The sequence below is a fragment of the Rhododendron vialii genome, chromosome 13a, assembly GCF_030253575.1.
Source record: "Rhododendron vialii isolate Sample 1 chromosome 13a, ASM3025357v1".
NCBI lineage: Eukaryota > Viridiplantae > Streptophyta > Magnoliopsida > Ericales > Ericaceae > Rhododendron > Rhododendron vialii.
This window is the reverse complement of record NC_080569.1, coordinates 3,333,102-3,476,270: the sequence shown is the minus strand read 5'-3', so window position 1 is coordinate 3,476,270 and position 143,169 is coordinate 3,333,102. Positions and strand designations below refer to the sequence as shown.

At 38.5% G+C, this 143,169-nt stretch overlaps 8 protein-coding genes, 1 long non-coding RNA gene, 2 other non-coding genes and 3 pseudogenes across 21 annotated transcripts; 1 reads left to right on the top strand and 13 right to left on the bottom strand.

Annotated features, from left to right (window-relative positions):
* The first annotated feature begins 5,534 nt into the window (after positions 1-5,534).
* Positions 5,535-15,474, top strand: LOC131313185 (uncharacterized). The gene is made up of 8 exons (XM_058341352.1): positions 5,535-6,140; positions 7,047-7,368; positions 7,590-7,829; positions 12,157-12,314; positions 12,453-12,688; positions 13,412-13,937; positions 14,506-14,827; positions 14,913-15,474. Exons 1-8 carry the CDS (start codon positions 5,614-5,616, stop codon positions 15,162-15,164), a joined length of 2,583 nt encoding a protein of 860 aa, XP_058197335.1. The 5' UTR covers positions 5,535-5,613; the 3' UTR covers positions 15,165-15,474.
* Positions 14,956-18,389, bottom strand: LOC131313051 (1-aminocyclopropane-1-carboxylate oxidase homolog 1-like). Its single transcript, XM_058341112.1, has 3 exons — positions 17,777-18,389; positions 16,284-16,608; positions 14,956-16,162 (listed from the first exon to the last, which is right to left on the bottom strand). The coding sequence occupies exons 1-3, from the start codon at positions 18,313-18,315 to the stop codon at positions 15,911-15,913; spliced, it is 1,116 nt and encodes a 371-aa protein (XP_058197095.1). The 5' UTR covers positions 18,316-18,389; the 3' UTR covers positions 14,956-15,910.
* Positions 18,390-21,934: 3,545 nt separating this feature from the next.
* LOC131313050 (1-aminocyclopropane-1-carboxylate oxidase homolog 1-like) lies at positions 21,935-25,215 on the bottom strand. The gene is made up of 3 exons (XM_058341111.1): positions 24,594-25,215; positions 22,515-22,839; positions 21,935-22,402 (listed from the first exon to the last, which is right to left on the bottom strand). Exons 1-3 carry the CDS (start codon positions 25,130-25,132, stop codon positions 22,151-22,153), a joined length of 1,116 nt encoding a protein of 371 aa, XP_058197094.1. The 5' UTR covers positions 25,133-25,215; the 3' UTR covers positions 21,935-22,150.
* Positions 25,216-37,866: 12,651 nt separating this feature from the next.
* LOC131313047 (probable indole-3-acetic acid-amido synthetase GH3.1) lies at positions 37,867-44,842 on the bottom strand. The gene is made up of 3 exons (XM_058341110.1): positions 44,429-44,842; positions 44,101-44,202; positions 37,867-39,406 (listed from the first exon to the last, which is right to left on the bottom strand). Exons 1-3 carry the CDS (start codon positions 44,749-44,751, stop codon positions 38,047-38,049), a joined length of 1,785 nt encoding a protein of 594 aa, XP_058197093.1. The 5' UTR covers positions 44,752-44,842; the 3' UTR covers positions 37,867-38,046.
* Positions 37,867-62,330, bottom strand: LOC131313048 (probable indole-3-acetic acid-amido synthetase GH3.1; annotated as a pseudogene).
* On the bottom strand, positions 47,633-52,324 carry LOC131313184 (probable indole-3-acetic acid-amido synthetase GH3.1; annotated as a pseudogene).
* Positions 62,331-69,380: 7,050 nt separating the features above from the next.
* Positions 69,381-70,738, bottom strand: LOC131313049 (uncharacterized). Its single transcript, XR_009196059.1, has 2 exons — positions 70,672-70,738; positions 69,381-70,497 (listed from the first exon to the last, which is right to left on the bottom strand). It is a non-coding gene; the product is annotated as an uncharacterized LOC131313049 (long non-coding RNA).
* On the bottom strand, positions 70,122-70,204 carry LOC131315443 (small nucleolar RNA Z102/R77). The gene has a single exon (XR_009196769.1). It is a non-coding gene; the product is annotated as a small nucleolar RNA Z102/R77 (small nucleolar RNA).
* Positions 70,398-70,488, bottom strand: LOC131315442 (small nucleolar RNA Z102/R77). The gene has a single exon (XR_009196768.1). It is a non-coding gene; the product is annotated as a small nucleolar RNA Z102/R77 (small nucleolar RNA).
* Positions 70,739-77,727: 6,989 nt separating the features above from the next.
* On the bottom strand, positions 77,728-79,602 carry LOC131313579 (LOB domain-containing protein 16-like). The gene is made up of 2 exons (XM_058341962.1): positions 79,157-79,602; positions 77,728-78,347 (listed from the first exon to the last, which is right to left on the bottom strand). Exons 1-2 carry the CDS (start codon positions 79,436-79,438, stop codon positions 77,937-77,939), a joined length of 693 nt encoding a protein of 230 aa, XP_058197945.1. The 5' UTR covers positions 79,439-79,602; the 3' UTR covers positions 77,728-77,936.
* A 2,271-nt stretch (positions 79,603-81,873) lies between these two features.
* On the bottom strand, positions 81,874-92,552 carry LOC131313746 (E3 ubiquitin-protein ligase HOS1-like; annotated as a pseudogene).
* A 3,213-nt stretch (positions 92,553-95,765) lies between these two features.
* On the bottom strand, positions 95,766-100,365 carry LOC131313782 (deoxyhypusine hydroxylase-like). Its single transcript, XM_058342292.1, has 7 exons — positions 100,076-100,365; positions 99,427-99,560; positions 98,797-99,029; positions 98,575-98,713; positions 97,421-97,547; positions 96,321-96,439; positions 95,766-96,238 (listed from the first exon to the last, which is right to left on the bottom strand). The coding sequence occupies exons 1-7, from the start codon at positions 100,233-100,235 to the stop codon at positions 96,194-96,196; spliced, it is 957 nt and encodes a 318-aa protein (XP_058198275.1). The 5' UTR covers positions 100,236-100,365; the 3' UTR covers positions 95,766-96,193.
* Positions 100,366-101,760: 1,395 nt separating this feature from the next.
* LOC131313613 (myosin-11-like) lies at positions 101,761-127,131 on the bottom strand. 7 transcript variants are annotated; one of them, XM_058342009.1, is made up of 39 exons: positions 126,717-127,131; positions 123,515-123,643; positions 122,745-122,888; positions 122,469-122,614; positions 122,228-122,384; positions 121,047-121,105; positions 120,774-120,933; positions 120,534-120,683; positions 120,312-120,448; positions 120,089-120,235; positions 119,839-119,940; positions 119,684-119,741; positions 119,505-119,606; positions 117,931-117,968; positions 116,983-117,109; positions 116,669-116,851; positions 116,370-116,501; positions 116,169-116,278; positions 115,958-116,018; positions 115,221-115,398; positions 114,761-114,966; positions 114,550-114,669; positions 114,046-114,144; positions 112,934-113,155; positions 111,099-111,238; positions 106,991-107,105; positions 106,862-106,888; positions 106,514-106,768; positions 106,267-106,422; positions 105,976-106,182; positions 105,733-105,876; positions 104,326-104,396; positions 104,150-104,249; positions 104,009-104,065; positions 103,790-103,846; positions 103,613-103,693; positions 103,255-103,337; positions 102,963-103,153; positions 101,761-102,361 (listed from the first exon to the last, which is right to left on the bottom strand). In XM_058342009.1, the coding sequence occupies exons 1-38, from the start codon at positions 126,717-126,719 to the stop codon at positions 103,030-103,032; spliced, it is 4,587 nt and encodes a 1,528-aa protein (XP_058197992.1). In that variant the 5' UTR covers positions 126,720-127,131; the 3' UTR covers positions 101,761-102,361; positions 102,963-103,029. The 7 variants fall into 7 exon arrangements, with proteins under 7 accessions (XP_058197992.1, XP_058197991.1, XP_058197989.1 ...); XM_058342008.1 differs by lacking the exon at positions 126,717-127,131 and having other exon boundaries at positions 101,761-102,016; positions 102,098-102,361; positions 123,515-123,649; XM_058342006.1 differs by lacking the exon at positions 126,717-127,131 and having other exon boundaries at positions 123,515-123,649.
* An 8,410-nt stretch (positions 127,132-135,541) lies between these two features.
* LOC131313575 (myosin-binding protein 1-like) lies at positions 135,542-140,310 on the bottom strand. Of its 5 annotated transcripts, none has more exons than XM_058341956.1 (4): positions 140,109-140,310; positions 138,185-139,553; positions 136,748-138,075; positions 135,542-136,091 (listed from the first exon to the last, which is right to left on the bottom strand). In XM_058341956.1, exons 2-3 carry the CDS (start codon positions 139,413-139,415, stop codon positions 136,775-136,777), a joined length of 2,532 nt encoding a protein of 843 aa, XP_058197939.1. In that variant the 5' UTR covers positions 139,416-139,553; positions 140,109-140,310; the 3' UTR covers positions 135,542-136,091; positions 136,748-136,774. The 5 variants fall into 5 exon arrangements, with proteins under 5 accessions (XP_058197939.1, XP_058197937.1, XP_058197941.1 ...); XM_058341954.1 differs by having other exon boundaries at positions 135,542-136,095; positions 136,753-138,075; XM_058341958.1 differs by having other exon boundaries at positions 135,542-136,095; positions 136,753-138,072.
* Positions 140,311-143,169: the final 2,859 nt, after the last annotated feature.

The window sequence follows — 143,169 nt, the reverse complement described above, 5'->3', positions numbered from 1 at the left end:
GTATAAGATTCAAGAGTTAGTCCAATTGCCTGAATATGATTTCTTTAGGTGGTTGATTAGTTAGATACTTCAAAGTTTTGGAGGAGGGGATGCCAATCTAATTCTGCAGACATGATTAGGTTCGTCAGGAGGGTGCACACATCTCTCATAGCAAGTATGGTTTACAACATTGAGTTCTTGGGTTTAGCGCTCGCTCTCTCTCTCTCTCTCTCTCTCTCTCTCTCTCTCTCTCTCTCTCATGGTGGAGGAATTCTCCTAACTCGAAATTTTTAATAGGCATGAATGACAAATTTTGTATCGTAGAGTTTGCAGTTGTTTTCATGCACGCAACTGGATCATGTTTGTAGGAAAAACAAAGTAGTTTGTAGTTATAATACTGGATGTGTCCCTGTAATGAATGTTTCGGGGGGCGTGATGGATTCTGATATTATAAGTATCGTGTGCAATCTGATACAAGTTTACTAGTTTTATTATATACCAGAATTACCTGTGTTGCTTAAGAGGCCGTGGGCAATGGGAATTGTTCCAATGTGATTGTTCACATGGTCAAAAGCCAATCACATTGGTGAAAAGCAAGAACTCATCCATTTGGAATTTAACTTGATTGACAATGAGTCCTGGTGATGATCAAAAGTGATGATGATATATTCTGGATAGGCTTCACTGAATACTGTCACTGTCATAACAAGAAACGCGACTGCTTACCGATGCTTGGAACCTACACACGGATCATTTGATTTTATTCGATTTCAGGGAGGTTGGTATAAAGTTTTAGTTTTGCACATACAGACACGTAATCATTTGATTTTATTCGATTTCAGGGAGGTTGGTATAAAGTTTTAGTTTTGCACATACAGACATGTAATCGGATTGAATATGAGAAGATTCGAACTCATGCTTCATACCTTTATAGAAATGAAAAGAGCTCGCATTAAGCAGGGATCGGCTTCTTAAAGTCCTGTAGCTTTTGAGACTGGGAATATTGATATCTTTACTTTCTGTCTTTTACTGGTTTTTATGCTTTTTTAGACCAATTTGACCTTAGTCTTCAGAAACAAACAAGCCTGGGAGAGACAGGTCCAGGAAAGTGATTTGGTTAGGTCATGAATTTTTCGACCTGTCTTGACACTGACCCTTAATCCCTTATCATGGAGTAAAAAACCTCATAATCTGGTGTACCATTTTTTTTACATAAAATTACTTGTTTGTGGCAGCTTAGATTATCGGAAAAGTGATGCTATTAAAAATTGAAGTAAAAGATTCGGAATGCAGCTTCCGAATTACGTTATATGTCAGTTATTTCTATTCACGTAGAATTTATGTTGTTCGCCCGCATCAACTTATTGTGCACGGACAAATCAATGATCCACTATGAAAATAGTCATTACAATACAAACATATTGCGAATCCCGAGCTCTTGAATTTGTACCAACTTCATTGCGGAGGCCGAGTCCTTGCAGTGAGCAGATCTCGCTGCAACTTGCAGCCCCTAAAAAACATCGTCGTTTGGGGTAAGTTGGGAATGTTGTCTCACTCTTCCCTTCTCTCTCTACAATACCCTTCGGCGTTTTCTTTGTTTTTTTCTTCAACTTTTTTTCCTCCACCTCAGTCCTCACCCTTCAACTCCAATAAGTTCATTTTTTTTCTATCTCCAAGAAGCGCATGAGCAGCAACATTACCCAAAGAGGAACCAGAACAATCCGGTAAACCGGTGATAAGATATGAAAGAAGATATGAGCTTTGAAGAATTCTTTTTTTTTTTTTGACAACAAAGAAAAACATCATAGATAAATAAAGAGTTATTACATCTCAAAGTCCAACAAAAGATACAAGAGGAAAATACATCAAGCATGCCTAAAAGATACAAACTTCCAAAGCAAAAGAATCATCGAGAACTCATCCGTTGTTAAATGGATAAGATGTATCAGCTTCAGAATAGATTTTGGAAGACGCTGCAAACTTTGCCCAATAATATGCTTGATGAATCCTGCCACGATCGCAAAGGGATATATTGCAGGAATGAATTGACTGCACAAGGAAGCAAAAATCAAAAAACAACGGAGCTGCTATGGCTGGGAACTCCTTAGTGCTTCTCAACTGGTGAAAAAGAGAAGCATCATTAGTGTGAATGTTAATATGCAAATAAAAGAAGCATCATTAGCATGGGGCATTTCGCCCCAAAACAGAAAGGGTTTGATCTCTCATCTCTGTGCTGGACTTGATACTTGATTTGATTTTTATGGGTTCTTGTCATTCATTCTGGTTTGCTAATTGATTGAACAAATTATAGGGGATTTGTCTGAATTCGATCAAGTATCCTAAAAAGGACCCATCGTTTTTTTTATTCAGGTTCCTAAACTAGTTGATTAAAGTTATTAAAGAGCACAAGACATAGTATTGGTTCTGTCTCTTCTGTTAGATTTACAAGAATCGAATTGAGTACTCCATCAGAGGATAATTCTAGAATCGAACACAAGACTAAGAACTGATTTAAAAATGAATTTCCTTGGTAAAATCCTTTTGCATGATGACAAACATAGATCAGAGATCATGTGAATGAATTTTGTTTTAATAATGAACTATTCCATCAGCGTTAGAAAACAAGAAAGACGAGAGAGAGAGAGAGAGAGAGAGAGAGAGAGAGAGAGAGAGAGTGTGAGTGGGACTGGGTGCAATAGATAAAGAGAAAATAGAGAAGAAAACAAAGAAAACGCCAAAGGGGTCGGAGAGGGAGAGAGAGAGAAGGGGAGGAGTGAGAAGCATTCCCAACTTACCCCAAACGATGTCGTTTTTTATGGGCTACAAATTGCAGGGAGATCTGCTCACTGCAGGGACTCGGCCTTCCTTTGTCGCTCTGTGATTCATGTACTCCACTAATTTTTTTTTGGCACACTCCTCTCTTGCACTTCGGTCGATTTGTATTTGTCTGCTCTTTTGCGTCTTATTTTCAACTTTCAACCCATCAGCGGATAGCTCTAGGCTATTATTAGAAACGTTTCATATGACGATTTTGCGAATCAATGGCCATGAATTATGAACACCTAGTTAGGGCAGAAAATCTGGAAGACCGTCCGTAAAACATGTAATTGACCCCCCTAAGGCTTGGTTTGGATGGAGTTTTAATGAAAATGTGATTTTGGGTCTGTTTTTTTTAGTACATTTTGGACTGGAACTGAACTGAAAAAATCGAAATGTGAAATCTGATTACCGAAGCTCCGAGGCTGGCTTTGACCTTGCTGGTAGGTTGGCGGGCTTTAACAAATGGAGCCCCAGCTATGCCTGGAGGTTTATAGTCTAGTCTGGTAGGAGTTCACCAAAAAAAATAAAAAAAAAAAATTGAAAGACTAGCAGGAGGATTTTGTTTGCGGGGTAATTAGGTTTCCAGACTTTGTCGCATTATATTAAGTGACGAAAAATGAATAATTACGATGCAAATTAGGTGTGCTGCTCCTTGTCGATCTCTTTAACTATCCTATAAAGGTGAGTCATCTGTGATTAATTAAGTACCCTATTAAAGACGAGTCATCCGTGAAAATATCGCATCGTACTCTGGAGTATTAATAAGTCTCCATTTTCTCTGAATGAACAATTAGAACCCATTCAAAAAAAGAAAAGAAAAGAAAAGAAAAGAAAGAAATATGACTCACATGCACCAGTTGAAATAGAAACAAGGGAAGAAAAGCCTTGCGACTTAACAATTCAGTCATTTAGAAATTTTCATGTAAGAACCTTAAAATGAGGATTTTATATGCGAACCTTCTCATTTCTCGCTTTTTCTGATCGGATTTCGATGATCCGAGCCGCTCAATGTGTTCAGAACGTGATTTTAAGGGTACCAGCGAGAAATCAGAAAAAAAAATATCTGGGAAGGGCTTGATTTGAGCAGTTTTTATTTGAACCGTTCGATAAAAAACAAACAAAAACTGTTCGGATGAAGCCCTTTCCGGACTTTTTTTTTGCTGATTCCAAGCGGGTACTCTTAAAATCACGTTGTGAACACATTGAGCGGCTCAGATCATTGAAATTTGATCGGAAAAGGAAGATCCGCATTTTATTAAAATAAGAAGATCCTTATAAGAAGATCCTTATAAGAAGAAGACTCATATATATATATAACGTAAATGACACTACTTAGATTATGGACCCAGATGTTTTTAGGAAATTGTTCTTATCAATCATTCAATAGTACTACTGTCTTTTTCAAATGATTTTGACATCTTACCGCATAATATTTCGAGCAATAATTTGGACAGATTGATAGAAGTTACTAATAGTATTTACAGTAATTTTGTAAATGGAACAATCCTGAAAGAATTTTCTATTTATGATTGAGGTTTGATAATAGGGTCCATGACAAGAAAACGTGAAAATGTCCATGGAACAAAATTGAATGGCTTAGATTCATTGCACTGTGAATTTGAGCCATTCATTTTTGTTTCATGGACACTACTATAATGTTTTATTGTCATGTTTTCTACCACTTTCCTTTATGATTCGGTATACTGCCAAATGAGTCGACTAAAGAATCTCCAACTTTGCCTTCAAATTTAAGGATGTCAAATTTTTTTAAAAGCTTACGTGGCAGTTTGACATCTTCAAAGTACTTATTACTCTCAACCAACATGTCAAAGTTATTATCTTAGGAAGTTTTTGAGTAAAGTAATTTCTTGGCATCACATGTCAAGTTTAACATGAGAGAGATGAGATGTCAAATGACATCTAAAATTTGTAATCAGATGGAACACGTTTTAAGAGGTCTTATTATTAACACAAGTCACAACACAGAGTGAGTGAATTATGAGGACGCCATGACTCCAACCACTGGCCATTATATTATTCGGAGTTAGGTGGGTTATAGGAGTAGATCGATCATTAAAATAAGTCTTGCCCCATAATTTTAAATTTCTAAATACCTATTCGACCACCTCTGTTGTTGGTCTAGTACCAGAGAGCTAGCTCAATGATTTGTATAACCTGAACCCCATCATGTATAGTTTTTTCTTATCATAATGAGACTAAAAAGTGATGGAATTAACTTGCGTGCACCTCACTAATGTTTGAAATATTAGTTCAACCGTCATTAGTACTGCATGATCTATCTCGTTAAGTTAGAGCAAAGCTCAACACCGTTACACACCGCTATATCGGTGAAATAAAAAATTGCATGTTTTTGTATACGCAGGTTCCGTCATGGACAGTTTCATGTTTCTTTTCACGTAACCTATCTTTTCCATTTTTTTTTCACCTCCCCTATTCCCCTCCTCGGGGTCCTCTCCCTCTCCTCTCCGTCCCTGTTCGACTTTTCTCCATTTTGGGTGCTGTCCAAGTGTTGCTGAGATCCGGCATCCAGGTTTTTGGGCGCCAATGGCTTGTGAACCCGATTTGGACCGTCTCCTTCTTGATCTATCTGGCATTAATTAGGAAAAAAGGAAGAAAAAAAAGAAAAAAAAGCCAATAATAAGATCAATAATGTAGCATGCATCGCGCGTGCTTATTATAATACCCGATAACTCCAACAAAAATGATCACTACATTCCTCACTACTATATAATAAACACAACAATTCTGAAATCTTTACTCATTCAATTAATAATCCACTACACACTCACCCACATGGCCCAAGTAATGCCCAGCCAATCCGCTTTCTCCGACAAAGCCAAGGAAGCCATCGCCTTCGACCAAACCAAAACCGGCGTCAAAGGCCTCATCGACGCCGGCGTCGACACCATCCCCGCCCTCTTCGTCCAGCCGCCGGAATTCCTCCCCGACCCCTCGACCGACGCCGCCCCCGGCCTCCAGGTCCCGGTGATCAGCCTCGACGGCGTCGAGAGCGGGGGCGGACGGCGGGCGGAGGTGGTGGAGGAGATTCGGGAGGCGGCGGGCGCGTGGGGGTTTTTCCAGATCGTGAACCATGGGGTGCCGTTGAGCGTGATGAACGGGGTGTTGGAGACCGTGCGGCGGTTTAACGAGCAGCCGAGTGAGGTGAAGAAGGAGTTTTACTCGCGTGATGATTCCCAGAGGGTGAAGTTTTACTCCACGGGGTCGCTTCACTCGTTCCAGAGTGCTCACTGGAGGGATACTCTCTCTGTCGAATTTGAAGATAGCGTTCCGGATCCTCGAGGGTTGCCTGACGTTTGCAGGTATGCATGATGCCAAGGGGTGTAAACAAGGCGAGCCAAACCGAGCTTAATTTGTACTGCTCGAGCTTGGCTCATTGCAAACAAATCGAACCTGATTAATTTACTTAACGAGTATCTTTAAACGAGCCGAGTTGAGGTTTTGAGTGTCAGGCTCGGCTCGTTTAATAAAAGAGCCCAAAACTCGAGCTTGAGCCCGAGCTCAGCTTGATTACTTAACGAGTCGGCCTGAGCCTTGCCGAACCTTAACGAGCCAAGCCACGAGCACCTTGGTTCATTTGCAGCCCTGAATTGATGCTGAAAAAAAGGCTCGATTTGAATCTTAAGACAACAGAGAAAGATAGTATGAAATCTCGATTTGAATCTACGACTAACTCCAGTTCGACTTGATTAATAAACGAGCCGAAAATTCTATTCGAGTAGGGCTCTTTTATTAAATGATCCGAGCCCTTAACGTACGTTCTGAACCTCGAGCTGCTCGTGAATAGGTCATTTGCACGAAAACCACCTTTCGCAAGAACTTAAGAAGTATGAGTGTCCATGAATATTGATCAAAATTTGAGGATGGAAGTGCAATATTCGTTCAGAAGTTTTGGAACAGTCTATACCAGAATGACGCACTTTCTCCGTCCGAAAGCTTGATTCATCAAAAAAAAAACCCAGAATGATGCACTTTCTCCATCCGAAAACATTTTGAAAATGAACATTGGTTTTCGTAATGAATTAGAATTATAAACGTGGAGTGGTTAATTAAATACTACTCTGGCAAAAAATTGTTTTCGCTATTTGGACTTTTAGTTGATGTATGCGAAGAGGCCAAATGACACGTCTCGAAAATTTGTATTATTGTTAGCTTTCAACCGTTTAGACAATTAAAGAAACTTTGGCCCGACTTGTTGAATTGTATAGGGATGTTTACGTGGAGTATGTGGGATACACGGTGAAGGTGAGAAACATGCTCTCTGAACTGCTCTCGGAGGCTTTGGGTCTGGACAGCGACTACCTTGCAAGACTCGAGTGCATGGAGACCCAGAGATTGATTAGCCATTACCACCCACCTTGCCCTCAGCCAGAACTGACTATCGGCAGCACAAGCCACACAGATGCTACTTTTCTCACCATTTTGTTGCAAGACAGCATTGGCGGCCTCCAAGTTCTTCATCAAGACAAATGGGTCAATGTGCCCCCTAAGGAAGGTGCTTTTGTCATCAATCTTGGTGATTTCATGCAGGTGATCATTTTTTTCAATCAATTTTTACCGATACCAAATAAGTTTGAATTTCAATATACATTTTACGTACGAATATCAAAACATGCACATTCACGAATATTAATTCAGAGATTTTCACATTTTGACACCGAGAAATGGGTACACAGATAGATCTATGCCTGCCCCCAACTAGTTCGAAACTTGCGAATTTCACGTACTAATCTAGAACCTTATTTCCACAGCTTGTGACCAATGAGAAGTACAGAAGCGTGGAGCACAGGGTGCTGGCTAAGAAGGTTGGTCCGAGGATATCGATGGCGTGTCTTCTCGCCCCGAGCAAGAAGAACTACAACAAAATCTACGGGCCGATAAAGGAGCTCTTGTCGGACAGCAATCCACCGCTATACCGGGATATTACTATCCCCGAATTCTACGAAATATACTTGTCTAAAAGGCTTTACGGCGATGCAGCACTTTCTCATTTCAAACTCTGATTTGCTGAATGGGCTTTGTCTCAAGTATTCTATGCTGAATTCTGAGTTTTTATGTTAAGTGTGAGACTTATTATTAAGGTGTATAATTTTCGTTGGAGAATCTTGTGTTGTATTGTATTGTACCGGAGATGGATCTAGCGGCTCCAACTTATTACTTCTTGTAACCTGAACCGCTACTTAAATTAAGTAATTTAATAAGAAGTTGTATTTCTTCTTCTTCTTCTTTTTAAATTTTTATCAACAAATTAAGAAGAGAATTAATTCATTAGAGAAAAGGGGGAATTACTTGGAAGAGGTCGAAGAGAAACAATCACATTTCAACTATGTTGACACCTAATTTGATGTAGGGAGATATGTTGAAAAAGAAGAACGCGCAACAAGAACAATCACGAATAAATATGAACTAGATGTACTGTACTTCATTTTTGAACACATACTAATTACGAGAAAACCATCTCCGGCAGCAATGGCTTCCGGCTAAGGCAGTAAGGCAGTCGAAGAAGGCGGCAATGGGCTTCTCTGCCTTGTTAAGAATGAGGTGTATACGTCAACGTGCATGGCGGCTGGCTCATAAAGAAAATTAAGGGAATGCTAATGAATTCCATCTGTACAAAAATGGTGCAGAATGAACTAAAGCGACTTTATTTTTTTGAATAAAGACAAAACAAAAAAGATAAATTGTCCACAATTTCTAGCTTTGTGAAAACGCCCCATCTAACCAGGTCGGATAAAAATGATTTACAATCAAGAAAAAGTAACTAGCGAAACCGATACAATCGATTAATATCCCACTATGTAATTATGTGCTATGTATACATAAGACTTCACAATCTAAAATGTCTGAGCAGAAGATTTTTTAACAGAGTCCAAAGTACCTCATAGAATTTTAATACCTTTTAACAAATGTATATATACGAAGAAAAAGTAGTCCTCTCAACAAATTCAAATATGCTATTACTTCTTTTAATTTCCCCCTCCCCCTTTTTGTTAGCGATCATAACGCCATGAACCGAAGTTTTGTTTCCAATCATCCCAAATAAAGCTGGTTTCAAAAATCATTTGGACCGATAATAACATAAATTTGATTGCATATATGCATACAGAGCCGGCTCGGAAGCGAACTCCAAATATGAAATATTGGGGCTCCCTGCATCTTCAAAAATTTATTTTAAAAGTACAATAAAATTACTAAAAGTTACAAAAATTTAACCTAAAAGTATACAATTAATTGTAAGAGAGAAACGTTACTATGGAATCTCAAATACTTATATCGAAGTGGGGCTCCAAATTTGTTCCAAAATCTGAGGCCGGAAGCATTTGGTTCCTCTGCTTCCCCTTTCATATTTGGAAGTTGGTAAGATTTTACGTAACAATTAAGTACTCTAACTTACTACTTAATTGATACAATATCAGTGACCTCATAAACAGTCCTAATATAATCGTTCCAACTTTCCACAAATTAAGGAAACTTTTAAGCAAATTAATGCTTGCCAACGATCATTATCAAAAGACTCTAAACAGCAAAGTTAATTAATAATGCGTATAGGTGACCTCCAATCATGCCTCCCCAGTTAATCGTGGTGAGTGATCTCGTGATCCCGTGTTAATTGGGACCCTCGCAAACGGGCAATGGGATTGGTCTCCCAAAATAAATCGAGATATATACGTAAGTTGTTGGTTTTCCAGCATGATGTACCAAACACGGGGGATAACTCCCCGAGTGTCGGCAGCCAACCCAGCTAGTTTCATGCGTTATTTTAAGTCTGTGTTTGTTTCTTCTGCTTTCTCTCTTTATACGTATGAGTGCATAGAGACAGAGTGAGTGTGGTAGCAATGTGAGCTTGAGAGGGTGAGGTCGAGTGAGAGGGAGAGGGAGCCCGAGTGGCTGCACGGAGTGAGTTTTTATTTTATTTTTATGTGTGTCTATATATATACAAAGAGAGTTTTTTTTTATATTTTTTTATATGTATTATGTGCATGAGTGATCCCTGGAGTACATCATAAGCAAACCTCGACACCTGAATTATTGAGGAAAATGCCTTTGTGACCCTGACACATTTTGCAAGCCGAAAATATACGTAAAGTTGCTTGGGGCATAGTGCCAAAATTGTCGATTCTCGGTAGTGGGTGCACACGGCCATTATCTTCTTAATTTAAAAACAGATGCATGCATCTGGCTAAAAATGCACCATCCTGAAACAGAAACAAAATGATAATCAAGATCTCCAACAGATCACACAGTGCGCCTAGATAATCCATTTTTTAAATCTTAAAAATTGACGAAGGAAACTGTTAGGAACATGTGCGAAAGAGTCCAACATCGGATAAATAAATAGGAAAAAAAAATATGGATTTTATAATATACTTTGGATGACTAGGCAAAAGATATGTGGGAGGGAAAAAAATTATGTTTTCTGAAGACAGTGGGTTTAAAAAAGCGAAAAAAAAAGAAAAAAAAAGAAAGAAAGGAGATATTCTTCAATGAAAAGAAAACAGCATAAACAAGTTTGTTCTTTTTTCAACGAGCAAATTTTAGTTTTTCGATTTTATGTGATACCGTCGTTCTACATCTACGACAAAATTGTCTTGAGTCTAAGTTTGCGGTATTGATCTCAAGGAAATAGTGTGACGTAAATACAAGTAATTATTGATCCACATTCAAAAATATACTTATTGATTTGATTTTTTTTATAGGTGAATATAATTCAGTATTATTAGAATATTTAGATTAAGACCTTGTAAACGAAGTTGAACTTTTGACTTTATTTCTTCTGACATCGATCTAAGTGCACCTTTGATTTCATGGGACAAAGGCCTCTTTGGTGATCTAATTTGTTGTCATTTCTATTATTTGCATTTGGTTGGTCATTATTCATGTAATACACTCTCATCCTTCTATTGGATCATCTTTTACACATAAACTAATTTTATAGTACTAAGAGCATCCGCAATGGTAATAATCAAAATTAATAACAAAAATGTGCCCCGTTAGCATTTGATTATCCATTTAGTCCATAATTAAACTTAACAACCTCAACATCTACTTCCATGTTGATTATTTTTGCATCTCTAACCAAAAAAATCCCCACAATACACAATGCACATTTGTCCAATCACAAACGAGTTTCAATTATGCACCTAACCACACCAAATTATTTGTCTCGATGATACGATTCCAATGTAGGATGTTTTTGAGTTATTGAGTTTGATTATTAGTAAAAGTTGTTAAGTTTGGTTACGAAATTTGGTTATTTGCTAAAAGACTTGTAACTTTGCTTATTACAATGTGGTGTTTTTTAAGTTTGGTTATTGCATTTGGGTTATTGGTAAAAGTTGTTAAGTTTGGTTATGGAATGTGTGGAATTTGGTTAATTATTTGCTAAAAAACTTGTAATTTTGTTTATTACAATATGAGGTGTTTTTTGAGTATTGTTGTTAAATTTGCTTATGTACACCCATTTGTTTATTACAATAGGGATTGCTCTAATACACAAATAAGAAAAGGAAAGTACGAATCACCAAAAAAAAGGATTGCATAAATTACAATTTGTAAAAAAAAAAAAAAACGAAACCTAAATTAAAAACTACTTTTGTAACTGTTAACCACTTAAAATGGTTATTTGTCAAAATATTTGGGTAAAAATAAAAAACATTACTTTTCTGATTCATCTCGTTGCAATGAATCAATAATTCACAAAAACTTGTTACAAAATTAACAAACGTGAAAAAAAATACTCCGTATAAATAAGGACAAAACGTACACTTTTCTAAAAGTAAAATAAGTGTTAGTGGAACTGGTCAGTTGATTCTGATTCTCTCACTCTCTTTCCACATAAGTAATATTCTCTTCGTCTGGATTTAATTGTCTTTCGTTCTATTCTAATTGGCTAAAAAATGAGTTATATTTGTAAATCTGTAATGAATTTTATATCGAATAAGGATCTTGTTTGATAGATCTCAATTAGTTCTATAATCACATAGAACATTATAAATTATAAAATATAATCAATTGAAAAGTGACACAAACTCTCAAAAAGAACAATTAAGTTAAATTAAGTGACACATAAGTAAAAATTGTTGTAAGTAAAAATTATTGCAACTGATTCCCATATCTCTCTCTCTCTCTCTCTTTCTACTTTTCCTTGAGCAAACCCCACCCCCCCGTTCCCCCGTTCCAGATTTGGTTTCTCCGAGGAAGTGGGCCCCTCCTCTCTCCCTCCCCTCGAAGCTCCCCCTCCCCTTGGCCCCCCCCCCCCCCCCCCCCCCCCCCCCCCCCTTTCTCTGGGTTGGTTTTTCAACTTTCCTCCAATTTTAGTTTTTGGTTCGAGTGATGCTGAGTTTGCTTCTTGACTCCGGCCAGCGGCCTGGGAGTCTGGTTTGTCCGGGCTCCTCCTCAACCTCAAGATTTGGTGGCGGGCCTGACGGTTCAGAAGGCGTAGATGGTGGGTTGCGAATAACGGCGAGGACCCAGAGGTAGGTGGGTAGAGTAGTTTTTTCTTTCTTTTTTCTGTTTCTTTTACCGGTTTATTCGGGTCTCTCGGCTTGTCCGATTGTGTTACCGGTCTGGGTGTCCCCCGGATCCGATGGGTTTCTGGTCTGGGTCTCCCCCAGATCCGGCGGGTGGTGGGCGAATAATCCGGCGCCTATTAAGGAATGGTCTATTGATGGTGGTTTTTTGGTGTTTGTTTGGGAGCAGATGGTAGTTCGGTGGTGTAACAAGGGTTGGTGGTGGTCCAGTGGTGTTGGTTTGGCTGCACAACAGTTCGAATGGAAGAAAGCTGGTCTTAGAGCAGTTTGCTTTATAGTTGTTATTGTTATTGTTTGCCTGCAGTTTTCAGTGGTGCTTAGTTTTTAGGATTTGAGTTGTGGATCTTTTGATCCTTTGTTATCTGGACCGAGATTGGTTCTTAAATACTGGCGATTTCGCCGGGCCTGCTTCGACAGTAGGCGCCTGAGATACACATACCATCATATTGTACGTGCTTGGCAACCAAAAATTTCTCCACCACCTCCATTTAACAACCGGAAATCCTATATGTACCGACCAAAAATGTAGGAAAATCGTACGGCCACCGGATCGGCCGTCCAAAAATTTTTTTAAAAAAAACTGAGGGGCCCTCCGCGGGAATCAACGGCATCCGATGTGTGTAGGGTGCTTGATCTAAACACCCTATTTTTCGTGTATATCCCGCGTAGGGCCCCTCGGTTTTTTTTTTTTAAATTTTTGAACGGCTCGGATCGGCCGTCCGGTGGCCGGAAACGGCCGTGCACGGCCGTCAGTATACCGTCGTTATGGAATGATTGGTGCAAATAGCACCACTCTTTAACAACCCTTTAACGTGCATCGCATGCTCATTATTTTTCAACCAAAAATTTCTCCACCACCTCCATTTAACAACCCTTCAACGGGCATCGCATGCTCATTATTTTTCATTACCCGTCCAAATGACTCCCGAAAACCAGCCATACAGTACGCTTATATAAACTACCCAAACGTTCGTACAATTCCCAACACCCAATTCCTCTCTCTCTCTCTCATCCTCTATTTTACGTGCGGTAATACCCACTAGCTACTGCTCGTACTACTAAAATGGCCGAAGTCATGACCAACCAGTCCGCTATTCCCAACAGGGCCCAAGAAGCCATCGCCTTCGACGAGTCCAAAACCGGTGTCAAAGGCCTCATCGACTCCGGCGTCGCCAAGCTCCCCAGCATCTTCATCCAGCCACCCGGGAGCCGCCCCGCCCCGTCCGACGTATGCACGGAAGAGCTCCAGGTCCCCGTGATCAGCCTCGACGGCGGACGGAGGGCGGAGGTCGTGGCGGAGATTCGCGAGGCGGCGGAGACGTGGGGGTTCTTCCAGGTGGTGAACCACGGGGTGCCGTTGAGCGTGATGAGCGGGTTGCTGGAGGGTATCAAGAGGTTCCATGAGCAGCCGGGTGAGGTGAAGAAGGAGTTTTACTCGAGAGACAATAAGGTCAAGTATTACTCCACTTCGGCTTTGCACGTCAACCAGACTGCTCATTGGAGGGATACTCTTGCTATTGATTTTGATAAGGCCATTACTGACCCTCTATCCTTGCCTCTAGCTTGCAGGTATATATATTTCATTTCTTCACTTCAAATTGATTTTTTTTTTATTTTAAAAATAACCGAATATCTGAGTAAGCTTGCACGCGCTTCAAATTGATTATTTGATACCCAAAATTACTCTTACTGAGTTTGATTTATCTGCTTTACAAGTAGGGTGGGATGTGAATATTATCTGCCCTGTTTATCGGTTCTTTTACTGTGTTCTCTTATTGAAAAAGACTCTAGAATCAATCATGTTGGGTTACAAACGAGCCAAACTGAGCTTAACATGTTTGGGCAAAGGTGCGGAATAGCGCTAGCTACCTGGCCCTGCACACACCGCCCGCCACACCTTGAGAATTGGTTTCGCCCGAATTAAGCATCAGACCGATGCTCAAGAATCTTGGCACGCACCGCCCCACTTATAATGCAAATTGAGTAGCCTGAATAACATATATATAGTTGCCTTCATATGTTTGTAATGTCTGCAATTAGCTCATGACCACAAATATCAAGTTTTGAGAGCTCATGACCACAAATATCAAGTTTTGAGAGAAGAAAGAAATTAAAGGAATAACCGGACGAATTGCAGGGAAGCTTTTGTGGAGTACGTGAGCTACTTGTCCAAGCTGAGATATGCATTATCTGAATTGCTTTCAGAGGCTCTTGGGCTCCACAGTGACTACCTTGAAGACATTCAATGCATGGAAAGGCACAGGTTCGTGTGCCACTACTACCCGCCTTGCCCCCAACCCGACTTGGCTCTGGGTTTGACCCGGCATTCCGATCCTTCTTTTCTCACCATTCTTTTGCAAGACAACATTGGTGGCCTCCAAGTTCTTCACAAGGATAAATGGGTCAATGTCACCCCTATGGAGGGTGCTTTTGTCATTAACATAGGCGATTTCCTGCAGGTAAATCTTGAAAAACACAGATCCCCTGACTTATCACAACTTCAAATTGACCTCCTTTCTTTTTGGAATTTTTGAATTTTTGCAGCTAGTTACTAATGACAAGTTCAAGAGCGTGGAGCATAGAGTTCTTGCTGGAACGGTTGGTCCAAGGATATCGTGTTCGTGTCTTCTCTTTCCAACTGAAAAGAACCATTATAAAGTTTATGGGCCGATAAACGAGCTTCTGGCAGACGGCACTCCACCGCGATACAGGGCTATCTCCCCTAGTGAGTACGATGACAAATACTTGGCTCGAGGACTTGATGGCAGCCAAGTCCTTGATTGGTTTAGGCTGTGATTTACAGGTACATAGGAACACAGAAATCAACCCTTGAAAGAAGCATGCATGGGATACTCACAAGGATGTGTTCCATGCAATTGAGCCTGTCTTTCGAGTGTTTTGAGACATTTTCTCTGGCCGAGTTCTGTATTCTTGCGTTCAGTAATATTGATGTTAAAGACATGTTATGCCTATGAAAGTTGTAGAGTTGTGTTATGCCTATGAAAGTTGTGGAGTTGTTCTGTTCTAGGGGGAAATCTAAGTATTGTGCAAGAGATATGTATCTTTTAGATTGGACCCTGATATAAATAAAACTAGTCTTTACTTTGATGGATTCTTACGAATATTTCTTTTCTTTTCTATAAACATTCTCTCCCTGAGAAAATTCATCTAGAATAGTATAGTAGTGGCGTAATGATATATGTTGCGGGTTACAGTTCTGGTCATTTCAATATGAAAGGGAAGAAACCCGAGATTGTTTCATACGGAAAGAATGCCAAATTATGGACACAACCAGAATTTGAAAACGCTCGTGTTCGTCTTCAATTTATTCATTATACTTCTGCACTGCTCTTATACAAGTAACCATAGTGAAATTATATCTCACGGGTAATGGAACAACCATCAAATTGTAGCTCTTATGAAGAGCAATAGAGCATGATATACTATTTTGTTATTCAGCTGGAAATACAAATACACCACAAGCCAGCCATAGGAGTCAATGAATTCACAGTCGATAGTGAGGAAGGGCAGAGGCAATTTTTTTATTTTTTTTTATCCGCAAGGGCAGAGGCAATTAGTCCAAAATTGAGCTTGTAATAGGCAACGTATTCATGGACCAGGAATTCCCTGTAAAGAGGGGGATTCTTCTCCGATAGAAGCTCCTTTATGGGTCCAAATGGCTTAGAAATCGCATTGGTGCCGGGGTGGAAGAAACACGCAACTGAGAGCCTGGGTCCTATTGGTTGAGCCAGCACTCTATGCTCCACGCTCTTGAACTTGTCGTTCGAGATTATCTGAACAGATCGATAGAATGCACAAAAACAACAACGAATTAGAGAAAAGATAAATGAGTGAATAATGCTTAAAAACATTTGTCATCGATTGAATTAGAGTAGTGTATAGTAGCGTCCTAACCTGCATAAGATCCCCGATGTTGGCAATGAGGGTTCCATGGACCGGAGGGACGTCGACCCATTGATTTTGGTGCCGAATCCGGAGACCACCAATTTTATGATCTTGGAGCAGAACTGTTAGAAAAGTTGTGTCTGAATGTTGGGCGTTGCCCATTGTGAGGTTTGGCTGGGGGCAAAATGGGTAGTAGAGGCATGCCATGGCTTCACTTTTCATGCACTCGATATTTGAAAGGTAGTCACTGGTTAACCCTAATGCCTCTGAGAGTAACTCAGCCATTGTCTCCCTCAGTTTGATCATGTGCTTCACATACTCTTGCGCCTCTTTTCTGCATCTCAGAATTTTACTAATTTATTAGAAGAGTAAAAGAATTTTATTTCTAATTCTGTTAGCAATCTAGAAAAGGTTTAACCTTGGAATTTTTTTGCAGAACTTCTGATGACGTGAGAGATATTTGCAATTAAGAATTCCAATCTAACAATATCCTCTTGTATATAAATAGTAAAAATTCTTAGGCCTAGTTTCCCAAAAAAAAAAAAAAGACTACTTGTCTTTTTGGTTTGTCTTTATTCAAGTTCTTTTTTTTTTTTTTTGTAATTTTGGTTCCTCTCGAGTGGGAATTGGAAAATTAAAAAAATGTGACTTTTACCCAAATAATTTTAGAAATCTTTCTTGGATATTTTATGAATGGATTGTCAAATTCATTTTTTAGAGACTGATTTGTCTTTTCAGATACGGTTGATAATTGGAATAGTGAAATGGTGGCCCATAGACAAACGAGGACCCGCAGACGGTGACCAGGTGGGTCAACGTGACGATGACCAGGTGGGTCAACGTATACCTGTGGAAAAATTATGCGTTCGTGATATAATACGTGGAGAATTATTCAGTGTCCTATGATATGGTCCCAAAATAGTTTGTGAAGAAAATTCAAATAAGGTGACAAAAACCCCACTCGTAAACAAAATAATTAAGGTGACAAAAATAGGTGTAAAAGATTGAAGTGGTCAAAAAATTCCAAAAGACAACCATGGTTAATAATTTTTTGTTTGTCCGTTATAGTGAATATTTTAAAGCTTTTTGTCACAAAATAAAATCTGTACACTAAATATATTTTCCAACAAAATATTTAACTAGTAACTAGACTTTCATTGTGTAAACCTAAAATAAAAAATATGTGTAAAAGAAGCCGATCAAGAAGACATCAGATGAGAGAATCTTGATTTGTGGTAGCATACAGGTCCATAAATATACATCTAGATTGTCAGAGTAAGGTATGCTTTTGCTCTGATTTGATGTCTCATTCTCAAGGTATTTTTAAAAATCTTAGTAATCTGTTTTGAAAAATTAATAATTTTTTTTTTTGCCATTCCAAAAGAAAAGATATAAAATCAACAAATACTGGTGGGTGAAAGCTGCTTGCATGCGTTTGGCTAGTAATAAAAAGAATGTATAAAACAACAAATTAAATAGGAGAATTTTGGTTTTATATATACCTGCAAACTGGAGGAAGAATTTGAGGATCCAAACTATCATCTTGAAAAACACAAGTCAGGATATCCCTCCAGCAACCGACGTCCGACTCACGCGTCGGCACGTTACTAGTAAACCTCACCTTCAGCCTCGCATCACCGGAGTACAACCCTTTCTTCTCCTCCGTCGCCTGCTCGTGGAATCTTCTAGTGGCTTCCAGCATCGCATCCATCGCGCCGACCGGCACCCCGTGGTTCACCATCCGGAAGAACCCCCACGTCGACGCCGCCTTCCGTATCTCCTCCACCACCTCCCTCCGCCTCTCGCCCCCCGCGCTCTCCGCCCCCGAGAAGTCTATCGAGGGGAGCTCGAGCCCAACGGCTGCGTCCGGTCGTGGCGACGTCGGCAGGGTCTCCGGCGGGTGGACGAAGAACTTCGGGATCTTCGTCGGGCCCGAGTCGACGAGGCCTTTGACGCCGGATTTGGTGTCGTCGAACTGTTTGATTTCTTTGGCCCGGTTGTAGGTTCCGTTGATGGGCTCGTTGGAGACCTGACCAACCATTTTTGGAAGTTGGTGGTTGTTTAGTAGTGTTAGTAATGAAGAGATAGAGAGAATGTGTTGTTTTGTTTGGAGGTTTGGAATGAATGGGATTATGGGAGAAAGGTGACGGACCCCTTTTTATACTGTTTTAAGGAAAGGGAAAAGTGGAATGTAATTGTTTTAATATGTTTAGAAAAATCAACGACGTAGGGCTAGTTCAAGAATGGCGCGCTTCCTAGCGCATACGTATGTAAATTTTTTTTTTATTTTTTATTATAACGGTATGATCGGACTAGTTTGTGTGAGAACCCAAAAAGGAGTCCCGTGTGCCTAAGATGTAGGAATATTTGTCAGCAAGATGTAGGAATATTTGTCAGATCGCTTTTTTACCGTCTCTTTTAATTAAAATCATTTGATGTTAGGAAGAGTTTCAATTTAGTTTTTTATTGCATTCGACATTGCACCTGCAAAGTTTATTTTTAAAGCGGTCGCAGGGAGTGACATTGTGTAACCAAATTCATAAGGGCACTTTGGGCCCAACGATTAATCCCTCCCTCACGATGACACTCCCGCGACTTGAACCCATAACTTTCTGGCTCTGATACTACTTTTCGGACCATTTTTCCACCATCTCTTTTAAAAGCAATTGGTTTTGGGAAAGGATTCAATCATAATAAATTTTTTATAACATTCGACATTGCACTCATAAGTCTGTTTTAGAGCGGTCGCATTGTGTAAACAAATTCATGGAGACACTTTGAGCCCAAAAATTTGAGGAGTGCTAAGGACAAAGAAAATAGGCAAAGAATTGACCCTTAAAGTATACATGAACGGCTCAGATTCAGTGTGCAGTGCATCTGAGCCGTTCATGTACACTTTAAGGGTCAATTCTTTGTCCATTTTCTTTGTACTTAGCATTTAAAATAATGGTTAGCAGGTCAGTTGAGGCGGATCGTTACAGGCTTGCGCGCATCTCAACTAATTCCAAATAAATACTCGTATTTAAGAATACATACATACGGCTGGATATTTACATCTATATAATAAGGGAGCTCAATTTTCAAACTTATATACATATTTATAAACTTAGCCTTTCTTTTCTAAATCCAAGTGTTAAACCCCGACCCGTAGGTGGGGGAAGCTATTCTAATTTCTAAGCTCTATTCATCACAGTGCCGGCGAGACTCTTTATAACCTTCTGCAGTAAGCTCCCAAATTTCTTTACCTTATCTATAATGCAAGAAAGAATGAACTTACTTCGCCTTTTTATTCCTCGCCTACCAGCCGGAGCCTCGTCAAGGAAGACTCGCTCTAGATCTTCATTTGCTTCTGCTTATAGGATAGCACCTTCAGGAAGCTCTTTTTTAGCCCACCTGAAAGTGCCAGACCCAAGTGAACTCACCCCTACTAATCTAAATGGAAGTCACACACTGGGTTTCTTTTTTCACTTGTTATATGTTGTGAGCGCCCTTGACACCTAGGTCTCTCTTTCAAGCTCAAGAGAGAGAGTGAGTGCCCGAGCCGTAGTATGACCGAAGCCTCCTGCCCAAAGATTATGGTGAAATGTCATTCTATTACTGTTGTTTTTTCCATCATCTACAACCAATCGAATGTAACATGGCAAAAAAGAAACGAACACTTTGCTGAGGAATGAAGCTTCATATTTGTTTTTCTTCAAACCCCCAATCCGCAGTTTCTGTAAATCTGGACCGTTCATGTTTGATCCAAAGGGCACGGGAGGTTGGTTCAGATGTACGTAGAACAGTATATCAATCTCCATCCTACACGTAATTAGGCAAGTTCTGCCTGATTCGTTAAACAATCAAGAGGAACTTTTCTACGCAAAAAACAATTGAATTCAACCTTCAAAGTCAATTTGGGTAGATTTATTTTGGTATACTATATGATAAGTGTCATATATGAACTACTATAATTATTAACTCTAAAAATTTCATAATTCAAACAATTCAAAATCAAATTTCTCATTAATTGGGTCGATTTAAAAAGAAACCTTTACCTCCCATGACTTTTTCTCTCTTTCACCATAAAATTAATATTTGTGCTTCCATCTCTATATGCATACGCTACCAGCAATTTCTGTAATTATTCCATCAAAAGAAGGGACACCAAGCTAGAAGCAAAAGAATGGAGACCATAATGCATGCTTTCGTTACTTCCAAATCCGTTATAATGTTCTGATTACTAGATCTACTTGTGTTCGAATATTGTAACGGCGATATAAATTTAGCCTTGTGTTTGGATTACAATCAATAATAAAAATTCTAAATATAAATTATAAGTATTTTACAATCGTATCCCAATTAGTGGCAGATTCAGAAAAATGGACTCACGAGGGATCCATACATTTTACTCCATATAAGCTTAAATTAATTAGTTTTTCCACACAATATTACTTTCGGTCCCAGTTTTACATGTCTTGGAACGAGTTTACTTACAAAATCGAAAAACACTTATTTTCATTTTTGCAAATACCATTAATTTGAAGAATCAGTTAAAGTAATAACCCAAAGTCCTAGATTTCAAGAACCCAATATAATCAACAGATTGACATAACAATCCACATTTACTCACCGGACAATTGCTGGAGCTATCTCATTAACGTAGGTCCTACAAAAGAGACTCTCTTATTGTGACCAAATGTTTAAAATTTCACGACTACGGGAGAGAATCTAGACCCATCGGTGATTGTGTGTTTGGAGACTCGAATCACTTAGCAATTTGGCAATAGTATGGGGAATAAGAGGACTGAATTAGATGGCCGTTTTTTTCCTTCTTTTGTTAAATTAGTAAGTTATGCAGATAACTAGTCAATGTACGTAACAAAAAGATAACATTGGTGGCCTCCAAGTTCTTCACAAGGATAAATGCATGGGTGGTAAATGTCACCCCTATGGAGGGTGCTTTTGTCATTAACATAGGCGATTTCCTGCAGGTAAATCTTGAAAAACAGATCCCCTGACTTAATCAAAACTTTAAACTCCTTTCTTTTTGGAATTTTGAATTTTGCAGCTAGTTACTAATGACAAGCTCAATAGCGTGGAGCACAGAGTTCTTGCTGGAACGGTTGGTCCAAGGATATCGTGTTCATGTCTTCTCTTTCCAAGTGAAAAGAACCATTATAAAGTTTATGGGCCGATAAGTAAGGTTCTGGCAGACGGCACTCCACCGCGATACAGGGCTATATCTCCCCTAGTGAATAGGATTATAAATACTTGGCTCAAGGACTTGATGGTAGCCAAGTCCTTGAAAGATGCATAGGATACTCAAAAGGGTGTGTGCTATGCAATTGAGCCTATCTTTTGAGTGTTTTGTGACATTTTCTGTGGCCGAGTTCTGTGTTCTTGCGTTTCAGTGATGTTAAAGACATGTTATGCCTGTGGAAGTTGTGGAGTTGTTTTGTTCTAGGGGCAAATCTAAGTGTGTCTTTTAAATAACTAAATGTGTCTCTACTTTGATCGATTCGTATGAATATTTCTTTTCTTTTCTATAAACATTATCTCTGTGAAAATTCATCTAGAATGGTATTGCAGGCTATAGTTCTGGGCATTTCGATATGAAAGGTAAGAAATGCCATACTGTTTCATAAAGAAAGAATGCCAAATTATGGACACTGCAAGAATTTGAAAACGCGCTGTGTTCTTCCTCAATTTATTCATTATACTTCTGCACTGCTCTTATACAAGTAACGGTAGTGAAATTATATCTCATGGGTAATGGAACAGCCATCAAATTGTAACTCTTAATGAAGAACAATATTAGAGCATGATACTATTTTGTTATTCAGTTGGAAATACAAATACATCACGAGCCGGCCAGGCCATCGGAGTCATTCAATTCACAGTCTGTAGTGAGGAAGGGCAGAGGCAATTAGTCCATAGTTGAGCTTGTAATAGGTAATGTATTCATGGACTAGGAATTCTCTGTAAAGAGGGGGATTCTCCTCCGATAGAAGCTCCTTTATGGGTCCAAACGGCTTAGAAACCGCATTGCTGCCGGGGTGGAAGAAACACGCAACCGAGAGCCTGGGTCCTATCGGTTGAGCCAGCACTCTGTGCTCCACGCTCTTGAACTTGTCGTTCGAAATTATCTGAACAGATAGAATGCACAAAAACAACAACGAATTAGAGAAAAGATAAATGAGTGACTAATGCGTAAAAACATTTGTCATCGATCAAAATAGAGTAGCGTACTGTACTAACCTGCATAAGATCCCCGATGTTGGCAATGAGGGTTCCATGGACCGGAGGGACGTCAACCCATTCATTTTGGTGCAGAATCTGGAGACCACCAATTTTGTGATCTTGGAGCAAAACTGTTAGAAAAGTTGTGTCTGAATGTTTGGCGTTGCCCATGGTGAGGTTCGGCTGAGGGCAAAATGGGTAGTAGAGGCATGCCATGGCTTCACTTTTCATGCACTCGATATTTGAAAGGTAGTCACTGGTTAACCCTAATGCCTCTGAGAGTAACTCAGCCATTGTCTCCCTCAGTTTGATCATGTGCTTCACATAGTCTTGCGCCTCTTTTCTGCATCTCAGAATTTTACTAATTTATTAGACGAGTAAAAGAATTTTATTTCTAATTCTGTTAGCAATCTGGAAAAAGGTTTAACCTTGGAATTTTTTGCAGAAATTCGGATGATGTGAGAGATATTTGCAATTAAGAATTCCAATCTAACAATATCGTCTTGTATATAAATAGTAAAAATTCTTAGGCCTAGTTTCCCAAAAAAAGACTACTGGTCTTTTTGGTTTGTCTTTATTCAAATTTGTTTCGTATTTACTAGTTTTGCGACAAGCTTTGGTGTAGTATTAGTTTGTCTTGACGAAAGAGAATTAGAAAAGTAAAAAATTATATTAACTTTTACCCAAATATTTTTTGTATTTTTTCTTGAATATTTCAAAAATTATTAGGATAAAAGTTATAAATTTTTTTCTTTTTCAACTCCTTTCGTTGAGACGAATCAATAATCCACAAATATTTGATGTAAAACTAACAAATACGATTAAAATTTGAGTATGGAAAAAACAACAGGATTTTTTTTTTTAATACTACTACTCCCTCCGTTCCAAATTCTTTATTCGGTCTGCAAAACGGAGTATAAAAATAATGCAATTTTTTCAAGAAAAAATTTAAACTTTTTTCACAAATTAAAAGTACTCATTGATATCTAGTAAGTTGTTGAAAATTTTTTGATTTTTTCTTGCAAAAGTTGTATTATTTTTAACACTCCGTTTTGCGGATCGGATAAAGAATTTGGTAAGGAGGGAGTAATTTTTATGTTGTAGTTGTGGATTAATTTTCAAATCCATCTTTAGAAGCTGATTTGTCTTTTCAGAGATACGGTAGACATTGGAAGACGGAATAGTGCAACGGTGGCCCACATACAAACGTGGACCCACAGACATTAAAGAAATAGTACGTCCAACGGTGACCAGGTGGGTCAACGTCTACCCGTGGGAAAATTATTCAGCGCATGCTGCGGAAAAATTATTCAACGACAGTGAATAATTCAACCCCCCACCATGCGTGCGTGATAACACGTGGAGAATTGAAAAACGCTGTAGGGCATACTGTAATATTTGTGCAGAAAAATCAAACATGCAAGGTGACAAAAATACGTGTAAGATTTAAGAGTTATGGATTATTTATAATTTGAAAATACAAAAATTGCAAAGACCAATCATGGTTAATACTAATTTTTTGTTTGTCTTCGTAGTGACTGACGTGGGGCACATGTATTTTCATATATTTAGCATAATTATGAAAATGTGCAGCTATACATATACGTACATTTGCATAGATTTCGAAAACTTATCTACAAAATTAGTTTTATGTTTCAATTTCGTCATATATATGGTGCATTTATAGTTGGTTTTCCGAACTGTTTATCTATTTGGAATGATTCTTTCCTAATTGTATTTATTTTTAACCGTCTAAGATAATATTTTAAAATAATGTCATTAATAAAACTATCTCGATCATACTTGTCGGTGTCCACGTAAAACATACTCTAAAAATTTTGTCTGAGATTTTTATACTCATTTTTACAGAATTTAATTAAAAGTATGTGTTATAAACTTTAATATTTTGTAATGCATGCTTATTTTAATTGTGTACGATCTTATTGTGGTTAATTAAAAAAATTAATTTACATTATTATAATTAACAAGTGGCCCACTAAGCATCCGTTCCTGCTGGTGGGTGACAGCTGCTTATGTTTGGTTAGTGAAAGAATGAATGAAATTAAACCATAAAATTGGAGAATTTTGGGTTTATACCTGCAAACAGGAGGAAGAATCTGAGGATCCAAGTTATCATCTTGGAAAACACAAGTCAAGATATCCCTCCAGCAACCGACTTCCGACTCACGCGTGGGCACATTACTAGTAAACCTCACCTTCAGCCTCCCATCACCGGAGTACAACGCTTTCTTCTCCTCCGTCGCCTGCTCGTGGAACCTTCTAGTGGCTTCCAGCATCGCGTCCATAGCCTCGACCGGCACCCCGTGGTTCACCATCCTGAAAAAACCCCACGTCGACGCCGCCTTCCGTATCTCCTCCACCACCTCCCTCCGCCTCTCGCCCCCCGCGCTCTCCGCCCCCGAGAAGTCTATCGAGGGGAGCTCGAGCCCAACGGCTGCGTCCGGTCGCGGCGACGTTGGCACGGTCTCCGGTGGGTGGACGAAGAACTTCGGGATCTTCGTCGCGCCAGAGTCGACGAGGCCTTTGACGCCGGATTTGGTGTCTTCGAATTGCTTGATTTCCTTGGCCCGGTTGTAGGTTCCGTCGATGGGCTCGTTGGTGACCTGACCCACCATTTTTGGAAGCTGGTGGTGGTTTAGTAGTGTTAGTAATGAAGAGATAGAGAGAATGTGTTGTTTTGTTTGGAGGTTAGGAATGAATGGGAGAAAGGTGACGGACCCTTTTTTATACTGTTTTAAGGAAAGGGAAAAGTGGAATGTAATTGTTTTAATATGTTTGGAAAAATCAACGACGTAGGGCTAGTTCAAGAATGGTGAGCTTCCTAGCGGATATTATCTGCGACCGGATGTCCGCATGGCCCGCTATGAGATTTTGGATACCTAAGACGATCTTCGAAAGTGAGGCCCTTAATAATTATAAACGAAAATCAAATAAAAAGTCAATCACACTGAATAATTTTAATTCAGATATAATATTTGTTTGTAATAAGAAGTACCGGTGTAGTAGCGTTTAAGGGAGCAAAAAGATGCATCCATAACCCACCACACTGAATAATTTTGAAAGGCCCCATAGATTTTTGGCGATCCCGTAACCTTTTACTCCTCCTTTTTGTTTTTTTTTTTTTGTTTTTTCATGCATTCCGTGTTTCATTTTTTTGGGCCATTGCGGCTTAAGTATAAAATGTACCTTTTACTCTCCTTTTTGTTTTTTTTCTTTTGTTTTTTCATGCATTCCGTGTTCCATTTTTCTGGGTCATTGGGGCTTAAGTATAAAATGTCTTATTGAGTTTAAAATTGGTCCCTAAAACAACACATATATACTAGGTCCTAAAAATAAGTGGAGGCCCTATTTTTTTGACATTTTTGGGGGCTTAAGGCCCACGCCTCTTGGGCCTTAGCCCAAAGCCAGCAATGGATGTCCGGACCAGCTTACGTGCATCTCGACTGATTCCAAAATAAATTTTTCCGAATATGTATGTATATATGTAAGATTGATGTGCAAATTGATACGGGTGGATACGTGGTCGACACGCCAAATAAATATTTAAGAATGTGGGAGGGATGCGTGAGGAATGGTAGAGGGATACAGCGAGCTAGGCTGCATTTATTTGACTTGTAGTATATTTTAATGTGGTACTATGTTGGCTAGCTCTATTAAGGGATAAATTAATGGGTTGTGATTGTAACAGCGAAATAAATTTAGTCTTGTGTTTAGATTACAATAAATAATAAAAATTCTAAAGATAATTAATTATAAGTATGTTACAATCATTTGCAAATACCATTAATTAATTTGAGAATCAAATTAAAAGCATGCTATAAAGTAATAATCCAAAGTACTCCTAGATTAATTTCAAGAACCCAATATAACTAACAATTCACATATACTCATTGGACAATCTCATTAATATAGGTCCTACAAAAGAGACTCTTTGATTATGATCAAATGTTCAAAATTTCACAATAACTATGAGAGAGAATCCAGACCCATTGGTGGTTGTGTGTTTCGGGGACTCGAACCACTTAGCAATTTGCCAATAGTATGGGGAATACGAGGACTGAATTAGCTAGATGGCCTCTTTCTTTTTTTTTCTTTTTTTTTTTTGTTGGTAAAATTAATAGTTATGCAGATAACTAGTCAATCTACGTAACCAAAAAAATCTAGAAAAACAATGACTACTAGAATGCCTCTTCTAGAACTTGAGGCGAATATAATATGGGCAGCAAAGCATGCATGCAAAAGTCCTCAATTATTTTTTGAGTTGTGCTACCTCCACACCCACTTGCACACCCATATACACACCCACACACACAAGTGTATGGGCCCCACACACACTGTAGTGCACACACTTGTATGTGTAGGTGTGTATATGGGTGTACAAGTGGGTGTGATCCTAGAATTTCCGTTATCTTCCCAGTGATGATCTATTTGTTTCTGGTGATGCAACCGCAACGCCCTTCCATTCAACAGTTGGACTCCATGTTAGACAACGGTGGTCTAAAAGTACTCTCCATGACGTCGTTGTCATTAATTGGACCTTTTTTTAACTAATTTTTGCAATGGGTTCGGATCCTCTCTCTGGTCCAAGCTTTTGGTCAAGAGGAAACAGTCATTCTAGGGCCACACAATGTAAAAATAATGGTTCAGATCTGGTCACAAATTCTTTGCGAGAAAAGTCTCTGAGCAAATTTAAACTTTTGATTGTAGCTTTGAATGGTCAAAATTTCGACTGTCCCTTCCGATCTAAACTTGCCAACGTCTTTTTTGGGTCTCGGATAGCTCTTGTTTGTTTTTATTCCCTTTAACTTTTGTTCCCTTTTCAGAGATTAATAAAAAAAAATTTGTCAAGCAATTAATTATGGTAGTAGCTAGCAAGACAAAACGCAGTATTGGGCCCCGTTTTCATTAAAAAATTTGCATTGTAACTCAAGATTTTTGTGAAGTTGTTCGTACTAAACTAAAACATTCAATATATTTTATTCTACTAACTCAACACATTTTCTATAGCTTATAGTTTAGTAGAAACTATTTGACGTTTTATGAACTACATGAAGTAGTTCATAACTTAATGCTTAGCGGAAATGCCCCGGACCTTGGGATCCTGCAGCGCCCCTAACGCGCTGTAAGTTGCAGTGCTTGATCATGTTCGTCCGTCTTAACAATCAATGGTTTAAATTTAAAATAAAAAAAACTTTTCCGGAGAACTGGAATTTTTTTTCTAAAATTTGGAACGTTCAAAACACTTTTAGACGGTGAGATGCAAGGTGCAGCGCTTTCCGTCTTCCGAACGCCCCATGGTTTTACTGGGAGGACAAATATGTCTAGAAGGCGGTACTGGTCAAATACCGTGGCTGTTAAGTAATAAACAAAGCAAGCAGGATGGAGCCAGAGTACGTTCTGTTTCAGGTGACGGAATTTGACAGGACAGTTACGTAGTGATACAGACATTATATTGTATTTTAATTCTCCATACTCATTCTTCAAGTTCTAATACCAGGAACGCTACATACATTACACACTTTTACTACACCATCCACTGTATTCTTTATGAGACTCATTTTGAGTCTAACAAAAAATACAGAAAAATATTTATAAATTTTAAAATAATATTTTAGGGGGCCTCGTAAAAAATCAGCTCTAACGGGTATCGATAAATATTATTTCTGAGTTTGTATGTTCGAAACTGCGCAGTTGAGTATTTTTACTCCTATAAATTTAGAAATAATACTTACTGATACCGGTTAAAGTTAATTTTTTGCAGGGCCTCCTAAAATATTATTTTAAAATTTATGAATATTTTTATGTATTTTTTGTGTGACCCAAAATGAGTTCCATAAAAAATGTAGTGGATGGTGTAGTGAAAATGTGTAATATATGTAGCATTCCTCTTCTAATACTGATTTTTTTTTTACTGGTCAGAAGAGGCTGCTCTAAAGCTTAAAATATTATTCAAGTCCAGAAGAAGGGTAGGAAAGAGTCAGGAAGTTATGGGCAGAGAGGCAATGTTCAACTGGTTAAGGCACTTCTTCAATAAACTACTAGGTTAAAAAAAAGTCCTATCGCTGCGAATTACAATTTTCTTTCGCCTTTTCCCACTCGTAGGCAGCAAAAGAGAGAACTAAAGATTTGCAACTAAATTTGTATTACACAGACCATCCAAAACCAAACGTTATTGATATCACGAAAACTCTTATTACTAAGAAAAAATCACAATAGTGGACAACAGAATTACATCACGAAAAAGATGATAAATTAAATGAAGCAGAAAAATTTGTAACTAAATTCAAAAATGCACAACTTTATTTTTCTATGGTACCGACCTACACAATCTGTCATAGCCTCTTTAGTTACGATTTCGATTTGGAGAGGATAAAAACTCACCGTAACTTAACCACAAAGACTCGTAACTATAGCAGCAAAGACTTCCTAACTCTCTAATATATATATACAAGTACTATATAAAGTTTCATCAGAATGACTACCAAAATGTACTACTATTATACATAAAGAATAGTAGTACTGGCAAAGAACATGTACAATATATAGTTCTACTTCTTGTCGTTATTTCTCCGTATATAACAGTTGAATGGGCTACGCTTCATGAAGCAACAACCTTATCAAGACTTTTAGCCAAATTAATAGAGTTAACAGTTGAATAGTACGTTCGTTTTTATTTTCTTTTGACCTGCTCGATCTGTGTTTCAAGTTTCGCCCTTGAATATGGAGTTTGGTCGTCTCGATATACCATTTGTTGAGTTTTAATAAAATAAAATAAAAATAAAAATAAAAATAAAAACCTTATCAACAAAAAAAGGAGCAAATAATACAAGTTTAATAACTAGTAGGATTCTTGAAGCAATATTTGTGAGGTTAAATATATACTAATACCTATTGAATGTAATATTTTTTTCCCCAACTAACCTGCCTCCGCTGTTTGACTGCATGTGATTCAAAAGATTTTGGCGTCATGCGGGTTCAAAGCATGGGTCCTCAATAATGCAGATTTTGACTTGAGAAAGTGCGGAGAGAGTAAATAAGTGCTTGTCTTCCATAAGGTCGTATATTCGAATTTCACGAAAGTCAAACATTCAAAACATTGGGGTCGCTGGGTGGATTTATCCGGCTGTTAACTTCAAGGCTCTGAAATTAGGGGAGGAGCGCAAGCTGGACAAGACATAAAATGAATAATGAGCTAGGCCATAAAGAATCTCTTGAATTAATTACCTGCACAAGGTAGAAAGTTCCCACATATACTTACACCTGGGAACTACGTACTAGCCTTCCTCACTTGGAGGCCACAAATATTGACTCGAGAAAGTGTGGAGAAAGATTGGCATATGAGAGTCAAAAGACTATCGGAAATGGAAAAAAGGGATCGGAACATAACAATTAATGAGCAATTAAGAAACAAAAATGCTACAGGTACCGAAATTGGGGGACCGAAATCGGACCGACGGCCGCCGGCGGGCCGTCTCCGGCCACCGGACGGCCGATCCGAGCCGTCCAAAAATTCTAAAAAAAAAAACCGAGGGGGCCCACGCGGGAATCAACGTCATCCGAGGTGTGTAGGGTGCTTGATCGGAGCACCCCTTTTCGTGTGTATATGTAAAATTTACATATACACACGAAAAGGGGTGCTCCGATCAAGCACCCTACACACCTCGGATGACGTTGATTCCCGCGTGGGCCCCCTCGGTTTTTTTTTTTAGAATTTTTGGACGGCTCGGATCGGCCGTCCGGTGGCCGGAGACGGCCCGCCGGCGGCCGTCGGTCCGATTTCGGTCCCCCAATTTCGGTACCTGTAGCAACACTCAGAAATTAAGAAATGCATGGCCAGTAATGCCTAAATTTTTATACGAATATATATAGAAAAGAATAGTAAACGTTGTACAACATAACAATTAGTGTGCTATGGCGCGCTTGAATCCGCAGTCAATCCTGATGCGATGAAAACTTTGGTATTATTCTCTCTCTCTTTTCAATTAGCCACCTTCCTGAGGAAAGACTGTCGATGGATGAATTTCTCACTGCCGCCAACAACATGGTCAGGATCGTCCACCTCCGGCACAGACTCCCTCCTCTACTTGTTCACCCGAACTCTAAGAGTTTGACGAGAATTGGTCACATGTATAACTTCATTTGGCTGCCACAACAAAAACGACTTGGACATATCACAAACCAAGAGATAGAGACATAATTAATATTACTAGTTGCTGGAGGACCCCATAAGAGGTGCTCCGGGAGTCTTCTCTACAATATTTTGTGGGTTCTATCACTAAGTGTGCGGTGTGGCTCCTACAAATATGTGGTGGAAAAAGCCCGTGGAATTCCACATGGTGGGGCTCCAAGAGTACTGAATAATCACTCGTGGGAGAAGGCACAACAATTCGTCCTAAAACCCCCCCACCCCCCGAGGGCGAAGCTTTTTTTGTTATTGTTGAAATGAGAAATAAGGTAATTATTTAGTACACCGGGAGTATATTTTGTTCCCTCACATAACATTTGGGCCCCACATGTTATGTGAGGGGAAAGGTATAACCCGGAGTTAAAATTTCCCCCAGAAATAGGGAAAAGTTTGGATCCCTCTAAATTTGACTCAAACCCAAGCAGAGAAAAATTGACCAATATTTACTTTTGAATTTCTAGTATCTCACTTCCTTTTTCCTTTCATTTAACTTCTTTTCTTTCCTCTTCAACCAGTCCAGACATAACCTAATCATAGGAAGCTACTACGAAACCGACCACACCTGGCCAGGAAACCTATTTATCACCAAATGTACTAGTTCTCCTAGGCATATAACTGCCCTTTATTTCATGTAATGACAAGTTGAAACGATTGTGGGAGGAGGGACTGTCGCGAGTCGGGACTAGTCCGAGATGCGCCGTGCGCGCAATTTGGCCCAGGACCCCGCATTACCCTAAAAAAGAAGAAGTTAAAATAACCCATGAGTAAGAAAATAACATCATTAATTGTAACCTCGATATAACACAGGAATAATATAAGCCATTATCTGTAAACCAACAGGTTTTGTATAAATTTCCAAAATAGATGGGAGAAATTACGAAGAAACGTGATGAGTATGGAATATATCATTAGGCAGTGGTGGAGCCAGGATTCGGTCACGGGGGTGGCACCGTTCAATGGAAATCTAGTTACATGTTGTGTGAAAAAAAATGAGTAAGAAAATTAATTGTAGAAAGCCATAAAATTAGGTTTTACTGTGGATTTTTTTTTTGAAATAATATAATACTAATTTTTCTCAATCCAAATCAACCATTCTCTAAATTGCAATTTTTACATTATTTTTACAAGGTATTAGTTTTTTTTTTCATACTCGTAAATACCTAGTCGTACACATTAGTCTAAAGAAAAAATTATGGGTTGGAAAGTGACAAGTTTCGAATGGCTAAATTGAAAAGTTTTAGGAGTGTCAGAAGCAATGAGGAATCCCTCTTTCACTCTTAGTTTTAAAAAAGGTGTAATACGTAACTTATTCATAAAGATATGGAAATCAACATATTCGTGAATGTATTTTATATGTCCATTCACACACACCAATATTCGTAAAGAAACATGCAGTAAAAATCGTACTAAACTTGGTAAAAAAATTAATGTTCAAATTGGTCACTTGCCTATCCAATTAGTGAAAAATACCTTGTGGGAGTTTATTCAAAAAAAATTAGATCAAAAAAAAGTTTATGCAAAAAAAAAAAAAAAATGTTTATGCAAAAATTTACAGTGACAGAGCGCTGATAGTTTCCCAAAGAGAAACTGCTGATCCCAAAGAGAAAAACAGGATCAAAGAGAGAAAAAAAATTGATCCTTGGGGGAATCAAACACGCGTTTTCCAGGTCTGAGACATGACACAAAATTTAACCAACTCCGCCAAAGTTCTCTTTGAGAAATTTTCTCATATTTTAAGATTTAACATATTTCTCTGCAAATTTTTTTTTTTTATATTTTCAAAACGGAATGGCACGTTCCACTCTCCCCACCACGTAGCTCCACCCCGGTCATCAGGCTTACCCTGGTCCTATTCCAGGCTCGTATGTATATGCCATTGACGCTTAGAGAGTCTAAACTTGACCTCAATAAAAAAAATAAGCTGAACTAACCTGAACCCATGGTACAAGAATGGAAACAAAAAGAAGATTTTGAGGCACTTTTTAAAGGGCACTTTTACAAAACTGCCTTATCAAATACTTGACGAGGCATTCCCTTAGAAAGTGCCTTATTTTGTTAACCTAATGGGGCAGTCCAACTTAATAGCAGATTTTTGAATTATTATTTTTTACTTTTAATATGATAGGGCTGGTTTTAGTGCCCCAAAAGGTTTGTATATTAGGGCAGTTTTTACAACTCATCAAACACGTCACTCCGGTGTGCCTCAAAAGCTTGGAGAGTTGGAGGGAAATTGGAATTTCATTCTCCCGCGTCGTTTATGTGTTCCCCCCCCCCCCCCCCCCCCCCCCCCCGACCCATGAAAATATCCGCTCAATTAGGGTTCAGTCACTTCAGTCGTCATTCCCACCCCGTCTTTGCCACTGGTAATCTCTCTCTCTCTCTCTCTCTCTCTCTCTCTCTCTCTCTCTCTCATGTTCCAGTTTCAAAATCGAAAGCTTGAGGGGTGGCTAAGATGGCGAAGGCGAGGTAGATCTGGCGTAGTGTCGAAGTTCCGATCATCGTCGTCGAAGTTTCAATCATAATCGAACTGAAATTGGTCAGAACATTTACTCTCTATCTCCTTTTCTTCGTTGAAGGTATACTCAGAAATTTGGGTTTTTTTTTATTGCTTTGTAATTTTTGGTATGGGTTTGGTTCGGAAAAAGTCGAACCAAATCTGGGTTTGGTTTGGAAAAAAACAAAACAAAATTTAATTTTGGTTTCAATCCACTGGTTTAGGTTGATCGGCGTGGATGAAGTGGTGGGCATGGCTGGTGGTGGTCAGATCCTTTGTTGATGTGATTAATCAAAAGAAAAAGTTTCTTCAAGCAGAATTCTAGTATGTGGGAGGAGTTTGCAGAAGTAGATACTTGTCTTCTTTGCTTTTGCAAGGAGCGATGCATGGTTACATTCTCATTTAGTTGTGTAGCTTTCTCTTGCTGTTTCAAACGGTTGATTTTTATATTTTCTATTACTTTATTACTGCTGATTCCTTTCAGTTTTTGGAATATTCTTATACCTCAACTTTGTGTTATGCTTTATTCATTAACATGTTATAGGTGATGGCCCCAACAATTCGTAATACAGGACAAATCGATGTACAGCCTAATTCGTATTAGCCGCAGGAAGGAAGTATATATGGATGATGCGGCTATTGTTTAGCCCCTTAATGAACCAGGTAAATGACAAACTCACAAGTGCTTATCTCTTTGAATTTTATTGTCTGGTTCTGCTTTTGTTCTTGCTAAGTACGGGGACTATTTTTTGCTAGTGTTGATTTAGTGCTAAACTATTCCAAGTAACAAGATCAGTGCAAGCGTTTGTGGCATTCATTTGGTTTTTTGCGGGGGTAAAGTTAAGGCCTTGATTAATTAGATAGGCATGAGACCACTCTACAGGCTCATTGTGTTGGCCTTTCCTAAAGGGCCAGTGCATTGCACACCCTGTAATTGCCATACAGTCAGAAAAAGTTGCATGGTCACAAAGTTCTTTTGCCCAAAAAGCTTTTTCGATTTTTCAGGTGAGAAAACTTAATTGATTGAGGACTATATTTTGGTAATGTCTCTCTTCTCTCTATAGATATTTGGTGTGGAATTGCAGCTTCAACTTTTTAAGCATTGAAATTGTAGTTTTCTATGTTTGTGTACTGCTAAAATTGTAGTTGGTACTTGGACTAATTGGCTTAATTGGTCTTGAATTACTTAGTTCATTCACATATCATATGGATTTTTAGTTTGACTCATTTGAAGATTATGGCCTTAATGTGTCACATGAGTTGTTCAATCACTTTTTTTTCCCTTTCTTTGAATCATTTGAACAATGTCTAGGGGAAGTTGTGCATATACATGGCTACAGAGTACCAAATTCTATTGAAAGTGCTAATGGTGAGTAATAAGTCCACTATAACATACCCAGTTCCTGTACAGTTAGACTAGTTAGTTTCTCTGGAGTATTTAAGTTCTCTATTGTGAAATTATTTGTTTTGTATCTAAAGATGTTCTTATATTTCAAACAGGTATCACATGAAACTATGGATTTTGGGTAAGCAACTCTCATCTCTGTGTTTGATTGGAATTCTTTGATCATCTTCTTTATTTTCTCCAGATTCCCACTTTTTAAATTTACTTCAGCTCTTTACTTCTACAGATTCTTAGGTAAGTATGTCCTTGTTTTTCCAATTCAGGCTTTGGACGATGGAGATGGCTTGCTGGGAAAGGATTTGTCAACCTTGTTTTGCAACTTCATTTTGTTCATATGCTGGTATTACTTGTGTCACTTGGCATGAATTCTTGTAAAAGTTTTGTTAGAACCTTTTTCGTTTAATATGTTAAGACAAGGAGTTGGACAGCTTTTTGTACAATTTGAATGACAAGTTCATTGAAATTTTATTCTTGTATCCTAGCATATGGTGATCTTATTGATGCATATGTTCAAAGTTAGTTTGTGTATTATGTTGATATGTAAAGTGTGGCTTATGGTGATCCATATAACATTGCCAATGTTGTTGGAAACGTGGATATAACATGGAGAAGGAATTTATTTATTTTTTAAATAAAGGATTCTTTTGGGGCAGTTAGAAGTGCCGCATAACCAAAGCTACAAAGGCATTGATAAACGCCACATAAACTAAGCTGTCCCTGCACTTCAAAGTGCCTCGATATATAATTAACCATGGTTAGTACTCCTATCCAATAATCTATCGATGCACCAGAAACTGCCTTAATATGATGGTTTACTAAGCACTTTCGTATGCCGGGTAAAAGAACTATTGAGGCTTGTAAAAGTGCCGCATAAAGCTATTGCTGCACCGTTACAAGCGGCACTTGCATATTTTGCCCCAATAGCTAAAATGCCCCATTAGGTCTCTTTTTGGGGCAGTTTTGACTGCCTCGACATCATGATTTTGTTGTAGAGTTAAACGTGGGGCCTAACCAGAATTTCAAGTTTCGAAAATCTTATACTCCGTAGTTTATTTGGCTTAAGTTTTGAGGAAAGTTTTTTGGTTAATGAGTGGAGAGAGAGAGAAAAAAGAAAAAGAAAAATGAGATTAATAATGGAAGAAAAACTTATAAGAGACCGTATGAGGAGAGAGAAATTGAGTTTTGAGACCAAAACGAACACATTTTAAAGCATTTCAAATGTCTAAACAACACTCCATACAAAGTATTATATCTAGGTGTTCTTAACAAATACTAATTTTTAAATTTAATTTTTAAAAAAACCCTGAAACAACGCGGAGGCCGTAGCCTCTATATGCCCCAACATACATCCGTCTCTGCCACGACGGATAGGCCCAATCCAAAAGACCCAATAGGGAAAATGACGGCCTAGAACGTGTTTTGATAATTAATATCCTTCAAGGACATGCTAAGAACAATTGTTAATGCTGAAAATGTCCTTAATGGATGTATTAATTATCAAACCATGTCGTTGGCCGTCGTTTTCCCAAACTGTTATGAAAAGTGAAGACCTTTCTTGGGCCCAGATTAAATGTTTTTTTTTTTGATTAAATGGAACTTTCATTTAAAAGAAATTATGATAGTACATCCCGGGCCCATTCCGCAATGCAAAAAAAGCTCTTATTTTTTGAGAAAGCAATTTCAAGCTCAAAAATTATGGACTTACTGAAATTTAAAAATATGCAATATGAATCTTGTTTGAAAGATCTCATCGAGATCTTTTATACGATGCAAAAAAAAAAAAAAACTGAAACATCGAGATCTTTTATACAATGCAAAAAAAAAAATCAAAAAATTATTTTTCATTAACATTATTTTTGAGTTTGAAAGAGTAACACTACACGTACAGAAATTTTGGGACCGAATCCGGACCGACGGCCGCCGGCGAGCCATCTCCGGCCACCGGACGGCCGATCCGATCCGTCCAAAAATTCTATAAAAAAAAACCGAGGGGCCCCGACGCGGGAATCAACGTCATCCGAGGTGTGTAGGGTGCTTGATCGGAGCACCCCTTTTCGTGTGTATATGTATATAAATACATATACACACGAAAAGGGGTGCTCCGATCAAGCACCCTACACACCTCGGATGACGTTGATTCCCGCGTGGGGCCCCTCGGTTTTTTTTTATAGAATTTTTGGACGGATCGGATCGGCCGTCCGGTGGCCGGAGATGGCTCGCCGGCGGCCGTCGGTCCGGATTCGGTCCCAAAATTTCTGTACCTCTATCATTTTTGTAAAGGAAATTAACAATACATAAATTGGAGCATCAGTTGCAAGCCATCAGCGCATTAGTTGGCTTTCTGGCATATATGCATGCTTGAAGCTTATCTCGTCAAACCTCCGCATTAGGAATCTGCATCAATGTATAAAATTGCTTAGTGGATGATTATCAATATTAGAAGCTGAGATTAGTTGGATAGCTCCAAGAGTATCGATGGCCTCCTCAACTTCCAACCTATGAATGTTTTTCATGATGGCAAAATTAAAACCATCCCGAATCGCCCACATTTCCGCCATGAGAGTCGAATTAGTCTCCATATATTGCGGTGAAAGCACCCACTCCAACGGTCCATGTGACCCCTAATTAACCCACCTGTAAACCTGTTGCAGTTGTACCTGGGCAAGATTTACGGCCCCATCCGTGTTGAGTTTGAAAACACCTCTATGGAAGGTGGTGTAAAACCATTCCATGACTTGGCTGAAATGAGTTTGATGACTTGCATAAGTTGGTTTGCCCACGAGTTGGAATCCAAGAAACATTTGTTTCTGTGACACCCAATTTGCCAATAGGCAAAGGGAAAGATGAAGCTCCAATATTGTACATGCAGTACCCCAGAATGGAGAGAGCCGAGGATAAGGGTATTATTTGTTATCCAAGCATGGAACTGATCCGTGAAGTGGGTGAGGGGGAAACCAACATTGATCCAGATGCCCGTGGGCAGTCACGCAAGACGTGGCATGTATCCGCTTTGGTGTACGTTCTCACACCAAATGCAAGAATCCGAAGGGACAATACAGCGATGATGTAGGTTGTCCCGTGTGACAAGACGATGCTTCTCTCTCTCTGGTGATACGAAGAGCATAAAATGTCTGGACAACAGATTAAATGGATTCTCCCATGTCTTTTTTCCTTGCGATTGGTGTTACCGTTTCCGCTCAAATTAGAAGGTTTTTATAGTCTTTCAAAATATTCAATTTAGAATAACGAACAAAAAAATAAGAAATTTATGACACAAAATTGAACCCTACATTATAATATGTGTAACTACGTACACGTACACTTCCACAATAATTTCACCAGAGGCTCTTATTACAACATTCTTACACATCAACTAAACCTTATAAGAAATCAATAAAACGAAGCCAAAAAAATTAAAAAAAAAAAAATCTGAATTTAAAAAAAATTACGGACTTAGTTCAGGGCTCCAATGGGGCAAAGAGGGGCTAAAATGGGCTGAGACCACTCTAGATTCAAGAAGCTTCCTGGTTGGTGCAAGGCTCACACACCTAGGCATCTTATACTGGCTAAGGGACGCCCCTCTTGATATTGCATGATCCATAATCTCCTCAAATGTCCCACTCCTCACAACCCGTATCTCCAGCGGCCCGATTAACCCGTCCGCAACTCGGCCCCGTTTGTATATGGAGCCGAGTGATTCCTCCATTGCCAGGCAACAACGACCTAGCAACTCATCGCTCGGCCAACGGGTCGAGTCTGGGGGGCCTAATTCCCAGTAAATCACGTAGTGACCCGGAATGGTCAACTTCGTGTCGGCGTAACTGGTGTAGTCGAGCACTATTGCGTCGGACTCGTCACGCAGGAGTCGCCCCGCGGTCTCGACGGATTTTTGTAGCTCGGCCTCGTCGGTCTTGTCCTCGTCGATGCTTAACAACACATTCTTTCGGCTGACGAAGTGGACTTGTGGGGCCGAGTTGTGGAATCCGGTGACTCGGAGGATGTCACCGATTCGGTACCGATATAGTCCTCCATGGGTAGTGGCAACTAGTTCATATTCCTGTCCCACTTCCACATCAGCGAGGTCAACGAGTTTGGCGGAGTTTGACTTTTGGGGTATGAACTCGAAGTAGGCCATGTTTGGCACGATTGTGTAGATGACTTGGGATGGGTCACAAATCGGGTTGAGATTGAGTCCGACATAGCATTCAGATGAACCGTACGAGGTGGAGGCCACGGACAACCCGCCACTGTAGTATTCCAGGGCTGTAATATGTTGGGCCATTACACCCGATACAACACAATCCAAGTATTTGGTATTGGGCCAAATCCTCGTGATAATTTTTTCCCAATTCTCCTTTGAGCACTCTGAAGCAATAAAGTCTGCAAGTTCTGGTTCAGGCTTCTTCAAGATCCGGATCATGCAATCCCGGATCGATGGGTCTGTGATAGCCGGGTTGAGCGCTCCGGATCGGATATCGTGGGTTAGTTGTGGCCAATTGAGTTGGAGAAACCGGATGGCTCGGAGTAGGCCCGAGGCAAACACTGCCCCGACTCGGTGAACCTGTTTGTGCTCCAGGAGGCCGCATAGCATATGGGTGTACATGCTCTGGAACGTGTTGGGGCACTGGATGGCTTCGTCTGGGCTTGTGTAGAGATCATATGGGTCGTTGCGTCGGGCTTGGAAGTGGGCACTCTTCAAGTGGCTAGTAAATACTGTCCGGGCCAGAAGCCCACCGGGCGTCTTCGTTTCTGACTTGACAAACATGAAATAAAGCCCCTTGCCCTTATCCAAATCCGGAACATAGCTGTTACATAGGAGAACAAAAAATAAAACTACATCAAAACGTAAGTAAGTAGTGGTTTTTACTTGATGGCAAGTTGTAGCTAGTATGATCTACAGGGCCGGCCCCGGGGTAAACCCAACAAGTCATCGGGCTTGGGTAACCCTCATCACGGGGCAACCAAAAGAAAAAAAAAAATTAACCGTGAAGTACGTAGTAAATATTTAAGTTAGCGCAAATAACTTTGGCTCAGTGAGATTAGACAAAGATGAAGGGTACAAAGTTATTTGCGCTAACTTAAATATTTTTTAATAAACCTCCTACTGTTATTTTTTTTCGTTCAAATTTTTCATGTGATTTCTACTACTGTAGTATTAGAAGTTGAAGGGTTTATTTTATAGATTAAACTTTGTTGTAATAATTTTTTTTTATGTTTTGGTCAAACTATTTTACTTTCATATTTCTTTTGATTACAATACCTGACATAGACGTTAAAATGTCTATATTGATAAATCTTACGCACTTAAATTTAACTTTAGAAGGCTGTTTGGTTAAAAAAGATTTTAGTTTAATATTTCGAGAGTTAGTTTAATTAAGTTCAAATTTCCTTCTGCTATGTTTCTCAATTGTTTGATTATATTTTTATTGGGAAGATGGTAGGTTCTAAATGGTATGTGATTTCTTATTGAATATATGTAGTTTAATCTTCCGGTTAATATTACTTTGGCGGAAACGAATTTTTCTTAGTTGAAGTCTGTAAAAACTTACCTACGGACAATCATGTCATACGAGAGACACTATAAGAAAAATGAAAATTGTTGATGAAATTTAATTTCGTCAATGTTTTTACAACTTCCGTAACGAAATCATTTTGTCACCAATTATGCCTATTTAGCGACGAAAAAAGTATTTTCGTCACCAAAGGAATCCATTTGGCAACGAAATACATTTTTCATCACTGAAAGCTTAAAAAATGTGATGAAATTATTTTTCATCACCAAAGATAATCATTTGGTGACCAAAAAAAAAAAATCGCCAAATGAGACCAATTTAGTAACGAAATATTTTTTTCGTCACCAAATGCTTAACTTTGGTAACGAAAAATAATTTCGTCACCATTTTAACACTTTCAGCGACAAAAAATATATTTCGTCGTCAAATGAGTACCTTTCGTGACGAAATTTATGAATTGCGCTTCGTCACTAAATGTATTTTGAACATAACTCTTTACTAAAAACTCTGATTGAGATAATTCAAATTGGGTTTAAATAATAACTCAACTGCCTACAATTTTAATGTTTATCAAAATTTTAATTTTAATGTTTAAAGGTTCAAAATTACATTCGAAATATATTTTCATGTCAAACATATATGTTATATATTAGATATTTCAAATGTTTATTGAAAAGTGTGTGTTGTGCAGTTGGTCTGAGCTTACGCGAAAAACTCAAGGGAACTCGGGTTCGAAACCCAGCAAGAGCAAGAAAGAATGATTGTTTTCCCATATGAAAACACGTTTTTTTCAATGAAAAATTTCATAACCGATTTCTTATATTGGTGACAAAAAATTTCGTCGTCAAAAAGCACAATAAGTGAGGAAAAAAAATTTGTTACCAATTATTCACTTTTTGGTGACGAAATATTTCATCATCAAAAGGTACTATAGATGACGAAAAATAGATTTGGTCACCAGGTAGGAATCCCCGACAACCTTTAGTTGACAAATTTTTTTTTGTCACCTATATTATTTGTGACGAAAAACATGCAATTTGTGACGATTTTCACTTGTCAGCCAATGTAATTTTTTTTGTTGTGAGATTAAGTGGATTAACTATGATTTCAATTGAAAATGAGTATAGTAATAAGTTAAAGTATGATGAGCTAATCAAAGAATTTGCTACAAGCAAGGAGATTGAAGTTGTGAACTTTGATAATTATAAAGCAATATAACTGGGGTTATATTTTGATTTTGTTTTTTGAGGTAATTCAAGCTAGCGAAAAGCAAAATGTAACTTTGATTTTTTTTTTTTTTTTACATGTACATTCTTTATATTTTTTATAACTTTATAGTATGTGGGCAACCAAATTTAGGATCGGGCTTAGGCAATCCAGACATCCAAGCCGGCACTGATGATCTATACCGGCCCGAAGGGTGATCGTTTTCAACGACTACCCATTAAATTGACATTTAATCTCACAGAGGTCACTATTTCATCTAGTAAGATAAAACTAACAAAACGATGCGAAACTCATATCGTGTCAATACTAACGACTAGGGGTGGTAAATGGACGGGTTTGGACCAAAATGGATAAGTTGCAAGTAGGTTGGGTCTTTAATAGGTCATTTACACATTTAGACCCGTTAATTATGAGTCTAAATATATATTCTCAATTCGACCCATTTATTTAAAAGCAAACCTGACTCGCCCATTAGCCCAATTACATACTATATACTAAAATTTAAAATGTCTAAAATATCGATCAATGTACACTAAAATGACTATATTACCCATGTAAATTTAAATGACTAAAATTACCATACTATCCCTCTACTACTGAAATGACCAAATTACCCCTGTACACTTAATTACCATATTGGTCGCTCTTATTTGTTACAAACAGGACAACAATTGATCTAATTAATTACAAAGAAAGAAAGCTTCACTTCCACTTCCTTTTTGAAGTCTCTGGAAAGACCAAATTAAAAAAATTCTTTGCGTTTTTTCATTTTCTGGTTCTTTCAACTACATGTGACAAAACTAATAAAAAAAAAAACAACTTGTGACAAACAGTTTTACTTTTTATCTATTCTTTTTGTCTTAGATAAAAATGGAAAAATTAGATATACCAATCATATTTTTGTAAAGCACACGGAAAAAAATTATTCTTATTTTCATTGGACATTAAAAAGTGTCATCTGTCTGAACGAAACACAGATGAGAGAGAGAGAGAGAGAGAGAGAGAGAGAGAGAGAGAGAGTTTGCGAGCATGGTAATGAAATCTGGCTCTCTCATCTGTGTGCAAAATTCATAGAGAATTTTGACCCAAGTGAACAAGAACTCTGGCTCTGCCCATACTCATTTGCGAGCAACGAATAATTTGTGAGATAGCTAAATTAATTTTGGTTGGTTTTTCTGTTCTTTATTAAATCTTGCTAGAATTTCATAATTCAAAGAAATTAACCATGAGTCACATAGGCGATTGATGTAACAAGCAAAAGATGAACAATTTGTGCGGTTAGCTAGCTTGCTACGGGATGCCGTTGAATACATGGGCAGTGCCAAACACAGAGAGAGAGATAGAGAGAGGAGAGTAGACTGATGAAGGGTTTTTGTCGACTGATGAGGGGTTTTTTTTTGTTGGGTCATATTCATGACTCACTAGGCTATTTAAATTGATCCAATTAAGATCCAATTAACAACTGGGTTAGATGGGTTTGACCCATTCTAATCAAACTAATAAATAGACTGGATTGGGTCTATTTTTTAACAGAAATCCTATTGGTACCGACGGTACCATAGGGAAAATGCACTGACGGCCACCGGACGGCCGATCCGAGCCGTCCAAAAATTTTAAAAAATAAAACCGAGTGGGCTTACGCGAGAATGAATGGCATCCGAGGTGTGTAGAGTACTTGATCCGAGCACCCCTTTTCGTGTATATATGTATATACGTGTATATACACAAAAAAAGGGTGCTCGGATCAAGTACCTTACACACCTCGGATGCCATTCATTCTCGCGCGGGCCCACTCGGTTTTATTTTATAAAATTTTTGGACGGCTCAGATCGGCCGTCCGGTGGCCGTCGGTGCATTTTCCCTACTGTACCGTCGGTACCAATAGCAGCAATCATTTTTTAATGAGTAGATTTGAGTTGATTAATGGGTTTGGATTCAATTTGTCACTCTTACTAACGACCCATTGCTTAAGGTCAAAATAAGACATGGAAAATACAGAGGAACGGTTGAAATTTTCTCCTATACAGGGCCCGCTAGCCTTGCATGTAAAGCCAATTAGTGCTTGCTTCGCTCTCAGCGAGTTCGGGAATAGAGTTTTTGCCTCATAATTAAGGAGATGCCATTGGCAATGAGATAGAAAAGGAAGGACAGCTACGGAAGCGGGAGGCCTGCTTTCTACGATATCGTGTGGTGCAGTCAACTAGTTCCATCGACGTGATTATGGAAACCAACCACTCTACATGCATGGTTAGGATTTTATATATATATATATATATATATACACACACACACACAATCCAGATTCAATGAGAGATCCCGCAAGGTAGCACTGTGCGGGACTCCTCTTTCTAGATCGAATTGCGACAATTCGAGCCGCTCAAAGTGATCAGAATATGATTTTAAGGGTACCCGTTAGAAATCAGCAAAACAAATGATCGAGAAGGGCTTGATCCGAACATTTTTTTATTGAACGGTTCAGTAAAAAACTGCTCGGATCAAGCCCTTCCAAATCATTTTTTTTTTGCTGATTTCTCGCGGGTACCCTTAAAATCACGTTCTGCACACTTTAAGCTGCTCGGATCGTCGCAATTTGATCGGAAAAGAGGAGTCCCGCACCGTAAGGCCGTAAGGGATCTCTTGTGGGATCCAGACTATATATATATATATATATATATATATATATAGAGAGAGAGAGAGAGAGAGAGAGAGAGAGAGAGAGAGAGAGAGAGAGAGAGATATGCTCAAGTCTACATACTTACAGGCTCATGACAGGCATGCGAAGATTGGTTAGGATATCACGACGATCCATCTCTACCTTAGTCGTCGGGATGAGTTTACTTTGACCACCTGAAGTGCCAGAACTGAACAAATGTCGCAAGGTTAGTTATATACCAACATAATCTTATATATCAATTCAAAAAATAATAATAATAATAATCTTATATATGAGGACATCAATTCTCAAAACAAAAAAGACGAACTGAATACAGTGGTCTCTAATCTCTATATTATAAGTACATGTATTTAAGCTCCGCTCTTAAATGAAAATGAGAGAATACAGAAGAAGAATATAAAAATTGCTTTTACCTAGTGAAGAGTTCAGTGATGGGATAAACGGACAAGATCGGGGAGCGGTCACCCTCAACAATGCGTTGGATTTCAGGTTGAAGCTCTTTGTAAGTTACGACGGGGACATTGGATTTGAAGGTGTCCCGGTCGATTGAACCAGAGAGCCTAAAGCGCCGGAGGTACTCAGTTTCCGCGTTCGCGCTTAGTATTTCTTCCAAAACCTTCTGTTGAACTGATTCAGCATTTCTAGTCACCTCTTCGATGAATTGGAGTGCCTTGGCATGCTTCTCGCACGCTGGTGGACCCAACTGAGATTTTGGCCAAGTAGAGCCAATATCCATAAGAGAGAGAGAGAGAGAGAGAGAAAAAGGGAGAGGATGGTGGAGGAGTTGTGTCGAGTTAAGAGAGAGAGAGATGAAGAAGATGGTGGAGTTGTGTGGACTTAATGGGTGCATTGGAGTTATATAGATAGAGAGAAACGTGAGAGAGGTCAATTCTCACGCAATCGGATTAGACCACATCATTAATTGAAGTGCGTGTTAGCAGACCTAAACACTTACGTTATATAAAAAAAAAGAGGTCGATTGAAGTGCTGGAGGAGGTTGTACGTGAAGTCATTCGATAAGTCATACCCAAAATTCGAGCAGAAGTTTGTCATGTGAAAATTGTTGAAAAATGTTATAGGATATAATTTTTTTTTTAAGTGTGAATGAAAATTGATTTATTTTGGAGTTGCATCTTTTCATTGGCACTTGTTCGCTGTGGACGGACGCGTCCTTCACGAACAGATGTGCCTCTATCCTTGGTGACTTTTCCTAAAGTTACGAGTTGACCTATAAATATTATTTTCCTCATTCATTTTTAAAAGTTGATTTTCCTTCATTCAAGTCCATTTATATGAGAGAGTTACAAACACAAGATGGTTTGCGAGGCCCTCCAATTGAATTGCTTCTTTGGGGGGATTTCAATCAAGTAGTGCTGGGAGACAATCGTCCAATGCAAACCGTGAGCACCGTAGCGGGGGCGAAATCTGTCTTAAGTACAGAGTGTCACACACAAACAACTTGCCTTGATCTTCAATTTGTTTCCATCAATTTTCTGGTTTTGAGTTCTGATTTTATTACACTCACAAGATTAAACGATGTATTGCATTATTGGAGATGTCCAATTGTACTCTTAAACACAATAGTGTTGTGATTTGAATATCCAATTTAAAGTTTTAGAATCCAAAGGTGGATTTACTTTTACAATTGGAGTGCAACAGTGAGTTTGAAATCCTCGCATATGTATAGCAAGTTCTACAATGGAGTCTGATCAACATATTGCATTAGACAAAAGCTAGTGAGCGAAGTGGCTACGCTGTTCCTTAGAGGATGCTCCAATGTGGTCCAATTATGTGCTAAGAATTTTAATGTGATGGCCATCAGTAGTTGAAAAGGCATTGAGGACCACCTAGAACGATAAGTCCAACCACATTTGTTGTGGACTTATTACCATTAAACATTTATTCTCACAAAATAATGAAATGTCAAAAGAGTTTATAACGGATTCGTTGAGTTGAGTTTTGACTAGAGAACGAACAGTTTAAGGCATCGCGTTTACTAGTTAGCAAGTAGATCCGATAGTCTTTCACAAGAGAAGGTTCAAAGCCAAAAGATACATATCCTATGCAGGAAATTTCCACTTGTACTCTCTCTGTCGTTTGTATTGTTTTGCATTGGTTATCGGGTCAATTTTATTCATGTGGGGGATTATTGAAAAATGTTATAGGATATAATTTTTTTTTAAGTGTGAATGAAACTTGATTTATTTTGGAGTTGCATCTTTTCATTGGCACTTGTTCGCCGTGGACGGACGCGTCCTTCACGAACAGATGTGCCTCTATCCTTGGTGACTTTTCGTAGAGTCACGAGTTGGCCTATAAATATTATTTTCCTCATTCATTTTTAAAAGTTGATTTTTCCTTCGTTCAAGTCCATTCATATGAGAGAGTTACAAACACAAGATGGTTCGCCAGGCCCTCCAATTGAAGTGCTGCTTTGGGGTGATCCCAATCAAGTAGTGCTGGGAGACAGTCATCCAATGCAAACCGTGAGTACCGTAGCCAGTGCGAAATCTGTCTTAAGTACAGAGTGTCACACCCAAACACTTGCCTTGATCATCAATTTGTTTCCATCAATTTTCAAGTTTTGAGTTTCGCTTTTATTACACTCATATTATTGGTTTTGCCACAAATAGTAAACATATTTTTCCAACAAAAATTCTGTTAGTAAACCAAAAAACAAAAACAACTGCATGAGGGCGGCTTTTCTTCATTGCCTCATTTGGTGCCTTGGTGGGAAATTTCCAGTTCGACGAGTTTAAGGTTAAACAGGATAAAGATTTGTCACTCTTTATGAAGATCTTTACCATGCATCTTTCCGAACCACGTTGTTAAAAAATACAATCCCATCTTTTTGAACGACGTTGTGATTCATTTAATAGTTTTAAGCTTCTTCTTTTTTTATAGGAAAATTTATAGAAATCGTCCTCCAAGTTTCAACCGAGTCTTATTTTCGTCTTTCAAGTATCAATTGCTATTATTTTTACCTTCGAGTCTGTTTTTTGCTCCAATTTTGTCCGATCGTAAACGTCTGTCAATAAAGATGACCGAAATTGGCAGATTGAAGGTAGCGTGGACATTTCCCTCTCTTTTTCTTTGACAAAATGGGCATTTCGCCCAATTTTCCGCCCAAAGCAAGGCAAGGTATAATAAAACCCTAAAATTGGTGCCCAAATCCCAAATCCATCATCTTTCAATGGGGCTAGGGTACAAGTTAGTTTAAAAGGCAGGGGATTTGAAGGTTTGGAAAAGAAGGACCACAAAGCTCTCTGCAAAAGGTGTTGAGGGCAGGAAGATTCATTTAGACAAAGGCTTTTCAAATGAATGGACATTGTAAGGGTTGAAAAGATGGACCACTTTATGGTAGGTTTAGGTATTTAATTTTCCGACAACCATTCGGTGTGCATTTAATATTATTTGGAAAGGCTCGATTTAGTTGATTCTGAATTCTTTACTCTCTTCTTTTGGATTTATATGCTTTGTTTTATATGCCTTGTTTTGATTGGCATGTCTTATGCATGTATGAATTCTCTACTCTTGAAAAGGCTTTATTTTGGTCCCCACCTTTGGCATTCATAAACCATTACAATATGTCCATAACCAAAATCCCATTACTAGATTCAGAGACAAGTGGTCCATACAACAGCCATCAAAAAGAGCACAAAAGCCACACTAGCGATATCAAGTTGGTCCATAACATCAACCATATCAACTGCATTCAATTCTTCCATATGAAAATTAAACCGAGCCACATAACTAGCCTTAGCTGCACTGAATAGTAGCTCCTTCAAGTGTAACCCCTTGTGAAATTCCTTGAAGTTATTGTAGAAGTGCCTTATACAGAATTTGTATTCCGCATATGGGATTACCTCTCCACAAGCAGCAATTAAACCCAATAATTAAACCCTGTAAAATTGCTTGGGTACTACTCGTAGTCATTGACTCTTTTCCCTTTCCCATGGACAACCCTCCCCACTCAACATTTCTGTCCACATGGATATCAAACAGTCTATCATCTTCATCATCATAATCTTCACTATCTATAAAATCCTCCAAGTTTGTTTTATCATCACTTGAGTTTGTGTAGTCGAGCACTGTTGCGTCGGACTCGTCACGCAGGAGTCGCCCCGCGGTCTTGACCGATTTTTGTAGCTCGGCCTCGACTGTCTTGTCCGCGTCGATGCTTAACAACGCATTCTTTCGGTTGACGAAGTGGACTTGTGGGGCCGAGTTGTGGAACCCGGTGATTCGGAGGATGTCACCGATTCGGTACCGGTATAGTCCTCCATTGGTAGTGGCAACTACTCCGTAGTTCTTATTCCTGTCCCACTTCCACGTCAGCGAGGTCAACGAGTTTGGCGGAGTTTGACTTTTGGGTAGGGCTGCAAACTATCCAAGCCGCTCGCGAGCGGCTCGGAGCTCGGCTCGACAACGGCTCGACTCGGCTCAGTTCGAGACACAAACGATCGAACGAGCTCGAGCTCGAGTCCTGGGCTCGTTTCGTAAACAAGCCGAGCTCGAGCTAGTCGAAACTCGGCTCGAATTGGCTCGCGAGCTCAATTATATTATATATATTTATATATATTTGTTTCATAAACGAGCCGAACGAGCCGAGCTCGAGCTCTGTAAATACTTCTCGAGCCGAGCCCGAGCTCGAGTTCTGCAGCTCGTCAAGCTCGAACACTTTAAAACTCGGCTCGGCTCGGCTCGTTTGCAGCCCTACTTTTGGGGTATAAACTCGAAGTAGGCCATGTTTGGCATGATTGTGTAGATGACTTGGGATGGGTCACAAATCGGGTTGAGATTGAGTTCGACATAGCATTTAGACGAACCGTACGAAGTGGAGGCCACGGGCAACCCGCCACTGTAGTATTTCAGGGCCGTAATATGTTGGGCCATTACACCCGATACAACACAATCCAAGTATTTGGTATTGGGCCAAATCCTCGTGATAATTTTTTCCCAATTCTCCTTTGAGCACTCCGAAGCAATAAAGTCTGCAAGTTCTGGTTCGGGCTTCTTCAAGATCCGGATCATGCAATCCCGGATCGATGGGTCCGTGATAGCCGGGTTGAACGTTCCAAAATGGATATTGTGGTTTAGTTGTGGCCAATTGAGTTGGAGAAACCGGATGGCTCGGAGTAGGCCCGATGCCCCGACTCGGTGGACCTATTTGTGCTCCAGGAGGCCGCATGGCATATGGGTGAACATGCTCTGGAACTTGTTGGGGCACTGGATGGCTTCGTCAGGGCTTGTGCGGAGATCATATGGGTCGTTGCGTCGGGCTTGGAAGTGGGCACTCTTCAAGTGGCTAGTAAATACTGTCCGGGCCAGAAGCCCACCGGGCGTCTTCGTTTCTGACTTGACAAACATGAAATAAAGCCCCTCACCCTTATCCAAATCCGGAACATAGCTGTTACATAGGAGAACAAAAAATAAAACTACATCAAAACGTAAGTAAGTAGACAGTAGTACTAGTGTTTTTTACTTGATGACAAGTTGTAGTATGATCCATACCGGCCCGAAGAGTGATCGTTTGCAAACAACTACCCAGTAAATTGACATTTAATCTCACGGAGGCCACTATTTCATCTAGTAAGATAAAACTAACAAAACGATGCGAAACTCATAGTGTCAATACTAAGAGCATCCGCAATGGTAATAATCAAAACCAATAATCAAAATGTGTTTCGTCAGCATTTGATTATCCATTTAGCTCATAATCAAACTTAACAACCTTTACCTCTACATTGGTTATTTTTGCATTTCTAACAAAAAAAACCCCCACAATACACAATGCACATTTATCCAGTCACAAACGAATTTCAATTACGCACCCGACCACACCAAATTATTCGTCTCGATGAGACGATTCCAATGTGGGGTGTTTTTGAGTTATTGAGTTTTAAGTTTAGTTATTAAGTTTGGTTATTGAGTTTTGGTTATTGATAAAAGTTGTTAAATTTGGTTATGGAATGAGTGAAATTTGATTATTTACTAAAAGACTTGTAACTTTGCTTATTACAATGTGGAGGGTTTTTTTAACATTGTTGTTAAGTTTGATTATCCAAACTCATTTGCTTATTACAATGTGGATGCTCTAACGACCCATTGCTTAAAGTAAGGGTCATCATTGGGCCGGGCCGGCCCAGCCCGCCAAGTCACTACCAAAGCCCGCCCAAGGGCTTTGCTGAGCGGGCTTTTTCCTTTTTGCGGGTCGGGCTGTGTTTCTTAAGTTGAAACCCAAGCCTGCCCACGGGCTAACCCAATTGCCGAGCTGGGGGGCCAAAGTTCGGGCTGGCTCACGGACCGGGCCTCACAAAAAAATGTACATTATATTAGTACGATAAAAAAATATATATAATATTAGCACCTCACACTCAATACAGTCATACACATTATATATTGTATGTATATATTATATATTATAGCATTGAGAGCATAAAAAGAACTTCTCCAACCGACAACGCTTCTATAGCCAACCACAAATGCATAGAGCATCCCACGCACCTCTCTAGTTTTTCAAGACCAAACTTTTGTTTCTCTTTCTCGGTAAGTGAACTTCTTCTTTTATTTATTTGCTTAGTGGAGTATAATAAATTAGTATAGTTGATGGTAGTGGACTAAAGTGGCACATAATAAATTAGTATAATGGGCGGGCTGTTGGGCGGGCCTCACAGGCGGGCCGGCCGGCGGGTCAAGCAAAAATACTTAGGCTCAAGCCCACCCATTGAAAACTACGGGTTGGGCTAGCCAGCCCGTTGGACGGGCTCGGGCCGGATAAAAGCCCGGCGGGTCAAACGGCCTTCGGGCTAAATGATGACCCTTAACTTAAAGTCAAAATAAGACATGAAAAACTCAGAGGAACGGTTGAAATTTTGTCCTATGTTGGGATCATGTGTGAAAGATTGAGTCCCACATCGGATAAATAAAAAAAGAGTTGGACCTTAATATACAATTGGATGGCTCACCACTTACAAGGCTTAACCTTTTAAGTGGATATGGGTCATTCAATGTATATTGGGTTCAGGCGATGTGGTGTGGACTTTGTGGATACTTCCCAACGGATTGGGCCTGCGCGCACACAGAAGACCTCAGGTGGATCAGATTCCCAACAAGTGGTATCAGAGCCGATGGCTGACGATCTTTGGGCGGACTCAAGTCGATTTGGTGGACTTGCACAGGGACTCTCGGTGGAGCGAGAAAAAATCCAAGGTGGCTCTTGATGGAGCAAGGATGCAGGCGGAGCACTGCATGAAGGCTCTCGATGGAGTTAAGGGGTTGGCTCTCGATCAATGGAGTAGGTGCGGTGAAGTTCGGGGTTAAATCGGTGTTGAAGAATAAAGATCATGGATCAAGGGGGAGTCAAGAGGATCAAATCGAGGGGGAGCTAGGCAGGCCCAATGGATGGTTCACACATGAGGGGGAGATTGTTGGGATCATGTGTGAAAGATTGAGTCCCACATCGAATAAATAGAAAAAGAGTTAGACCTTAATATACAATTGGATGGCTTACCACTTACAAAGCTTAGCCTTTTAAGTGGATATGGGTCATTCAATATATATTGGGTTCAGGCGATATGGTGTGGACTTTGTGGATACTCCCCAACGGATTGGGCCTGCGCGCACACGGAAGACCTCAGGCGGATCAGATTCCTAACATCCTATACAGGGCGCGCTAGCCTTGCATGTAAAGCCAAGTGTTTGCTTCGCTCAACGAGTTCGGGAATAGAGTTTTTGCCTCATAATTAAGGAGATGCCAATGGCAATGAGATAGAAAAGGAAGGACAGCTACGGAAGCGGGTCATGACAGGCATGGGAAGACTGGTTAGGATATCACGACGATCCATCTCTACCTTAGTTGTCGGGATGAGTTTACTTTGATCACCTGAAGTGCCAGAACTGAACAAATGTCGCAAGGTAGTTATATACCAACATAATCTTATGAATAAAAAAAACTTAACTGAATAAAAAAATTGCTTTTACCTAGTGAAGAGTTCGGTGATGGGATAAACGGACAAGATCGGGGAGCGGTCGCCCTCAATAATGCGTTGGATTTCAGGTTGAATCTCTTCGTAAGTTACGAAGGGGACATTGGATTTGAAGGTGTCCCGGTCGATTGAACCGGAGAGCATGAACCGCTGGAGGTACTCCGTTTCCGCGTTCGCGCTCAGTATTTCTTCCACAACCTTCTGTTGAGCTGATCGATTCAGCATTTCTAGTCACCTCTTAGATGAAAGGAGTGCCTTGGCATGCTTCTCGCACGCTGGTGGACCCAACTGAGATTTTGGCAATGTAGAGCCAATATCCATGAGGGGGGGGGGGGGGGGGGGGGGGGGGGGGGGTGGATGGGATGGTGGAGTTGTGTGGAGTTAAGAGAGAGAGAGAGATGACGAAGATGGTGGAGTTGTGTGGAGTTAATGGGTGCATTGGAGTTATATGGATAGAGAGAAATGTGGGAGAGGTCAATTCTCACGCAATCGGATTAGACCACATCATTAGTTGAAATGCGCGTAAACAGGCCTAAATACATGTCTTATAAAAAAAAAAGAGATCGATTGAAGTGCTGGAGGAGGTTGTAGGTGAAGTCATTCGATAAGTCGTACCCAAAATTCGAGCAGAAGTTTGTCATGTGAAAATTATGTAATTACTCGTAGTAAACAAAAGAAAACAATTGCGTGTGGGCGGCTTTTCCTTTTCGGGTAGAGATGTGCTACAAACAGCAATCTATGCACAGATTGTGCACAGATTTCATTGTGGGGCCTACCACGGGTCTCACACAAATCATTCGAGCCGTTCATTAAATGTAAACATTTTTTCAAGGGTTTCTGTAAAAAATAAGGTCAATCCAATACCTATAGGTGCTTCATCCAACTATCTAACTTTTCGTTCAAATTTTTGAATAATGAAAAGTTATATGATTGGATCGAGCAACTATAGGTATCGGATTGAGATTATTTTTTTACAGGGGCCCTTGAAATTTTTTTTTACATTTAATGAACGGCTCGGATGATTTGTGTGAAATCCGCGGTGGGTCCCACAACGAAATTCAATCTGTGCACATATTGTATGTGTGCGTAGACTTTCTGTTTCGGGTAAATAAGAGGGGGCGGCTTTTCTTCATTGCCTCATTTGGTGCCTTGGTGGCGAGAAATTTTTCAATATCGGGTGGGCACGGTCACATGGTGCTCGTGCAAGTATTTTAGTCGTCCAAACGTATTTTGGACAGTCCATATCTGTTTGGATAATTTTTTAATTTAAAATTATCAAAACACCCCTTCAAGCTCAAACAGATCTGGACCGTCCAAAACACGTTTGGACGGCCGAGATGCGTGCATGGGCACCATATGGCCATGCTCACCCGGCACTGAAAAAGTTCGACGAGTTTAAGGTTTAAACTTTCAAGTTGGATATAAAAGTTCTACGCAAGACGTCATTCAAATATTGAACCCAAGTTAATCACTTGAATTTAAAATGAAAGTAGTACCATATATACAAGACATCATTGAACATTGAAATGTTGACCCCAAGTTTAATCACTTGAATTTAAAATGATAGGCTCTTTTTTTTCTTTTCCGTCTTAAAATCCAATGCTAACGCAAATGTAATCATCATTGACCATATATTCAAATTAAACCCAAAAACTTCTTCCTTGGCTGATCCGATCCCGAATGGCCATTGAACGTTCGGCCATTTGCTTTTCCTGGCTTTCAAAGCCAGCAATAAATAATCCAAAAAGTTCCGTGGTGGACTGAGACACTGATTAATCGGTCGATGAGTGTGGACTATTGTTCATATCACTCCTTTCTTTGATCACGATATACTATTTTTTGAAGTGCTGGTTGTTTTAGTATCACGCAGCTATCACTGTAAACGAGCCGAGCCGAGCTTTGTCAAGCTCGAGCTCGGCCCCAGGGCTGGCTTTCGGGCAAGGCCCAAAAGGCCCGCAACAAGCTGAACTAACCTGAACCCATGACTCAGGAACGGAACCAGAATGTCGTAAACGCAGGACCGAACCATGAACAGCCAGATTTTGAAATTTCTAGTTTCGAAAATCTGTAGTTTGTTTGGTTTAAGTTTTGAGGATGGTTTTTTGGTTATTGAGTAGAGAGAGAGAGAAAGAAAAATGAGATTAATAATGGAAGAAAAACTTACGAAAAGACCGTATGCTGAGAGAGAAATTGAGTTTTGGGACCAAAACGAACACATTTTAAAGCATTTAAAATGTCTAAACAACACTCCATACAAAGTACAATATCTAGGCATTCTTAACAAATACTAGTATTTAAATTTAATTTAAAAAAAAAAAAACCGAAACAACGCGGGGCGCCCTATATGTCCCAACATACATCCGTCTCTGCCATGACGAATTGGCCCAATCCAAAAGACCCAAAACTGTTATGAAGAGTGAAGACCTTTCTTGGCCCAGATTAAATGTTTTTATTTTTATTTTATTAAACGGAACTTTCATTAAAAAGAGATTATGATAGTACATCCCGTGGATATTGCATCCCAATGGAGTCCGCATAAAGCAAATTAACAATACATAAAGGAATATGAAGATAGAAATGCATCTCTCCCACTAAAATTGGAGCATCAGTTGCAAGCGCATTAGCGCATTAGTTGGCTTTCTGGCATATATGCTTGAAGCTTATCTCGTCAAACCATCGCATTAGGAATCTGCATTTATATATGTGCTTGGAACCATAATGTGTGTTAGAATAGGAATAGAAATACCCCAAGCATAGGGCTAGGTCGGTTGAAAGCATAATAATACCCAGAAGTCCGGGGTCAAATCCACAAGGAGCGCATCCATAACTCGGTTCGGAGATTAGCTTACGAAGAGATTTCGGCGTTAGGACCGCCAACCAAAGTTTGGCGTTAAGACAACCAACTGAGAGATTTAGAAAGTGGCTACTTAACCTAACTACGGCTTTTTAACTGGAGGTTAAATTAAAGAGTTAGGTTTAGGGATAATTAACACCCATAACGCAAAGATGTACTTGATTCTTCTCTCTTTAACAAGGGTGTTAAACATGACTAGGAGCTCTTTTGGTTCAATTTGACAAACACAAAGAGGGACATAGCTCAAAGCATCAAATGTGGCAAATAGCTTAGCCCTTGCCTACACTTGATCAAAGAGATTAACATCTCTAAGTTTTGATACATAAAATCAGCCTAAATCATGTTTAAGCTAGAAAATGGATTATACAAGAGAAAACCAATCCACACCTTTGGTTACGGGATGTTAACCATCCCGCAACTTAACCCTACTACACTACTCACTCATATGGACAGAAGACATGAAATGAGCAAGGGTAAAGATAAGAAAAATACTAAACATGGATTGAATACAAAATAAACACAAGATCCTTGAAGAGAACGAGATTCCTTACAACTTTAATGAAGGCAAAATGCTTCGAAATTGAACGGATCGTACTTAAAATCACTCCTTAAGACATCAATGAGGTGAGAGGTTGGAGCTCCATTAATGGAGATAGAGAGAGAAAGTGCAAAAGAAAAAGTGTCCTACATTTCGACCAAGGGCTGGTATATATACCTCATTTACAAAATAATTACAGAAATGCCCTTAATATGCCTGCGCAGGAGTGAGGGATCGATCCCTGGTCAGAGGGGGATCAATCCCAGAGGCCTCTAGACTGAAAGCTGAGTTGGGGGATCGATCCCTGGTGAGAGGGGGATCGATCCCTGGAGCACTGGACTGGGCAGCCTGCTTTGCTGCTGCTTTCAGCCTTCGTTCTGATCCAAGTCTTCCTCCATTCCATCGAACACTTCGTTTAGGACCCGGGATGACCTCTCGAGGCTCCTCACATACGCCAAACACGTCCGGACTTCTCCGGGGATTATTGGAGGCCTTGGAAACGACCATTCTTATCTCCAATTATCTGACGAACAATAAAAACACCATTGCGCGCAGTATCAAACAAAAACAGACGACTAAGCATGCAAGTGTGACAAAATGGAGGGAGATAAACCTATCAATTTACACTATTCAAGACTTATCAATATGTATAACACTGCTTAGTGGATGATTGTCAATATTAGAAGCAAAGATTAGTTGGATAGCTCCAAGAGCATCAATCGATGGCTAAAATGAGTTTGATGACTTGCATAAGTTGGTTTGCCCACGAGTTGGAATCCAAGAAACATTTGTTTCTGTGACACCCAATTTGCCAACAGGCAAAGGGGAAGATGAAGCTCCAATGTACCCCAAAATGGTGAGAGCCGAGGATACGGGTATTATTTGTTATCCAAGCAAGGAACTGATCTGTGAAGTGGGTGAGGGGGAAACCAAGATTGATCCAGATTTCTGTTGTCCGTGGGCAATCACGCAAGACGTGGCATGTATCCGCGCGCTTTGGTGTTCTCACACCAAATGCAAGAATCCGAAGGGACAATACGCTATAGTGTAGGTTGTCCCGTGTGAAAAGACGATGCTTCTCTCTTCCTATCTGGTGATACGAAGAGCATAAAATGTCTGGACAACAGATTAATTGGATTCTCCCATATCCTTTTTCCTTGCGATTGGTGTTACCGTTTCCACTCAAATTAGAAGGTTTTTATAGTCTTTCAAAATATTCAATTTCCCGTTCGGACAAATAAGCTACAGTGGCTTATTTTTTGTCCTTATTCAAATTTTTTTCGTATCACTTGGCTTATTGTCATTTTTTTGGGAATTATTGCATCCTCGCGACAAGAGGAATCTAAAAAGTTAAAATTTTTGACCGAAATCCAATTTTTTTTGAATAAAGATGAAAAAATTGGCTTATTGATTTTTTTTCGTCTTTATTCAAAAAAAATTAGATTTCGGTCAAAAAATTTTACTTTTTAGATTCCTCTTGTCGTGAGGATGCAATAATCTCCAAAAAAAATAACAATAAGCCAAGTGATACGAAAAATATTTGAATAAAGATAAAAAATAAGCCAAAATGGCTTATTTGTCCGAACACCCAAAACGGACAAAAAATAATAAATTTATGACACACAAAATTGAACCCTATATTATAATATGTGTAACTACGTACACGCTACCACAATAATTTCACCAGAAACTTTCTTAAAAAATAAGCAGCTTATTTTACATTTTCAAACTCAAAAATAAAGTAAATGAAAAATATTTTTTTAATTTTTTTTGCATTGTATAAAAGATGTCGATGAGATCTGTCAAACAAGATCCATATTGCATATTTTTAGATTTTAATAAATCCATAATTTTTTAGCTTGAAATTGCCTTCTTAAAAAATAAGGGCTTTTTTTACGTTCCGGAACGGGGCCTTATTACAACCTTCTTATACATCAACTGAAAACCTTACAAGAAATCAATAAAACGAAGCAAGCAAACTTTAAAAAAACCAAACAATAAACTGAATTAAAAAAATTTACTGACTTGGTTCGGGGCTCCAATGGGGCAAAGAGGGGCTGAAATGGGCTGAGACCACTCTAGATTCAAGAAGCTTCCTGATTGGTGCAAGGCTCACACACCTAGGCACCTATACTGGCTAATGGACGCCCTTCTTGATAGTGCATGATTAGGGCTGCAAACGAACCGAGCCGCTCTCGAGCGGCTCGTGACTCAACTCGCTAACGGCTCGTTCGAGCTCGGTTCATCAAGCTAATGAACAAGCTCGAGCCAACATTTTCCGCTTGTTTCATAAACGAGCCTGATAAGCACCCAATAATGCATATTCTTGGTGCTTAAGTCCTTTAATATGTTGTGTTTGTACATATATATTGTCGTTTTTATGCGATATTGTACGTAAGGTACGGTTTTGTGTATTTTAGGTAAAACGTGCTAATAAGGCGGTTTTGATGCCGATAAACGTTCCAGGATGAGCCAAGTGTCCAAATGCCCGCCGGTACTCATCTCATTGTCACCAAAGCCTAACGGTGCCACAAGAAGCCACGGAGATTGGCCGGAGGTCAAGGTTGGCAAGGAACGTGCCAAAGTGGTTTAAGCAAGGCATATGCATCGAGGATGGCCCTCGAGGGTATCCGAGACTCCAAGGCCACTAGGCATACCTCCGCCAAGTCTCGTTGATCATGTAATGAAGCATTGGAAGGCCGTCGGGGCACGACAAGGCATGATAGCCCAAGCTGACCCTGTTCTGCTGTTTTCACACTGAGATACCAATACCTCATTTTTTAGGTATTGGTACCATCATGCCGAATTAGAAGACAGTTGAGTTGGTACCAATACCTCATTTTTTAGGTATTGGTACCAATGCCCTTCGGCCAACAGCTTTTTGTGCTGAACATTTCAACCTTCTATTAATAGAAAGTTTCTACTTCTAGTATGTTTTTGGGATATTTTAGGGACCTTTTGGTCCATTGTATGGCTGATTTGTGTGGCCTTTAAATAGCTTTGTAAGCCATTATTGGCCATTATGTACTCTTTTACACTTTAAGTCTTTTTATTTTCTTAAGAGCTCCATAGTTATTTCTCCCAAGTTCTTGCATTCAATTCCTCAACAACTCAAGTAAGTAGTGGTTGGATGATTAATTCTCGTTTGTTAATGTTGTAGCCACTAGTGAGATCTCTATATAAATCAAGTTTGTTTTCAATTCTATCGGTTAATCATGTTTTCATTTCTTAGCATGTTTTCTAGTCTTTTTATTATGAGTGAGTAGTTAATCGGTTCAGTCATGGGGTGAGGTTCACCCTATGGATTAGTCCATTAAATGGTTTCTCTCAACTTTAGCTTAATCTCAAGGTTTTGAATGAATTAAACCCATGATTTCTAGCTTTGATCATGGGGATTGGTGGCTTCTTTGATCAATGAAGTCTATCGCCTTATGCTACGTGCTTGATAATCCTATGCGTGCGAATGATCCTTTTTCATCTCTCACTTGCGTTAAATGAGTTCAATTTGAATTAGAGCTTTGAATTAAGTTATAAGTAGTCTTCAGCTTTTAATTCTTCAAGTGGAATCCGGACGGTTTCGGTTCACTCATGAGTTAGATGAAGAAACCGTTTGACAGCTAAGTCGTGGGTGAATCAATCCCTTTGACTCGACCATCTTAACCTAGTTTATTTCCAAGTTTAATTTCGTCAATCGAATCCAAACTCCAAAGTTGGCTGCTTGAACGCCGCAATCTTTAAGCAACTTCTATTCCAAATTCGCTAAAGAAGATTTCTCTGTGGGAACGATCCGGTCTTCCAGTTTATATGCTATCAACGACCTAGCCCTACGCTTGGGATGTGAACATTTCTAAGAGGTTAGGTTGCGACGAAGCAGAGCCGAGCTCGAGCCACTTGATGCTCGGCTCATTGAGCTCGCGAGCTGCCATATACAGTACATACATATACCAAATGAGCCATTCGAGCCGAGCTCGAGCTTATATATACATATATATATATATATGTATGTATGTATGTACATACATATATATGTATGTACATACATACATATATATATATATATATACATACATACATATACCAATACCCATACATGTACCGAACGAGCCATTCGAGCTGAGCCGAGCTCGAGCTTTTGAATATATGTTCGAGCCGAGTTCGAGCCCACATATTTTAGCTCGATTCGAGCACGAGCCGGGCTCAAGTTGAGAAAAACTAAGGCGAGCCGAGCTCAAGCAAGGCAAAACTCGGCTCGTTAATTTGCAGCCCTATGCATGATCCATAATCTCCTCAAATGTCCCACTCCTCACAACCCGTATCTCCAGCGACCCGATTGACCCGTCCGCAACTTGGCCCCGTCTGTACACGGGGCCAAGTGATTCCACCATTGCCAGGCAACAACGACCCAACAACTCATCACTCGGCCAATAGGCCGAGTCCGGGGCGCCTAATCCCCAGTAAATCACATAGTGACCCGGAATGGTCGACTTTGTGTCGGCGTAACTCGTGTAGTCGAGCACAATTGCGTCAGACTCGTCGTGCAAGAGTCGCGCCGCGGTCTCGACCGATTTTTGTAGCTCGGCCTCGTCGGTCTTGTCCGTGTTGATGCTTAACAACACATTATTTCGGCTGACGAAGAGGACTTGTGGGGCCGAGTTGTGGAACCCGGTGACTCGGAGGATGTCACCGATTCGGTACCGGTATAGTCCTCCATAGGTAGTGACAACTAGTTCATATTCCTGTCCCACTTCCACGTCAGCGAGGTCAACGAGTTTGTCGGAGTTTGACTTTTGGGGTATGAACTCGAAGTAGGCCATGTTTGGCATGATTGTGTAGATGACTTGGGATGGGTCACAAATCGGGTTGAGATTGAGTCCGACATAGCATTCAGACGAACCGTATGAGGTGGAGGCCACGGCAGCCCGCCACTGTAGTATTCCAGGGCTGTAATATATTGGGCCATTACACCCGATACAACACTGCCCAAGTATTTGGTATTGGGCCAAATCCTCGTGATAATTTTTTCCCAATTCTCCTTTGAGCACTCCGAAGCAATAAAGTCCGCAAGTTTTGGTTCGGGCTTCTTCAAGATCTGGATCATGCAATCCCGGATCGATGGGTCCGTGATAGCCGGGTTGAGCGCTCCGGATCGGATATCGTGGGTTAGTTGTGGCCAATTGAGTTGGAGAAACCGGATGGCTCGGAGTAGGCCCGAGGCAAACACTGTCCCGACTCGGTGGACCTATTTGTGCTCCAGGAGGCCGCATAGCATTTGGGTGTACATGCTCTGGAACGTGTTGGGGCACTGGATGGCTTCGTCTGGGCTTGTGTAGAGATCATATGGGTCGTTGCGTCGGGCTTGGAAGTGGGCACTCTTCAAGTGGCTAGTAAATACCGTCCGGGCCAGAATCCCACCGGGCGTCTTCGTTTCTGACTTCACAAACATGTATTCCATGAAATAACAGAAATGCTACACACACATACAATCTGTGCACAAATTGTGCACAGATTTTGTTGTGGGGCCCACCACGGGTCCCACACAAATCATCCGAGCCGTTCATTAAATGTAAAATATTTTTTCAAGGGTTCCCGTAAAAAATAATCTCAATCCGATACCTATAGATGCTCGATCCAATCGTATAACTTTTCATTATCCGAAAATCTGAATGAAAAGTTAGATGGTTGGATAAAGCACCTATAGGTATTGGATTGAGCTTATTTTTTACGGGGACCCTTGAAAAAATGTTTTACATTTAATGAACGGCTTGGATGATTTGTGTGGGACCCGTGGTGGGCCCCACAACGAAATCTGTGCACAAAAATCTGTACGGGTATTGACAATAACAGAAATTAAATGAAATAAAGCCCCTTGCCCTTGTCCAAATCAGAGGAATGGTTGAAATTTCTCCTATATATACAGGGCACGCTAGCCTTGCATGTAAAGCCAAGTGCTTGCTTCACTCAACGAGTTCGGACATAGAGTTTTTGCCTCATAAGGAGATGCCAATGGCAATGATACAAAGGAAGGACAGCTACGGAAGCGGGTGTCCTGCTTTCTACGATATTGTGTAGTGCAGTGCAGTCAACTAGTTTCATCGACGTGATTATGGAAACCAACCACTCAATATAGATAGGATTACATAGATGCTCAAGTATATATACTTACAGGCTCATGACAGGCATGCGAAGATTGGTTAGGATATCACGACAATCCATCTCTACCTTTGTCGTCGGGATGAGTTTTCTTTGACCACCTGAAGTCCCAGAACTGTACAAATGTCCGAAGGTTAGTTATATACTAACATAATTTTACGAAGGCATCAATTCTGGAAACAAAGAAAAAAAAAAAACTAGCTGAATATAGTGGGCTCTATATTATGCATGTATTAAAGCCTCGGCTCTTAAATGAAAATGAGAGACGATGTATTATTATACATAAAAAGAATATAAAAATGGCCAAAAACCCATGCATACTGAGGTCCTAGAATTTTTTAAAAAGGCAGCTGTCAGAATTTCTGAGTTATGATCATAAGCTTAATTTTACCTAGTGAAGAGTTCGGTGATGGGATGAACGGACAAGATCGGAGAGCGGTCGCCCTCAACAATGCGTTGGATTTCAGGTTGAAGCTCTTCGTAAGTTACAACGGGGACATTGGATTTGAAGGTGTCCCGGTCGATTGAACCGGAGAGCATGAACCGCCGGAGGTACTCAATTTCCGCATTCGCACTCAGTATTTCTTCCAAAACCTTCTGTTGAACTGATTCAGCATTTCTAGTCACCTCTTCGACGAATTGGAGTGCCTTGGCATGCTTCTCGCACGCTGGTGGACCCAACTGAGGTTTTGGCAATGTAGAGCCAATATCCATGAGAGAGAGAGAGAGAGAGAGAGAGAGAGAGAGAGAGAGATATGAAGATGGTGGAGGAGTTGTGTGGAGTTAATGAGTGCATTGGAGTTATATAGACAGAGAGAAACGTGAGAGAGGTCAATTCCCACGCAATCGGATTAGACCACATAATTAGTTGAAGTGTGCGTAAGTAAGCCTAAGTACCTGCATTATCAAAAAAAGAGAGAGGTCGATTGAAGTGCTGGAGTAGGTTGTGTTGGAATGTGTCACACATCGTCTGAACATGCTTTATCTATGATGGTTATAAGGTCTCAATTTCCCTCTTCTTAACATCTTAGTTTGATAAGTCATACCCAAAATTCGAGCAGAAGTTTGTCATGTGTTCTTTTAGTAAACAAAAACAAAAGCAACTGCATGAGGGCGACTTTTCCTTTTTGGGTAAATAAGAGGGGGCGGCTTTTTTCTTTATTGCCTCGATCATTTATTAGTGCCTTGGTGGGGAGAATTTCCAGTTCGACGAGTTTAATTAAGGTTAAACAGGATAAAGAATTGTCACTCTTTATGAAGATCTTCACCATCTTTCCGAACCACGTTGTTAAGAAATGAGAATAAATTATTTACACCGTCGGTGTAAACATTTGTTTCCTCCAAATCAATTGTATTGCGACACGTGTCAAAACAGTGGTCTCAATTATTAAAACACGGCGACGTGAAGCAATGCAATTGTTTTGGAGGAAATAAATGTTTACACTGGCGGTGTAAAGAATTTATTCTCTTAAGAAATACTACCTCCATCCCAATTTACTTGTCCCACTTCTATTCTAACTGGATAAAAAAGAGAATAAATTATTTACACCGCCGGTGTAAACATTTGTTTCCTCCAAATCAATTACATTGCTCCACGTTGCAAAACAATGGTCCCAATCAATAAAATATGACGACATGGCGTAATATAATTGATTTGGATAAAACAAATATTTACAGCGGCGATGTAAAGAATTTAATTTCGATAAAAAAACTAGTTATATCTTTAAATTGGTAATGAATTTTGTATCCAATATGGATCTTTTTTGATAGATCTTGATTTGTTCTATAATACAATATTTTTAAAATCACCTAAAACATTATAAATTATAAGATATAATTAATTGAAAAATGGCACGAACTTCTAAAAATAACAATTAAATTGGGACGGAGGGAGGAGTGCATTCCCATCTTTTTGAACGACGTTGTGATTCATTTAATAGTTTAAGCTTCTTCTTTTTTATAAGTACTGGATGTCCAGTCTGCTTGCATGTTCATCGATTGATTCTGGAGCTCTGAAGTTAATGATCGGACAAATCTTCATTGGCCCCAAGGTTTGGAATGTTATGGCTTTCGCGATGATAGATCCAAAAAAATGTTACACGTGACATACCCAAACACGACTGAACGTGAGAGGATATTAATAAATGCAATCTTACATTGCTTCGGCAAGATATATAAGGCCGTAGCCAAACAATATACTCCCTCCGTCCTTTTTTTTGTGTCCAGTATTTCATTTTGGGCTGTCCCTTAATAAATATCCATTTTGTAAAATTAGGGGGGTAAAAGTTGGTGTATTGTCTATTTTGTCCCTAAAAGTAGATTTTATTTTGAAAAGTTAGTGAGTAAAAGTGTAATGATGATGGGTAAGTAGGAAAGTGGAGGAAAAAGTTGACGTGAAAGGTATAATGATGATGTCTTTTTAATAAGTTTGAGTTACGAAGCAGGACACTTAAAAAAGGACGGAGGGAGTAATCATCACCTGACACTATGAAGTCGCTCTCTATACGTACAAAATGGGTTCACTTGAGGCATCTCACATTTTCACATAAGAATTTAAACTTTCGAGTTGGATATAAAAATTCTACGCAAGACATGATTCAAATATTGAATCCAAGTTATCACTTGAATTTAAAATGAAAGTAGTATATAATACAACACATCATTGAAATATTGACCCCAATTAAGTTAATCACTTGAATTTAAAATGATAGTCCTTTATTTGTTTCCTTTTCCGTACGTCTTAAAATCCAATGCTAACGCAAATGTAATAATCATCAGTGACCATAAATTCAAATTCAACCCAAAAACTTCTTCCTCGGCTGATCCGATCCCGAATGGCCATTGAGCGTTCGGCCATTTGCTTCCTGGCTTTCAAAGCCAGCAAAAAATAATCCAAAAAGTTCCGTGGTGGACTGAGACACTGATTAATCGGCCGATGAGCGTGGACTATTGTTTATATCACTCCTTTCTTTGATCACTGGAGTACTAGTTTTTGAAGTGCTGGTTGTTTTAGTATCACACAGCTAGGACTGTAAACAAGTCAAGCCGAACTTTGTCGAGCTCTAGCTCGGCTCCAGGACAAGGCCCAAGAGGCTTGCACCTAGGGCTTTCAAATTTTGGGCAAAAAATAAGGCCCCTTCATAACGTGTGTGTGTCTATATATATATATATATATATATATATATTGTTCGCTATATAGAAGAAGTTTCATTGGTAATTTAGTGGTAAAACGCATTACATCCCATAGAACGCGCTAGAGTTTGAATCCCAGTGGGATTTTTCTTTTCAAGTGCTTATTTGCATAAGCCAAAAATATTGCTATTATGTTTCAACTTGTGTTGAAGAGGATACATAGTAGCCATTGAAGCCAAAGCATTTACCATGTTAAATGTGAACTAAAACAATTATTTAAATAAGTAATTTTGTCATTGTTTTTTAATTGAAAATATATGTAGAGCCCCACTTGACCATTTGGCCTAGGATCCCGAAATATCTTGGGCCAGTTGTGCTCGTTTAGTAAACGAGTCAACCATTTGGCCTAGGATCCCGAAATATCTTGGGTCAGCTGTGCTCGTTTAGTAAACGAGTCAAAAACTTGAGTTCAAGCCTTAACAAGCCAAGTCCTTTACGAACTTAGTCATTTACTAAACAAGCTTCTTTAATCGAGCCAAACGTCCCTTAAAGAGGCGAACTCTTGTCGAATGAATCGAGTAGCTCTCGAGTTTAGCTCGTTTTACAACCGTACACACACAACTACGAAAAAATATATTATGACTCACAAATGAACGGTGGAATAGTTCCGACGATTAGTTGAGGGGTGCAAAAGTTGGTCCAAACACCTATGTCATGAAAGAAAGATAGGGACAAGCCTGACATTCAATTTGGTGTGCTTGCAATTCCGTGTTTCAATCAATCTTCCAGATAATGGCGAAATCACATACGCATAGCGGCATAGGGAATGAATCGGGTTGCCAAAGTTTGACTGCGTTTCCATCGGAAAGTTGCAGTCTGCAATTTGGGAATGAATCGGGTTGCCAAAGTTTGACTGCGTTTCCATCGGAAAGTCGAAGTCTGCAGTTTGAACTTTTGCCTCGGTAATCTTTGAACTTGTGACCACCGATGGTGGGAGCCTGGATGGCAAAAGCCGCCTCCATTCCCAGGCAAGACTCAAAGTGGCAACGGAATGTGAAATTTGTTCCATTGTCATCCTGTACCTAGGTGGTGTTGTGATAACGGCCTATCCTCACGGACAGTAGCTATGGTTTGAATCGGACATTTCACAGCGGGTAGGAAGCCTCTTTTGTCACGCCCAGGGGTTGCTACACTAGTCGTCCCCTCCCACCCTTTCTGATCCAAAAAAAAAAATCATTGAACTCGTGTATCAATCAGCAATCTTCCAAAAGTTTCCTCGAAAAAGTCCTTGAAAGAGAAATTAATGATTTAAATTCATTTATTAAAATAAATCTCGATCACTAATTTCTAGGGTTGTTACTCAAAACCAGAAAATCGATCGAAACCGGAAAAACTGGACTGGACCGGATTTTTTAAACCGGTTGAATAATTTCGATCCGGTTCCGGTTTATAAAATTTTATAAATCGGAAAAATAATTTCGATCCGGTTTATGTGTTTTAAAAACCAGTTGAAACCGGACCGGTTATATATATGTATAATATATATATATATAAGGGAGGGGTTGAATTATGGGTTTTTGGTTGATATTTTGTGGTGTATATTGGTCTAATAAATATATTTATTATATAAAAACTATTTTTATGGGCTTAATTATGTTTTTATGGGTTTTTTTTTATGTATTGGGCTCAAAATTGATTCTTTTTTGTTGGGCTCAAAAAAAGGGTTGAATTATAGATTTTTGGTTGATATTTTATAGGTTGAATTGTGAATTTTTTGATGTGTTGAGCAAAAAATATGGCCCATGAATGAAAACCGAATAAACTGGACCGAAACTGGTTGAGCCGGTCGAAACCGGACCGGTTTTATCTCAACCGGTTTCGGTTTCTAAAAATCTCAAACCGGATATCCGGTTTCGACTGAAAAATACACCCAAACCGATCGAAACCGGACCGGTATCACCCCTACTAATTTCACTTTCGGAGGCATTTTGGTCAAACTTGTTCATACGTTTATTAGTATAAAACAATTGTGCTTCTGGAGAAATTTTTCAGCACCGGGTGGGCACGGCCACGTCGTGCCCGTGCACCATCTCGGCCGTCCAATGAAGTTTTGGACAGCCCAGATCTGTTCAGCTGCCGAGGGGTATTTTAGTCATTTCACACTTTAAAACAGCCGAACAAATCTGGGCTGTCCAAAACTTCATTAAACGGCCGAGATGGTGCACGGCACCACGTGGCCCGTGTCCACCCGGCACTGAAAAATTTCTCGTATTTCTGGGTTCTTTCCCTGTTCCGCAAGGAAGTGCACAACACAGCAGTTTAAACTTTAGGGACGTGGCGGCAAAGAAAAACCGGGGAGAAATATTTATTGGGCCCACTTCACACGTGGTAAATTATTTTGCCACCAAAAAATCAAAACTAATCTAGTTTAAGCATGCGGATCAAAAAAAAATCTAGTTTAAGCATCGATCAAGCTCAAATCGAGCCAAAATAATCAAGCTCAAGCTTGCCTCGTCTAGTATCAAGATGTTCAAGCTCGATAAATTAACTAAACGAGCTTCTACAAACAAGCCAATCTATTACAAATGAGTTGACCTCTCCACTCGTTTACTAAACAAATTTTAAGCTTGAGCTCTACTTATTTTACTACTAAGTCGAGTCAAGTTGAATCTATAACGAGCCAAGTCTCGAGTTGACATCAAGTTGACAATGATTGATAGCAGAATATTTGCATTAGCCGATTGATGATTACCATAACTTTATTCCGAGAGATACCAGATATGTACAATTCGATCATCATAAACTAGATAAAAGCAGTAGTGGAAATATAGCTCTATAACCCTTCTCAAAGGAGCAAAGAAAACGAATCAATATTCAAATTCCTGGCTGGTTGCAAGAGGATGCACAATTCGTGTCAGTCAATTAACCAGAAACCTACAAGAAAAGCAAGGTTCATGAACAAAAATATCCACATAACTCTTCAACATAGTTAGGGGCGTTCCAGTTTGGGAAAAAAAAAAACTTTTAGAAAAGGAAGGTAATTTCAAATTCAAAAATCATGTGTTTACGCAAATAATTTTTCTATTAATATATATCTTATTTAATAGACTTTATTGAGATATTTTAAACGGTGCAAAAAAAATTAAAAAATTATTTTTCATTTTCGTTATATTTCAATTTGAAATTACCTTTTTTTTGAAAAAAAAAAGATTTAAAAAGAAAGCTGAACGAGACTTTAGGGCTTATTCGATAACCTAAATTCAACATTTAAAACTGAATCAATTAAGTAATAAATGATTCAGTAAGTTTAATAATGATACTATACATTGCTTAACAAATTAAGTGTTATTTAAGTGATTCAGTAAGTTTGATAACGATACTATACATTGCTTAACAAATTAAGTGTTATTTAAAATGTAAGCTAAAAAGTTGAAAAAAATTAAGTAATTTTAAGTTACTTAATTCTGGCTAAATTTTTGTGTACTTGCATACCACCACCACCACCACTTCGCCACCACTCCCTTATCACTCCATCACTGCCACCACCATTACCACACTGCCACCACCACTACCACACCGTCGCTGTCGCTGCAATGCCACCATTGCACAACTATTACTCCACTGATACCATACACTGTCACCATTACATCATCACTCCACCGCCGCCGCCGCCGCCACCATTACACCACCACTGCCACCGTTACATCACCATCACTCCACCACCACCATTACACCACTATCACCAGCACTCCAACACCGCCGCCGCCGCCACCACTCCATCATCACCAACACACCACCACAATTACCATTCCACTATTATTATAAGTACATTGTAACTATTAGTAAATTAAGAGAGAATCGAAATTAAAATTAATTTATTATTTTTTTAATTTAGTACTTAATATGTTTACGAAACACCTTTTCAGCTTAAAAAATTTAGCATTTATCTTTCAGTACTTAATTTTTCAACATTTAATTTCAGTTTTCAGTTTTATCAAACAAGCCCTTAGTCAAACAAAATCCATATTTGTGGAAACATTATTTGCGTAAACACATGATTTTTAAACTTGAAATTACCTTCTTTTTTAAAAACTTCCTTTTTTTTCAAAATTGGAACGGGCTCTAGTTTCCCTGATATTATTATATCAATTGCTTGAAATTATTCAGAGAACATACTCAGTTTTGCTAATCCCACATCCCGGCAACTCTCTCCGACGGAGGGACATTATCTACCTACCATCCACAACCGCTATCAGAACTGAAATGCCAACCAACATAACTACTTAACATGGTTAGCTTCCCTGATGTTCAATAGCCCGAAATTGTACAGATAACAGACTCAGTTTCGCTAATAGCACATCCCAACAACAGTATATCCGATGGAGGTACATTATCTACCTACTATCCACAACCCTGCGCCATTAGAACTGAAATGCCAACCAGGGTAAAGCTCATGTAGAAATCTGAAATTTGAATTTCATGACTCCACATCGGTATCTACCCCTGATTACATGCTTCAAGCTTTCCATGGCATCCATATCAAAGATGATAAACTGCCTCGGAGAGCTAAATTTCTCCACCATTTTCGTTTTACATGTCCAACATTGGTTTTGTTATTCCTCCAGCTTGCAATAAGCTTGTCGTACCAACCACAAACACTGCCACTACAAGGTAACTTTCTCCCGAATATGTAAGCAAAAAAGTTTGTGTTCCACGCTTAATAGTAACTTTTGTCATCAAGTTTGTATTTATTTCGTCAATATGGTTTACAACATTAACTACCAAAACTGGTCCAGAGCAAGACGAAAACATGATAAGCAATGAACAAATCTTCGTCAACATTGCAAAATCATCTAGCAGTGGCTAGAGGTTAGTAGCAATGCTGACAAAATGATCTAGCACAAGCATTGAGCTCAAACAGGCTTTTTGATCCCGACGGATCATACCTGAAAAGCCTTCGATATGTGCATCTTTTCTCCATTACCAAACGAAATGGACTATTACTAAGGTGAAACCCTTTATTTTCCCCATTAATCCTGGCAATTAAACCAGTAGGGATACCTAATCCGAAACATAGTTCTTTTCCCAAATACCATGAGCGGACACATCTAGTACAACTGCACAAGAGTTTCTATTGATGATTCTGAGCAGAGTTACCAATATATGTCACATTAGAGGATTCTTGCTAATCGAAGTAAATTAATCATAACCACACCATCCAGGAGTCTTACCGATACATACGAGAGAAAACATTGAAACAAAACACAACAAAATCAACAAGAATCAAAAAGCAAACGACTCGAACCCCCGGTATTCCAATTCTTACTTCGGTTTTCAAGACCGGCTCTTTCAACTACCAAGTCGGGGAGTTAATCATCTACTCTTTTAATCCCAGAAACAAAAACAGAGTAAGAAAAATATTTGGAAAAAAATATAAGTTGCGAGAATGATCAGATAGAGCTAATAAAGATACCATCATTCTGGTGATCAAACCAATAGGGAAAAAAATCTGATCGTCATATCATTCTCCAACAACTTCAACTTAAGAAAAAAACAAAATCACAATAATTACATAAAGTTTTCTTATGCAGATACAGACATGTAAGTCCCCTTTGTGGAGAGAAAAAAAATTCCCCCGAGAAGATAAACAAACTAAAAACGATCAAGCATGACAAAAAAGATACGAATATAAGAAATCCAGAGGTGGGTTTGGTCCAAGAGAATGATCAGATAGAGCTAATACGTAAGTAGACACCATCATACCGGTGATCAAACCAATAGGGAAACAAAATCCTGTTCATCATCTCATTCTCTATAGCCCTTCAACCACCAACAAGAAAATCAAAAAATCAAAAAAAAAAAAAAAAAACGAATGCCTCTTGCGTAATCATAAGTGGTCGTGTAAATAAATATATTAGAGGAGGTAGAGAGACTGGATTGAGTTGATAGAACTTCTAACGTAGAAGTAGAACTAGTAGTTGTATATAGGAGTACCTCAGAGAGAATCCCAAATGGAAAACCCTAGCCTGAAAAATTCGGGGGCTAGGGTTTGTGAGGCGGCGAGACGGACCGTTGAGCGAGAGGTATTTTTATAGGGAGCTGAGAAGATCGAACGTGTATTGTTTAGGCCCAGCCCAAGATTGTGAAAAATACTAACTAAATTGTAGTAGTCATATTCGCTATAAAGGAGACCATATCTGCAAATATGGCCCAATTATGAGGTGGGCTTGTGGTAGCCCACGGCCCACACTTAAAAAATGTGGAGTTGCTCTTTTCTTGATCTGTTTTAAGGATCTAAGACTGAGACCTTGTTTCAATAGGAACTTTTAGAACTTTTTTCAATTTTGTCTTTATTGAATTTTTTTTTTCGCGTTTTTAGTTTTATGCCTCACTTTTTTATTCTTCCGATTCGTCTCGAAAGTGTTAATGGAATGGAGTCTGAATGTGAGTAGTGGACTAATTATCTTAAAATCGAAGTTCGATGTTGATTTTTTTCGCAAAAAAATAAATTGAGCGGAGCTCAAGTCATTTTACATCTAAGGATCCACCTATTTAACAAGATTATTATATTGGAAAACATATTGCCATTAAAATCGAGGTGCAATGTTTATTTATTTATACAAGATGGTGGGCTGCACAACGTGTGGTAGTCATTCCACGAACATCAAAAAATAAAGTATTGGAATACAAAAGGGAGAATGAAAGGGAACATATGCAAAGCTCCGTCAAACGCCAATGCCTTTTTTGCCATACCAACACCAACAAAGTTTGCTTCCTTGAGATCGAATATGATTGACTTGAACATCCCATTTACGGGCCAGTAGCATCATGTAATCAGAGATAAGAGGAAGGAGCCACGGTAAAATACAATGTAAATCATAGAGCAACAAAGTACTGATTTGTGAGCGGACTCCAAATCAAGTTCATGAAACCCTTGAGTCCAAGCTATTTGGAGGCCCATATGAATATCTTTGAGTTCTGCTACCAGACTAGCAGTGGTACCAACATATTGATTAAAGCCAAGTTACCAACGCCCATGCCATAAGAATCTCCAAACACACCTCCGATTCTAGCGCTAGCTATTTGTTTGAGAATTCGCACTGCCATCCGTGTTTAGTTTAACTCGTCCGAGATTGGGAGGTAACCACCGAATCAGTTTAAAGTCCAACGTAGAATAGGACGCCGTTGCGAGGGTAGAAAAATTCCATGGAAAGATGATTGATACTAGAAAGTAATTGATCCTTGAGGGTGAAAGTGCATATAACTAGGGCTGCAAACGAGCCGAGCTTTACAGTGTTTAAACATGTTTATTAAGTTTTTAACGAACACGAGCTCGAGCTCGAGCTCAGTGAAAACTTAACGAATCGAGCTCGAGCCGGGCAGGCCTGGGCTTGACTCGAGCTTGAGCTTGTTCACGAGCCTTAACGAACCAACGAAAAATGTATATATATCGTCGCATAGGCCTAATACAACCAAAAATATTTTGATTGTAAATGTATATTTCTTTCATTTTCCTATGGAGCAGGGGTATACTGATGTGCGTGTGTTCTCGCTTCCTTTGATTGACTAGAAAGCGAAAACGGAAAAAATAAATTATGAAATAACAATAAAAATCCTAAACTTAAGTATATATATATATATATATACCCTGGCTCGCGAGCCGACTCGAGCCGAGCTTATCCTAGCTCGAGCTTGTTCGTTTAACTTCCGAGCCGAGCTTGAACGAGCCACTAACGAGTCGAGCTGCGAGCGGCTCGCGAGCGGCTCGGTTCGTTTGCAGCCCTACATATAACTAGCTAACCCCTCTGATAGTATAGTAGGACGATTCGAACTTCATATTCCTAACTTGTCTCACACCTTGGTCGTCAGCCAACCCCTTTGGGTTTTATGTATCCAGCTCTGAGATATATATAAAATCCGAGCCGCTCAATGTGTTCAGAACGTGATTTTAAGGATGCCCGCGATGAATTGGCAAAAAAAATAACCGGGAAGGGCTTGATTTGAGCAGTTTTTTATTGAACCGTTCAATAAAGTTCAATAAAAAACTGTTCGAATGAAACCCTTCTCGGTCATTTTTTTTGTTGATTTCTCACTAGTACCCTTAAAATCACGTTCTGATTATAATGAGTGGCTCGGACCATCAAAATTCGATCGGGAACTTGGAGGAGTTTTTTAGAGGTTTTTTTAAGGGTCTCCGGAACCGCCCCGTATATATATATACGCACACACGTACATACACCACCGTTTGTTAATATGATACCTATTGTTTATTAGCAGAGTCGGCCTCTACTTTTCGAAAGCTTAAATCGAAAATTGAAAATTAGGCTGTTTTTTAGAACTAATATATATATAAGTGGTGAAAGAGTAGGAGGGACTCCTAAAAATCAAAAAAATTGGAGGCCTAAAGCAGTCACAACGCAAATTTTAGCTCAAGACCGGATCTCCTTACGAGGGAGGAGGAAGGGGAAAAAAAACATGCTGTATCAGTAGAGGATTGACAGCTGGGAAGGATTGGAGTAGCTAGGTCGTGCACCCTCAACAGACAAAATTTGGTTTCAAAAACCTCAGTCCAGAAAAACTGGCACGGCGCCCCTCTTCGTGTTGATTTTGCCCATTTCTCCTTATTCTAAGCTGTTTTCTTTGTTTTAATTATCTTCAAATTCCACAGTCAATTATTCATTACGCAAGTCACTAACTAACAGTACTACTGTGTATAAAACACACCGTCCGCTTTTATGACTCGAGAAAAAGTGTGACGCTTCTATATATAGACCCACCAATAAATCTTGTAAAGTTTTGACTATGCCACGATGGGTTTTTCTGACCCTCTCTTATTGTACTATATCGTATCTCGTATGATATATACTAACTAGCATTGTTCCCGTTCTTTGCACAGGCCAGGGAGATCAATCTTGATTGATGGACTCGAGGCCGACCATCACAAATGTACACCTGATCAATCTCACTAAAATACCTCCCCATGCATATCTCCCAGAAACAAACACAAACAGAAGTACTCTTTGTCATCTTCCCAAAAACCAACACAAACTCCACCTGCTTAATTAGGTGTAAGCCATTAGCTCAGATTGCTTAAACATTGAATTTCGTTTAAGCAAGTACTTAAACTTAAAATTTGAAAATCAAGCTGGCGATGAGAAAGGAGGTCAGAAGTTTAATTTATCTTCCAATGTGTTATGAGAAAATTTCAAAATGACACCTGGAATTTTTGCTCCAATGTCACAGAAACACCTAAAAACATAGATGCCGATTGTTTGTCGTGATTAAAACACGGCTTCCGACCCTTTATAAATACTAATAATAAGTTAACGAAGACAAAAAAGAAAAGCACAGACCCACCGTCGCTTTTGAACTCATCTTTTCTTCTCACGCTCAAACATCATTTCTTTATTTTGTCTTTCTTTTTCTTGGGCCATTGGTAAAACATTTTTTTAAGTATTAATTAATGGAGCTTTTGTCTCGCGTAGCTAGCTTCAACCACATTCAACTAAACATCGTGCATCAGTGGTTGATTCTTTCAACTTTTTAGTAATTTCTTTCTACTAATATTTAAGTGCACCTAATGGAGTCTAACACCCGTTCTCCTAAGATTCTAATTCTGTAAGCACTTATTTCCTGTTTTAATTCCCGAAACAAGTCATTCTCTCACAATACATCACCTTTAATTCAAAAAATAAATACTTATTTCCTTTAACGAACGGGACTGACATGTACTACATTTTTCTATTGCGCGCAAGGCCTTGGGCTCATAGTATTTACTCCCTCCGTCCCTTATTTTGTGTCCAGTATTCCATTTTGGACTGTCCCTTAATAAGTGTCCATTTTGTAAAGTTAGGGGAGTAAAAGTTGGTGCATTGTCTATTTTGTCTCTAAAAGTAGATTTCATGTTGAAAAGTTAATGAGTAAAAGTGTAATGATGATGGGTAAGTAGGGAAAGTGGAGGAAAAAGTTGATGTAAAATGTGTAATGATCACGTCTTTTTAAAAAGTTGGAGTTACGAAGCAGGACACTTAAAAAGGGACGATGAAGTACTATTTATTTCCTGATACTTAGCAGCTGATAGAATATGTTTTTTTGTCACCAACTTCTTTAATGTACTCTCTTCTTTTCGGTAGTCTCTCCTCCCTTTTTGAATTTTTTGAATATGTTGCCGTGCCAAACACTATAAAGGCCAAAAAAAAAAAAAAGAAGAAGGAGAAGAAGAGATTTTAAAATACATTATTCGTTGGAAAAAGGTTCATTAATTTCTTGTTTGTGTGGTTGCATGAGCTAAATTATCAAGTCCTATTGGTGTTAAACATTGGCAGTGATCACTATGACAACAATTAAAACTCTTACCACGATATTGTCAAATGTCACATGAAGGACAGAATGTTACTCCGGATCCTTACAACTACTCTCTAGTCATAGAGTTAGAAATACGATGTTGAATGCCTTATAAAAGACGTTAATTAAGTAATATTCTTTCGATTGAGGGAGATGTGGTTAAATATAATTATGTATGTATGTTAGGCCATCCACAGCGGTATAATCAAAAATGGATAACCAAAAGTTGACACGTCAGCTTTTGATTATTCACTTAAGAGGTTGCTAAGCTTAACAATGTTGAGGTTCACAATGGTCACTTCTAATCCATAACCAAAATAAGAAGTCCACTACAATTTCACACACTATCTCTCCCCCTCTGTTTCCCGCCATTCACTTCCCTCCATTATGGTTTATTTTTTTGGGCAAAAATATATCGAACATATGGTGTTCTTCCTAGTGTTATCTATCAAAACAACACCGAAACTTCTTCTTTTTTCTTCCTATTCCTGTAGCCTATATCACAAATCCACCACTCTCTTAATCTTTCAAAAAAAATAAGATGTGTTCTTGAATTTGGTAAAGGATGCAAGATTCTTCCTTTATATTTTTTTTTGCAAGGTTTTTCATTTACTCAACCATAAGGGGAGGAATAAAAATGAATAACCACTTTTTAGTTGAAAATTTTATTTTATTTGCTAAAAAAATGATTATTTCTCAAAATACTTGGGTAAAAGTAAAAATAAAAAAAAATTTACTTTTCCGATTCCTCTCGTCGAGACGAATCAATATATAACCCATAAAAGTTTAGCGCAAAACTAACAAATGCGAAAAAAATTCAAATAAAGACAATTTTCAGATTTAAGTTAAATTCATAAGAATGCAGCCTAAAATAAAAAATGGGAAAGAAGAGTGAAATACCTTAATCCGCAACGATGGATTAAATTGTAGATGATCGAGAAATATGAGCTTCACTTTTGGAGAAAAAGAAAGAGAAACAATTTGTCGTTGAAGTGAAGAAGATCTAGAGCAGCTGAAGAAGAGAAAAAGAAAATACTAGTTGAAATATGCATGTATATAAATTTTGAAACCAATTAACTTATGTGGTGTGGGGTTCACAAATTTTGATTATTGAAAAAGGTTGCTAGTTTTGGTTATCCAAAGCCCAAAATTTGATTATTTCTAAAGATGTTGCTAGGTTTGATTATATCATTGTGAGCCATTTTTTGCACCAATATTGTTAACTTTAACAACAATTGACTTTTGATTATACCACTGTGGATGGCCTTAGCCCCACCCATAAGATTACTAACTTACTATGTAGCTTAGCTTTCTTGAGAATGTAGAATTTGGAGATCAACCAAAACTAGTAGGTTAATTGGCTTCATAGAAACTGCCCAATGCTAAGTAACTCATGATGTATCTGTGTGCAGTCAATTAAGGGGACATTCTGTCCTTCAATCTATTTACAAGGACATATATAATACTGGCATTAACACTGTAAAGAGTACTTAATTAAGTTAAGTTAAGTTAACCCACTAATTACAACATAAATCCCCAGACAAGTAGGGCCCTTACATACTCACCACAAAGGTGTCTTTCCCTTAAACACAATTATAACATTCATCCCTCCTCTAATCCCCACTCTGTGAGATCAGGAAAATTCCTTATTGGCAAAGTAAAGAGCATGAATATATATATATACACAACACTTTAAAGGTGCCTTTGGGCTTTGGACAAACTTCTTAATTTGGTGTGTTTTTCGCATGGCCTTTCAGGTTATAATTTGTCTCAATTCTTACGGGATTGGGGTATAATTTTTTATCTTGAACGATGAAAGTCTTTTTGGATCTTTTTCATTATTTTACATTTGCTTTTTTCAACGTTGGTACATGCTTGTATATTTTTCCAATTCCTCTTATCGTGATAAAAATATATATATATATATATATATATATATATATATATATATATATATATATGCCCCATTCTCGTAAGAATTAAGAGAAAATAATCAAAAAGATTGCGAAAAAGACCCTACGGTGTAACCAAAAAGAGATTTTTGGCCAAAGAGACCCTAGCTAGCTACCTAGGAGACTTCATGTTTAGGGCATCTTCTAGAAGCTCTTAAACCATTCCTCTCTTTGTTATCTTTTCTGGGAAACACACCGGGGAGTACTGTTCAAACCCTTCAATAATTATGCATACTATATAGTAAAGATTAGAATATGATCTGAAACATGCCAAATAAGGTGTCAAACAAAGGTGTCTCCATAGCTAGCAGCTCGAGGTGAACCTAACTCCAAAGGCTTTCCCTTTCAAAATGTCAAATAAGGTGTCTCTCTCTATTATTAATTGTTGCATGTTGAACATGAATTAAGTACTACTTACCCTTCCCACTTTACACCTTTGCTAATGGAAAATGTCCTTCCCTTGAGAATTCTAAATAGTTATTGGCACAAGAATGACGTGGCAATGACTCTTTCGAAATTATAATTAAACAGTTGTTATTTTGTTTTAGAATATTGACTGGTATTACAATAGTCACATCTTTCTGGGGTTTTTTTTTTTTTTTTTTTGTAAATCATTTTAATTTTGTTGGAGAGAGAGTGAGGGGTAAAAGAAGTGGAAAAGCATCTATTTTGTTGCAACTAGTAGGCAAAAAGAAGAAGTGAAAATCGTAAGCTAGCCCGGACATGCACCTGAGTTATCAAAAACAAAGAAGTGGGAAAAATCCTAATTAAATTGGCCCGAATACCTGAGTTTAGAATAAGAAAAGAAAAAAGAAGTGTGACAAAAAGGCCTGATATTAGGCGTACAACATTATACCAACTCTCTCCCCGTTGTCTCTCTAAGTATTTACATCATTAAACCCCAAGAACATATCGATCTTTTGTGAACATGACATTTTCTAACACAAGGAATGATTAATGATTTCAGTCCCTCGTCATCCTAAGGGCCAGAGCTTGAAGCTCACTGAGATCAGTTTGGGAAGCTGGTCTCTTCTTAGAGTAATTATAGGGTTGGAAAGAAAGTTGATCATCATCATCTGATCTGTCATTTTGAAGTATACCTCGCATTCTGCTGGCCATTACTACCCCATGATCAGTGCTGCTCTGATCCATGATGGAGTACTGATCCAGTGAATTCTGAAGTGAGAGAGAAGAAATGTTCATGTAAGTAGCTGCTGCAGGATAATTAGCCTGATGAAAATTAGATGGAATTCCCACTCCAACCATATTCCCTGAAGGCCATTGATTTTGATTCTGATCAACATTCCCTGAGTCAATGAGATTTTGTGCCATTTGAGCCTTTGCTTGCATTAGCTGGGCTTGCAAACTTGCCACCTATCAACAATACAAAACAGATCGAAAAACAAAGAAAGAGATCTATTATTAGCTGATTGACAAGAGAGTTAACTATTTTTCCAAGGCTAGCTGTAGTAGTACTATTTGTAAATTAAGGTGGCTCATCACAAGGAACCTATTACCAATTAATCTTAACTAGAACAAATTCATGTATTGAGGTTTAGTTTCATGTTTCGATCGATGCATTTGATCATATTCATGGGTAGACCAAGATTCAGGATGAACTTGCCCACAAAGTTATATACTTGTTTGCGCGCATATGGTTATATGCACACACAACACAAAAGATCAAGTTTGAGCGATTATTCAATTCAATATATATGCTCCTGGAGCATTAGTGCTCCACAAGGGCTTTGCACCTCATATTTGTGCAGACTCCATATATTTTGGTGTGAGCACTACACTACATAAATAGTTTCGAAGGAGGTTTTCTTCATCCAAAAATCTTTGTCCTCTTGTCTCAATACATTCTTCTTAGACATGCGATTGGTTAATTAAGAGGGTATCATCAAGAGTGTATTGGGACAAAAGAACATATATATCATCCATCCCAATATATATATATATATATATATATATATATATATAGAGAGAGAGAGAGAGAGAGAGAGAGAGAGAGAGAGAGAGAGAGAGAGAGAGTGGATCTACTCAAAGTAGGATTAATAAGAGAAATATGAAACATACCCATGATTCCTAGCTAATGACCAGCGTTAATAGGAAGAAGAAAAATCGGGAACTGAGGAAACAATTTTAAGGGTATATATAGTAGATGTGAAAATCATGCCAACCTGTTGCTGCAAGGCAAATATGTGGGCAACACATCCATAAACAGGATCTCTAATTCTGGCTTGAGCTTCATAAGCAATTGTCACGACAGCCTCGCACCTTTCGGCCACCGGGACATGTAACAAAAGCTTGGACACATTACTAGCACCAAACACCTTGTGTATTGCCGCGAACTGGGCCGGCCCTTGCTCCGTGCAGAAATACGGAGCGAATATGCAATCGGCAGCACACTTTCTCCTCAGAAACTTGCATGCACCACAAGGGGAGCCAGTTCCTGTTGCCATCTTCCACAAAATATAAGAGAGAGAGAGAGAGAGAGAGAGAGAGAGAGAGGTTGCAATAAAATTTTAGGCACACGGGCACACTGGGAAATGGTGTTAATTAAAATTGGAGGACTTGTGGAGAGGGTAGACAAAGTGGGGTAGTGAGAACTGTGTTAAGGTTAGATAAAGGAAGGGGTGTGGGGGAGACTTATAATATAAGGGAGTGTGAATGGGGGACAAAGGTTGTTTGTGTGTTGGGTCATAAGGGAGCATTTATTAATGGTTGATGCAAGTTGTGTGTGTATTGGTTTTTTTTTTAATTAGATTAGACCAATTTAAAAGTTAGTAACATTATTTAAATTTTTTTCTTTTATGGTGTTGATGAATTTCGAATGTTGGCATCACCACCGAGTGGTTGGTCCAATAGGTAAGCAGTTTGAGTTCATTGCTAAATGCTTGTGTTTTGGCTAAATAATTGGTTCAACAAGTAAGTTCATGCAATTACATCAAATTGGATATTTCAAGTTATGAGAAAATCCAACAATATCTTTCATAAGCCCTAAAATGAGTTTAATTATTCTAAATAAAGAGAAAGCCTACACGAAAGAAGAAAGAATCGACCCTTGACCTCCTACTGTGCGAGATGCAACGATTCTGGCCAACTGAGCTAACCTCGTTGGAAGCGTTACGAACGATATACCGTGGAAGCAACACGGTTGAACCTTGGAACATCCTTTGCAGGAGGGAAAAAAAGGAAAAAGAGTTTGATTTGGATATTTCACCTAAAACATCTTCTTGTTTTCTTTTTCCGCCGAACGCCGCACCTGGGAAGTGCTGCTAGCCTCTGTTATTTGTTGCTTTGTGGAATTGTTTATATGCTCTTTGATAAAGCGGTTCAGCTGATTAGATTAGAGGGACCTCTATTTAATTTAATTAATTACTAAGTAGTACAATAGTATTATATTGTAGTAGCTGAAATTGATTTAATTAAGATTTTAGTTTTGGAATGTCATTCCACTAATTTCAGGTGAAGCAATGCTATAACCACACCTATTTACACATTCCATGCTCACAAGTGTGTGGTGTGAGTATAGGTGCGTGTACTTGGATATGTAAATGTGTGTATTTGTAGCATTTTCGTTTCGAGTGTGGCTATAGAAACGTTAGCGGGTTGGGCTGCTCGAATAACCTAGATTTGAAAAAAATAACCAAGCTTTTGAGATAGCCGAAGGCTCAGGTCAAATTATACACATCTCAATTAATAGTAATTTCGATGTTTATGACCATACGAAGTTCTAGTAGTGCTGAGAGTCGAACTTGGGGAGAAAACAGAAACACAAACGGGGTGGTAATTTCTATGACACTTTGACTTTGGGGATAAACGGAAGTGGTAATTTCTATGACACTCTTTGACTTTGAAAGTCTTGGAAAATGGAGTCACCAAATGGGTGATGAAATCCGGTTTAAAAAGAAAGAAAAAGAAAAAGAAAAAAAGGGTGATGAAAGAAATCAGTGTGCTGCCGAAAATGTAACGGCAGTTGTGGCCTCGTTTAAAATGCTTCATTCATTACATGAGACAAAAAACAGATCAACTGAACTGTGCTTTGAGAAACAGTCTTCATGTTCTCACTCGGCAAATCTAATCCCAAACTCAAACCAGTTATAGTCTTTTTGCCCCTTGGCCTCTTTACCTACTTTTCAAATCCCTTTTTCTATTCATAGGACAAAGACAAAGCTAGAGGGCTTGAGATGAAACTCCTTCCTGGAGAGAGAGAGAGAGCATCAGAAGATTAAAGGCAGCATACATCACACAAAGGAAAGAGGAAGGCACAAGAGCCATGATCGAGGGGATATCTGTCAGCTTGACAAAGGAAAATGGCGGTTTGCACCAAAAAAGGCTATTGCCATGTTTCTTGACTCAATAGAGCCAATACATGTACATCACCAATGGGACCCTCCACTCCATCAACATAAACCCAAGTCCGTGCTAGATGGCAAGATTGAGAATAATAATTACATAGAGAAGTTATTAGAGACCATGCGCAGAGAGAGGGAGAGGTTAGTTCTGGAGACCCAAAGCAAACACAATTAACCATGGTACTTGATGAAATTGGTGATAGAATGACAACATAAGAATTGAATTAGGGGAGTCGATTGTGTAGCAAAATAGCCAAGAAATTAGTCGAGGTTTGCATACCTTGACCCGAACTTTCTAAAAAAGGAATTTTTCTTGAGGATCAGTCATGGTCTTCCAAGCTTTTCCGATGGTATGGACAAATTCCTTGCTTCATCAAAATGTGTAAAAGATCCTAGCCGCACTTAAAAGCTGCGTAGCTGCGTACTCTACCGTTGAGTAGGAAAATAGGAGGAAAAATATTGGTATAAGCTTTAAACAAAATGACCCAATCAAAAATCCAAAGCCTTAAAACGACAAGGATGGGATGGTCGGGTAAGAGTGCAACAACGAAATGCAATTTAAATAACTGACCAAATGCAATTTGAAAAGCATATTAAAAACAACAGCTTGGCAAGTAATGGCAAGATTTTGCAGCTTAAAGAGTTCAATGCAACGTTGCACCATGTCATCATATTTACGTGGTGCAACAATCGCAGGAAAAAAAAATATTCAAATGCCAACGGCTAATGAATTTTTTCCTACAAATAATAATACACGAAAATTTTGGGGAACTCTACATGGATAGTTTTCACAAAAACCACAAATTTAAACCTGCGATCAACTTTGCCCGGAACCAGCCCCTTCAGCTAAAACCTCAAACCACGTACACATAACTGGGCATAATTAGGGCCACAATACACCGACGGAGGTCGCGCAGCAGCCTCCGGGTGAGAATTCAATCATCATGGTGCGGGGTATGAGTCTCACTTGTCCACTCCTTTAAGTACATCATCTTCGGGCTAACCTGCTTCTTCTTACTCCCCTTGTAGGTTTTGAATAAGAAGCAGGTCCGGTGAGTCTATCTGGAGTCTCTAGTTCATCTTCACTGGTGTCATCTGACCTCCATCTTGGTCCACCATTGGCATTCCGTTCCTCGATGAAAGCCTTCTCTCCATTGCTGAAAAGTGAAAACCATAAAAGTGCATCATACAAAATGAAAACTACTTGAGTTACCGAACAATATTGACTTCTATTCATTCCCAATTAACTGCTAAACCAAACAACGACAAATAGAGTAACCGGTATGCTGTTTTTGGATCTTGGAATTTGTAGAAAAATTTGTTGAGAGATACGAAATTAAAGATGGCATTCAAACACCACTTTTCTTCCCAATACTATCCTCCTCCTTTTTATTTGTTCTCAACATATCCCCCAATAATACATAATACAACCACAGCCTTGTGGTTAAGAAGAAAGTTTACCTCACAGAGACGTCCATTGGATCATCTGAGGGGACAATCTTCCAAGGGGTGTGGGGTCCATTTAATGGGACCCTTTTACCCGCCGAATTTAGATAGTTATCTCTACTGGGTTCTTTTGGTAAGAGACTGCTGCCGCTTAATGAGGTTACTGGATCAGCTCCAACCCCAAGGGAATATGGTCTGGTACTTTGAAATCTGGGAATGAACCCGTTTTCTTCCTTCTGTGGAGAAACAGCCTCGTCCAATTGATGATCTTTGAAGCTGCGATTCTGAGGCACACTTCTGTTGAACTCTTTTAGTGGGGTTGCCCTCATTGGACAAACACGACAAATACCAGGAGTCCTGATATCATCAAACTTGAACTTCTTGTTGACACCACTTTGAGGCTTGGGGACTCTTTCCGAATCCGTTAAGAAACTCGCATGCAGAATTGAGGGAGAGCCATGCTTCCCAAGGTCAAGATGGGAATCGCTACCAAATTCACCAGGTTTTGATGGAGTTTTAAGAACTGAGGGTTTGGAAGAAGTGATTGTCTCGTTCTTCCGTGAAAGAAGGGAAGAATCAACGGATGTGGGAACCAATTTTCCGGTCTTTGCTTCTTGCCGTTGGACTTCTGGCAGCAACTCTAATCCCTTCTCCTGTTAAAAGCACATTAGCATAAGCATCCCACTTTTTCACTCTCTTCTTTAAAATGGAAATAGTTGTAAATCGTAATAAATGGTAATACCACTTTTGGAAACAGTCGTAATAAAACGGAATAGACCAAACAAGCCAACATTCTCTACCATGTAATTCTGCTTTTGTGTCAGTTATGTATAAACCGATGACTCCATTCAAAAAAAGATTAGAAACCGATGACTCTGTTGGTGTACGGCCAAAGGAGTTGTGGGAGCGGCAGTGAGCCATGGCAAGTAGCCAAGTACTATTCGCCTCTAGGCGACAATGGGGGCCAAGTACCATTCGCCTCTACGCGGCAATGGGGGGTTGGAGTCACAGGGATCAACCTATCCAAAAAATGTGTGCATCTAAACCCTCTACTAGACTCTACTGAAAGCGTTAATTGGACTTCATAGAATAGGCCCCAACCACCAAAACAAGTAAAAAACCAAACAAACAACAAAGAATAGGAAAATAGACAAGATGAATAATAAGAAGTAAAACGCAAAACAGATATACAATACTCTATTGCATCAACCATCGTAAAAGAGTCAGAAAAATATGTTCCATAAACAATACTCTCCATCGCCAGACTACACTTTGAATAAGAGAGACCCAGCAAAGGGTATCTGAACATTTGCTACATGCGAATAAGGGATGCCTAGTTGATTATTGCATTAAATGGTCCAATTCCTACCAATAAGTTTCACATGTTGAGATGCAAAGGAGAATGTATAAAGCACACAGAAGCACACATCTTGCTCATGATTCCTAAGTCCTGCACGAGGCAATGTAACTGAAACCACCTTAAAATGGAGAACAGGAAGAGTCAACATGGACATTGGAAGTTAGATACATATCACTGATGCAGTCTTCAAACAAGCAGTTCTTTTTTCCACCAATTATCAAGGGCGACTGGTAAGCTGGTTTTCATGAGCCGTTTGAGGCTACAGATAATATGAATTTTACAAAACTGATTTAGCAAAAAAAAATTGTATAACCAATTTAAAATACTTACAACCAACCCTGCTCTCCAGTGACTTGCCGATTTCATTCTAAATAAGGCTTCTTCCCCGACAGAATTATTTGCAACGAAGTCCTGCTCCACACTCTGAAGTTTACGATCAACTTGATATGCCTCCACATATCGATAGCACTAAAATGGAAAGGGAAAAAAGAACAATTAATGAACAATCAATAGGCATACCAATCACGACTCACAGACATCTGTTAAAATGACAGTTATCAAATAAAAAAATCTGACACATACTAAACATCTCACATAACATGCGTCTAGAAATAAATGTGCAACACAAGTATAACACCCTGTACATGGACCTCCCGCCTGAATTGATAGCAAGACATCATTTATTCAACATCTTCAGACTGTATCAATAAATAATGTTTTTCATAAATGGATATTTATCCTCAGAATTTCAGGATGCAGTACAAACATTTCATATTGAACTCACTCCAAAGCTGATTACAAGCTCAATTGTTCATTTTCCTCAACTCTAAGGTTTGGTGTTCTACATCCATCTCCAAATCATCTCTATCAACCCTAGCTTGTTTCTATTCTAGACGTGGGTACGCCTTTAACATACATCCAATAGTGAACCAGCATTGCCTACATAAGACAACCTTGTTGTTGGCTATCATGTGCAGTTAAATAACACATTGTAGTCATCTGTAGTAAGAAGTCCATGAACAGAATTTTCCACAGGCAGGACTGTGTGCCTCTACTCTCCAACATTAGGGATGGCATTCGGGTCATTCGGGGCGGATATCGGTAAATCCGTACCCGATCCCCGAAACCGAATGGCTATCCAAATCCGCCCCGAAACCCGAACGGATAGAGGAATGGTGAACCATAACCGAACCAAACGGGGTTCGGGTAATCCCCGAACCGTTTGGATAACCGAATCAAGGAGAGAGAGATAGATCGTTTTGCTCCAATTTCGAATCGTTTCAGCAGTGGCCATAAATGGCCCAAAACTTAATTCAACTGTTCTGAATCAGTGGGTTTTGTGGTGAATTGAGCTAACTCAAGAAAAAAAAAGAATTTGATAAAAACAATACCCATTCCAACTGCAAACACAAACTCACATACGTGTAATAATCACAAGCTACTGCTAAGAAACTCAAACACAGACTGGAAATCAGTGCTGCGATCTTCCGCAGTCCACCACCACACCACAGTCTCGAGAGAGAGAGAGACTCACGGCCTTAGTCGATCGGAGAAGATGGAGGAAAGAAGATCGAAGAAGATGGAGGAAATCGATCGGCGAAATTGAGAGGAATAGATACCAGTGAAGTTGTTGAGCTTGAGCTTGGCCTAAGCACGATCGGCGAAGAGCTCGGCGTTTGTCGTGAGAGGTGGTCATCGATGAACGCCTCTTTCGCCCTGAGATCGGACACCATAAGAGAGAGAGAGAGAGAGAGAGAGAGAGAGAGAGAGAGGCGGCGAGAGAAAATAACAGAGGATAACCAGACCCTAAAGGCTAATATCGTGTATTCCTGTTATATATACAAAGGGGTAATTATGTAATTTCCAGGTTTCGATTATTTCGGTTCGGTTCGGTTCGGTTCGGGTATCGGTTCGGGTAGCAGATGAACCATAACCGAACCGATACCCGTTCGGTTATCCAAGGCCTCAACCATACCCATATCCACGGGGAAAATTTCGGGTATGGTTCGGGAAAAATTTCGGCTATCGGTTCGGGTACCCATCGGTTCGGTCCAAATTGCCATCCCTATCCAACATGATACTTTTAACTTCTTTTTCATCCTCTTCCATCTCTTTTTCCAAGGAACGGGGACAATGAACTTGTCAATGCGATTTAGATAGCGTTTTACTAGCATTTAATTTCACTATAGGTAAGTCAACAAATGGAGCTGAGAACCAACAGACAGCATCCATCCACTCAACCTGCAATTGGCAGCAGCAGAAACAACCCTAATTGGTCCTTCAGTGTAGTTACTAACTAAACAGGGACCATCTTCTGTAGATACCCTTGATGCATCGTTATGGCTCAACAACCCGAGTCACTGCTGCTAGTTTGCATAGCTATGTCGTCCTCCATGAAAAAAATGGTTGTCCTTTGTAACCTGTATCCCCTCATAACTTCCATCCTAAGTTGGGCGCGCTCAAACATTCATTCATTCACCCCACGTCCAGTAACAATTTTGCAGACTGACGAAGCTCCTAAGAAAATGTTCCAATCAACAAGAAAAAAGGGTTGCCATAGATGAGGCCAACTTCAAACAATGACCGAGGTAAAGGAACTACAAGGGCCAGTGTCATAGATGGAGTCAACTTCAACTGACACATAGCTGCAAGCTATGTAGCACCGACACTCCAAAAGGGCACCGTGTCCACGTATTGGACACGGGGACACGCCCAAATCCGTATGGCGTGTCCAATAATTTTTATTATTTTTTGATGGGGGACACGCCGGGGACACGGCTGAGGGTCAAAATGTAATATATATTTTTAATTTTGAGGGGTTAATATAAAATTATTCAAAAATATTTGGGGTTAAATTGTAATTATGCCTTTATTTGGACCATGGTAATCTTATACATTCATATAGGACATGTCTTCATCAATAGTGGAAGAAAAGAAAAATATATGTATATATGTATTTATTTATTTATACACGTGGCGTGTCCCCCGCCGTGTTTGTATCCCAATTTTTTTAGAATTGCCGTGTCCTGTGTCCGTATCCGTATCTGTGTCCGTGCTACATAGGCTGCAAGCTGGCTAAGAATCTGTTATTTGGAAAGAAGAAGTATTCAATCAGCCATCTACGTACTCTGGTACGCAAAACACACTCCGTTCCAAACAAAACTGTACAACTGAGTCAAATTATGGCCACAACATCACAACTGACCACTTGAAGGCTGAGCAGGGAAAAAAAAAAACTCACCACTTGAAGATGACAATAAGTCGCGAAAAAATGAATGCAAAAATAAAATATTCCACCAAATTAGCAGTTACTTTCACTTGTCTCAATTCACCATGAGACTCATAAGGATATAATGGCTTCAATATACTCCCTGATGCCATGAATCATGAAGAATACAAGTTCTTCAAGAAAGATTATAAAAAAACTAATCTTGCAGTCATCGTATCAGTTTTTTCAACATGGAACAAATGGACAAGTTACCTGAAGATAGAAAACCACAAGGAGACTTCCAATTGTTGTTGATGGGTAATCCACAGCAAAATCTAAGAGGCTCTTGTGGAGATATTTCTCTTCTAATGAATTCCAAGGCAATTCTATCATTCGCTCTACCAAGTTTCTCCGGATGCAGAGAAAACAGATTTCTGTCACCAGTGCCTCCACCCAATGCGCCCAAGTCCTGGACTCATCTATGAAGACGTTTGATGATTGTTGAGATGAAACAGGCTTCAACATCTTTTCCTTAACTTTCATGCAAAGCGTTCTCTGGTACATAAATGCTTCGGTCAGAAGTCCACATTCCACTCTCACTCTAACTGCAGTGACTGCCTCGACCAGTGAAACCAACTGTGCTCCTCCATCACGACCACACCACCTTAGAACCATAAGAGCAGCATCAGGATTTTGCCTTTCTAACAGAACTTGGGCAACCTTGGGATGAGTTGTTGAACCCAAGATTTCTGGAAGAAGGCGACAAGCTTCCTATATGACAAAACATGTGAAGAGCTATAAGCATGTGCAATAATGTATTAGTTGACACATCCAAGTCAATAGGGACATTATGAGACCACACAACAGAATACTTGGGATTTTTCTTTTCTTGATAACTCAGGCGTCCGGGCAAGCATACACACACCTCGACTAGTCCGGGGCAAGGGCCAGCTTACACTGAATATTACATACAGAACACATGTCTGAATACCAACCCATTATCACATATAGAACATAAAAAAAACAAGAAGCTCAACTACTGCAACTACACTCCAACAATATCACTCTACAAGTCCACACAGATGGAGAAAACATACCAAGATTGCTAGGTTTATTATCATACAAATGGTTCAAGAGACAGCAAAATTTGCGTGTACTTAAATTAAACCTGTGGTAAAATATCATACCTGCAGAGCATCATCAGTGTGGTCATCTAGCAGATAAAAACTAAAAGACTCCACTAAGGAATGCCTGGTTAGATTAAATGTTGCAGCAAAGTCATCTATAATGCATCTCCACTCCCTTTCCGGCCTGGTCCAGTGCCGGTCAAACAGGTAATACAGAAACTGAGATAAAATTAAGGAAGCAGAACGAAATACTCAACTAACTGCAAATATACGACATCAGCAGAAGCGCCAATACAATATATAAAAAAGGATACTATCGCTTGCTTTGCTACCACCAAATCAGAAGTCCCATGCAAAAAAAGCACGTCAGCAGCAGCTCGCAGACTTTCAAATGGATAGCATCCTGCCATCCCCTCTATCTTAGACCTGAAAAACAGTGAGCTTCCATCCTTCTGCAAAGATGCAATTTCAAATTCCCCTCCCATTTCATCTGTGTACTCCTGTTCTGTCTCAATATTGGACAGTGCATCTTCTATAAAGAGTGTGGAACCATTGGTTTTCGTGGAGTCCGCAGAGTGGTTTACCGACTCAGGCCATGCACGTGTACTTGCAGCTGATTTCCTTTCATGGACAGAAGAGCACCATGCTGCGAAATCTGTATAACGAGACCCAGCATTCTCGAGAAAGTTATGCCTTATGAGTTATGAGCCATATCATTATATCCATATGCTGAAACACAAAACAGTATGGGAGAAAGGATTACGAACAATTTTAACAGAATCAAAGCAATGTTGTTCAACTTGACTTTAAACCTGAAATTTTTCAATAACCTCAGAACCAACAACGAAACTCCCCAGTGAAAGAAGATAACGGTAAAATCATTGCAAGCCAATACAGGTCAACAAACTAAAACACACAGCGATAGGTACATGCAAGCAAATGTGCATTCTCGCAAAATGAATATAGCAACCTTGTCTGTCAAAAGACTCAAAACTCAAGGAAACTCAAAGTACTTAAGAATGAAATAACTGCATGAGGTGAAAATTCGTATTTATCATGCACTACATTTTCATGGAAAAGGGACTGCTACTGTAGGTCATTTCATAACTTTCACAAAGAAGACTACCACCTCAAAAAGTTACACAGATATTTAAATATCAACGTATATAAAGAGTGGTCATTTGAAGAATAAAAAACATTCGGTGATCATACCTGCTTTGTCATTAATATGCTTTCTTGAAGGTGGTGCAGATCATAGAGCTGAGCTGACGGAGTACCCTTAAATGATGATTCTAAAACTTCCAGAACATTGGAAATGCCAACAAGCTTAACTGAAAACCTTAGAAGTGGACTCAACTTTGTTTTCATCTGTTGTACTGTGTGATTATTATCTTTTAAAAGGCTGAAGGATTACAATCCAAATTATGGAAAGAATAAAATAGGCAAATGAGAAAAATTCATGAACAAAGGCAATAGGCATAAGGATACACAAGTCTTGAAGTTCTGTAAGAATGTTTTTGAAGGTCCGCCTGCACCAATCCTTGACAACCACTTCATCCAACAAGAAAGCAATGACAGGATCGCTAGACACAGCACTTTCATCCATACAAACATCTGTTGGTCCTTCTGTTGAAGAAAACTGAAATACCGAATCCCAATATGACGAAATGTAGCAACAATAAAACAAACAGATTTGCAAAAGGTTTATTTTTGACAAAGGGAAAAACCACAATGGCAAGACGTTTATTTTTTACTAAGGGAAAACCCACCATGGCAAAAGGTTTATTTTTGACAAAGAGAAAAAACACTATTTTATTTTTTTTCACCCTTTTTCCTGGACAGGAAATTCTTGAAAGAGTTTAACTGTCAGAAGAATAAGGGATGGTGTATGGATACAGTGGCTAATCAGAGAAACCAAGTTGTTCTCCATGGCAACATCAAACAAAGAATAAAGCCGTTCAATATCAGCAGCAATTTGCTTCTCCCGATCTTCTTTTTCTTGAAATCTGTCATCACATTTCTTAGAGATAAGACCGGCCTCTATGCAATCATAGTAAAGACGAAGATGAAGTCTATTGCCAATCTTCAGTATTGGAATTCTACAAATTGGGCAAATATCACTCCGCTGACAACACTCTGTACATAAGGAGGCATGTCCACATGAGTTCAATGCACTTTCCACATAGCGTCCACACCTTCTCAAGTCTCTAGTAGCCCGACAACACTCAACTTTTGCTTCATTGCACAATTCAATCAAATCAATACATGCCAAATGTTCCAATGCTTCCTGAAGTTGAAAAAAGAAGCATATTACTAGTACAACAAGTGCTGAAGAAACTGACGAACTATCATCTGATCCCATAATGATGTCAGATAATCAAATGCAACTTCACCTATAGAAGGTGGTCTCCAACTACCGTCTGATCTGATAAAAGAAAAGAATCCAAGAGTGCAGTGGAATCAAAACTTCAATAACCAGTTACCCCAAACTCCTAAACTTAAGAAATGGCAATATGCGAATAAGTATTCAACATCTGCATTATAGTCAAAATGAGCCAAGTTCTATTTAGTGTGTAATCCTCTAGGCCTCTAGGCAACAGATGCTTCCTGACCACCTTATATCAATAAATGAATAAAAAACTAAATCATAATACGAGAAAGGAAAGTCCAGACTTATGCAACTAACCTAAACAATGCGTAAAAGATGGAACCATTATCCATGAATCTCACCACCTGCACAAGAAAAAAAAGTTTTCTTTTCTTTGTAAATGAAAAAAAAAAATCCCATAAAAGGGAAAGCTCAAAAGCTTGCTACAATGCCATTTGTTGTAAATAGATGCATACCAATTTACAACCCCAGTACAGATGTACTGCCTCTATGTCACTTGACTGCAAAGTAGAGAGGGCCCAGAAGGACATGTAGCTTCCAGCATTGCTTCATGCTGGTATCTTGGTTTTCCAAAGTTCTCTACTTCTCTAGCAGATTTTCTTCATGGAAGGAGAGAACGGAGATAGGGAGAAAGAAGACAATCTTGTGTAATACGGTTCTTCATTTTCTCATGTTGTCTATTTGAAGTGGACAAAAAACCATAGATCTTATCAAAGAGTGGAAGAGTCTATTCAAAAATTAAAGATCAGGCTTCTGTGAGTTTGGGCGAAATGTAGGAACCTCCTCCAAGGAATATACCTAGGGCTAGGAGTAACATGGATCCTAAGTTTCAAAGTTCCCCATGTCCACGGGAATGCATGTACAAGACTTCTGCTAGCCCTATTCCCATACCATGTTCCTATGTGAAAGAATTCACACTATTGATAGCACCACCACTCCTCTAAAACTCGTCTTCTACACATTCGATATTCCTAGTATCTAACTGATATCCCAACCAAAAACTGTGGGCATCCAATCTAGCCGAACATCCAAAAATAAGCTTATCAGCGAACAGCCCGGAGTAAATAAAGTATCAAAATGAAGCTTCTAAAGAATCAGCTTTTTCGGTAGTTTTATCCCAAAAGACGAGAAGAGAAGCCGAGCCAACAGCCAAACGGATTGGCTGGCTCAACTTCTGAAATAAGGAAAAAAAAACTCGATTTGCGGCACTTCAGCTGCAGAAAGCCGTCTCTGCTATATAAACTCGAGGCCATGAAAAAAAAAGCGATCAAATAAACTTCAAAGCCTAACTAAATTTCCAGGTGAAACCAATACGAACACCGGAACATCTGGGGTTTATAAGATAGATGTCACTAAGTAAAGGCGAGTATATAAGATAATTGGGAAACGTAGAAGGACCTGAATGCGAGTGGCGTTGCAGTTTGGTTGCCTGGGCGCTGCGGCATTGGGGGTGGAGTTGGAAGGCACGGCGGCTGCTTGGAATCTGCTCTCCGCTTGTTGAGGAGATTGGGAGAAAGAGTCGGAGGTCGGGAGACGGTGTCGTGAGCCTGGCGAGAAGTGGAGGTTGGAGCTCATTGAAGGAGTTCACTACTGACGGGTGATCTGCTCGCAATCTGAAAGAAGAGCTCCGCTGTGTGTGTGTGTGTGTGAGAGAGAGAGAGAGAGAGAGAGAAACGAACCACTGTAGACTCTGTATATCACAATCGAAAATCGCATGTACGGTCGCATTCGATTTTAGTGGCTATTCAATGCAAACCGGTATTTGTTCTTAAATTTCACGCGATAAAAACTGAATGAATTGATCAATCCCTGACATATATTTGAATGAGTTAATTTTTTATAAAAAAATTTAAAAAATTATAAACAAAATGGTACAGCTCTGATAAATAACCCGGGGTTTTGATTTTTTTTTAAAGGAAAAAAACTCTAATAGTCCTTGTAGTTAAGTGTTCGTGTCAATTTGGTTCCTGTAGTTTTAATTGGCTCGATTTACACTCTGTACTTTCTATTTTGTTTCAATTCGGTCCAATTACTAACTTCCGTTAGTCCTTTAAATACCAAAATCATATTGCCCCTTTTTTGTGGTTAAAACAGACCCGTTCGACTAAATAAGCTAACTTCCTTATTTTTTTCGTATTTGTTAGTTTTTCGTTAATTTTTTTTTTTTGGGGGGGAGGGGGGTTATTGCATCGTCATGACGAGAAAAATCTAACAAGTAAAAAATTATTATCGAAATTCAATTTTTTTTAAATAAAGACGAAAAAATTGGCTTAGGTTTATTTTTCAACATTCCTAGTCAAGAATCAGTGCATGGGCCAAGTGTAGGAAAATGAATGGAATAACAGGGCACTATTTTTTGTATAACCACTTGGGCTGTTAAGTTAGGTTTATTGTAACCTAGTTGAGTGGTTTGTTATGTCTATATATTAGATTATGACATGGTAAATTTGGAATTGAGTTTATATAATATTCTGACTTTTGGCTATTTATCATGTTGACTTTTGGATCTATATCATGTTGTAACTTTTGGACATGGTTCTATATGCATTTTTAGTATTATGCAGAAAAATAAGGCATCTCAGTATTTGTCCACAAGTTGAACATGTAGACAATATCAGCGGTTATGATGCCTCATGGCTGATCATGAAAATGCTGAATTCGACGACAACTTTTTGTAGAAAATTATAACCAAAATTTTTCCCAAGTGCCTCCTTATCAATGGAGAATGGAAGAATGAGTTGTGTTTTGATTCAGAGGTATATTAGGGCAAGAGGGGAATGAGTAACCCTATTCAGCTAAATAAGTCAACAGGCTTAATTTTTTGTCCTTATTCAAATTTTTTCCGTATTTGTTAGTTTTTCATCATTTTTTGGGAATTATTGCATCGTCATAACAAGAGGAATCTAAAAGGTAAAAAATTACGATCAAAACCTAATTTTTTTTGAATAAAGACAAAAATAAGCCAATAAGCCAATTTTTTCGTCTTTATGCAAAAAAAATTGGATCTCGATCATAATTTTTTACTTTTTAGATTCCTCTCGTCATAACGATACAATAACCCCAAAAAAATTGACGAAAAACTAACAAATACGAAAAAAATTTGAATAAGGATAAAAAAAATAAGCCAATTGGCTTATTTAGCCGAACGAGTCTATTTTAACCCCAAAAAAGGGGGCCATATGATTTTGTTGTTTAAAGGACTAACGGCAGACTAACGGAAGTTAGTAATTGGACCAAATTGGAACAAAATGAAAAGTACAGATTGTAAATCGAGCCAATTACAACTACAGGGACCAAATTGACACAAATACTTAACTACATGGACTATTTCAGTCTTTTCTCCTTTTTTTAATTAAAAAATATGTGTTCTTAGAACTGCCCCATGTATAACAATAACATATAGGCAAGGTAAAGTTTGTAAAACATACCATTGGAGGATTAAGATTTTATACAAGATATTAGATATCATATTAATCGGTTACCAACAAATATGACAACGAAACAGATTTATCTTGAAGTAAATAGTTCTTTGTCAAGATAAGTATGTTGAGATCTAAAATATGAAGGATTCTAATCATTAAAATGGCTCTGAAAAGGGTCTACAACAGTCCTATCTAAAAAAAATCAGTAATCAACACCGCAAACATGGGGCCATAAGGAAAGATGAGATTAATTTGACTGAAGCCAAATCTCCTGTGATAAAGCTATACTTCCCCCATGAATTCGAATTACGATTGGAGATGCTTTTCTAATTGTTTGGTTTGAGTTTTAATGAAGGTTTTAGGGATAATAATTGGAGAGAAATAGATAAAAAAAATAAGGTCATTCATTAAACAATAATGCTTCGGTGACCATATTTGAATATCACAATTAGGGTATCATGACATGTCACTTCCATATTAATAGAGTGTTCCTCATTTGTCATGTAATAAAGCACATTCTACAAATGCAATAGTGACACTTCACATAGCTATGAGTACATATGAGCTTATACATATCATGTACATATGGGTTTTGTAGGGCACACTTCGGGTCCCACAAATATGATTCGAACAGTCCATTATTTTTAAAACATTTTTTATGGAGCTCTGTAAAAAATCAGCTCAACCCGATATCGATAATATTTTTTTTTTGAATTTGTAGAGGCAAACCTACTTGACTGCTCAATTTCGCCCCTACAATTTGGAAAAAAATCCTAACTGATATCGGGTTGAGCTAATTTTTTGCAATGCTCTATAAAAAAACATTTTACAAATAATGGACGGTTCAAATCATCTTTGTCATACCCAAGATGAGTCCCACAAAATTCATATGTACATAGCCTATGTACACATAGCAATATTCTATCCAAAATGTGGTACTCAAACATGGTCAACATACCACTGCTCTTCAATAAACGAATCTTAACTTTTATGAGTCGCCCACTACACCCACGCAGTGCACCCGTGCACTACATGGCCTTGTTCCCCACCGACACAATCAAAAGATGACCTGACTACAATTTTGTAAGCTACAAATTCAAAATTACCCAGGAAAGGATATCAATACTTTTCAATGAACCAATCAAGACATTGGTTTTTAAAAACAATAATCACATCTACCTCAGCGACGTGCAAGAGCAATACTCTGCTAGCTTATGAAGCCATTCACCAAATTATAGATAAGAATATTTCTTTCTATTTGTTGTAAATCATTAAGATAGAGTAAGGCCCATTCTGAATAGTGTTGGAAGCATCACTAGAGAGTAGAGATGAAAGTACTATTGGAATACACAACTTCCATTGCTTATTGAAACCATTCTCGCATCCCCTCGCAAAAAAAACAAAAACAAAAACAAAAACAAAACAAAAACATTGTTTAGATCTCAAGCAAATTCGGACACACGCCTCTGGAGAGGTGTATTTTGTATGAAATGCATCTTTACCTGTCCAAAGTATCACTGTTCAAATCAGTTATAGAGCTCAATTACACACATTATCTCCTACGACATCAGGAAAACTTGATCAAAAGAAATAATTTCACTGCTCATGTGCGTGGCCATTTTTCTACTCTTTCTTTGGGTGAGAGTAAGTGGATACATTAACATGTAGTAGTCCAACAAACTCTACTGATTAATAAGAATTCCGGATTCAAGTTTTTCATCCTATAATTCCATCTTGTGATCAGCACAACAAGCTAAACCAAAATCGTGATTGGCACTAGTTCACAAATAGTAGTATTATCGTACACCGGTCAGGAGAGAACTGTTTTAACATGGATAAACCTTCATCTCGGGGTTTTTCTTGCAGACTGGAGGATAAAAGAACCAACTGAAGCAAAGTACCCGGGTTTATGATGAAACTTCCTCAACTTGAGGTGCCTGCATAAAAAGGTACTGCACAAAACATATTTCGTTAAATCATTTGGCCCAAATGGACAAGCCCGTAGAGCAAAAGATCCTGCTGTTTTAACATCACCTCGAATGATTTTCCTGATCTCTCAAACTCCAGCATGCTGAGAGCAACTTCACAGCTTTCAGAGACGATAGGCTCAGAATCCTTCGCAAATTCCTCGAGAAGTGCTACACATTGGTCATCTGCGAATTCAATCAAAGAAAAAATATAGAAGTGTCCACCAATGGTTCCAAAAGCTTTAGCTGCGACAAAATCGGTCCACCCATGCAATGTAAACTAACATGAACTCTGAAAAGAGAACCCAAACTTGGATATTTATTTTTATAGTAACTATTAAATTAAATGACGCCAAGAAGGTGCCACACATATGCACTATAGAGGAGCCAAAACCAAAAAAAACACACAAAAAACTAGCCGCCGTTTGGTAACATTGATGATTGACCTATTTTTCTCTCTACTCACAAAAAATAGGAAAGATAACATTTTGAAACTTCAGAAACTCCAACAACGTTCTTTAGAAACATAAGCAGTAAACACTGTTATTTAGAAACAAAAACAATTATGTTTTACTGGAAAGTCTCCAAAACTTCAAAATTTGGTTCAATGACAGATCTGAAAACCAACCATAGAAATGGTTCTTATGCCATTTACAAATAGTTTGGCTCACCTTGACTTCTAGTTAGGCTCATTCAAATGAACCATATAAAATAAAAGATCCCAACACACACACCACGCAACAGAACCCAGGAAAAGGGGAAACCAGCAAACGCTATTAGGAAACACACAACTGACAACCCAAAACTAAACTACTCAGGAATCAGGATCACTGATCACACCCCAAGTTCCCTACCCACCTTACAGCTAAGAAGATGATTAGCTGATTCTCCACTTTACACATTCGCCAATTGCAATGAACTTGCATCTCCTAATCTTATCAGGTTATATCTTGTAATGGTTAGAGTATTGCCTACTTCCGCCATCTACACAAAAAGGATGTTGTTTGACACCGACAATCTCTCTTCTCTCCCACCCTAGGCAGATCTTCTAAAATCAAGACAAGTTTGCTACTAACGGCACATCAATACCTAACTGCATTGTTAAATTTATCGCCACAACTGTTTTCAGGGAAATGATACTAAAGACAACAGTACAAGTTAGCAAACCTGCAATAGAACCAAGAGCTTCAGCAGCTTCGTGTCTAACCATTGGATGCTCATTAATATCCCTAAGTATCATGGAAAGTGCAGCTGAAGCCGTCTTGTTTTGCAATTGGCCCAAGACATAAGCAACCTGCCAGAAAGGAAAACAAAACAACATTCAAAGGTGCGCGGAAGATGGAGTTGAGCAAAACATATCATACTAGAAGTGAATTGAGTAAGTCCAGGCACATCACCAGGAATAGTTGAACCCAACGCTTTCCCTTAACAACTAGGCAACCTTTGCAGGATCAAGCTCACACCATAAACTCAACATTCCACTTAAGAGTATAACCTCATAACCTCCCCTTTAGGGAGAGGCCACGATGGCCAACTGAGCTACACCCAGTTGGTTTCCATTTCCATGATCCACAATTAACAATTTTCACTTTGTGATAATTCGATAAACAGAGGTTTGGGAGTACAGGAAAATGTGCGTATCAGTGATAATAGCACCCCAAAGGAGTAAATTAAATGGGATCAAACTTTGCATCCCACATTCCTCGTGTCACTAGACTTAAAATACATGTCCAATGTATTCTATACCATCACCAATAAAAAACAAAAAGCATTCCATACCATCAAACATAAGAACAAAATTACACTTCAATGTTGTTTCGATACAAGGCCAAGAAATAATTAAACTCACATAGGAAACATGTTTCAAGCAGCACAGGTATTTCGCAACCCTCATATTCATCATTGAATTAGCGGCTGAAATCACATCTGCATATATAATGCAGATCTAATTCTTCTCCAAGCATGTCAGCTAGACAAATATATTAACTAACATATCTAGCTCACTAAGATGACAGAAAACAATGCATGTGCATCATAAGCAGCTTCCAAGTTTATATCCGGACTGAAATACTAGATTCAAATCCAAGGGGTCACTAAAATCCCTTTGTCTTTTCGTAGTTCACATTCGTTGCTTTTACTTTTTCCCTATCTTTTTTTTTTTAGCGGGGGTAGGTGGGGTGGAAAGTTGAGAAGGGGAGGTGCCCCAACATATTTTACCATCATACCACAATCTGGAAAACCGCTGACTTCCTCAGAGTCAGACCATGTAACGCTTCACTTTGCAGAAACGCCAAATAAATCAAGTATTCTAACCAACTAACCTCGTGCCTCAAGAGAGCACTCTTTGCACCCAAAGAATCAATAATAGCGGCGATAGATTTATCTCCACCATGGTTCCTGAGTGCAAAAAGAGCTGAATATCGTTGATACATGCTCTTTTCTTCATCCAGAAGGACTTCCCTGAAAGCCATTGAATTCAGTCAGCTAATCAGCAAAACTCTATTCAGCATGTTTGTTGTTAAATTAATTCTTCCAAGACAAACCTTAATTCATCAACGGAAGAACAAGAAGCAGGTGCAGCGGGGTCTACTGACAAAAAGGGCGACGACTCTGCCATGGTCACTCCATCACCACACTGAACATTCTTCAGTTCTTCTATTCGACTAAGAGCCAATTCACATGTTTCACGGACTTCCTGAGCTGGATCTGAAGTCAAACTCTTCTTTAACAGAGGAACATTGGTATCTGAACCAATGGCACCAAGAGCTTCCGCAGCCTATGCGTTACAGCAGACAAATATAAGCAGTTCTTAATTATGGCAGGAAACAACTTAAGGGTATTCGAAATTGAAAACAGCAAAAGCTAACAGCGAGCATTCTAGCCCTTACCTTTTTCAACTCAGAACAGAACCAAAATATACGTAAAAACCTCCTAAAATAACACTCCTGTCCTTGACTCCAACCGATATCAAATTGAATTTTACTCAAATATTTACTAGAACCGATTGAAGGCTATCTTCTCTTTCTCAAATTTACAAATATGCCATCAACGACTCAAATTAATGCCTAAGTGTGAGTTATTTCATTGGAGTGCTTCGTACCAGATGAAGCTTTTAATCAAAATTTTACTCAATTTGCGTAAAAGTGCGAGTATAGGGCTGGAGATGTTCTTGCCTCGTGGCGAACAATGGGATGCAAAGAACGATCATTAAGAACTCCTTCTAAAGCAGGGACAGCATCACTATCCTGCATCTGACCCAAAGCAAATGCCGCCTCATGCGCCAGCAGATTTGAGGTATCTCTTGTTGCTGCAGGAGGGGAAAATTAATCATGGTGTACTTGTAGTATAACTGAAAAAGACTAGAAATCAATCTTCAATTACCCAAATTCAAGGAAATAAAAGAACACACTAAATAACAAACAAATGATGAGCCAAACTAGGGCTGAAAAAGAACTGAGCAACGCTTTGAAGCGTTCAGGGTCGACTCGTTCAAAACTACTCATCCAATATCAAAGTGTTCAAGCTCGGTTTGTTTACGTTTACCAGACGAGCCTTTATAAGCGAGCCAAGCCTCTACAAATGAGCCGGCGAGCCAATCACGACTAATTCGAACTCACCTCATCTAATAAACGAGCTTAACCCTCGAGCTGCTCGCAAACAGCACGGTGAATCATTTGCAGCCCCAAGCCAAACAGAACAAAGACTCTTTTTTTCGAAGGTGAACAAATACTGTAATGAAGCAACAACCAAACGCCGCGCGAATTATGGAGAGAGAGAGAGAGAGAGAGAGAGAGAGAGAGAGAGAGAGAGAGAGAGAGAGACCGGCAATGAGGGCGGTGCGGGGACGAGGGCCACGGAGGTTGCGAAGAGAGAAGAGGGCCCTGAAGCGCTCAGAGATGGGCTGGTTTTGGTCCAGTAATCGATCGCAAAGGAACTTCTCCGTCTCAGCAGATACGGTGAATGAATTCTCGCTAAAACCCATTTTGGCGCTTCTTTGCCTCTAATAGAAACCTGCAATTATTTTCTGAAGGAGAAGACGAAGAAGAAAACTGAAATTATCAAAACCTAGCTTCCGCAGAAGGATCGACGCCGTCGCTAATAAAGATTCGTTTAGTATTTCGATAGAAATTTCTTTTAGTATTTATTTCTATAGAAATTTCTTAATTACTATATGATCCTCTTTTTTAGTATTTCTTTTCTTAAGTAGTACTACCAAACACGACCTAAAGTTTACAGTTTTTTTATTTTTCATTTGCGGTCATAGTTTCTAATTGTGTTCAAGTAGTTTCTAAAGAAATGGTGACTAGAGAAAAATTGAAATATTTTAATGATCAGAGATGTTTAGGCTCAAAATAAAATTTCGAAAGTGAAAATAAAAAATTCAGTTCAAAGTGAAAGTAAATTTCCAAAGTATCTAGAGTTACCAAACACTTTTGTTTCATCTGCAGTTTTATTTCTTTTCTGTACTTTTTCTTGGGGCGAAATTCGGAAACATCAAACAAAAACTTTACACAAAAACATTGCAAACGCTATACTAAAACATGAAAAAAACAAAAAAAACAAGCGCTTTGTTTGGTTAATAGTTTAGTTTAGTTTAGTTTAGTTTTGATAGTGGGTAAAGAGAGAAATATGATAATAATTAGAGAGAAGGGTAATGATTGGAGAGAGATAGAGAGAGAAATAAAATTAATAATTAGAAATATAGGATAATGATTGAAAAAAATATAGAATAATTATTGAAAAACAAAACTAAAACTAAAGATAAATGGCAACGGAACACAGAATTAACAAAAACAAAAAAGCAGGGGAAAATCGAGGCAGGGGGAGTTGGGCCCCGTGGACAAGTATTTTTGGCCCAACCCGTGATTTGTATTCCGTTAACTTTACTTGGCCCATTTGAAAGGAACGTCGAATTCCAATCTCGGTTTTTTTTGCCAGTGTTTTTTTTTTAATCGGCCTGTTAAAATAGTAAGATTAGCTTCTTGAAGGAGAAGTTGAATTCCGATCTCCTTTTTTCTGGCACCTAAAGGCCTCTTGGTAACCTCGGTTCGCCAGTTACCACTCCTTCGTCGTCTCTATCAGTTGGCCATTGCCGCCTGTTGGAAAATTCATGTTCTTTACGATGAATCATTAATCACTAAAACTACCAATGTTGTTTTAGGATATCTTAGGGAATGGGGATTAGTAAAACATGTAAATAAACTTTAGGAGATTGCTCGCAGCTTCTATCTTAGGGAATGGGGATTAGTAAAACATGTAAATAAACTTTAGGAGATTGCTCGCAGCTTCTCCTCACCAACTAAATCAACCAAAAGCTACACGTACTTGCTCGCAGCTTCTCCTCACCAACTACATCAACCAAAAGCTACACGTACATCTACACGTCTTTCAGCTCAACTCATTCGTAGACGCTCGTTTCGTTTCATCAGATAAAAAAGAAAACAAACACATGCCTGATGCTTCAAAGCACAAACTTTTTTTCTCCAGATAATAATAGAGAAGCACACTGTCTTCGAAAGTTTTACACACACAAGTTTCCATTTTCCAATAGTCAAAGCAATGGCTTTGTCGAACTTAATTGCCGGAGATTGTAAGAAAGAGGAAGAGCCATAGATGTAGCGGCCATACAGTGCACAATGGAACGTCACAATTCTCAGAGGAAAATGGAATAAGGTTATGCTTTGTCCGGGAAAAGAAGGGGGAAATGAAATTACATACGCCTATCGCGCAACTAACCAAACAATGGATTTTCTTGTCATTTTCCTGAGACAAGAAAAACTAAAGGAAACTTTCACTAAATTTCCTTGTCCTCGAACATAGCAGACTACAAAATTTAGCAATTACCTGATGGAAAGTTAACCTAAATCATTTTATCACACCGGGATACATTTTCGTTGAATGACTAGTTGTATACCCCAAACAAACCCCTGCCGGTTCTGCCTTATAGTCCCTTCAGATGAGATATTTAGCGGCTTCTTTGTTCCTTTATTTGGATTGGAAAGAGAGACAAATTCCTCTTTCCTTTTTATTCAACTCCTGTACCTTTGTTGATGTCAGGCTTGTCAGCTATAACCAACGGCCCAGAAGCTGCATAGACGTGACGATTATCTGAAAAAATACAGGGTGCGCCTTGGAATGAGAATGAATTTCCGTTCACCAATAAAGATAGATAACATATGGTTACAAGAAATAAAAGTTAAACAAGCAAAATAACATCGAAAAAGTCAATAAGAAATAGCATCATAAGATAATTTTGCAATTGAGCCTGCAAAATGAATTTGAAATTAGAACTCTAACATCAAGCCCTGTAAGCATCACTAGCCCTGTAAGCATCAAAGTCTTGTGTTGAAAACATGAAAGTGTAACTCGTCACAGTTACTTGAATCATAGATATCACCACAGATTGGAGAATCCTCCAGAAAACCAAACATACTAAGAACCAACGTGTAATGTGTGTTCCACCGATTTCCAATATAAAGGGAAGAATGGGCTGCACTGAGATGTTGAACGTTTTGACATTCATTACAGCAGCAAGGCCTTTCTGTTTTTGTTTTTCAAATTGCAGCATAGGGAGCAACAGAAGATTCAAAAGGACGTGGAACAATGAATAGGCGATGCAGACAATATTAAGCGACAAAAGTATGGGAAATTAGACAAAGAATTATAAATTGAGTGCAGTCTCAAATTTTCAAGACGCAATTTGTTGTACCTCCGGTGCAATCCTCAGATTGAAGGGGACGTGTCAGTGAATTGACAGAAAAGCCATGAAAATTGAATCAGTCAGCACGCGGTAACAAGAAACTGAAGCCTGAATTTTCATGAATAAGCGGCGGTGGTTCCACATCTGAAATGTCCACTTGATCCGTTGATTTGGACAGGTCATCGACTGAAAATGGAATGCTGCATAACCAATGGAGAAAGTCAGTGGGAAAAGAAGAGCAGAGAAAGAATGAAAAGATAAGATGAAATACAGAATCATGTTCTTTTTTATCTGATTTAACCTTGAATCATCATCCAGTAAAAAAGAACTGCTGACAGCATTGTTTGAATCTTCAGTCATTAGAATCCTCATGTCAGATATTACCTTCAAACAAAAATGGCACATAGCCCGTGGTCAGAGATTGTTTAAGAATCTTTAAGGTTCAGGTCAATCCATCCGCATGGACAATGGAAAGATTCTACAAGGATTGTCGGAAGAGGTCTGCACGATTCACAGTTGTAGAAATGCCAAAGTTGTTTTATTTTGGTAGAACACCAATACAAGGAGTGGTTGGCCATATTTCGATAGTAAATATCACCCCGTCATATATCAGAATGATTGAAACCCGAAACAAGTTAAGGGCAGCAACAGGGACTTACATCTGGGGCAAGGCTGTGGGTTCCATACTTGTCATCCCAATACATTGTGCTAATTCGATAGAGTTGTTGTATACTAAGAACCTGTGGATTATAAAAAACCCCAACTGGCTCAGAAGAAAGGAAGAAGGAATGGATTATAAATGATTTGTTTGCAGATTTTAGTAGCCGGCCACTTACTGGGCACAGGTCATGAGTTATTTCATCGAGTGTCTTCTTCGGCTTTTGATGTATGACCTTAATCAAGTAACAGAAGAATCAGTGACACATTTACTAATTAATACTTCTGAACTCTTAGAAAGGAAGATTTTTCACGACATTTTACAGACAACTGCATCCGCAAATGTAAAGAACATAACAGTGCTGGAAGCTCTTAAGCCATAAGAGATTGTCTCCTACCAGGAACCCAATAGCCTGTCTAATATGCTTGAGCTCATCCCAAGCTGAGCCTGCGTACTGAAGATTTTATTTTTCTTTAGTTGGAGGGGGTCAAAAAATCAGGAAGAGAAAATTATCAGTTCCAGAACAGAATATGATTACCTCATCAGTTGCCTTGTAGCACCAATGTTCCAGTTCAGCCAATCCTGCCTTGACATATTCACCATTACTGAAAGAGCAGCATTCTCGTCTTAATAGGAGGCTGCAGCCAAGAGAATAATCAGAAGAGGGTCTCGAAAGTAAACGAATATATTAGTGAATGCTTCTCGACTACATACCTGTTGAATAATTGCACATTGATAAAGGAGAATATTTGGGTAAACACTTTGCGAACTAAAAATGGGGGTACCTGAAAAGAATTTTCAATGGGAAAAGTTCCTCAGTTCAATTACCTTTTAACACTAAAGTGAAATTACCTGAAATCCAAGACAGCAAACAAGCAGAGCAATTTGAGATTTGCAGATTGTTTCGTGCTCCACCCAGAATCTAACGTTACGTAGACTCGGGTACGGATGTCAGGTGCAGGTACATCTCTTAGGATCGGATTCATTTACTTTTCATTTGAAGGATACAGGGACACGCTTGAATATTTAACATCCTTCATATATAATGTAGTGCGTGGCTTCAATTTGAGTGAAGAGGGGACGAACCAGAATGGTCCGTCTGGACGGGTCTGAGGACTGTCCGGACGACCAACGCTGCGAGCAAGGTTCTGAAGTTATGTATTTACTGTCTGGACGGGGCTCGAGGCCGTCCAGATGGTCGTGACGCAAGACTGCGCTACATAATGTGTCTTCCGCAGTTTTCGGGTTAGAGAAGCTTGGTTTTGGTGAGAGAAACCCAGAAAAACAGAGACACATTGAGAGGAGATCGGAATGCTGTGGATTGATTCGTCTCCTGACTCCCTTCCCCCTGTTGCGTAGATACACAACCTGTGTATCGAGCCACATAAATCTCTTGTGTCCTTGTGTGATTTTTCTAGCTTGCCTTGCATTCATTCATCTTTATTGTTAGCTTTATAGATCGATTGTGCTAGTTCGAATTGTTGTGTCTACTGCATATCACACAACAATATTTTTTCTATTTTGCAACTTAAAAAGGTGTTTACTAGTTGTCTTAGATCCTTTGACGCATATTATTGGAGTTCTATGCATAGCTTGTGCAAAATTTGACTTAGAAAATATGCTTGTTAAGTTATTATCCAACTATACATGTCCGACACAAATCTGATACCCTTATCTGAGTGCCAATTGACTGACACGGGTACTTCATACATTTTGAAGGATCCATGTAACATAGCTCAGAATGAGACAAAATCTGAGATCCATAGATAGGGCACCAGGGTGTTTGGGATTAAGAACTTAAAAGTAATTTAACTCCTCTTTCAGCCATGATCTATTTCATTAGCCAAATTACGTTAATTTAGATCATATTAATGGCAGGCAGTTAGGGGTACAAGCCTAACGTTTGGCATTACTTGCACAAAGTTGCATCCCACAACCTCAATTTAATGGGATGACATTGGTAAGATGGGACGCATTGTGCAAATTTGCTCCATAAAAGGGTTGGTGACAACAACAGTGACAACAAAATAAAATAAAATAAAACATGCCATGTTAAAAGCCAATCAAATAGGAAGAACAAAAAGCAAAGGAGAATTAGGCATCCCTAGATATTGCACTTACTTGATTGGCTTTTAATACATTCAAGAAATTTCCAAGGCTCTTCACAATCCCTTGCCAGTGAGCAATCAAAATCTCCTGAGCAGCAGCATTGGCAAGGGTGCGGGCTGTCCCCTTAAGCAAACTTGCTCTGGAAAGTCTTGGCGCCTAGACCATTCAAGGCGCACAAATGTTTATTAGATAAGTCTTTCAGTACGTTTAAAAGTAAAGATGAAGACTACATATCCCAATCTCAACTTCAAGTACCTGAATGCACAATCCAAGCAATGGAGAAATCTCCTTTTTCAGGTTGTCCCGGATCATACCATATATCTTTTCCACATATGCTGTCAGTTGCTGCTTGAACAGCAAAGCAGGGTACTTGGCTTCAACTTGGTGCAAAGTATCCACTTGGCCAGAGAACTCACCATTGGCAAGAGAAAGATTGACCCCTTGTGGACTTCCACGGAAACTCTAAATAGAAATTATTGCACCCTTTCAGACAGAGTGGCATAAAATTTGAATGGAAAAATGAAAAGCGTTTTTTTTTTTTTTTACCAATGTCATCCTCCCAAATAGAGTAGCTGATGATGTCCGCCTGTGTTGTGGGGCAATCCCTGCTGCACCACCTGCCTTCAATGTACGTTGAAGCAGCAACAGCAGAGTTGATGCATTGGATAACCAATAGGCCAAGTTTTCATTGTTATCCTGAGTCTTCAATTCACAAATGTAACTCAAGCTCTAACAGCTCTATGATATATAACCACAAATCAGCATAGCACAAAGCATTCTTTGCAAGTAGTACCTCAATAGCGTGGCCTATGGTTTGAATAATCCGATCAAAAATGCTGGTCCTTTCAACTTCAAATGACCTCCACTGCCTAAGGCACTTGTATATGATACAGGCTGCAACAGGTCTGCCCTTACTCAAGCCTAGGTGCTGAGCAACACATCGGATGAGCAAATCCTGATATTCCTGCTGCTTCTCATTGAGTGATTTTTGTGGTCTCTCCTCTACCTCGGACTGATCCCTTAAGTTCATTGAAGCACTTTGCAGATCCTATTACATTTCAGAGTGACCATAAAAATTAAAGATGGTGCAAGTTGAACAAAGTAAGAAAGAAGGTATAGTTCTTGAGGCGCTTGATCTTACAGCAGCAGTTTTGGTACTTTCTTCCCTCTGCCAAATGTCAGACATGAATAAAGCGGCGTAAGATGTACATACAAAACATATAAAAAGTTAATTCAAAGTTCAGTATGCATCACTGTTTTCTGCGATTACCTGAATAACTGACTTAGAGCGTCCCGAGAGGAGCTTATTATTTTGTGCCATTGTTAGAGCCTGTTGACGAAGAACTTTATTTTCTGATTCTATGTTGGCAAGCTTCTCTTCAAGCCTAACCGCAGAAGGACAAGAATTCCATTAACTGCCCCCAATTTGTAAGCAGTAGAAACAGCCAAGTTCCGAGGACAAAGAGATTGCAAACAGCCAATTTGTAGGTGAACCATTAAAGATATTTCATAGACTTATTCCAGAATACTCTTGGAGAGTGAACATGGGGGTGCACCAGACAGAAAACAAACCAAAAAACTCAAGTTCTTAAGTGGACTAGGGTCTAAACTAGAGTTCGAATTTAGGAGGCATCCCATCTCAGAACAACTGGCATTTGGTGGTAGGCTCAAACTATATGGACCAATTTTGACAGTTCATGTAGCACTCTTGTTGGTCATAATCATGTCATATCGTCAGATGTCTTAAAAGATGATCAAACCTACAGGCCTACAGATCAAACGATCATAGTAAGGATGGACCGACAAACAATTTTCCTATGTTAGTTGATCTACGTCTCATACAGCTGACAACTCAGCATTCATGAAAGGACTAGTATATCCGAAAGAGCTTGTCAAAAAAAGTAACGCTGGAGATGTTTGCACATCGAGTCCATGTGCTACTTAAAGATAACATGACATCTATTCTCTTTAGTAGTTTTTTCCAGTCAAATACACTACCTTCAACGAGCATAGCTGATTATGTTAAGGTGGTCAAATATTCCCAACCCAGAGAGCATGATTTCTGACTAAGGAAGCATCAGTTCAAAGGCAGTGTACTTCCCAGCAAGATTTTGTAGTTTCTTAATCAGTATAATCCTTCCCTCCTCCCCATGAGTAAAACATCATAGAGAAACTCCCTCCAACATTCCAGCACCAAAATGATGAACTCTTCTCAAACATTCAGCCCTCCTCAGCTTCTCCAATTCAGCTACCAAAGCAAGTTCCCTAACTTGATCCAGGAACAACAGAAGGGAAGACCAGAATATACTGCTTCTGTCTATAGACTCTAAACAGACGACACTTCATCCAATAGACATACCATCTACTTCTCAGATACTCAACTCGATATCCTCAAGCTACTAATACCATTTTCAAGCTTTCTTTCATATAACAATGAATCTCTTGTTGGCTCCACTTGGGCTTAGCACTACTCACGACATCTCATAAGCCTTCTGAAATCTCAGTTGCCTGGACATGATACCTTCAACCATCAAAGGCATGTAGTCGACACCATGGCAATGGTTTTCAGATGCCATAAGCTTGGAAATATATAAATGAAAAGCACTATGTGATTCTCGCCTTTTCAGCCACAGCAACCATATCTGCAGCAAGGTTTAAAACATCTTTGTGGATATTTTCCTCATGAATATGCTCCGCTAAAATTCCAAGTCTATCTGACTGCTTAACAACCTATGTAGATGCCAATGAATAAAGAACCAAAGCATAGACTGTAATGAAGAGAACAAGGCACAATGGATATCAACTGAACGATAAATGGCTGTTATGTTGAATAGAGCAGAACCAAAAAAAAGAGCAAAGACTTGCCAAAGATAGAAGAAGAGGAAGATGAAAACCTGATGAAAAGGAAGCGGACGATGCTGCTCTATGCGGGCCTTCCACTGGTACTAGTGTGGGAGGGGGAATATCATCTTTTCATCCATAGAGACAATTTACAAAGCCACTCAAATATTATGTCGAGGATCGAAGATATCAGAGAGCAAGAAACTAGATGGAACATGGGAAAACTCGGGCTGTTGTATCATTCAAATTGACTATATTCTGTTGAAAATGATACGGCCCAGGAACAAATAATTTTGGAAGGGAAAAAACCAATACCATTTTTTCCGAATTCCAAAACCAAAATAAATTGCAGAATAGGTCGTATAAGTCAGCACGATGACAGCAAATGGACTTTGCATGTAAAAAGTTGTAATGCCTGCGGCAACGTATCACACGGTTTAAGTTGGTAGCACATCAGATTGCTATTCAGCAGAAATGGAAGGTACAATAAAATGGGATTGTTTGAACATTTCTTAAGCACCAACAACCACCAAGTTTATTTCCAAAGCCAAACCAAGACAGAAAAAATGACTGTACTATTTGTCCAAAATATCAATTAATTAAGCTAGATACTACCGGTTTATTACTGGGAGTTAGCTTGATTTTCTAGACCATAAGCAAGACTATCTGTATTAAATGATGTCAGAATTGAACTCGAAACTACATGAATCCCCAAAATATTTTACATCAAGGACCAGACTTGACTCTCAACATTCATGTACTGAAAATAGACTGACTACATGAAAGGTTATTATCAATTTCCAATTATAAAGGCTCAACACCCGTCGTGCATCAATTAAGTGGTAAACTCAAACGAATTATGAGATTTGAAGGCAAAAGTTCGTAAACTAAGGAAGAATTTGAAACTTGAGGGTATTGTCCATTTCACTGTGTATGAAGCAAAGTAACAAACTATTGAAGTACCTACAGTAAAGAACACACTAAATTAGACTAACAACTAGCTAGAAGGAACACAAGATACAACAGATAGAACGAGCAAGTTCCATCAGAAAAAGTCATCAAATGCCCCCTCCCGGTCACTTTCCCAGTTTTCAGCTCCTGCACAACGCAACATCAAGAGAAAAAGGTATATGTAACACATTTGCGTTAAACATGGACAATCTAAACAAAAGGAACTTCACAACATAGCTAATGGTATCTCTAGACTGATAGGTAAGGACTAACGTAACAGGAAACGATTGGCTGAACTAGAAAGATTATCATTCTTGGCAGTGAGAATTCTGAGAGGAATCATCGAGTACAAATAGTATTACCAAGACCATGGATTATGCTTTGGTTATAAACTAGCAGCAGAGTATCTAGAGCAGTCAGGAGACACTGAGAGAACTAGACTGACCTGAGACTTCAGCGGTTGAAAGATCCTGAACTATCAGCTGAAAAGCATTGGAATGGAGGAAAGAGAAATCTGCTGGAGTAGAAGCAGGAGCTGGAAAGGTGAAATCAGAGTCAGTGGATGTAGTATCGGAAGAAGCGGACATCGCATCAATTCGAACATCTGTAGCAATGAATCCTGACGTTGAACTCGAGGTGGATGAGGTAGACAAGATCATTTTCAGCTCTGAAATTTGGTCTGACATGCAGTATATCATCCTGAGACACACTAGATCATTTCTAGCATTAGTCAAAAGACATGTGCAAGCATTCTTTAAGTTGTATTAATTATTAACTACATTTTAAGGATGTTTCTTCTAGCCTGATCATTTCCTGGAAGCTGGTGGATTTCACTCACTCCTGGAGGGGACTAGAGCAGGAAAGAGAAGGAGAAGGCAAATTTGACTTTTATGAATCTTAGAGGAGAAAGTAATCAAAGATGGTTTCCAGTTGGAAGAGCCTATTTTTAAATTGAAGAGTAGAGTACTAAAGCTTTGGCATTTTGAATGGTCGGTTCTCAGGCGTAGTTGATCCCAACGTGAACGGTGAACCAATATGTGTACTCTATAGAATCGTTTGAGTAGATACGATGTATAGCTGATATAGGCTTCTTTGTGGCTCCTTATTTATTTCAAGTTTTACATAAATGAATTTTATAAGAAGCTCCATGACATATTGTCACCTTACAGGTAAAGGTAGAGACGGACAACTTGTTGCATTCAACACGCAGATATAGTACCTCTTAAATGAATGTTGGTAACTATTAATTCGTTCACAGTGTTGTTAAATTAGAGGTTTTAAGAAAGTTGAAATTCTTCTCAAGTACCACTCAATCTTATCTACTTGAACATATTTGTTGAATTCGGCATGAGAAAAGAATATTTCCTTCAACTAGAGGACATTACAATACCTCCAACTTCATTGAGTACCATCAGTGCACTTCACCAGCCTAGCTACCTTCCTATGGAGTCCTTAACCCCTAACTAGAACTCATTCTAATTCTATGAACTCTTCATGAATCCAACTTAGTATGATAAAGGTATATCTGTCAAAGCTTCAAAACTTTGAATATACATCAAACTTGAAAGTTTAACCACTAATGCTACCTGCTTAAAGATTCTTGAAGTTGATGAACTCTTCTTTCAGTTTCTTCTAACTTACTACGCCTTTCTTCACTTGATTCTAGGGCTTCTGCACATTTCCTTTCAGATTCATCAGCTCGTTGTTTCTCCGATTGCAATAAAGCCTATGATACATAAAACCAGGGTGGAGTAAAGCAATAGAACAGCGAAGCCAGACAATGTTTCCATAAAACAGGAAAAAACAGTCAACAAAAACAAGGAGAAGATTTGGGTATGTGACCAGAGACATTCCCACTAAATGGATAAGCTAAACCAAAAACTAGTGATTCAACTGCCACATCACAGACTCATCAAATAGCTAAGATGACACATATTAATAAGCATCTCATCTTGTACGTCACACAGGATATGAAAACTGTGCCTCTACGCATCAAGAGTTCGTGCAATTCACTCTACAGCAATAAAATTTGAGGAAATTACTGGTATTAGATCAGCATCCATCAAGACCAAAATGTTGACCCACCTAGAGACCAGCTAATAGCCGGTTTCATTGTCCAAGGTATAAAACCCCATGCTGGTGGAACTAATGTCCGTTGATGCTGTCTATAATCACCATTTCAGCAAGTAATATGGAACTATCAAAAAGGAGAAGTGCAAGAAAGATACAAAAACTGTGCAAGCAAGAAAGATACTCCCTCCGTCCCAAAATGTTTGTCCGGTCCGCAAAACGAGGACTAAAAAATAATGCATTTCTTTCAAGGAAAAATTTGAACTTTTTTTATTAATGTATCTAGTGAATTGTTTTTAAAAAAAATGAATTTTTTCTTGCAAAAATTGTATTATTTTTACGTCCTCATTTTGCGGACCGGACAAATATTATGGGACAGAGGGAGTACATTGTTCAAAGACTTGAATTCTCATCATATAAGCATTAATAGGAAATCCCACGAATAAGTTATCAGAAAATATTTTTTTTTTTAAAAAGGAGGAAAAACACAAGTTGGGACATTTGAATTTAATCCATACAGATGCAGTCTCTAAGCATATAGACCATCCAAAACATGCATAACTAACAGTCACAAATGGCTTTCAGCAAGCCTTTTGGTGCAACAAGGGCCCCACCCTCTACAGCTTTCTCTTATACTGACAGATTTCAGCAGTCAACAAACAAACATCACTTCCAATTTAACACGATTGTCCAGTTGCATTCATTCTGTTAGAGAAGCATCAATTGCCATTGAAATAAGTCAATAACTCTCACGTAGCAAGTACTTTTGAAAGGTGGCAAATATTTGAGGCAGAGGATAGGTGTAGAGAGTTCATCAATGCATGGTGTTTTTGTAAATTAGTCCATACTGTCTAAAACAGCTTCATGCCCCAAAAGGATGGTTCAGCATACTTGAACAAAAGCACAATAGCGAAACAATAACATTCTGCTGATTTTTCTCCAATGGTTCTCTCTCTCTCTCTTCAAAAAAAAAAAGAAAAAGGTTAAGCTAAAGGGGACTCCATCTTAGGAACTATAATAACACCACCCAACGCAAACAAATGGTTGTAAACCTGGAAGTGCAAGAAAAAATGAGCTTTAACATTTTATTTCCCTATTTCATGTCCGGTGCAGAAAGAGAATAACTCAATGTTGTTTTATAGTTTCATAAGGAAACACATATGGCCTCAAATCATTAGTCTTTTTGCTTGCTCTGAATTTTTTTTTTTCATTTCTGTCACTGTGACGTTCTTTACTCTAGGTTCTCTGTTTGCTTTAATATTTACAGCAAATGAAACTTAAGGACCATGCCCAAAGAAATGATGACACTTGAAAGAGATAACGGTTAAGGCAGCTGTATAAGCGGCAATACCTTCAAGTTCTGCACTTCTGTACTAAGAGTCTCGATCCTCTCAGTATCTTGGACAAGCACTGGAGTTTCTTTGACCACAGATGATGCTTCTTCAATGGCCTTCTGTGCAGCCTCGCGTTCTTTAACAAGCAGCTCGTTACTTTCATCAACTTTGCTTTGCATAGTTTGCAAGGAATTTTGCAACTTTGCTATCTCCTGCCCTTTTGCCTCTTCCAAATCAGTCTGTACAAATGGTTTCATACTTTAGATGGAGGCCATACAAACATGCAGCATAACTTCTATCAAACAAGCATAATCATCACAGTCCGAGGCTCCAAGCTATGGCCAATGGAAGTCATAAAAGTTGTGAAAACTTTATATCCATCTCAAAACCAATTGGCAATGAGTGGAGAGGTCCCAATATTATGTTAAGCGATCATCCATTCCATTCCCAAGCAATGTGGGACTCTATTTCCTTAACATCCCCCTCACGTGCAGTCACGTTTGAGGTCTGTCACGTGTAGCCTCTTTTTGTGTTTATTATCATGTAGCTTTTTTGCCGGTCTATCATCGTGAGGTGTGAATTCTAAACTTTTAAAATGTGGGGTGGAATGAGCCCCACTCTGATACCATGTGGAACCTTTATATCCATCTCAAAGCCAGTTGGTTTTAACTTGGAACCCTCCAAGAAAGTTAACATGGCATTAGAGCTAGGATTTCGGAGAATTTATTCCCCCTTGTTTGTGCCATAAGCGCACCGTTGTTTGTTGTGATCCATGTGTGTTATGGATCGTTTGTTTAGCTCTCCACGTGCGAGTCGTGCATCGCACATGCAGGGGAGTGTTGGAGTTTGTCCCACATGGGTTGATTATCTCTTCCAAAACTAGTATATGAGCCTGGGCAGTCTCTCCACTCATTGCCAATTGATTTTGAGGTGGATGCTTTAACAAAAGTGAGTAAACTTCTGTAGTGCTTACTGCCACATAATACAAAGATGTGGACTTCAGTTCAGTTCTTATCTTTCTTTATAGGAGGATTCAGTGTGCATTATATTTTCATCAAAGAAAAGCTATAAATAAATTTCACATATCCTGCAGAAAGTGAAATACTTTAACGCAAAACACATATATTACCCTCAAACGTTTTTCCAACTGCAAACGCCATGTGAGTTCTTCCACCTGCTTCTCAAGCTTATCCTTTGCTTCTTTGAGTGCACCTGTTTCTCTTGAAGCCTGAAATTTTTTCCATATGCTAGTAAATGAGTGAGGATTGGCAGATAAGTGCAAAATCCAACGCTAACACGCAGCAATTCTAATTTGTATGCTCCACAAACGCATGGGCTGTACACTAACCAAATCAGATCTCTGTCTGTCTGTGGGTTTTTAGAGGTATTAATACCTCATTTATCGGTTCCCAACAAGAATGTCTCTCTGTCGAGTGAAATTACCTTTGAAGTAAATAGTGTTTTCCTTTGCATTAGTATATATCACATGGATGCTTTTAACTTTGAAGTAAATAGTGTTTTCCTTTGCATTAGTATATATCACATGGATGCTTTTATGCCATTGCCATTTCAAATGACAAGGTGCATGAGGAACTACTTACGACTTCAATAGCATGAGAACACCAATACCTACCATCTTTAGTTTTCGAAGCTCTCTCTTGGCAATTCTCCCCCGCCATCTACATTGTGTAACTATCGATGCCTTCCTGAGTTTCTTGTGATGTGAAAAATCTCTATGACCACGCCAATGGGCCTGCATTTTTTTAAAGTAAAACTAATACCTTGGAAGTATAATAAGCATCGGTTATAGCTATAAAGCAACACAGAAACAACTAGTCAATAACCTGAATAATAATTGATGCCTTTGTCTGCTTTCTACATCTGAATTCATTGCGAGCAGCCATTACACGCAAACCTGTCTGCAAGACAAGCACTGAGGACTTGATTCTGATATATGCCATTCTTGCCAAGTGCCTACGTGAAGTTGTCTGTATCTTAACAGCAGCTGCCTCCCTTTTAATGGTCTCGTATAATTTGCAAGCAAGTCTTCCTAATAGCCGTAACAAAAAAAGGAAACGGTGAATTCTTATAAGAAAAAGAGAATAAGCACCTACGTCCAATCGTGCCATTGATAGAAAAGACTCAAAGAGAACCAACGAAAAGATAAACTGTGTGTGTGAGAGAAGAAGTGAATATCCTTCCAATAAGTGCCACAGCAGAAGGATGTCTGGCACATGCTCTCTGTAAAATGCAGGTTTTTTAGCTACACGAATGTTTTCTTGCTTCAAAGATCAGCTGACGCACCTCTCCATATAGATTGTATGCAAATAGTAGCCCTCCGTGTTGCAATAAATCGTTTGCGACTAATATGAGTTCTCATCTTTCTTTGAATAGTCTTGGCTGCCTTGTTAAGTTTTTCTGCCCTACGTGCATCTAGCTCGGCCATCTGGCCGGCTCTTAAGAACACCTTCGTTTTTCCTATCTGCAAAACAATTTATAAACCCCTTCAACGTAAGAGACATCTAGAAAGGATAGGAATATAAACAACGAAGCTGTAATGTTACACCATTGTTCTAGCTATATGAAGCTACATAAGGAGAAAAAACAATATGGCACCCCATGCTGGAGGGACACAAGCCAGAACGTGAGTTATCCATGACATATTTATGTTTATGATGAGGAAGTTGACATATGCTTTTATATTCCTAAGCACCAGAACAGACAACATTGGGACATTATTAAAATCGTAGTCAAAATAGCACAACATGAAATTGCTTAAACCAGAACAAACTGAACATAATCCAACAAATGTGGGTTCCAAAATAAGCAAACTGAAGGTAATGTTTATATAAACCAAGCAGGTTAATTCCTCATTCAGCAGCCTCTATATTATCACAGTGCCTATTATGTGTAAGCTGCAGGCAATTAGTTAAGCCCAATATGCAAACCAGGAGTAGATGAACAATACTGGAGCTTCAATTGTGAACTTTTCGTTCGTGAAAAAAAGCAGCTTGTCCATGTAAAGACAACTTTATTTTTACCTGAGAACCCACAAGACCCATCTTGTCCAAAATCTTCTTACATGCTACCTTTTCATCATTGCTGCTCATAGATGGAAAAGAACAAATTAGATGTAAGATCTAACCATGCTAAATAAGAAACTCAGCAAGAGGTTCCAACGTGACCGAGCAGCCAAAAATCAATGTACACAACAAAAACTACAAAAGTTTCTCTATCAAGATAAATACTTACTTCCCTTCCAAAACCTCAGGAGCAAGAAGGCCAAATCGATTGAGAAATTCATAGAATGTCCTACGAGTTGGGTATCCAGCACAACTGATTCTAATTGCCTCTAAAACACCCTACATTGACAAGAGAGCATTAAATACACATGTTTTAACCATGAGTATATGACACATAAAGCATGACACCAAATTTCAAGATTGTACTCACACCACACCGTAGTTGTTGCATGACGTTGACATTCTCAAAGATAGCAGGTTTAAGAACATTGTTTGGCTTCACGCATCTAATATAGTGGGGCTCTGTTGAATTCAGTGTCTCCATTAGTTGTTGTAGTTGTAACTGCATGAATTTTTAAATCAGGGCATCAATTGTAACATCTTGCATAGCAAAGTTTAGGTTAACTTCTTGATTATAACAGCATTGTTCGATTAGATGTACTTCTCAATAACCAACTTATTGAAGAAAATCCTCTCAAATGGAAATGGACAAAATACAAGATATGATACCCTAAAACGAGAACCAATAGACGAGAACTTCGAAGATTTGGAGGAAGATTTGGTTGAATCCTCTGGAAGTGGAGGGAATAGGCCTGCTACAAAAGAACATTTGGAAGCACTCAACAGATCTTGATGTTCAGGAACAACATAGTCTTTGTTTTTGTCTAGAAACTGATCAGACTGATATTGGACCTGAATAAAAGCAATAACTAAGTTATCCAACAGAAAACCCAAAATAGAGTATCATGTTTCAATGCTAATAACAGCAATTTGTAGAAGGCACTTCATTGTACTGACAAAAGAATAACAGTTGTCTAACTAACCTCCCCTGCATAGTGAGCAATGGCAAAATCTGTACGAGACAGTTTTGGCTTGATAAATCGCTTGTGGGACTTGAATGTCTGATAAAGCTTTTGTGAAAATGTTTCATGAGTTGACTTTGGAAACATGCTGGAAACAGAATAGTCCATCGTTAAATAGATAAAAGGTCATTCATCTTCCATAAATAAGAAGCACGTATTCGAGTTATGCATGCATATGCACACCAAAGATATGCGGTCATGAAAATCTAAATACAGGCAACTATTAAACACATAAACTAAGAGCACAAACATAGAAATAAGGAGTAGACATGGACACATGTTGGTATTACAGTTTCCAAAATTGAGGAAAGGGATATGAAGAGCCACGATAATAAAAGTATGTGTATTCCCAGTTTCCTTACATAAAAGTAATGACAAACTTTATTTTCAATAGGAAATGTTTTATTTTGTTTGTAAATTGACAATTAATCTCTGTCTATAGCATTATAAAAAAATTCTGGTCTCTACATTTATATGTTGGAAAAGAAGTGGGGCTAGCAGCACTGTTCCCTTTATGAAGCCTTACTGTTAACATAGTTTTGAAGCTGTTAGATTTTAGTGTGCTTAGAAGTCAAGAAGACCTAAAGGAGGAGGGGCCAACATGTACAAAGTTCATACTTCAACTGACTTTATCTTTGGCCCCAATAACATTTCCAAAAAGTTGCACCAAGATTGTAGGTCATGGGTATCAAGGCATGACGAGTTTCTAAAGAAAAAGAAATAGGAAACAATTGCTGATGCATTTTCAAAAAATGTACTTGTGCCTCACAAGTACCAATGTCCAACAGAAATGTCCACCAGAAGTCAGACATTGGAGACCTTGGGAGGCATGTCAAAACTTCCTGGCATACAATCACACAGATAACGTATATATGCACGCAAGCTTGCATAATGAGAAATGTTCCTTACCAGGCTTCATCAAGCAAAGCAATGATTCCTCCAGGCTTCTGCAAAAGCAATATGAATTTATGAATTAACTGGAAGTTTGATAGGCTGACTCAAGGAGCAACGCAGTCACTATGGGAACTAAGTTACGGGCATACGAATCCTTATACAGTTATACTCAATGAGCCATTGGCAGGATGATTCCATGGTTTGGAAAGAGGGCTACCTATACATAGGATAAAAAAAACTCAAGCAATACATGATCATGTCTGCAAGAGGACAAAAAGCTTACAAGTAGGCACTCTGCAGGAATATGTCCCCAAGTCCCATACCACACCTTCATTTAACATCCAATGCATGCTGATTATCTACGTCCACTAAACCTATCAACTTCCCATTTGCTTTATCCGAAAGGAAAATGTACTTTCGTGCACAGAAAAAAAAAATTTCTAGGATGACTTTCCAGCAAGCCAAATAGATCTCTGCATTGAAACAAGCTTAACTGGTGTGATTATAGTTCCATTGTTATTTATTTCCATGCTTACCGCTTGATTCTCCTTCAGTGGAAGTCAAAGAACAGAATATTGATAGGAGTCGTAGGCTATAATTTTATTTCCTTGCTTGTTTTCATCTCAGATTCTCGGTAGTCTCTCTTTTACGCTGATAGGGGATAGTTTTCTTCAATAAATACTAGCTTACCCAGAAGAAAGAGAGAGAGAGAGAGAGAGAAAGAGAGAACAGAAACATCGATGTGCAATCAACTACAAAATAGCATGGCCAAACTCACTCAAATCCAAAGCGACAAAAAAATTATAAGTTTCCATTCTTCTTGATTCTGGAAACAAAATTTCCTGGTGCCTTGCAAAACTAGTTGTCACACTGTCAATTTCCCTGTCACTGCAACAACTATGGTATGGGATCAAATCATTCTTGATATTACACTGACTAGTTTCCCATATTCAAGGATTTCACAGTATTTTGACTGCAAGACAGATGGAAATAATATTTTTTAGCAGGTTTTGCCTATGGTTTCTAGTGCACCTGTTCCATTGTGGAGGATAGCTTAACCTTACTGGGAAGTCCCTTTGTGGCCTAGACAATTGATCCTTCTCTGGAAGAATGTCGCCCCTCCATCTACCAAGTTGATATAATGTGTCCACAAGGAAAATAGCCCAGAGCTCAACTTCCAACATACACGTATATTTTATATGTCCTTCTAATTAAATGAGAATGGACCTTGCGGCCAAGTTGTCAACCAATATTTGTGTATTGTTGGAAGCACTAAATGAAACTGTTTCTTTTTTCTTCAAAGAAAGAAAAAGAAAACTTATCACGATGAGAATGTAAGAAAGATGACACAACCTTTTATTATTATTAATAATTTTGCCAATAAGAATATTTTTTCATATCCTTGTAACTGGATTGAATCCCACTTAAGTCCTTCAAACCAGGCAGTACTATCCTGAGACTCAAAAGCAAAATTCATTGCATGTTGATTGGGTCTAGATTAGGTACATTCCTAAAAGAACTGTAGCCATCAAAACATGAGTACACAAGTTCTTTGAATGCCAAGCGAAGCGACTAGTAAAGACGGGAACCTTTTCAAGAAGATCCAGGACATCTTGATTGTCAACAAATTCTATGTAGCTCCAGTCGATCTCCTCTTTTGTGTACTCTTCTTGCTCCATTTTGAACACATGCTGAAGGAAACCAAAAACAGTCAACAAGTTGGGAAAGTGGACCACAATAATATGTTACAAAATGTAATGACCTTTACCTGGTTGAAATGTTGCTGCAGCTTCTCATTTGTGAAATTTATACAAAATTGCTCAAAACTGCACCCATGAATGTATTAAATTCAGACAAATAATTATGTTACATAGTCATTAATCTCAATATAGAATCATATTTACCGGAAATATGATTCCTTACCTATTAGTCTTAAAGCTTTCAAAACCATAGATGTCAAGGACTCCAATCAAAGATTTAGAGTTGGGATCTTGCCCAATTGAAACATTAATTGTATCGACCAGCCTGAATTTAACAAAAATAGCCAGCATTAGCTTTACATCAGCACCTCAAGGCCCAAACTACTTTTGCTATTCACAGGAGCAAGAAACCCCTGAGACGTGTCCCTAATTCCCTATAAGTGAAAGCAAGGACCCAAGCACTTCTCTATTACCAGTCAAACAATCGGCAATATAGTGTTTTAGCCAAACCATCCCTGCTAACTAACGCACCAACAGGATCAAGGCTTCTCTTGATAACTTCTTCAGGGGTAATCATTACACGCTTCAGTAGCGCATCTTCCAACGCATCAAAATCACACCTGAAAGGAAAATCAAGTTAACATAATCGTATAGGTATCACATGCTGAAAGTAAAATACCAAGGATCTATTCTTACATGAGAAGTTCCGCTGCCATTTGAAGATGAAATTTAGATTTGTCATCTTTCAGAATCGATGAATCAATTTCTTTCCCCTTGGCAAATTCAACATTTCCAAGATGAAGAATTGCAGCCACAACCCTGAAAATTGCATCCTGACAGAGGAAGACAAGTTATTCCAACTTTACCTTGTGCATCTCAAATGATGCAACAAACATATTGAGGAATCCAAGGCTGTACCTGGTATTGCTGACTTATTCCCACAATATCCATAGCTCTCCTAGTGGCAAGATAGTCCTGAGCATCACTTACACCGACAAGTTCATAGCAACTTGATTGATTCAGATAGTGAAATGTTTTAGGACTTCCTAGCTTATATTTCTCGATTTCCTGATCAGATTTGAAAGCTATTAAAAGGCTGTTCTGCCTACAAATTTAAAAGATCTTCTTCAAAGGATCTAATAGAAGGTAAAAACCTACCTCTGGTGGTGCTGCACAAAGAAGGTAAAAACAATGATAGTTGCGTTCAGGGTCTGAAACTTGGCAAACACGGGATCTCTCAAGAAGATAAGTTCTAATGGCTGCTCCTGAAATTCTTCCATGCTTATCAAATTGAATCTCAACAAATTTACCAAAGCGGCTGTACCAATGTTTAAGTTTAGTGAGCATCAATAATAACATACTTTCACCATATTCTGAAATGCGTATGTGAAACAGTTGGAGAAAGTTCATGGCATGACTTCGACATCTCACCTGGAATTGTTGTTTCTGACAGTTTTTGCATTGCCAAATGCTTCAAGAACTGGATTTGACTGCATTTTGTTGATGAGTGTATAACTTTCAGATAGAAAGTATCATAAAAACGAAATAAATTATCCAAACAAAAAGCCTCTGTGAATTACATCATGCATATTGATTTTAAGAAGATGGAGATGATTTCAGAGAAACAAATTCACAGCCGGAAGCTACACATCCTGCATCATCTGCTTAAGGACGATTAAATTGGAAAAGATGCAAGTACATTAAAAAGGTGTCTCTAGGCGCACATCTGGTGTTGAAGAAGTAGACTAACTCCAACCGGCGTCGTCCATCTAAGAAAGATTCTGAATTATTCAATTGTCTCCTTATACGCACTCCCCTTCCACACCCCCACCCCCAACCCATAATAGTTGAAAAAGAATCCTACAAGATACAGGATGGAAAATGCTAAAACAAATACATGGTGCATGTCCTTGGTTGTTGGGGTACACAGTTGCCTAGATCATATTCCCGGAAAAAGCTTCTTAATGCCATGTGACAAAGACAGTCTGCAATAAAATGAAAGAATTCCACCTAAAATCTTGGCAAGAACAGGTCAGTTTTTGCAATGGTGTACTTACACTATAAGTTCATTTATTTATACATTGTAGAGCTTGGAACTTGTCATGTTGCTAGAGGGCTAGCTATGATTCTGTTGGTTGACCCTCTAGCTCATACATAAGCAATTATGCCATTTGAGCTCCTTGAACACGAATCCTTCCACTAACGAAGTCTTTAACCCATCAAAAATTCTACACGGAATGTTTATAAACAAAGGAATATTATTGCTTACAAAAATTTGAGAAAAGAAACCTATTAAATGAAGAAATCACATTTTCACCTTTAACTTCAAGAATGATGTTTTAAGGAAGTATACATGGAAAATATTTTGTGCTTCAAGGAGAGGCCTGCCTGGTATTCACATTCTGAGTACCATCACATTATATATGTGACCCTAACAGAACTATTATTGATGGCAGGCAACAATTTAATTATTTGCCTCAGATGTAAATTACACGGAGTTCTGAACCACAATTAGTAAGCCTCAAGGCATTTACCAACTGCATACCAGCACAAAACTACGGATCATTCTAACATTAGCAAGTATGGAATGAGAGTGAGGTCATGAATATTACTTGTAGAACTTGTTGCTCAACGGTCCTTCCTTCAGTGCCTTTACGCCCACCCAAATAGGCAAGATAACGCATAAGCATCTTGGTAGTTTCCGTCTTACCAGCCCCGCTTTCACCACTGACCAGAATGGAGTTACTTTTGCACTCATTGATCATAGCCCTGATTTTCAATAAATTTAGGAGGCTATTTGGATCATTCTTCAGAAACAAACTCCATAAAATAATAAACAAAACACAAGGTCACCTATAAGCAACATCCGCAATTGCAAAAACATGAGGACTCAGATCTCCAAATGGTGCTCCCTTGTACTGTTCCATCATGTGAGCATCATACAGGTGAGGGAGTCTTTGGAATGGATTAATGGCAATTAGAATACCTCCAGTGTAAGTCTGTCATAAGGTCAGATAAGGATGTAGCATTATCACAGAGCCATTTGTAGCTGCATTAATCCTTCGCTTCGCTCACAAGGATGAACATCAACTAACTAATGATATAACTAAAAGGTGAAGACAGCCTTACATAGATTTCGTTGAGCTGGTATCGAACAGACAAATTCTGCAGAACTCCAGGCTCATGCAAGTATGAGAGCTTAGTCATATCATCAACTCCACCAGCAGGAGCATCCAAATCCTTTGGATAAATCTTTGCCAAAAGTGCAACCACCTGTCCACAGAACAATGAACAAGTTTCAAGTAGATGAAAGAAGCTAAATTATAAAATAATGCTCAAATTTTAAGCCCGAGTCAGCAGTTGTTCTATAAATTTAGCTGAAAACTAAATACACATAAGTGGTACCTTTTTACCTCTTAACAAGGCCATATGAAATCTTACAGAAAGTGGGCTATTGATAAGAACAAAAGGAAGAATATAAAGTAAAATAAAAAGTTCATAGGACTGAGGAATACATGGAAAAGGTGGTACTTCGTCCCCTCAATTACGAACATTGCATAGCCAGATCCATAAATCCATAGACAGAGTCCTTCAGGATATCTCAAACCGTAGACATCCATTTGTTTGTTCTATTTCCTTTTTAATAGTGTTCTGTTTGTTGCTAGAGATCTAGAACAAATTCATCAAATGATGTACATCGCATCAGTTTACCGGTCAAAAATCAAAATGAAATTACCAAATTTGATCAACTAACCAAAAATTTAGTCTGACAGCGACGTAAATTTACCACTAGATTTCCAACCTTTCAACAAGAACTCGGAAATACAGATTCTAGAAATGGATCAAGTATCAAGTGCAAGATACAGAAACTACTTTCCAGTTAGTGTTATGGTTTTTACCGTCTTCCCATTTGTAGTCTGGATCTCAACTTCCTCCCCATTAATTTTTGACACCTGTCCATCAATCCAGGCTTCGTCTTGATCTTCAACCCAAACATGAGAACCTGCAACGATATTAACTGGTGTGCCCTGCATATCAAACTCATCCTTAAAGTAGAAAACAAAAAATAAAATTGTCAAAGCTTAATAGCTCAAAATAGGTATGGAGGAAAACAAACAATTTTCTAAATCAAGCAAGATATACATGCAACCAAGACATGAAACTTCATTGTAAGATGCACCACTAGGATCATGGACATACATACATACATAAGCAAACCACAAAACATGTGAAAAATTGAATACAAACGGCACGGAGGAAGGCCAAACGAAATTCCATTGCATTTCCATGACATGAAACTTCACATCTAAAGATGCCAACATATATCCAGAATCCAAATCTGTAGATATTTGTACACTTAAGCTGCAATAAAGAAAGTCTATATCTCCACCAACAAGTCTAGGCATCTAATTATGCTGCATGGGTAAACAACCCAAATAATACATCAAAGGCTATCCACCAACATGTCCAGACATGCAATTACACTAAAGGATTGAATAACGAATAACACAAATGAATTCATTAAAGCCTATCCGCCAACCAATCACAACATCTAATTACACTGCAGTAGTGCAACCCAAAAGAATGCATCAAAGCCGTCATCCCAAGTGCCAGAGAAATTTGCTCATTTTCAAGATTAGAGAAATGTGGCTGCCTACAATAACTTCTTCCTCTTACCAACTGTGAGATTTGAAACTCAAACCATACCACAATTAACCCAAGAGGCAAAGAGTTGAACCTTTATGCTTTGTCTTGGACCCTGAGGAGAGAAATGGAGAAGAAGGGAAATCTATTGTTCTCCTTCCTACCCTTGTTTGGAACCTAGTGAAAGATAGAAGAAAGTAACAAGGTATTCAGGAATGTTCAACCTTCTCCTCTAATTATTTTCCTCTCTTTTCTTTTTATTTCCATGGATTCCAAACATAGTGTTAACAATGTTGACATACTGCAAAATTTTCAATATCTGTGCCGAGTCAACCAATGCAGATAATTTGTATATATCTAGCAAAATTATAACCGGTTTAATCAGATTTTTACATTAGATTTAGACTTACAGAAAAAGTGACAGTTCATAGACAATAAAGCACCAAGACCCTGTGTTTCCTGCATGCAGCTTCAATAAGCAAGACAAGAAACCAACGCTACCTAACGATGATACAAAACTTCACATTTTGCTCAATTAAAGAGTTCACCATCCAGTCCATCCCCAATATCCTACAATATAGAAAGGTCAAAAAGTCTACTTAACTTGATAGTAACATATTCCTCAATCCCCAGCAAAGACTAATAATTTTTGCTGTCTGCGTATGATTCAAATAAAAAAGGAAGGTATCAATATCAAAGCCTAGTTTATTCTCTTTCCAGATCTCCATCATGAAAAACTACGAATAGCTCTGCCACGCCTCTAAAGATCACCCAATGGACCACAGCATGGTAAAGTGATCTCGCTATCCCAGTCAACATGACTCAGATGGTAACTGAGTCTACTCTCACTTAAACATGCTGCACTAATTCCCCAAAATGTTGACATGTAGGAATGCATTCTTCTATTCATCCCACAACTTAATGGATCTTCGCCCTCCCATATCTTTGCAATCTTGTATATCCTTTCCAGCAACTCATCAACCTCCCAATCCCCCGAATTTAATCTAAAAGAGGAGTCCAAAAAACTTCTTCCCTCCAAACAATATCTGACAAAGATGCCTCCCTCTCTCTCTCCAGTCTCTACCATAATCCCAAAATGAGCAACAAGAAGAAGAAGAAGAAGAAAAACTCCTTCAATCCCGAGGGAAAAAACAAAAATACCTTAATTATCCCTCGACATGTGAAAACATAGTACTCTGATTTGTTCTAAAAGCCTGGTATCGGTTTTGATCACAAGGCTTATGTGGGTTAGCTAAATCATTGGTACCAAACTAGCCTGCAGAAGTGTTTATGTTGCCAACTACCAACTGTGGTAGAAATAAGTGAAAAGCATGAACTGTTGTTGCATCACGGAGGCAGCATACAAGTGAATATTACCACAAGTCATGTATGTTATTATGCGCTAAGGCTCTAAGTGTACGATATAACTTGTTTGTTCCAATTACTGTTTGCCTTCGGATCACAAATAGGTACTTCCACAAGCACAACTCCACCATCAATTCTCAAAATAAAATATCGGTACCATGGCAGAATTTGGACACAGTCATCTCCTCAATATATGCATCTAGCTTTCATTGACAAATTTTATAAGTTAAACCTCTTAAAATTTCCTTTCCCTTTTGTGCAATTGTGAGGTGTGTCTCACAAATTAAGGCCAAAGCCTTATCTTCTGGAAGCCTTAGGAGCAATAGCAGCTCTGGAATTGCAGGTGCATTGAAGAGGGTTTGGATGGTGTGCCTTATCACACATGTATACGATCAGTTTTAGCCTATATACATAAGTGGTTTCCTTGTATTGTGTGTGGCAAAACAGAGTAGGCAATTCACAGTGGAATTGTGCTGTGACGGAGTGATACACTGGTGAGGGTGAGAGAGAACCAGATTGTGAGTTGAGTGTTGAGCTCCGGTGTGTGGATGCTCCTCCTCCGGTAGATTTTTTTGTAATCTATTGTGAGTATAGATGAAATTTTCTCTGGAATTCTGGTGTCTCGTGTTTGTTTCGTGTGTGTGTGTTTGGTTTGAGGATCCTGAGGTGTGCGCACAACAGCAATATCATCGTATCTCCCAATAACCTTTTCTTCTTTTCAATCTACAATGTTATCTTCCCTCCACAACCCTAAAAAGTTCCATATGGCCTGGAAGAACTTGATAAACAAACATGCTTCAACACAAAAAATTACAACTACGTAAAATTTCCAATTACTCATCATATTGACCTAACAATACGTCCAGACTGTTTTTGATATCGCCAAAATTCAGGTGCATGAAAGATTTGCACTATGTGGCGCGCAAGCCCGGCACCCGGTTATCAAAACAAAAAGATTTGTGCTATGTACAGGTACAATACTCGTGCTCTAAAATTTTGGCGTTTACAAAAACAGTTTTATAGCACATTTGGATCCGCATTGCCAGATTTTTGCCCCATTCAGAATGAAAATTGGAATCCAAACACGCGTACCATTTCGAATTCAGTAGAAAAGTTCAATCACATCAAATTTCCTCTTCTCTCGCTAATCTTTCCAGTCAATAAGCTCTCTGGTCCTCCCAATCTTTTGCCTTCGAAATCCGCGTTTCTTCAGGGTTTCGGCATTCAATGCCAATGCCAGCAAAGATGGCTCCGGTGATTCGTCGGAAAGTGGACGGACGATGAAATTGATGTGGGAGAGGTCTGAGTCGTTGATCGTTTTGGTTGTTGTTGCAGCGAGTTTGGTGATCAGTGTGTGTGCGTGCGTGTCGTTTGGGTTGTGTATGTGACATCTTTGGACAAAGCTAGAAATTCGGAGCTGTTTGAGAGCAGTCGCTGAACTTCGCCGCTTTGCTAGAGCTTCTTGTGGCTCTCTCTCTCTCTAGAAGGGATTTAGGAAAGAAGTGTAGTAATAATTTTAGGAAAGCCGTTACTTGCAGCTTTCTTGTGGCTCTCTCTCTCTAGAAGGAATTTAGGAAAGAAGTGGAGTAATAATTTTGGGAATTTGGAAAGCCGTCGCTTGCAACCCATTCCGTTAAGCTTCTTACTTTATTTATTTTTTTAGTAATTTTTTTTTTTTTTTTACGAAACAAGTCAATTCTTTTTAGGATGTATTATATTATATTTAATTTAAAAAATAAATATTTATTTAGTTAGTGAAACACACCCTAATTAAAAAAGAAGTCATATATATGGCTCAGTATTGACTATTGAGCGAAAATTTATTGAAAACTGTACGTAAAGAGAATAATTAGTTTTAGAGACCAATAGCAAACAAACACAGTCATAATGCATGTCAGTGGCGTAGTCAGGATTTGGATTGAGTGGGTGCACCATATACCATTAGGTTATGGAAATTTAATTTTCTTCGGGCAAGATGTAATCAAGTGAAATGCATTTTGTATGTCTGCAAGTAAGTTTAGCTCAAAATCAACCAAATGAATGAAGTTTTAAGAGTAAATATATTAAAACTCTTCTAATATTATAAAGCACCATAGTAAACCATTATACACTAACATTAACCGAGAGAACCTTAAGCTGTGTAAGTGTGAAAGTGAAAAGAAAAAAAAATTCAATAAAACAACTAGATAGATGAAAATTCATAGTGAAAACTGAAAATCAGTACCCATCAATGGCTAAAAAATAACATATGCATTAATACGTGGAACAGATTTGTAGGGCAGTGCTTGCATAAAGGGAAAGAAACATGAGGCATTATTCTTACATAAGAGACATATAGTAGTATATAACTAACGGGGGTAAACTAGAATAGTTTCTAAATATTGTATGCCAATCTGTAATTATGGAAAGTAGAGTGGGGGCACATGCCCCCACTGTCTTCATGTAAATCCGCCACTGATGCACGTGCGTGTATGATAAAGACATAAAAAGTCCAGAACCGCAAACTAAAACACTCAAACACTCACAAAGATGTGGGCCCCATACTGGAGGTGTGTAGTACGAGTGGGCCCCACGTGCTTTGTGAGTTTGTGTATGTAATTGTTTGTGCTTTTTTTTGTGGTTTAAGATTTGCAATAATAAAAAAATTTTGAACTTCAAGAATTCACAAGAGCCGAAATTTAGAGCGTAAAGCGGAAATTGATAACAGAAGCAAAATCATTGGGATGAAAATTTATATGACCTTGGTTAAAACGGTTTATACGATAATTCAGAGAATTTCATCCCAATGAATCAAGTATTTGTAAATTCATGATATTTATACTACTCCAAAAAATAATTTGGCTTATAAAATGGCTAGAACCCATCTTTATTTATACTATTCAAATATTTTCATATAAGATAAATTTTGAGGTAATTCTAAAATTACACATGTGACTATTTCTCACAAAAAAAAACTTTAGATAGTATTTCACAAGGATATTCTAGAGCTTCTAGAGCTATTTTAGAATTTCAAAAAAATTTACATAAAATATTTCACAAGGATATTTTAGAGTTTCTAAAAATTAGATATTTATATCTTCTTCAATAATAATAGCTTTGTCAATTGGACTTGTTTGGACTTAACTTTTTTGTGCCAAAATACTAAATTTAGTTTATGCTTCAACAACGTTAATCATAATTAATATACAAATTAAAAAGTAGATACTTATACACTTAATAGCACCAACAAACTACACTTATATTTTAAAAAAAAAGTTTTTAGAATACTGTAGACACCCCAATTTAGACATATTAATTATCCTTAATTTGTGCCATCGAGGCTCCCCGATGATGAAACGGAATCAAAATAGGACTCGCCTAAATCTTAAACGATGTTTCTTGGCCTTTTTCAAACCAAAACCATCTTTTTTTTCCCGTCACCCTGAGGGTAAAATGGGCACTCATTTTAGCATATAAAATATATTTGAATGAAACCAATTGGGTTAAAAAGATGATTTAACTAACTTTCCAACGCTTCGAAAAACACCCAAAACCGAGTTCGGGAGTGGCCGTGGCGGCCCGCTGAAGTTGGGCAGCCACTCCTGAGTGCTTAGGACCACTCTTGAGCGCTTAGGAGTACCACTCTAGAGCGCTCGGGAGCTCTGATAGGCCAATGAATGATGAGCTTGACCTTTGACCACGTTTTTTTTCAGACTTTCAATCTGCAGTTCAAACCTGTCATACAGACAAGTCTGCTTTAGTATGCAGGTCAGGCAGGGCATCTCATTTTCCCCCCCAAAATATTTTTCACCTTATTTTTTATTTATTTGTCAAAATTCAAAACTATTTCCTCCTCCCCTATAAATTCCCCTTCATTCTACATACAAAAAGACCACGAAAATTCTGTCTCTAACTCCCCCATTGTTTGCAAATCATTCATTTCTCAAACATTTTCTAAAAAGTCCATCATTTTCTCAATCATTTTTCTAAGAAAAATCCAAGAAAATTACAAACACATTTTCAGTTTTAGATACATCTAAGGCTCTGTTTTCTACTGTTTTCCATCTATTTCCAAGCTTTCAATTCAATCCAAAGAGCAAAGTCTAAGCTTGAAAATGTATAAACACCTTCATAATTCACTGTTTTCAAATTTTTGAGGGAAATAAAGGGGCCATACCAATTCTTCATACTGGTTATGAGCTCATTTATTTTTAGTTTAACAGCAAAAGCAAAGAGAACACAAAGAAGCAAAACTTTTTATGAGCACTAGATACACTCCCAGGCACTCAGGACCATTCCTGAGCTCTTAGGAGTGCTACTGCAAAATCTTGTTTTGTCATTCAATGCTGCATTTTTTGTTCTTAATAGACACTGGGTGTAAATTGGTTCTTCCAGAGCCCAGTTATTTTCATTTTCCAGTAGCAAGGAGGCATGGTTTGGAGGGCTAGAACCTGTTCCTAGCCACTTAAACCCTCTGCAGAGTATATTCATGTCTAAATAGCTTTTGTGTTTCTGTTTAAGAATATCATGCTACATATGTGCTAACAAAGTTTGCAAGATGGCTCAGCAGAACTCCTGAGCACTTAGGAGTGCAGTTCCGAGCGCTTAAGAGTGATTCTAGTAGCAGTTTTTCATTTTTTTTGTTATTGTCCATTTTTCATTATCATTTCAATAAATCTTGTACACTAGCACATGCATGCACCTCTTTACTTGATATATATGTGGATATTTGCTAATTGTTTAATGAAATAAATTATTTTCGATAAATCCCACAAACATTGAGTAGAGACCGACAACGTGTCGGACGAGAGGGGTGCCGTAAAACTTTTCCCCTCTTGTAACATGGCTTTCGAACCTAAAAACAATCTCTGGCTTTCAATTTCAAATAACAATGCATTTTCGATCAAAGAGGTTTCTCGGGTGGCGAATCATAAACCCGGGTGGTGACTCCCTTCAATTTTTCAAAATCTGGGCGGGTAGCCCGCTCAGATACAAATTTCAACTCCCTCGACTGGGGCCTATTACATTAAGGTCATCCACAGTGGTATAATAAAAAATGGATAACCAAAAGTTGATATATCAGTGTTTGATTATTCATTTAACAGGTTGTTAAGTTTAACAATATTGAAGTTCACAATAGTCGCTTTTAGTCCATAACCAAAATAAGGGATTCACAACAATTTCTCTCTCTCTCTCTCTCTCTCTCTCTCTCTCTCTCTCTCTCTCTCGTCATCCACTTCCTTCTATTTACGTTTTTTTTTTTTTTTGCAAAAATATATCGATTCCCTCCTTTAATTTTGGGGAAAAAATCAATAACTTCTTTCCCTCCTATTATGGATTGGGGGGGGGGGGGGGGGGGGGGGGGGGAATAGAAATGGAAAAAAAAGAGTGAAATGCCTTAATATGGTGATAATGGATTGAATTGTAGATGATCGAGAGATATAAGTTTCACTTTTGGATGAAAAGAAAGTAGTTTGTGGGTTAAGTGAAGAAGACATAGAATAGGCGAAGAAGAGAAGAAGAAAATACCAATTGAGAAGAGAAGAAGAAAATAACAATTGAAACATGCATGTATACAAATTTGGGAATTAGTTCACTTATATGGGGTGGGGTCCACAAATTTTGATTGTTGAAAAATATTGCTAGTTTTGGTTATCCAAAACCCAAAATTTGATTATTTCTAATTAAGAATGTTGCTAAGTTTGATTATACCATTGCGAGTCATTTTTTGCACAAACATTGTTAACTTTAAAAATAATTAGCTTTTGATTATACAACTGTGGATGGCCTATAAGGCTTTATGTTCCTTTTGTTAGGGAAAGAAAAGTTACGTAAAACACAATTGAAGTATTGTTATATATTCTATACAAGCCCTATATTGTGATTGAATTTCTATCAAATGGTTTGAAAGATGTCATAATTAGATCAAACAGCTTACATTGATGCATTTGGAGTTCCGTTTGTCGGACTTTTTTCTAATAAGGAATCGTAGGATACGTAATGAATTAAGCTACGCGTATAAATCGTAGCATACGCGGTCGTATTATAGGATTTCTACACACAAAAGATATAGGGTGGGATACGTATCATTCTCCGAATGAGACCATACAAATTATAAAGTACGTATTATGTATCGTAAATTTTTAAGAACTATGATAGAAAGTACAACTATGATTAGACTTTCAATCAGACCTCACGACATACTATTGAATTACTAACTATAATTCAAAATGTCGATCAAGCTTGAGCAAACACGACGACTTCGAACTCATCTTGGAAAGCGTGTTTTCAGAAATGAGAAATGGCGGGATTGAAATGAACTGCGATGAAAGCACAATGGTTTCTCTGAAGTGTAGGGTGGGACTTCTCTACTGTGAGTGGCTATGGTAATGCGGTGCTCCGGTATTTTAAAAAGTTGGAGTTGGCTCCCATCCGCTTGATTGGGTAGACTTTACTTTACTTTTAGGCTCGTTTATTTCGATGTAAAATGTTTTTTTTTTTTAGAACAAACTTTAAACATTTACAGTATTTTTTGATTTTTGGTTGGCACTTAAAAATATTTTCAAAAATTGACAAAATAGTGTAGAAAGAGAGATGGGGGGCTTAATCGGTGGAGAGATTCAAGAATATTGGAAGAAGAAATTAAATAAGCATCCTCTTTACTAGACTTATTTAGGTGTCCATCCTATATGTTTTAAATACTTATATTGCCATCTTCTAAATTTATCGTTGCCCATTATACCCCTAGTTATTTTATATATTAATATAGATAGCGTGTATAGAATATTTTGATTTTTCCCTTTTTTTCAGGGACGGTTACAAGTCCTCCACAATCAAGGGTTTCCATTTAACTCTAATCATCTTTATCTCCCTCCTTCGAATCCACCGATCCACCTTCAATCCACCAGTCACATTCCCCCACCACCATTATCTCCCTAGCGCCTTTAAACCCAGAACTAATCCTTGTTCAACCCCACCTAATTTGTTGGGGCTGCCTATTCTCTACATGAGAACCAAAGTCCTCCAATCACAAAAGAACCTTCAGTCTCCAAATCGAACCCACCTATCACAAACCCAACAAATGTAAGATTTCACCAGATAGTCCGTCGATCTTTGGTCTTCAAACATCAGTCGACGTCGTCGAGGCAAGATGGCTTCCGAAGAGCCGATTGAACACAAAGATGCCTTTCGAAGAGTGATATTAATTTGAATAATCGATTTCGAAGATGGCAAAAGAGTAATGGCTTTCAAAAGAGAGGACATCGGCTTGAGACCGAAAGGGAAGAGCAACCACTCCAATCTACTCTCGGTGGTTCCAAATTTACCGTGTTTGTTTGAGTTTGATCGACATCAAAACAGTCATGAATGGTCGAGGTTCTAAGGTTGAGTCACATCGCTTCCGTCCTCTTAATCGCCGCTGTTACCGAATTCCGTTGTCGGAATATCAGTTTTAGGTATTATGTTTTTCGATTTTTGTCATGTTTGTAAATTGTCGATGTTTTGTTCATCTACCTTGATTGAATCCTACACTTCTAGAACTTGTCATGTTTTTTATTTGATCATGTTTTGTTCATCTACCTCGATCGAAACCTACACTTCTCGAAACTTGTCATGTTTTCCGATTTCGTCATGTTTTTTAATTGATCTTGTTTTGTTTATCTACCTCGATCAGGTTTTTGCCATGTTTTGTGAATTGATAATGTTTTGCCATATTGTTCGGCTTACATATTCATTTTTGTAAGAATCATGTTTTCTTTTTAGATTTTAAGGGAATGAAAATATGAGAGAAAAAATTAAAGAGATTAGGTGAGAGAAATGTTTGAAAGAAGAGAGAGAATTGAGATAATTAAAAAAAATTAAAAAAAAAAAAGAGAGAGAGGGAGAAAGATTTGAAAAATTAGGAGAAAGTAAGGGTAGTTTATGATTTAATTGAATTTGAGGATGGAAAGATAAGTATTTAAACACATTAGGATGAGCACATAAATAAGTAGGATAAAAAGGATGGCTATTTAAGTTCCTCATATTGGAATTGAATGTGGGTCAGGACCGACAATCAAGGAGACTGAGCAGTGAAAATTGCAGTATAGGGCAGCAGGTTCATTTCGAAAAATAACTTACGGAAGATTTAAAGGTAAGTCATTTTTATCCAATTAATGAAAAATATTTTACGTATAAAATATTTTCCTCATTTTTTACACAACCAAACACCGAAAAATAGGTAAAATATTTTATCGGAAAACATTTTACGCCTAAACAAACGGAACCTTAGTCTAAAACATATTATTTTCAATAAAATAGATAGTAGGCAAGAATCAGCGAACCGCTAGAAGTAAGGTACGTCCATTATGAATCTCATTTGATGTACAAATAATTCCTACTTGGGATAGAAAGTATACTCAACAAGCTTTTTAACTATACAAATCTTGCAAAAAACGGAGTCTGGGAGCGTCCGGAACAAACCCGTGAAGTTTGACCAATTGTGGAGTTTTAATGCATTGCACCCCAGGAGCACCCTTGAAATTTCAAAAATTGACCAAACTTTGTGATTTTGCTATAGACACTCCGGAACTCCAGCATGTGTGTTTGAACCGTTGTAAAACTTGTCTAGCCTACTTTCTAACCAATTTAGTTTGTCTCCAAAATTATTTATACATCAAAAGATACGATGATTTTACCCTTAACGGGTCAAAAAATAAATTATTATGGAAAAATCTTTAAATCACACCAACTTTAAACCGGATCAAAACCTATATTGTATATCAAAGAAAGTGGGTATTCAAAGTACTAAGGGAATGGGGGGATCGAAACATAAACATAATAGATTTTGGTTTATGAAAAGTTGGTCGAAAGTAGACCAATTCAAGAATCGCTGGAACCAGTACTAAGACTAAAACATGTATTCGCGCCCTTTCACTCATTCTAAATTTTATTCGGTACTCCCATTCCATTCGGTAGCAGAGTGAAAGTGTGGTGGTAGTGGTGGTGGAGGAGTGGTAGTGCTCCAATGATTTTTTCAGTGGTCTGCTTAGTGCTTACTACTCATTTTTTATAAATTAAAATTTATTAGTTTTAAGGTTGGATTACACCATCATTTAGTGCTTTGAAAATACTATCTATCCATATATAATAGGTCTTTATTCGATTTAAAATGGGAGAGAATTGGCTTTGTTCGGTTGTTAATTTTGTTTTGTTTTTCAATCATTACCCTACTTATTTCTCCAATCATTACCCTATTTCTCCAATTATTACTTTCTCATTTCTCTCTATCTCTCTCCAATCATTACTCCTATTTTTAATCATTATCCTATTTCTCTTTCCACCCACTACCAAAACTAAACTAAACTAAACTTCCAACCAAACAAAGCCTGTCAAGCATTTTACTGAAATGATTTATTTTTCGACATATGAAGGGTAAGTTAGTCATAACAATTGATGTACAAATAATTCTTGATCCAAATTACTTGGGATAGAAAGTACACTCAACAAGCTCTTTAAAGGTACAATTCTTGCGAAAAAACGGAATTCGAAAGCGTTCAGGGCAAACCCGCGAAGTTTGACCAATTGTGGAGGTCTTCAATTTCTAGGTGTAATATTCTCAATCTCAAGCCCAAGACAGGCTTATACAATTACAAAGCCAAATTTTGGTTCCGTATTCCCAACAATATTCTTGACCACTACAACTACCAGTTGTAGGTCATGTAACTGATCAAGGTGTAGGAAAGAAACTCAGAAAACTGGTCACTTCAATTTCTATGTGTAATATTCTCAATCTCAAGCCCAAGACAGGCTTATACAATTACAAAGCCAAATTTTGGTTCCGTATTCCCAACAATATTCTTGACCATTACAACTACCCGTTGTAGGTCATGTAACTGATCAAGGTGTAAGAAAGAAACTCAGAAACTGTTCACTTCAATTTCTTGGTGTAATATTCTCAATATCAAAATGGAGCTTCATTACATGAAAAAAGGATACTGATCCTCAGAAACTATTAATGTCATAAGGGACAACGTCATTTCCGAAACAATGTACAACACAAATGATAGAACAATAGCGATATAATCTAATCCGCATTTACAATAAGATTGAGTCGGCTATTTGTAGCCGACGCGAGAATAATAAAACAGTTGCACAAAAAAACTCTACATTCCAAATCTCAGCATTTGGGCACGCAATTAAAGAAGTTCTCTCGGAAAACAAAGATGTAAATCCTGCAAACTCTACAATTGAAAACATGAAAACACAACTCCGACATGAAAAATAGGAGGTGGACGCATCATCAAACTTCACATGAACAGTTACTGAGCCGACCATTCTTTCTTCCTTTTGCTTTTTTTCCGCTCAGGATTAATGCTGATGCTGTACACGAAGTCTCCCTTCAATGACAATATGTAGGCAGCCAGTCAGGATGTGATTTGCCGTTTAAAACCCAATATTCATTCGATGTGGAGCAGGCCTTTATCTGAGTCAGCTCATCCTCTTTCTCACGTAACTGAAAAGTTTCAATGTGGAAAATTAAACTGATACCATGCAAAGAAGCAAGAACGGTGCAAATTATGTGTTGCAAAGAAAAATGAATACATGAAGCAACTCAAGCAAGCCAATTAGGAAGTGATAGAAAGGGCACTCAAACCACCATAAAATGGTGTATCAGAGATCTCAGATGCTTTGGAACGTTAAGGCTGCATACGGATCATTGGTTTGTTGCCTATGGAGAGATTTGTGCCAGGAAAGGAAAAGGAAGGAGAAAAGACAAAAGATCACATAGTGAGGCATGTAAATTTGTTTCTTTCAATTTCACACCATTTTGTTTCTCTCGAAAAATCCCTCCACAAGTCAATGATTCTGAGGCCCAGAGAGTACCCATATCTCAGAATAGCAAAAACATCTTTTCAGTTATAAAATGATCTTGAGCATGATGAAAGTCACAACAAAAGGGGAAGATCTAGTACATTTGTCTCTTGTGAATGAACCAATTGAAAAAACATTAACGGACTACTAATTTGAGGAACTCTTGAGTATTAGGTCCATATCATCTTGATCTTATGCGGAAAACCCAATGAAATACGAAGAGGGAAAATTAGAAAGCAACAGCGTGCAAGATATTGAAACTTATGGTTTCTAAAGATATATATGGACAAAAGTATACCTGGGGATGTAGACATGACCACTCAAGAAACAGACGGACATCTTTTCTCAATCCGAATCGTCCGTAGTTCTTGCAGTTGATGAGCTATTTCTTTTATGAACTGCAAACCATCATTCCCATTTCTGAGGGAACTTAGGGCATGCTCGAGTAAATTGCGGTCAGCCTCAAGTGCTTGTAACCTGCCATCAAGCTCTGAAATTTCATTTTCCACTGCAATCAAATCAATTCCTCCACTTCGATTGAAATCAAAATGATTGTTCTCTTTGATAACATCACTATTTTCCTCAATTGAGATGTCAGAACCTTCTGCAGTAGGAACTCTTGACGCAGATAAATCATTTGGGGTCAAAAAACCATTTTCTTCCTTTTGATGATCCTTTTGAGTTGCCCTGCTAGAAAGTGACTTTATCGGATACAGCTTTCTTTCTAACTCTTTCAAACACTGTGATATGTAGAGCTTCTCTCCCTCAAAGTCTAACAACAAGGATTTAATATTCTTATCTTTGTCTAACTTTGAGTTGCTGGTTTCCAAGGGTAAACTTTCCACCTTCGTTTCATCCGGGTAGTTGGCTCTATAAAATTCCAACTCTGCTTCCAAATCTTGCACCTCTTTCTCCTTCTCAGCTAAGAGGTCATTGGCCTTTTCAAGTGCCTCCATATCATACTCCGCTTGCTCTTCCATCATTCTTAAGTACTGCAAGGCCTCCATATGCAGCGATGCCTTCTCCTCTTGCAACCGCGTAATCATGGCCATTGCCTGATGTGCAGCAACTTCGGAAGCATTTCTTTCCTCTTCCAATTCCTTATATAGGGAACTCAAGCATGACCTATCGTATTCGACCTGTCGCTTTAGCCTATCAAAACTGCTCTCACCCTCAACTTCACCGACACTGATTCCATCAAAAGATTCATAGCCAGAATCAATTTTGCCCAAAAAAGGTGTCTTTTGAACCACCCGAATCCCATCAGCGCAAGAAGCATCAATTCTTTGTAATTCATCATGGTGACCATTCCATCTGGGACTTGCATTGCCTGGTGACCGACCAATCTCACTTACAGATAAAATTTGATCATGAACTTTTGCTGAACTGCTCCTCTCATAAAGTTCGTCAATCATACCGTAAACTTCTCTTCCTTTACCAGTATCCGATAACTTGCACTTGTCACTTGGACTCCGATTACTTGACATTGATAGAGCATTATCGTCCAAAGCATGATCATTTTTTATACATTCTGCAGTCGTTGAACTCGCAAATGCAGAGACTTCCCCATGCTTGATAACCGATTTATGTCCAATGTCTTTGGTTCCATGAGCATCTACTGCTAAAAATGATATAGAAAAGAGATAAGAGTCAAGTAACAATGGACATTAACTTACACAATGATACGTTTCACACACACGCGCACACAATCCAGGGGAAATTTGACTTACACATATCTGGTGATACTCCGTTTGGAATTGTCATGACATTGGAAGATGAAGGGACGTCATTTGGTACAACAAGCTCAGATAGCATAGAGAGGGTGGCATTGTGAGGTAGAGGACCATCAGATTTATCTTCTGATATACCACCGCCATTTATGACATTAGATGAAGGGGAAACATCGTCTAGTGAAATAAAATCAGGTAGAGCAGAAGAATACTGCTTTGGATTAGCTTGCTCCCAGTTAAGTTCTCCCAAACCATGTCCTATGTAATTATCAGACCCCAAACAATCCACATCACGTGGATCGTTTACCTCAAGCGGAATACATTGATCTAAAAGTGAAGGCCCAGGATCAGAACTTTGATGAGTCTGGTCCACTGAAGCCAAATCCTCCGTATGTGCTTTTGGTAAACTGCCTGAACTATCCATGGGAGATGTATTTTCCCGAATTACAGAACTTCTATCATCATCATCAGAAAATGGGTACTCAGACTCACTATCGGAGTTAATCTTCAGCTCAGTGTATCCAACGTGAGACAAAGCATTACCGCCAGTATTTCCAAGGCGACGAGGCAGTGTGGAGCCTGGAATCTTATCCTTTATCTTCTTAACGCTATCACGACGGGTTAAGCGGCCACGGCCTGGCAATCGGGGCAAAGGAGGTTTAGCACTTGTTTTAAGAGTCCCAAACCCAACTGGTAGCTGTAGCAATCTTTGAGTGCTTGTTCTAGCCCTGCATGTCTTACTACAACAAGAACAGGTCCATGTGCTTAAAGAACCCGGTATAATATTCTTAGGCAGAAACGAGCTCTGAAAACCACAATGGTCGAGATTAACCCCCAATTTTCCCACCAACAACCTGTATGATTCTGGGGTTGTTTTGGTCCTTATGGCAAAGGACATGAGACATTCTTCACACATCCGACGGGCATCAGTTAGCTTACCGTGAACATGACAAGATACCAAAGAAGAGATTTCCATTCTGTGGTTACTGCACAGTAGACTCCGGTAGAATCCAGGTTTTTCGTTTCCAAAAACATGATCAAGCCTTGAGCACAATAGACAAGGTGTTTGCAATTCGCAATATCGTGCAAGTTTCGTAAGCAAATAGGACAATGCCGCATCAAGGAATAGCAGGAATATCAATAGCCATTCAAAAGCCATAGAGGACAAATTATCCATAAAACCCCTCGGTTTCCTCTCCAGATTAACAGTTGCCATAGGATTCACAGCCATTCCTAATGTAATGATTCCGAATATCACAACGAACACAAAACTCTATACTGTTAGCTTTAATTCCTCAGAACGTCGCATTCTACCTTTCACCCAAATCATGCTTTGAAATTCCCACACCAGCTTGTGCTGCAAAAATAGCTAAAAACAATCATACTTAGCTTTGTTAGAGTCTAAATCAAGCAATGATTCATTCAAAAGGATTAGCCCCTAGGATTAGTTGAGGTACGCGTAAGCTAGCCCAGACACCCGAGTGATTGAAAAAAAAAAGAGTCTTCATTCAAAAGGACAAATGACCCAAAAATCATGGATTAAACCACGGTAACATTATCCTGGAATGCAGAATTACATAAGTGTAAATCCATTCGAAAAATATAGGCAACCCATTTATAGGAGATGATAAAAACATAAGCCAAACACCAAAAGCTTCGCTTTTTTCACCGCAGGATCAAATCTGATTAAAAAAAAAAAAAAACAGGAATTGATATCAGAAAAACAAACCCTAACCGTACCCAATCCAAAATGCCAATATAAACGATGAATGGCTGGATTGAAAATGCAAAAGTAGAATCCGAAATTGAGAAGAGAATAAATGGTTATGCACATTGCAGTTTTTGGATAAAGTTCAAAATGAAAAAGCTCGACTTGGGAAATGAATCACAATTCAAGACAATGTGAACGTATGCATAGACGTACCTGGTGCGCAGATTGGCAGAGGAATCGGAGGAGAGGGATTGAGCGAAGGAGATCAAAAGATCATCCTAATCTAATCATGGGTTTTTGGAAAAAGCAATGGAATGTGAATGATATGAGAAAAAGGGGAAGAATTACAAAGAGGTCCCTTTTGCCTGCGAATTTCACTGACCGTTGATACCCACCAACTGAATTTTCAGAGACTTGTTTGCTCAAAAAAAGTATATACGTAAAGGTGAAAATGTGTTTTGTAATTTCTCATGTTTTTTTATACTCAGATAGTCGGGCTAGTTTGCTCGCACCTAACTCCTAAGTTAACGACCAAATAAATTCTCTAGTTGCTTTAAGATTTGGAATATGGGGCTAAATATTAGCCCCACCGATGACAAACACTTAATAGCTTTCTTTATATTTGTCTAATTTTTGTGAATATTCGTCTAATTTTTATAAATGGAGTGGGGCTAAAGAATAAAATGCTTGGGATATTTTAGGTGGATGCATTTATGTAAAATGGGGAATTCAAGCAAGTGGGCTTTTTTTGGTGCTAAAAAGGAGTATGATTTTTTTTCCTTTAAAAAAAAGGTATAGCAAGGACAACCTAATTTGGTTTGCCAATCTTTAATACTGACAATTACAAAGTTAAGTGGTCAATTATCTCTAGAATACGGAGATTTAAAATTAATTAATTGTTATGTATTGCTGATTTCTTTCTATTATTTCTGAAGTAGTACTTTCTCAATGGGTCAATTGACCAATTTAATGTATTTCTCATAATACTGATCATTATTTTTCCTACCAGTTATGGGAAAACAAAAGCAAGAATTTCAAGAAGTAAAGCCCTTCTGTTTTTTTTTTCTTGTTTTCAAAACATGGAACCACTTTGACAGAGCTCTCTGACCAAACCCCTTCTCTCAGCTTCTAACATTCACCAAATCTTTGCATTTTTTAATTTAATAACGAAACATATATTCAGATCAATTTGCGCGCATCTCGATTGATGCTTGGGCCCTCAAGGTAACGATCGGGCATAACTTTCAGTGGCTCCAAGATTTGAAATGTTTGGCCTTTGTAGGAATGAAACATGTAATCTCCTGAAGAAGCCTTTTTGGTCAATACTACATCTTTTGCACACAAAATTTACGAGCGAAAAAATTATTTTAAACGCATTTAATGCAAAAATGTTATTTGATTTTTATTTATCATGAGTTCCAATACTAAAAATTACGAGAATTCGATTGCGAATTTCTATACCTAGGGAGAAGGGTCTAAATTACAGGTTGCTTTATCCAACATTAAACCGTGAAAATATTTGGAGGAAAGGAACATTTTGAACGGCCAGTACACGCACCCCTATGATTATACTCATGTGCAGGATCAAAAAAGTTACCAACTTTATCCATCTTTCTCTTTCTTGCGAATGTTATGCCATCATTTATGACTTGTTTGACAACTTTACTTTATTTTATAAGTCTTGGACGTGCCTGATTCTTCACATTACCGACATCATTTCCCCGACTAGCCCAGACGTGCTGGCATTCGAAATCGGGGATGCTGCGGGGCGCTCCTTCAATTTTAGTTCCAAGATATTTGAGTCCCGAAGCGGAAGTCTTAATATGGGTCCGCCTATTTCTGCACACGAATATTTTCACGGAATGTTGCAAAAACTTGAGAAAGAGTTAAGGGGTGGAGATTCAAACCCAGCTCTTCTGTAGTGTATCCTGTAGGGCAGATTCAGACCGATCTGCCCTATATGGTACACTACGTAAAGCGCTCTACAACATTGCCGAATCCAGCATTCTAGCATGTATAATACATGTCTATGAGTATATATAAGTATAAAAACAAATCTCCCAATTCGCAATATTTACAACATGAATCAGTTCATGAAAAATCTGCTAATTATGCAGTGTAGAACCTCTCGAAGAATCAACTTTGTTGATTTAGATTGCATTCACACAAAGATAATGTACGTAATGGTCAGCGTGGAGCTAGAAATGCGTCTTTAATGGGGTTGACTATGAGAGAGGTGTTGCTTCTAGTACTGTCTTTTTTATTATAGATGGAGATAGAGAAGAAGAATGGAGACATTACCCATTAATTTAAGAATTTATATACACCTCTCCCTAGCCAATCAAGCACGAGCTTTGAAATAAGAGAAAAAAAATTTCCACCTTAGGCCCCGTTCAGTTACCAGTAAAGGATAGGAAAGGATGGGAAGACCACAATTTTTTCATAACTTTTGTACTATTTAATTAATAGGAAAATAGTTGGATCCATGTTTTAAAGTTTTATTGCAAAATTTACTTTCATGCAAAAATAATCCTACCAAAAGCATAGGATTTTGCGTCACGAAAAAAAATTTATCTAGTGTGACACCAAAATAATTGACGGATATGGAAAAAAGAGAATGGCGCTAATTTGATTTGCTCACCAAATTGGTAGTATAATTTTTGAAAGTATTTATTTATCTTGTCACTAGTTTTCATTTTTTGTTTCTACTAACTAATTATTTGTTGGTTTATTTATTGGCAACTAATCAAGCACGATTGTTTAACATTTGTTTATTTAGTTATCATCTCTTTACTTTTAAGCTTTTTTTTTACGGCTGATTATGTCAATTTGAAAGGGGGATTTGCATGACAATTCAAAGGATATAAAATTGAATGGGAAATTGCAAGCCGATTTTTCCATTTCATGTCAAGGCTTTGCATTAGATAAAATACATGTTCCGCATGTGTTAATTTTTGAAGTATGGTAGCTCATTATTTAACTCTCAAAGTTACTTTTATTTAGAAATAGCCATGAGAATAAAAATAAAGATGTTTCTTGTAAGTGTCTTTTTTCTGGCAAATGAATAATTAAACTTTAGTTTTCTTGCAAAATTCTTTTGTCAAATGAACACTCACAAGAAAATAGATTTCTTTGTCCTTTACTTCACTTTTCATAAGAATAACTTTCTTGCACAACATTTTTGACAACTGAACGGAGTCTTAGGCCATGGTTTTCACCACATATTGCGGGCCCACAGTGTATTTTTTTTTAGTAATCTAAATTATTCATCTTG

What these genes read in the sequence shown, in the direction of transcription:
- LOC131313185 (XM_058341352.1), top strand. Translation starts at nt 5,614, where the DNA reads ATGGCCCAAGTAATGCCCAGCCAATCCGCTTTCTCCGACAAAGCCAAG. An exon ending in GGGTTGCCTGACGTTTGCAG is followed by an intron (nt 6,141 to 7,046) that starts GTATGCATGATG and finishes TGAATTGTATAG; the next exon opens with GGATGTTTACGTGGAGTATG. An exon ending in ACATAGGCGATTTCCTGCAG is followed by an intron (nt 14,828 to 14,912) that starts GTAAATCTTGAA and finishes GAATTTTTGCAG; the next exon opens with CTAGTTACTAATGACAAGTT.
- LOC131313051 (XM_058341112.1), bottom strand. Translation starts at nt 18,315, where the DNA reads ATGGTTGGTCAGGTCTCCAACGAGCCCATCAACGGAACCTACAACCGG. An exon ending in ATTCTTCCTCCAGTTTGCAG is followed by an intron (nt 16,609 to 17,776) that starts GTATATATAAAA and finishes TCTGAGATGCAG; the next exon opens with AAAAGAGGCGCAAGAGTATG. An exon ending in ACATCGGGGATCTTATGCAG is followed by an intron (nt 16,163 to 16,283) that starts GTTAGGACGCTA and finishes CGATCTGTTCAG; the next exon opens with ATAATCTCGAACGACAAGTT.
- LOC131313050 (XM_058341111.1), bottom strand. Translation starts at nt 25,132, where the DNA reads ATGGTGGGTCAGGTCACCAACGAGCCCATCGACGGAACCTACAACCGG. An exon ending in ATTCTTCCTCCTGTTTGCAG is followed by an intron (nt 22,840 to 24,593) that starts GTATAAACCCAA and finishes TCTGAGATGCAG; the next exon opens with AAAAGAGGCGCAAGACTATG. An exon ending in ACATCGGGGATCTTATGCAG is followed by an intron (nt 22,403 to 22,514) that starts GTTAGTACAGTA and finishes CTATCTGTTCAG; the next exon opens with ATAATTTCGAACGACAAGTT.
- LOC131313047 (XM_058341110.1), bottom strand. Translation starts at nt 44,751, where the DNA reads ATGGATATTGGCTCTACTTGGCCAAAATCTCAGTTGGGTCCACCAGCG. An exon ending in ATCACTGAACTCTTCACTAG is followed by an intron (nt 44,203 to 44,428) that starts GTAAAAGCAATT and finishes ACATTTGTTCAG; the next exon opens with TTCTGGCACTTCAGGTGGTC. An exon ending in CGCATGCCTGTCATGAGCCT is followed by an intron (nt 39,407 to 44,100) that starts GTAAGTATGTAG and finishes CCTATGTAACAG; the next exon opens with CTATGTTCCGGATTTGGATA.
- LOC131313579 (XM_058341962.1), bottom strand. Translation starts at nt 79,438, where the DNA reads ATGGCAACAGGAACTGGCTCCCCTTGTGGTGCATGCAAGTTTCTGAGG. An exon ending in TATTTGCCTTGCAGCAACAG is followed by an intron (nt 78,348 to 79,156) that starts GTTGGCATGATT and finishes TATTGTTGATAG; the next exon opens with GTGGCAAGTTTGCAAGCCCA.
- LOC131313782 (XM_058342292.1), bottom strand. Translation starts at nt 100,235, where the DNA reads ATGGGTTTTAGCGAGAATTCATTCACCGTATCTGCTGAGACGGAGAAG. An exon ending in CCGCACCGCCCTCATTGCCG is followed by an intron (nt 99,561 to 100,075) that starts GTCTCTCTCTCT and finishes CCCCTCCTGCAG; the next exon opens with CAACAAGAGATACCTCAAAT. An exon ending in GTGCTCTCTTGAGGCACGAG is followed by an intron (nt 97,548 to 98,574) that starts GTTAGTTGGTTA and finishes CCTTTCTGGCAG; the next exon opens with GTTGCTTATGTCTTGGGCCA.
- LOC131313613 (XM_058342006.1), bottom strand. Translation starts at nt 123,649, where the DNA reads ATGCAGGGCACACCAGTTAATATCGTTGCAGGTTCTCATGTTTGGGTT. An exon ending in AGACTACAAATGGGAAGACG is followed by an intron (nt 122,889 to 123,514) that starts GTAAAAACCATA and finishes TTCTGTGGACAG; the next exon opens with GTGGTTGCACTTTTGGCAAA. An exon ending in GCTACAAGGCAACTGATGAG is followed by an intron (nt 104,066 to 104,149) that starts GTAATCATATTC and finishes TAAAATCTTCAG; the next exon opens with TACGCAGGCTCAGCTTGGGA.
- LOC131313575 (XM_058341956.1), bottom strand. Translation starts at nt 139,415, where the DNA reads ATGGCTGTGAATCCTATGGCAACTGTTAATCTGGAGAGGAAACCGAGG. An exon ending in CGGAGTATCACCAGATATGT is followed by an intron (nt 138,076 to 138,184) that starts GTAAGTCAAATT and finishes TATCATTTTTAG; the next exon opens with CAGTAGATGCTCATGGAACC.